The sequence below is a fragment of the Scardinius erythrophthalmus genome, assembly GCF_964197995.2.
Source record: "Scardinius erythrophthalmus genome assembly, chromosome: 13".
Classification (NCBI taxonomy): domain Eukaryota; kingdom Metazoa; phylum Chordata; class Actinopteri; order Cypriniformes; family Leuciscidae; genus Scardinius; species Scardinius erythrophthalmus.
Window position 1 is genome coordinate 26,962,241 of NC_138233.1, and position 125,056 is coordinate 27,087,296.

Genomic DNA, 125,056 nt, shown 5'->3' on the forward strand with positions numbered 1-125,056 from the left:
TAATTAATGCTACTCATGTCACAGTCTTTGCAGTCTAGGGTTCACAAACTATCAGAAGGAAGGGTTTAGTGAAACATTCATACACACATTCCGTCGCGTTGGGGTATAAACTACAGACGTCCGTCACGATGACGAGAATAATAACGCGACGTCACGCGAAGGACAGTGATCACGGAGACGACCGTTTTGATGTAAAACACAACATTTGTTTTTGTTTTTTGGGGAAAAAAAATCTAATATATATCAAGATTATATTTTCCTTTCACATTATAAAAAAGCAATTAAAACTATTTCTATATATGAGTCCTTTAATATAGGTCTATTTACATAGCCTTAATATAGCCTACCCCTGATTGTATGTTTTGCTATGTATAGCCTATATGAAGAGTTCAGATGCAAAAGCCTCTAAGTGCCATCTGAAATTTTCTTCTAGAATGATCATTTTATCAAGCTTGTATATATATTTAAGTTCAGTAATTTCACTTGAATGACGAGGTTATTTTCATTGCCATTTAAGTGAAATTGCTGAACTTAAATATACGAGCTTGATAAAAATGATCATTCTAGAAGAAAATTTCAGATGGCACTTAGAGGCTTTTGCATCTGAACTCTTCATATGTATTATTGCAGTTCTGACTGTACATTGATTTTGTTTGTTTGAAGTTTAATAATAAAAAAGACACCCGTGCTGATGTATGATTGCACTTCCTCGTCCTCTCAGTGTTGTTGACAGAGGACAGAGGGTTAATGAATGTCAGCTCTCGTGCTTCATGTGTGGTGAAGTGGGCTATTCTCATTGATCTCTGACTCCAGATATATATCCCGTGATACATTGCACAGTAAAGACAAAAAGTCTTGACGTGAAAAAGTTGACTTACAGTAAGTATTAGAATCTTATAAATAGGCCTATGTTATTTCATGTCAGAAGCACATAGTTAATATCTGAAACAGTCAAAAACAATTTTTTAAACAATTAGATTAGTTCATAAAAATAAGCCTTTTTTTATTTATTTACACATTTCAGTAATAGTAAAATTTCATCAAATTGAATTGAACAATCCTTACATATTATTCATATTATGAATTGAGAATTTTAGATGAGTAAAAAAAAAAAAACTAGAGCTTAATAAAACATTTTGTATCTCAATGGGACAGGGGAATGGACCATTCAGTTTAAGTGATTCGTATTCATAAATTAAAAAAGAAAGAAAAAAAATGAAAATATGTTATAAATAATATATTTGTTATATAAATAAGTTTTAAGATTTATTAAAAATGTTTTATTAAGCTCTAGTTTTTTATATTTTCTTTTCTAATTTAAAATTCTTAATTCATAATATGTGGATTATTCGATTCAATTTGATGGAGTTTTACTGAAATGAATAAATCTTGAAAAAAAGGCTTTTTTTTTACTAGCATAATGAATACTTACACATTTAGATTTAAATATATTAGTCACTATTACAATACTGAAGCTACTAAATGCTATGAAAATATTTTGTTTAACACGTGAAAACTGTTTAAAGGAAAAAGTGGTGCCTAATCTGAAAATGCAATAAATACATTTAGGCTAGTTAAACTTAAAAATGAATCAGACAAACATTTATTTATAAAACAAAATCTGCAACAGTGCAGAAAATGTGGAAATAAATAATATTATGTAGGCCTAATTCAAATTAGTTAATGAATACACATATTTAGCTACCCAAATATTTGCATCAAAATTATGAAATTTTTTAATTGTAATGGTTATGAAAAGGTCAAATCTTCTGAGATGAGGAGAAAACAGACATGGGATACATTTGTAATCACCTCCTTTCAAGATCTGTGATTTTCTAGATATTATCGAACATATCTATCAGTTATCACAAAACGTGGAATCTGTGCCCTTTAATACTCAAAAAAGCAATGTGATATAATGGATTCAGTAGAACTGAAACAGATTGGGATAGCTGGTGTCTATATGGGTCACTGACAAATAAAGCTTCAAAACTGATGTAAAGCATTTTTTTTTCAATGTGTTTAAACCAGTTTCAGTTGTTAAAAAACATGTCAATGTGTTTAAATAATTTTTGACTGTTTTTATGTCAGGCAGTATAACCAAATAGTTGTATGTATAAATTGCAGTTGTACCACCTGACATGGAAAGTGTACCAACCGTCCCATACTTGAAATTAGCAGGTTTTACCAGTATATGAGAGAGCTCTACAAACATTTTTACTGCCACAGGGATCAGTTGGGCTCCTCTGGATGACGCATTATCATGTTTACTGTTATTACCTTGTCAATTCATAATAAAAGAGCAATGTTTGCCATTGTGCCACCCTGACATTTGAAAACATACAAATTGCAGGACAAAAGTTTTTCAATTATCTCAACAGCTTTAAAACTACTGATATCTATAAAATGTGTTTACATGAAAGGTTGTAAACCTAAAATGATGCCATAGGTGCCAAATTTTTAGTATTAAGACACCTTTTAAATAATTTTCTTAGTCTGTTCATTTGTTCGGACAGTTGCACCACATGACATGGGGGTTTAAGAAAACAAAACAATATTTGGCCTACTAAAATTAATTCAAACTAAATAGGTTTTATAGAATACATTAATATGTCATGAATTTACCAAATTATTTAAAAAAGGAAATAATGTACTTGGACACAAAAATATGCATGCCATAGTAAAACAAGATCGATTACAACAACACATACTTGATCTTAGTTTTTAGCATCAAATGAATAGTTATCAACCAATTGAATATTTATTAGGACTTGAAGATAGTACTTGTTTTTGAGCACACACACACACACACACACACACACACACACAGGTGGCCGCAGGAGCGCGCATGCAGGGCGTGACTGTGGCCAGTGATGTAGGTGAGACACACAGAGAGCATGCGTGAGTCGACAACTCTCTCAGAACGATTATAACGAGAAAAGAGAGGGAGAGGGAGGAAGACAGATTAAGCAGACTGAACACAACTGTTGTTTTAATCCTCTGAGCGGATAGATTTAGAGGGGAAAAAAACTACTGGTTTGGAGAAGAGCAGCCATATTGCATGGACCTTTGGTGGAATAACAAGAGAGGAGCAGGAATACGCGGAGTTCAGGAAGAAACATTCAGACTTCACGATCCGCTAAGCACTGTTACAGCTCTCTCTTCTGTCTAATTTGACTTTGACCTATTTATTTTTTATTTATTTTATTGTTTAGATAGTGTTAAACAACATATTGAAAGATGAAGGACCGACTGGATCAACTAAAAGCGGTAAGCGTGTGCTTATATTTCTTCATGAGATTGTGAAGTTAACTCTTGTATTCAACTGCTCTACAAGTGTATAGGAATGACATTACGTAATGGAGTTTGTCTTAAACCTCCATGTCAGATTCAGTAGGACTGTTAGAAGATGAACACAGTATCAATAAGGGACATTAGTAACTTTTGTACTGTTACACCAAAGAGGAATAATACAGAAGTTAAAGGCGTCTATAATAATAGAGTGTGTGAATGAATTTTCCAACAAGTGCTCACCAAAGGCAGCAAAAGTCATATTAGATATAGTGAAGACAGTGTTGGACAGCTGATGTGGTCACCTGACTCATGGAGGAGGTCACGGGCCTCTGGGAAGATGGGGGATGGGTTGGGAGAGATGATGCTGATCTTCAAATACTTAAAAAAAAATAGACCGATTTGCCTTCCATTCTGTAGCCACACTAACTAAAAAGTGTTTTTTTTGTACGTGTACCTTGATAATATGTTTTTTGGACATATGCAATGTGTTTAAATAAACGAATAATTGGAGGCCTACTACCATTTTATTACATGTACCATGTTTTTCAGACATATTACCCAGTACTACCATGTTTTATGTATGTACCAGCAATGTGATAAACAGTGTTGCGCCAATCACCAAAATATACAAAAATGTAAATAAACTAGTTTATAAATCTAGGTGTGTCGATCCAAATGCATTGACAGGGCTCAATGACAAGGATTTTTTGAGGATTTCACAATTCTTGATTGATTACAATTTCCATACCACAGTAAATACTAGCCTAACTAATTTAAAGTTCAAAGTTACATTATTGAGGACAAGCGAAACTTAAGCGAGACAACAGCTTAATTAAACACAACAGAACAAAGATACAAATGAAATAAACAGTGTTTTATTTCTGAAGTATTTCCAGGTAAGTCTAATAGTATTCAGGCACAGAAATTTAATAATCAAATGTAAACACTGCATCTTCACTGTATGAATATGGATTAATCCTAGTTAAAGCATCAAAAGTAATTTATTCAAGAGCATTGAGTGATTTTCATTGTTGTTTGTTTAAAGTCTCCCTGTAGTCAATAATTGTATTCCTTAAAACTCATCTTAGATCACCAAAAATGGCATATTTATATGTTTGTTCCTGTGAATTTTTTTTAATTCATGCCTTAAAATAGCTTGAATGTTACTCTAGACCCTTGCTTTATTAAATATACATGGAACCATAAATATGCTAATTAGCCCCGCCTCCACTCACTCACGCCAGCTCAGAGATCCACTCAGTCAGCTTTACTCAAGTTAGTAAACGCTGCACAATGGTATCACTCTTTACAACGTTGGCTAAATGTACCTAATTTTTCATATCAACAGAAACATACAGGCCTAACCTGGCTTCTCTTGAGACTCCCCTGCTTTGCATCAGTTAATGATATGCTAAAGCCCGGCACGGCAGCACATGATGTGATTGGTTATAAGGTAGTTTGTGACGTAAGAAACACCATCGATTTCAAACCGTATTTTTAAGACTGTCTTTGGTTCACTGCAGTTTTTAGGAGAAAATACTCAGACTTATGAATGTGCACATGGTTTGAAGCATATTAAAACACCACATAGACATACAGTATAAACAACATTAAAAACTTGATTTTCGGCAGCAGGAATATTTGGCTGCTGTCACTTTAAGACCAAATGCACAGATCCAATATACTGTTACACATATGCCAAAGCCGTTGAAAAACAATGGCTCTGACTCGTGCGTTTTCCTTCTCATCCGTTTACATTCACTTAAGACATAACCAACAGTTATTTATGTTAATACTTGCCAAGATGGGCATTTTAACATGCTTTTGTTGTTTGTATTTTTTAATCCAATGCAAGAAGACACGAAAGAGAACTCTATTCAGTACTCAGAAGACTCGGCTCTCTGCGTGTGTGCACACAAAACAGCTTGCAAGGTTTTCTTCGTGATGATAGGGCACGTGACAATTTCATCAACTGTCCCGAGCGTCTTCCATGCTGGTCCCGGGCCATCGGGCAGTCCTTATTGTCGAGCCCTGAAAGAAAGAAGAGAAAAATGATCTGCACACAAAACATAAAATTTATTCCATCGAAGCCACCAAAAAAGTAAAAGAATGCAACGAAGTGCTTAGTGCAAAATGTTTTCGTGTTCAACCCTTCATCAGTGCCATACAAATCCAAGCATCCATTAAATCCATCCATCCAGTGCCATTAAAATCCCAGAATCCTACTAATATAAACATGCAATAAATGTTACATTAATTTAAAGGAGGTAATTCGTATAAATTTGTTATATGTTCAAGTGCATATTTACAATCCATTACCTTACATTCTCATCCTAAATAAGGCATTTTGCAATATCATCATTGTTTGTGATTTTCATGAACCAGTTTATATCAAGCCACAAAAATATTGTTCAAAACAAAATTTACGGACAATTCCTCATTCACACCTTGAGGACAGATTAAGGTTATGCTTTTTGATATGTACCTTGTTTTTGGATACTATTGGTTTCTGCATGATCAATCGTAAAAAGGTTGTGATCCCGATTCAAACACCAACCCAATCTCATTCCTAAATGTCAATGATTCGTCTATGTCTACTAAATCTTTGACAAGTACGATCACAGCAAAGATTCAGATCTGTGTTTGCGCTGCCGCTGACCCAGAGAGAGCAGTTATCATGGGTGTGAAATGGCTTCACGAAAAGTCTTTTCAACTACACAGTATCATTATTTCTGTTTTAGAATAATTCATGTTATCACATAAGTACTGGGATAAAAGTTTAGCTATAGTTTGGATATAAGCACTGATGTCTACAGAAGTGATCGAAATAGAGTAAATCACCTTTTGAAAGTAACTTGACTCTTCGAATAAAGATTGTATCAATTACATCGTTACACCAGTAGATGGCAACAAGTGACTGATAAAAATGTTTAGTCATTGAATCGTTCATTTAAGAGAAAGAAAAAAAAGATGAATCTAGTAATGAAGCAGGTGAAGTATTTATGATTGAGTCATTAAATCATTCATTAAAATATTTTTTTAATTCACTTTTTTTTTTTTAAATAGACTGTTTTGTTTAGTTGTCTATTCAGAATTGTGGGCGAATCATGATTTCCATTTTAAAGGAACACTCCACCGTTTTTTGAAATAGGGCTTATTCATTATGTCTTTTCCTACATTTCGATAGGTGGGCAAATGCATTTTTGTCTCAGTGCATGCTTGTTTTAGTTTGGATGCGCCACCGCTAGCTTAGCTTAGCATAATGAATGGAATCCTTTGTTGCCAGCTAGCATGTCATGAGTAAAAGTGATACCACCAGTTCTTGTTGGCTCTCATCCTCACGTCCTCAGGCTGTTGAGCGATCGCAACCTCCTCCTCCTGTCGTTCTATTTCCAAAGCATGCAGCTCCTCTTCTGAAAACTCTGGTTCATAGAGGTATGGTTCTGGATCTTGATTGTCTGAGAAGTCACCCTCCTCGTCTCTCACAAAATCAAGATCCAGAACCATACGCCTGTGCTTCACCCCAATATAGTCCCAAGTCAATATCTGCCTAGGAAATTACCTAGTCTTAATCTGCATTGCTATTTGTACTCGTTGTCAATACGCAGGCATATGCAGGTTGTGAATAATTTGTTTTTTAAATTTTTTATTTTTTAGCACTTTTACTCATGACATGCTAGCTGGCAACAAAGGATTCCATTCATTATGCTATGCTAAGCTAAGCTATCGGCGGCGCTGCCAAACTAAAACAATGCATGCACTGAGACAAAAACGGAGTGTTTCTTTAAACAAAAAAATTGTGATTCTCAATTTATCCAGAATCATGCAGCTCTAAGACGTACTATATTTTAAGACATGTCCCATGGCACTGTCTTAATGGAAATGTATTATTTTTTTGATCATGTTTCATGGCCCAGTATTATCATGGAGGTATAATGGGTTTTTTAGGCTAATTGAAGAATGCACTAAATTCTGTGATCCATGAATATGGTATGTCAGAGTACTGTTGGCGGGGGTTATTGAGGACTGAGTTTGTTGGGATGTCAGATCCTATGGGCAGGGTCAGAGGTGAGGATTTGTTTCTCTGGCAACTCTGCCTCAGTCAAATATTTGTTTTGTTGACTCTGGTACCTGAAGCAGCCTGGCTGGCAAGAGGAACTTGTGTGCGTGTGTGCTTATGGCCGAACCTTATTTACATTAGTCATAGTTTTGTTTCCGTGCTGGTTTGCATACAGGCAATCTCACTTGCTCAGTTTTTTTGTACTCTGCTGTTACTGGTTTATTTTCTTTAAGGTAAAATTATATAATAATATCTAAGATTTTTTTTTTACACTTTCTGATTTCTCATTGCAAAACTCTGACAAAATGCTGAGATGGTTGGTTGCCAGTGTGTTGCTAATGGTTGCTAGAGTGTTCTAAGTGCTTTAAGCATGTTGCTATGCTGTATCTAAGGTGTTTTGGATGGTTGCTATGGGGTTGCTAGGGGGTTATGGCAGGGTTACTTACTAGTCCAAGTCAAAAGTGCCCATGATTTAGTCGATATTCTGATCAGTGTTATAATTACTAAAGAAAATTAAATAACTTTTTCGTTAAGTGAAATTAAAACTAAAACTAGAAAAATGAAACAAAAATTCCAAAATTAGCTAATACAAAAAAAAAAAAAAAAAATTGTAATACAAATAATAGGCCTTGTATATTATAAAACATACAATCTGCCTGCAATAAATATGCAAATACCACTAAATAGCAATAATACTAAACTGAGATATTAATATTAGAGGGGATAGTTCACCCAAAAACTAAAATTCTGTCATTAATTACTCACCCTCATGTTGTTTCCGTAAGACTTTCGTTCATCTTTGGAACACAAATGAAGATCTTTTTAATGAGGTTTTGGGAGTTTTTCATCCCTCCATTGACAGCTACGTAACTGACACTTTGACGCTTCAAAAAGTTCTTAAAGAGATCGTAAAAATAATCCATATGAAGTGAGCGGTTTAGTTAAAATTTTCTAAAGAGACGTGATCATGATGAACAGATTGAATTTAGGCTTTTATTCACATATTAACATTTATAACCTCAAGCATGTTCACTTGACGTGCGAGAACCAATAAAGGTTCATTCTCGTGTTACGCAGCACGTTTGAGCTTCCTTAAGAACCAGTGAGGTTCATTCTTCAATCAGGTTCGAGCTTGAGCTTGTTTAATGTGAATAAAAGCCTTAAATTAAATCTGTTAATCAAATAAAATGATCAAGTCTTTTCAGAAAATTTGGACTAAACCGCTCAATTCATATAGTTTTACAATCTCTTGAACTTTTTCAAGCATCAAAGTGGTAGTTGCGTAGCTGTCAATGGAGGGACAAAAAGCTCTCAGATTTCATCTAAAAGATTGTTCCGACAATGGAAGAATGTCTTATGGGTCTTGGGTACGACATGAGGGAGAGTGAATGCAGAATTTTTATATTTGGGTGAACTATCCCTTTAACTTTAATTCTTAGGGTTAGGGGTCTGTTTAAATCTTTAACCCTAGGTCTGAGCTGTAGTATTAATGAAGCTTATCTTAGCAAACAGTTTCTTGGGACTCATCTGCGTGTAACCCTCTGTGCTAAAGGAAATCCTGTTGAGAAAAAAATATTTATCATTCTAACCTCTAAACCAATTTTTTCTATCTGTGTTTCTCTGTAATGTTTAACTTGGTGTGGCTGAACTATTTTCTTCTTTGTGTGCATGTAAGAGTATTAAAGGCTAAGTGTACACACACACACATACACACTGGTGTTCTTGGAGCACAAAAGGAACTCTGGGACATTAAACAGCTGAGCGGGAACATTGTGTTAGTGTGACCTCGGACTCCAATCGGCCTTCTTCTGTAAGTGTTAGCAGGGTGATGAGTGAAAAACACTTTACTCTTAGGGTACACCATTAACTCACTATTCTTTAAAGCAACACTAAGTAACATTTTTTACCTTAAAATAATGTTTCCAAAATCGTTTCAGTGGTTCATCAAGTCGTAACAGGGTGAAAGGCACTTGTGGATTCGCTTTGCGGGCCTATATCTGCTATAACCGCACTATGCAAGTTTGCCAGATCGGGTCGCGTTTCTGTAGTTCAAATGTGACATAAGAAACTACAAATTTGACTTGCTTTACGGCAAGTGTTACAATAGTCATTATTTAGTTTTTCTTCGTTTCTGATGTCGCAATCATACTTTCATGAAATCATGCAACATACTCTACCTTGTCTGTGGACATCGTTCATTCAAAGCCGGTGCTGGATAAACAGTGTGTGTGCGTCAGTGGCGGCTGGTGCTAAAAAAATTTGGGGGGGCACAACAAACTGAATTTTTAATTCAGGACTGAATGTAGGCTTATTGTTAAATAACAATTTAACAGTGATAATAATGTAGCTATCATTAGCCTAAAGTTTAGCTAAAACTTCAGCCGGTAGGGTAGCCAATTGCCAAATAAATCTGAATTTTTGGGCTAAATGGCGATGTATGGTATAATCTGAGTATTTAATTATTATTTCTCTATTTGAATAAAAAAAAACCTGTATTTAATTAAAAAAATATATATATATCCTGATCGATATTGTCCTACAAACAATGTTCTTATTGAAGGTTATAAAAACAAACATAGTGTTGCTGTCTATCTGCAGTCTATCCAAAAAGGGGTCAAATCACATTACATTCTAACATTGCAACATTACAATCTAAAAACAAAATAATGCTTTTTAAAGTAGTTAAATTTACTAAACCAAAAAAAAAAAAAAAAGCTAATATAAAAATACACATGTAGGTTTGAAATTCTCTAGCACAATTATGTTCACCAACAACAACAAATATTCAACAACAAATGTTTTAGCTAAATATATTTATAATTTAGTGCTAATGTATATTTTAGTCAGAATAATTGCGCTCCTATTCTATTGCGCTCCGTCTGTTCGGCGCGCATGCACGCGGGGGCGCTCGTTCACGGAAGTATAGCTTGCAGAAAGCTCGCCCACTCATGACAGCAAACTGGACTTTCTAACATTTACAGATGGAGAATATGTCCGTGAAATGTAAGTTATGCACTGAGGAAATTATTGGATGTCACTTCAGCTTATGGCTAAATACTATTAGAGGTACATTTGTTTCCACCAATCGCTGCACAAGTTAAGGTTACGTATGATGACGAAAGCACGTTAGTGCGAGCCCTCCCGGAACCCATAGAGAATGCATTGCAGTGCCTGCAGTTCGAAAAAAAAAATCTTTGAATGTAAGTCTATGGGAAGACTCTGGGCGATTCTCAGCCAGAGCGAAATCGCCCAAAAAGAGGCGGTACTCCACAGAACGTGACTCGGCGCTGATTGGACTATATCCAGAGGCAGAACAACAGTGAGTGACTGCTAGCGTAACTCTGTGGTTGAATGAGATAGTGATTGAAAAAGTCCCTTTCACACTTTAGTGGTGCGTCGCCCGATCGCCCTAATGAAGAAACCGCCGCTGGTGTGCGTGCGACGGTAGAAATTATTTACGACAGCGGTTACGGACAATTCTGCTTCCAACCTGTAGGGGGGAAAAGTTCCTTAGTGTTGCTTTAAGGCACACTAACACACACACTTACACACACACTCTCTCTCTCTCTCTCTCTCTCTCTCTCTCTCCCCCTCTCCCTCTCCCTCTCCCTCTCTCTCTCTCTCTCTCTCTCTCTCCCTCTCCCTCTCTCTCTCTCTCTCTCCCTCTCCCTCTCCCTCTCCCTCTCTCCCTCTCTCTCTCTCTCTCTCTCTCTCTCTCTCTCTCTCTCTCTCTCTCTCTCTCTCTCTCTCTCTCTCTCTCTCTCTCTTCCCTCTGCAGGAAGTGTCTTGTAGGCTTATCTCTCTGCCTCAGTTCAAAGCTTTTCCAGCACACTGCATTCGTGTGTGTGAGTGTATCTTTGACCTTCACAAAAACCCGTTGGGTTGGCAACACATTGTTTATACTACAAGTAAACTTGAAAAAAGAGCAGATGTCTTTGTCAGCAGGATAGGTAATATTACATTTTGTAACAGGAAAAGTTTGTCTCTGAAATTCTCTAGTACAACAAGTACAAGTGCTTGTTTTCATAATACTGCCTTTTTGTTAACCCTTATGGAAGCAAATAAGAGACAGAACTCTGAAATTTAACAGCCACTGAATACTTAGTTTTGAAATATTTTATATTGAAAAACATTTATCTGAATTTATTTGCTCTGAATTCACCCCTTTGAAATTATTTTACTTTGGAAACCATGTATCTGAATTTATTTGTTTCGAATTTACCTCTCAAAACCTGAATTTCAATGAATATTTTTCAATGTTCACAAATACAGATTTAAAAAAAAAAAAATCAACTTATAGAATTTCAGATAAAATAGATTCAAGTTGATCAAATTTGATTGCTCAAATTCAGATCTCAAATTTCAAGTTAATATTTTTCAAAGAAAACATCAGTCTAATTCGACTGCTCAAATTCAGATCAAAAAATTCAAGTTAAATATTCGCATGGTAACATCCGGGCTACCCAGGATAGGAAAAACAGTTGAGCGCCTATCAGAGCACGACGATCATGTGCGCAGCGCAAGGTATACAGTAGGTGGCGGTAATACTCCGAGTGAACGGCCATGAAGCGGAAAGAAGAAGTAGAAGAAGAAGAAGAGCACGACCAGCGACCATGAACCATGCTGCGTTCCAGCAGAGAATGTCTAATAGGAATATAATATAATAATATCCGTAGACGGGCTCTAGTTCCAGTCAAATTGTCATGCCCTTCACTCGCTAACTTCCCTCCGTCTCGTTCACTCGGATGTACGTCATTGCTTACGTTGCACGAGTGCCCACTACTGGCAGAAACTGCAATGGGCTGAACTGGAACGTCCCAAGCCCTTGATCACTTGGAATCAGCTATAGAGTTGATTTATTATTTAAAAAATGTTTCCTTTAAGAATTTGTTTAATGCAGCATCCAAATGTTTATATGTGTGTGGGTTGTTTTAAATAAATAAAATATATAATTAATATATCATAGAGTTGTCTGTTGTGGTGGTGATTAGACGAGATCTGTGGTGACGTGATTGTGGGACAGGTGCCTGAAGTGTACATATGAAGTAGACTCGCTCCCTCGGTCAAAATCGAGGGAACGAGGGTCTGTCCATATCTGGTCCATATAAACTTCCCTCGTCCACTTCACGAAGTGAACGCAGCACCAGTCTATGCCATGAACACATGACGAGCTCTCTGTCGTGATCCAAGAAGTCGATCGGCACGGAGGATGTTAAACCTGTAAAGATGACTTCCAGGGAAAACGAAGGCCGGGGAAAAAGTAAGTTTGCCGTTTATGTACAATCGGACTCGGGCTCGACAGAACATATGTTGTTGCTAATTATGTTTGGAACACATAGCTATGGTTTGTGTGACTCGTGTCTCTATGTAGGTAAGTCAGCTATAGGCAACGGTACACACACACACACACACACACACACGTTCGATGATCGCGCCCGCGCCTCTCCCTCTTTCTCTCACTCACTCACTCACACACACACACACACACACACACACACACACACACACACAAGCATTGCAATCTTGACATCGCAGCCTGTTCATTATAGCCACGGAGCTTCAGAGATAAGGCAGGCTACAGCTTAGGCGTCCCTAAAGAACCCGCGTATCTAACAGTAGTTCCGCACTACATTAATTAATTTGCACGCGAGTTTTATTTACTTTTATACCGTGTATTCTCCGTGTAAATTCATGCACCGAACCGTGACGCCCGGGTTCAATACGAATACATGTACCGTTGCCTATCTGACTTAGCAGCTAACGTTACCTACATAGAGAGACGAGTCACACAAACCATAGCTATGTGTTCCAAACATAATTAGCAACAAGTTACATACTTCTGTTCTGTCGAGCCCGAGTCCGATTGTACATAAACGGCAAACTTACCGGGGCGCCTTCGTTTTCCCTGGAAGTCATCTTTACAGGTTTAACATCCTCCGTGCCGATCGACTTCTTGGATCACGACAGAGAGCTCGTCATGTGTTCATGGCATAGACTGGTTCATGATCGCTGGTCGTGCTCTTCTTCTCTTCTTCTTCTTCTTCTACTTCTTCTTTCCGCTTCATGGCCGTTCACTCGGAGTATTACCGCCACCTACTGTATACCTTGCGCTGCGCACATGATCGTCGTGCTCTGATAGGCGCTCAACTGTTTTTCCTATCCTGGGTAGCCCGGATGTTACCATGCGAATATTTAACTTGAATTTTTTTTATCTGAATTTGAGCAGTCGAATTAGACTGATGTTTTCTTTGAAAAATATTAACTTGAAATTTGAGATCTGAATTTGAGCAATCAAATTTGATCAACATGAATCTATTTTATCTGAAATTCTATAAGTTGATTTTTTTTTTAAAATCTGTATTTGTGAACATTGAAAAATATTCATTGAAATTCAGGTTTTGAGAGGTAAATTCGAAACAAATAAATTCAGATACATGGTTTCCAAAGTAAAATAATTTCAAAGGGGTGAATTCAGAGCAAATAAATTCAGATAAATGTTTTTCAATATAAAATATTTCAAAACTAAGTATTCAGTGGCTGTTAAATTTCAGAGTTCTGTCTCTTATTTGCTTCCATAAACCCTTCACTCTAAAAACTTTTACTATGATTTACTCAGTTTTTTGGTGAAGCGTTTTTACACGTAAAAATATTGATAAAATTTTACCGCTGTAAAATCAATTACATATACCATATGAACTGAGTAAATGTAGGTAAAAAAATTAAGTAGATCTGAGTAACTGCATTTGGTACATTAACAAATAAAATTGAGTTTAAATAATTGAGGAAAACATAAAAAAAAAACAATATTTCTGAGTAATATTAACTGTTTTTATTTATGAGTAATAGTAACTTTTATAGTATGAGTAATATTAACTTTTAATTTCCTGTAAACCTTTGTAAAATACTCCACACAACCACAGGTAACGTTATACACAAGGGGGTAATCCATCAGCCGGAAACTGAAGCTTTCCCGGCCGGTGCCATTGATTAGCAGACCATCACCTGCTGTTAGCATTCCATTGACTCCCATTCATTTTGGCGTCACTTTGACAGCGAATAACTTTACATCTGAGGCGTTTAAAGACTCCATTTGTCCATTATTTATTTCTAAAGAAACACAAAAATGTATAAAAGGCTCCATCACCTTGTATCTTACGTTATGGCCCCGTAGAAGCCGTTTTTTGTAAAAATAGGCTAACGACTGCGTCATAACCACGCGACTCTCTGTCGCACAGTAGAGAAATTACTGTATAGACAGGAGGAGAAGCTCGCGGGCAATCGGGGGGACGTGGACGCAAAATGACAAAATAATTAATCAGAATACTTAGCAAAAGTTTCTCCTGCTCCAAGCTTATGGACACCTCCTACTCACACTCTCCGTCTCTGCAAGTTTCGGAAGGGAATGATTCAGATTTCTCTTGGCACAGCTACTAGAAGACAGACGGGTTGCTCACGTCACATCTACGTCGTCAAGCTCAGTTTGAGTCTGCCCAGTACGGTCAGCCATCAGGAAGTGAGTGCTTCTAATTGACTTCACTTTTCTCTGTTGAAGTCTATGGGGTCGCTGTGTCCATTTCTTTTACTGTCTATGGTTATACATGACATTGGCCTTTATTGTCGATGAGTAGCCTACAGCATGTTTTATACTGTTTTAACATATATACAACATTTCCTACATTTGAACTCATATAACAAACATATTAGAAGTAAAAACATTTTTTTTTAAAAGTAATTCAAGTGTAATCAACTGGGTCTGTTATCCCATTTCCACCGGATCAGCGCTGGTTCTCGTGCCGGAGGTGGACTCGCGCTCTGCGGATGAACTTTAGTCCGCTATCTAGCGTTTCACTCATAGCTGAAAGATGCTGCTCTATTGGATAACCTGCCAATAAACAAACAGTGCACAGTTCTGAGAATATTTTATCATCCAAAATAATTCTATTTATTATCTTTAGGAATAAAGTCGTGTGTTTTATGCAAGGCATCAGACATTTCAGTCACGCGAAAAGACAGACGCAACACTCGTTTAGGTGACTCACATTGCCTCCGGTCCCAGTATGTTGTTTTGAATTAAATAAAATGAATTAAAGCACAGTAATGATTTTATAGATAAAATAAAACGTACACACACCTGAATTTCACAGGGGAAATGCACCAATTCCGCGCCGATGAGAAGAGAAGAGAGAACTGTTTGTTCTGGACTGGAGAGAATTCAAACAGCCCGCGCTTACTCAACCGTTGAGTTGTCGTCACGTCGGAGGATGGGGGAGGGGTGCATTGTTTTAATTGAGTAAACTTGCTCAATTTCTTAAGAGTGTGTTAAATATATTAATAAGTGTAGCCTACTATAAATAAATAATTGGTTAGTCAAGTCAAGTCATCTTTATTTATATAGCGCTTTTAACAATGTAAATTGTTTCAAAGCAGCTTTACAGAGATAAACGTATAATTTAAGGTAATAGAGATTGTTTTGGCTTTATAGTGGTTCTTCAATAAAGTTATTTTCCAGCTAAAGTTAGTTTTGATTGATTCGCTTCCGTCGCAACGATCATTTGTTATTAAATTAGGGGCCGCTAAGACGACACCATTCTCTCTACACAGACTTTAAACGCGAACCTGTGAGAAACGCTGATGGCGGTCACATGCGCATTAAGAACGGGTTCTATAGTTATGTGCGTTTGAATATATGTGCGCAGGTTTGGAATTCCCTACAAACCAAGCCTAAACAAAGTTCTGGCGTTTCTGATATAGAATTTTATTTTATTTTATCAATTCGGGGTAGATACGCAAATTGAGTTGCGAGTTGAGCACTGCGTTGTCATCGGGTGCAGGCGAAGGTCCTTCATCAGATCTGGGTACGGCCTGGGTCCGGCAGACTACACTAAAATTAGCGTAGATGCCATTCTTCTTATGATGTAACGAGTACATCAGGATTTATGGGAAGTGTTCCCGGTTCCAGCTGACCTAATCTATGCAGCCTAACATTGAATTATAGAAGTCTATAATGTATTATGTGAAAGCTAGGTCAAAGAGATGTATTTTTAGTATAGCTTTGAACTGACAGAGTGTGTCTGCTTCCTGGACAATGTTAGGAAGACTGTTCCAGAGTTTTGGTGCTAAATAGGAAAAGGATCTACCGCCAGCAGTCGATTTTGATATTCTAGGTATTATCAACTGGCCGGAATTTTGAGATCGTAATAGACGTGAAGGACTATAATGCGTTAAGAGCTCGCTCAAGTACTGCGGAGCTAAACCATTTAGTGCTTTGTAAGTAATCAGCAATATTTTAAAACTGATGCGATGTTTAATAGGGAGCCAATGCAGTTTTGACAGAACCGGGCTAATATGGTCATACTTCCTGGTTCTGGTAAGAACTCGAGCTGCTGCGTTTTGAACTAGCTGTAGTTTGTTTATTAAGCTTGCAGGGCAACCACCCAGTAGAGCATTACAATAATCTAACCTTGAGGTCATGAACGCATGAACTAATTGTTCCGCATTTGTCAATGAGAGCATATGGCGTAATTTAGATATATTTTTAAGATGGAAAAATGCAGTTTTACAGATACTAGACACGTGACTTTCAAATGAAAGATTGGTATCAAAGAGCAAAGTTAGTCAAATACTAAATTCTTTAATTCCTTAAATATAACTAAATTTTAGACAAAAGAAAAAACAAAAGAAAATTTTCAAATATTTTGGTATGTTCAACTCAAACAATCAAGTAAATGATATTCAGAGATTTTATTAAGTTAATAAAGTTAATTATTTACTAATCCACAGAATTATTTTTTAGAGTGTTGGCTGATGGTCTCTTATAAAAATGTACTATTGTAAACATATTTTCCACCATACCATCATTAATACACATATCAGTGATGTTTGAAGAAAGAAAGAAATGTTGATCTAATGATTAAGGATCAGTCTAACAATCATCTAACCCTAAGTATTAAACTTCGTTAGTCATTCTGCAATGTTCGTGTCATCAGCATGAATGATTCAATTCAAAAAGCTCGTTTTGAGGAAAATTGGGTCATAGCTCGTTATAGGTATCATTTGTGTTTTAACAACGTTTAGCTCACGAGTTATTGATCCGGGAAACTCTATAAACTGCTCCATTGTTAACGTACTGAGCTGTCTGAAACGCTGCCAGTGGGACATTAAACAGGAAGTTGTTCAAGAGAACACAAATATCTTTGCGCAAACATTTTTGAGAAAGAAAACGCATGTGTAACAATATAATGGATCAGTGCGTTGGGTCTTAAAGTGACAGCAGCCTAATATCCCTGCTGCCAAATTATAAGATAATATAAAAAATATCTATATGGCGGTTTTTCCCCATGGTATTGATGTCAAAATTGTTGCTAGTGAAAATGCTGAGTGGCTAGTAACTTTGGAAAACCACTAGCCACAGTGGCTGGTGAGCAAAAGAGTTAATGTCAAGCCCTGGTTACTTTTAAAGGGAGTAACGCAATATTGTAATGCATTACTTTTAAAAGTAACTTTCTCCAACACTGTTATGGCCAATATTAAAATTAAGATTCTAACTCTAAAAACTAAACTCAGTAATTTGTGAAATTTTATAGATGTGAATTTACTCATTACAACATTATAATATTCAGTATAACATTATAGCATTATAAACACAACATTATTGTAATGTGTATGTTCAGTTTTGGTTTCACTGTTTACTGTTCTGTTTTTTTTTTCCTGACTATGTTCCAGTTAGTTTCCTTGGTTGTTAATTAGTTCCACACACCTGTTTATGTTCAGTTGATTACTCTCTCTGTGTATTTAAGCCCCGAGTTTAATCTTCTGCTGATTCTTGTGTTTTTGAGTTATTTTAGTGTGTTAAATAAATACCTCACCTATAGCCTGACAATTATAATGTACAAAAATATTATTCATTGGGATTTTTTCAAAATGATATCAGTGTTATTAAATTATTAGCATTTTTAAAGATTACCTTTAAGTGAGCGTTAAATGATGTTATAAGGAAAATGAGCAAGTACAATTAAATATCCATTATCGAATGATACAAATAAATAAAAAATAAAAAATCTAGCATTTAGCATATCAATATGTGTATTCTTCAGAAAATCTAGTTTTTACTGCAATACTGTGGTAACTTGATATTATCCACCTACACCAGCACTGCATTTATTTGATCAAATATATTGTAAATAACAGTAATACTGTGAAATATTATTACACATTAAAATAACTGTTTTCTATTTTAATATATTTTAAAATGTAATTTATTCCCTTAATCAAAGCTGAATTTTCAGCATCATTACTCCAGTCTTCAGTCACATGATCCTTCAGAATATTATAATTATCAATGTTGAAAACAGTTGTGCTGCTTAATATTTTTGTGAAAACCGTGTTGTATTTCTTTGGGATTCTTTGATGAACAGAAAGATCAAAATAACAGCATTTATTTGAAATAGAAAACACTTATAACATTATAAATGTCTTTTACCCAAATGTTTGACCAGTAGTGTATGTATGTTTTTAAAACATTATATCAAATGACAAAGTATGCAGCAAAACTTTGTATATTAATGACAATTTTACTGAAGCAAATATAACTACTTATATTTTGGTAGTTACCGTGGTTACTGTGCTACGATTTTTGTAAAGTTAAATGTGTCATTTGATTCCTTAGAAATCTTGAATGAGTGTTTGAGCTTCATATAGGGTTTCACAGAGATACAAAGATATGTGTGTGTGTGTGTGTGTGTGTGTGTGTGTGTGTGTGTGTTAGTGTGTGTTGGGCTTCTCTGTGGTGAAGTGACGGAGCCACAAGCTTGATGACTGTTGAGAAATCCTTGAGTAGTGTCATAAAGAAGGTGTGATTTCACTCAGACTTTAACCCTTGTGTCTTTTGACATTTGAGTTATAATGTTATCATGCACGAAGCGCTGTTCTATGACGGTGTTAATTTGTTTAATTGCGTCATTTGACAGTAAAGCCATTATTAAAATAGAAAACAGTACTAGTCTCCACATGCTCCTCATAAAACATCACAAGACACACCTTTCTGTCCCTATAAAGTGCTGTGCAAGTCAGCTGTAACATTGCTGCTAACATTGCACAAAATCACAATTTACCCTACTTACTTTCATATGGATTGTATAGAGAGCCGTGTTGTCCATTTAGGAAGACTTTGCATGCAATAAAAGTCTAGATTCGCGAGTTTGCTAAAGCAACTGTTTCAGGGCAGTTTACATTGTGCCTTGTCAGCAGAGGCCTGTAACACCGGATGTTCATGTGACATGATCGATTTAAAGGGTAACTGTCGCCAAAATTGAACCTAGGCCCTTTTTGTTAATCTACCTGAGTCAAACTTTCATGTAAAAGCATAATTAGAGTGGAAACGGCATTTTTAAAATTCAAGATTTTCGTTTTAGGTCAAAATGCCTTTTGAATGGGAGTGCATGGGGCACGACTATGATAGCATCAAAATCTCTATTTTTAAAACACTAAGGAGGCTCGACGCAATATAAAACTGTGCTCGAAGTATCACCAGGGGCTCTACACATGAACTTGAGCATTGACTACGTTGTTTGTGTACACTAAATTACTAAAAAGAAAGGTTTTGTACGACTCACCTTATCAGTGTTTCCAGTGGCTGGAATTTTATCAGTCAAAAGTAGTCGATCTCCATATGAAGCTGTTTTAAAAGTTCATTATTTCGATTATTGAGGGTGAACCAACTCCAGGGTAAGGCTAAGGAATGAGATGCACTTCCCTTTAAAAACACATTTAAATAGATTACCATGAAATAGTTTCAAGTTACTTGTCGCCTGCACGACCTACACATCCCAGCAGAGTCGCTTCAGAGAAAGGATTTGTTATTAAAGCATCTACGTTCAGAAACCACTGTTAATTTGACCAGAAAAAAAGAGTGCTACCTTTATAATCACTAAAAAGCTGTCACTCGTCTTAGTTCATCGTAATCTCACAAAGTTATGGTATAATCAATGAAGCCGACTGCACAATGAATCTCTTATTTACATAATGTCTAAAAATTTGTTTGTTATAATGAGAGGATTTGCGAATGTGCACAACTCTGCACTGAACGCAAATGTTGGTGTTTCGAGTGGAGAGTGTGTTCTGACTGAAACACTTTTGATTGGACATTGTCAAGTATGTGCAAAAACACGTTGTAAATAGAAACCTTCGACGCTCTCCAAAGTGTGTCAGAAATGTAACGGCCCTTAACATAATCGCGAGCTTCAGCTTGCAAGGCTTCTACAGCAATTGTAAACACACAGTTAATAATATTATTGGTTTTACTGTATCATTTCGAGCCGAAGTCAGATTGTGAAAATGTGGATGATCAACGACTTAGTAGTAAGTAAGTAGTCTTCTTTGTATATAGCCGGTGTTGTACCTTTCCAGGTTCATGAGAATAAGTTCAATTTAATTGTTGTAATGTTTAGGAACAGCTTTTCTTTGCACATGCATTTGGGCGGGCATTATGCTAATATTTCACATTTGTGACATGGACGTTTTGAGGAAGTAATATCTGGACTTCGATCGAGGCGTTTTCGGCAAGTCTGGATCAGGTTTCTCTGTTAAAGCCTGGGCCTGGGTGTGTCTCGGCCTTTAGATAGATTAAATCGCTTTGTGGGAGACTATGAGCTTTGTAACTTAGCAGTTTGTATGCAGAAACACACTAAAGAAAAGGAAAACATTAAAAAGCAACTATAAAAACACTATCGCAACTTCCATTTCATGCTCACTTTAAGACTTGACCACTCTAGACCAAGTCTAGATCATACGTTTTTGAACTTTTAGTTTTACGCTCTATTTTGTGTCAGGGTAGTGGTTTTGATTGAATATACATTTGCTTATCTGCTACCTGCTCCATTTGAAAGGTTTAAAATGCAAACATATATATTTTGGTTATCAGCCACAACAAGCTCTTGATTATCAGTTATTGTTATTGGCTCAGTAATTCCCAAGCCAGGAAATTACCGGTCATTTTCAGGTGTTACTCCACTACATATGCAATCAATAGAGTTTAAATATCTTTCCAAATTTGTACTAAATTGTAATTTAGTTTCTAGACAGTGAATTAGTGACAGTGAGTTACATGCCAGCCATAACAATATAAGGGTGTATAAAGACAGCATGAGATCATTAAAAACACAACTGACATTTCCTTACGTCTTTACCTGATATTTGTTTCAGACATGCGATCATGATGACGAGGATGTTGAGATCGCCGTGGACAATGCTGCTTTTATGGATGAGTTCTTCGGCCAGGCACGTTCTTCTGTATATTTTACAGTCCTGTTTGTGTAAATACTTCTGATGTGCTTTGCATGAATGTGTGTCATTGTGGTTTGTGCATCTTAAGTGACCTTGTTTCTTTGTTTCAGATTGAAGACATCAGGAACAGCATTGACAAGATTGATGAGAATGTGACCGAAGTGAAGAAACTTTTCTCAGTTATTCTTTCTGCACCAACATCAGACCAGAGTAAGACACATTCACATTCACTCATTATGACCCGGTTCAACACTGTTTTCCACTGACTGGTATCCGTCGAGTAACAGGTGACATATGCTGCGTCCCAATTCGCATACTTTCCTTCCTAAATAGCATTCGAAATTAGAATTAGTGTGTCCCAAATCATAGTGTTGAAATGAGTTTTGATCTACTTTTTCCGGCTAGAATCTGAAGTGCAGATCTGTGGATCTAATATTACCCACAACCCATTGCGCTTTGGACGAGGATTCGATTAGAACTACAAACACAGTTTGTAAAAAACTACTAACATGGCGGATGTGCGAGTCCAACGGTTAAGTAGAGAGGTGTCGATAAAGAGGTTTGAGTGATTAATAATCAGTATCTTACCTGACGAAAATATATTTATTCAATGTTATCCACATGTTATCCGAAGACAGCATTGTGAACTTTTGTAAAGATACGTTTGGTCATTATGCATCATATAAATACGTCATTATGCAAATTGCAAACACAAGGAGTCTCCTCATGAAAGACCCACGACTGGCAGATCAACATGTTACTGTATTTCTCTCGGAAATGCAGGGAAATTAAATTCAGTTGAACGTGGAGGATTTTATCTGTGACGAGATGGTTGACAGGTCAGTTTAAAGGTCCCGTATTATGCCCCTTTTCACAAGATGTAAAATAAGTCTCTATTGTCCCCAGAGTGTGTATGTGAAGTTTGAGCTCAAAATACCCAACAGATCATTTTTTACAGCATGTTTAAATTGTCATTTTTTGGGGCTCAGAAAAATGCGCTGTTTTAGTGTGTGCCCTTTAAATGCAAATGAGCTGCTGCTGGACGACACAGGGGGCGGAGCTTCATGAGCTCGCGCTCAGTCTCTCAGGACAATTTCATCTCACGGAATGATGATAATATCAGAAACTCTCAGTAACGGTGTTCATTTCGAGTCGGACAATAATGCCTACAGAGTCAGAGTGCTGTATAGAGATGGAACAGGTATAGTTTAGTAGTGTAATTACGGTTATTATAACGTGTTTGTCATCTGCTTGTATGTATCCATTATTTTATTAATAGCCTACAAGTCTGCTGTTTCGGACCAGGTGCGAATGATGATCAAACATATACTGATGAGTTTAATAAAGTTTATTGTACATCACACAAAAGATGAAGCGTCAGTTTTACTTCAGAAAATCACCGTAAGAGCTGAGTAAACACAGTAAGTTATAAGAAGTGCGCAAGTACATAAACGAATTTCTGTAGAGTTGAGGGAGCATTCCTGTGGGCGGAGGTTAGTCAAAAAACTGTTCTAGTGACGTCATTAAAGAAGGAAGTAGAGGGATGTAGTCCAAACGGGCCGTTCGATTTAGGCGACTTCTGTTAAATAAAATATCTCGCTTGGCATTGAACTTTGAGCTTTATCATTTTACAGGTATTATTTATACTCTAACAACAACATTACACACTAACTAAAGTTTGAAACATGGGATCACGAAGAACGGGACCTTTAAACGGTGACAGGATGCACATAACTAAGCGACTGAGAGTCCGTTAAAGGCACAGTCATGGCAAAGTAGTACGTCCCAAAGCTTGCCTAATATTATGCTACACACTCAAAAGTGTGTAATTTTTCTTCACAAAAACAGTACACAATAGGGCATTGTATAAGTAGGCAAATTAGGACACAGCAATATACTCTGCAATAGGGTGCACACATACATACATATCCTATCAATTACAAGAAATAAAATACAGATACATAAATCCCAGAGGAATTAAGAGCATGAACAATCCTACAATAAGTGCTGTTCAGAAACGCTTGGATCTAGTTTTTATTGTCTGTCTGAAGGTCGAGGGGTTAAGAGGTGTCCTTCCCGATGAGTCGGATCTCTGAGAATTGTTAGTCCTTTTCTCTGCAAACGTATAAAGGTCATCAGTAGTGGGAAGATCTTAACCTATAGTTTTTTGAGGCAGACCACACTATATTACAGATCTGACTTCTCTGCTGAACAGTGGAACTGCCAAACCACTCCGCAATTGAGGAAGTCAGTACACTTTCAGTCCCAGCTCTGTAAAAATGTAACACACCAACTTTAGATACTCCAAACTTTTTAAGCTGTCTTAAGAACGATGGAATTTCTTAATAAGGTTTATTTAATACATTAACATTATTTAATGCAATAGTTAACATGAACTTATAATGAGCAACATTTTACACCATTTGTAAATATTGCTTAATGTTCATTTTTTATGTACTACTAATACATACAAGTTGTATATTACATTATCTTAGATAATTAGTTGTATTATGAATTAAAATGAATTAACAATGAACAATACAATATTTATAAATTAATATTGAGAAATAAATTAGTCTAATTTAACAGGGTTTTGAAGAAACATTTGAGAGAAAATTGATACACTGCCATTCAAATGTTTACAGTCAGTGAGGTTCTTTTTGATGAATATTAAAGGTCCCATATTGTCAAAACTGAAATTTCCTGGCTTTTTTCATGATAACAGAGGTTTAGGGGCTATGAAACTACCATATAAGTTTCAAAACAGTCGATCCACAGACAAATGCACACAGCCTGCATAAAGTAGCTGTGCCTTTTCACGAGCCGTTGTGACTTCCTTATAAATGTGATGTCAGAACTACTCAGTCACCGCCTTCAGTCACCACCCCCACCAATGGTGGGTCACTCAGAAAACAACAAGCCAATCAGAAGAGAGGCTCATGAATTTTAAGTAGACAGGCCAAAATCGACTTGTTCTTGGCAGAGCTCCTGGGAAAGCTGTAAAAATATATTGAGATGGTTTTTGGTACTTATACCGCAAATATATATTCTTAAGGACATAAAAACCTAAAATAAAACATCAGAAAGGTGTACAATATGGGACCTTTAAGGTCCAGATTTACTAAACAAGGCAAATTATCGTGAGAGCGCAATCCCATAAAAGCACAGGGGAGTGAAAAGTTCTGCTCGAGATCTACTGAATTGATCAAAAGTGACAGTAAGACATTTATAATGTTACAAAAGATTTCTATTTAAAAGAAATGCTGTTCTTTTGAACTTTCTATTCATCAAAGAATCCTGTAAAAATGTATCACCGTTTCCCCAAAATATGAAGCAGCTCAACTGTTTTCAACATTGATGAAAATAATCAATGTTTCTAGAGCATTAAATCAGCATATTAGAATGATTTCTGAAGGATCATGTGACTCTGAAGACTGGAGTAATGATGCTGAAAATTCAGCTTTGCATCACATGAATAAATTACATTTTACAATATATTTAAATATAAAACCGTTATTTTAAATTGTATTTACAATATTAGAGTTTTACTGTATTGTTGATCAAATAAATGCAGTCTTGATGAGCATAAGAGACTTCTATAAAAAACATTAAATTCTTTCAATTCTCTTTCTGAGCCGGATATGAAACATAACTCCATTAAGTCTCCAAAGCTGTGAAAGAGGAACCTTTGAGCTATAAAATATTCCTATGGGAGTTTTTAACAATGACAGAACATACACAAACCAGTGCTGTTTCAATCCATTCTTATACCTCCCCTTAACTTCAGTTTTTTTCTCTGTGAACAGAGACACAGGATGATTTGGAGGCGCTTACTAACGACATCAAGAAAATGGCCAACAATGCTCGAAACAAACTCAAGAGTAAGTGTCCTTACATGTGTGCTGGCCTGCTTTGTGCTTTTCCCATTAGGGCAAAGAATTAGGACACACATAAAAAGGTTTGGCTTTTCAAACACACCTGACCCAGAATGATATGAGCCATTTATCCATCTTTAATGCAAAGTTTACCCTTATTTCAGCATCATTGAGATACTAAAATAGTTTTATTTAAGATCTGGTTTCATTTTATTTACTTGACATCTATTTAATTTAAAGTACTGAACATGTTTTTTTATGGTTTTAGTTTTGGTGGTAGTTAACTATAGTAACCCTGCGCTGTGTGAATGTGTCCGTACAGCCATTGAAAGGAATCTCGAGGCAGAAGAAGTAGAAAGAGTATCAGCCGACATGAGAATACGCAAATCACAAGTGAGTCAACATCCAGCTCGCGCAACACACACAAATACACACGCTCTATTAACTCTGCTCTCATGTTGCCCCGCCAGCACGCTGTTCTTTCCAGGAAGTTTGTTGATGTGATGACCAAATACAATGAAGCTCAGGTGGACTTCAGAGAGAAAAGCAAAGGTCGCATTCAGAGACAATTAGAGATCAGTAAGTGTCGCCCGCACTCTCACTCCTGACTAAACACCAGTGCATGAGACCTTATTGAACATCACCTCACCCTCACAGTGGGTGACGTTTCTCTCTCAGGCTTGCGGTTGAAGCGTGTCAAACTGACACTGTGCTATTCCTCTTTTCTGTCTTTGACTTGCTTTTGTTCTGCTTCTGGCTCTAGCTGGTAAAGCCACTACTGATGAGGAGCTGGAGGAGATGCTGGAGGGAGGAAACGCAGCCGTTTTCACTGCAGGGGTAATGCGTGCCTTCGTGTGTGTGTGTGTGTGGGGCCGAGCTGGAGTCAAGACCAACAATTCAAACCGTTTTCATACACCATCCATATTCTAAAGCAATGGTTCTCAATTATGGGACTGGGGAAAATACCCACTAGGGGAACTCAAGATTATTTAAAGTCCCCCCTGCTGTCAATCATTTCATCCCTTAAAACTCATCTTTGATATTCAAAATGGCATATTTATGTTTTTTTCCTGTGAAAATAATTTCTTCATGTCTTAAAATAGTCTTAATGTAACTCTACACCTTTGCTTAATTTAGTATACGCATGACCATGAATATGTAAATGATCCTCGCCTCCACTCACTCACGCCAGCTCGGACGACCTGATCCACTCGCTCAACTTTACTGTAGGAAACTGTACACAATGACAAGTGGAAATATTGGTGGAATTCAGCCATGTATGTTTGAACCAGAAACTGATTCAGAAGAAGAAGAGGAAGAGCGAATTATACAGTCAGGCCCGGTTCTACGGGGGTGCTTTCTTTTCTTAAACGAGAAGTCCTCTCATTAACAAAGTATAGACACTATTACATAAGAGATTCATTGTGCTGTGTAGACAACTTCATTGATTATAACGCAACTTTGTGAGATTGCGAACTGAGATGAGTGACAGCTGAGTGATTTAGTGATTATAAAGGGAGCTGTCTTTGCGTGCTTTCTAGGCTATATATAACCCATTAATAATTTGAATAAAAGTTGAAGAGAAACCAGGATTCCCACAAAGCCTTGGAAAACATGGATATTTGAGGCAGCTTGGATTTAAAAGTGTGATTTCTATACAATTTGATAGATTTTAAAGTGTGATATAATACAATTATATATAATATATATATATAATACAATTTAAAGGTATAGTGGAGGATCTTTCTGAATTTTAGATAAGACCCGCCCTCTCCACTTTTTGAATAAGTTTGATTGATTCACCAGAATGATTGACAATTAGGAGGACCAATAGTATAGGTGATCCACCCGGAAGTAAAAGATCCTCCATTATACCTTTAATATATATATCTAAAATATTTTTTATATATATATATATATATATATATATATATATATATATATATATATATATATATATATATATATATATATAAAAAATATTTTAGATTTTTTATATTTTAGATATTTTAGAGCTTGACAATAAAAAAAAACAAATAATAATAATAATAATTATTATATATTATTATTATTTTTTTTATTTTTTTATTTATTTTTTTTATTTTATTTTTTTTATTGTCAAGCTCTAAAATATTCTATTGGGTAGAAACTCTGAGCAACTCTTATTTATCCAATAAATCACAAACAACGGGAAAAGTCCATGTAAAAATTAATTGGTTAAAAAGAATGGGATGCCCGAAGAACATTAAGCTCCTAAAATTTCTGGAATCCTGACATTTGATTATTTTAATAATATTTAAAATGTAAAATTTAGACATAATTTAATTATAATTATTTTCAAAATCTTGACGTTATCGAATTGGTGGCAAAAAATATATATTTTGTTCATACTGACCACCTCTAATACGACAACAAAATAACTTTATTTAAATGCGTTTACTCTGGCCGGCCTAATCAGCACATCTAGCAATATTTTGATTCATTATTTCCTGTGATTGTGGTTGCTGTGTAAATACACCCTTATCTCATAACATCAGTGCAGAAGTAGCCTTACTAACTTTATAATGCAAATGTAATGCAAACGCAATACTTTTCATATAAAGTAACAATGGTTACGTTTTATTAGAAAGAACAGTGTAACATGTTGCTTTTAAAGCAGTGTTCTCTTAACACTGTTACATCTGAGGTACATGTTGTAACTGTTTAACCGGTCACTGATGGCGAACACCACTAGTCTAGTGATAATTTGAGACCCTTGTCTTAGACCATAACCTGACCATAATATTTCAAGACCAAGTAAATCTTTTCATACTACATCCTGATAAAACTGCTGTTTGTGTTGTAGATCGTGGATTCAGGGATCTCTAAACAAGCGCTGAGCGAGATTGAAGCGCGTCACAAAGACATTGTGCGTCTGGAGAGCAGCATAAAGGAACTGCATGACATGTTTGTGGACATCGCCATGCTGGTGGAGAGCCAGGTACACACACACTTTCATCGCACGCATCTGTCCAATATTTTCTCCATCCTTTCACACAGTCATTGTTTTCTAACTTTCCCCTCATTGTCATGTATTTCCTTCTCTTTCTCTGCTTCTCTATGTCTGGTCTGTAGCATCCTTTCCTCTCTTCCTCTTTGTTCAAACTCGTTCTGTTGGTTTGGTCTCTTGGTTGCTAAGCCATTTGCAACAGGTCGGAGTGACTTCCCATCAGCCCCTTCTTTCACATGTGAGTGTTCTTAACTCCTCTTTGTTCATACCTTTTTTATTTCCCTTACTGCCTGTTTTCCTCTCATTCATTTTTGCTTTATTTAATTTGGTCACAAACTTTATTCACCCATTACACCTTCAAGATTTGTTTAGAAGAAATTAATGTCAATAGATGTTTTCCAAAACCCTGCGAGCTGCTTATCTTGACAACATTTTAAGCATCATGAGCCCTGTTTACACCTGGTAATAAGATGTGTTTTGGTCAATCGGATCACAAGTAAACAAAGGGAGACATATTCACATTTACACCTGGTGTTTTAATCCGTCTCTTTTGTCCACTTTCAACCACTTCTGGTCTATGGGCGGGTAAATGTATGGGCTTTTTCAGATCTTTTGATCTTATGGACAAAATAAGCTTGCGCAATTTACATATGAACACGACCAGAAAAACACACGGAGAACATCAGCTTTCGTTTCTGCTCTGACAGCCACAAGACTCAGCTGAACGCTGTGAGTGTGTGTTAGAAATCAGGAATGGTGAGAGAACATCATGCTTGGTATGTTTTTCGTCTTCAAACCAAACTTGGGTCTTCAGCCGACAGTTTAAATCCCGTCTGGCTAGCATGATTCCCACTAATGTTTGCGCATTAGGTCAGTAGTCGGAGAGTAGACGGTCTTTTGTGGCTGTTTGAACCCATTCGACCACATGAGCGTTTACACTATGTAAGCAATCCGTTCTAATGTGTTTTCGACTACCTCTGGAAGTGGTTGAAAGTGGACAAGCTCAAAGCGTTTTAGACCCCGTTTACACCTGTATCTAGCGTCGTCCACTTGTGATCCGATCGACCAGAATGCATCTTAATACCAGGTGCATACAGGGCCATAGAAACACTAAAGGTGAACAGTTGCAAGCAAATCTATACTTCATAATTATATAGGACACCTCAATTCAGTCAGCATGTAATGCAGCATTGCATTTGTCATTTAAGAAAGAAATGGAGGGCAGAATCAAGTAAATATACAATTATTTATAGCATATTTAAGTATATTACTTGTAAATCTCTGTATTTTCGGAGACCTCTGACTTGTACCACCTGACTGCTGCAGATTCATTTTGGCTTTGATAGCATTGCCATATAAACGTATAATTCCAAGGACGCGAACAGACTTGAAACATTTCTTATTATTATCAATGTTGAAAACTGTTATTGCTGCAGTAACATATACTATATATATACTTTTTTTGACGAAATAGAAAGTCATTTATTTGAAATGGAAATCTTTTGCTACATTATAAATGTCTTTACTGTCATTTTGGATCAATTTTATGCATCCTTACCCAAAAGTATTGACTACTTAAAAAAAAAAACTTTGAACGGTAGAATATAATTCACGCATGAGTGATAATTTGCTGAGCTGTCTATTTAGACCTTTGCAGGTCACAAGGTTTTGGAGGCTGTACTATATATATTTATAATATACTATTTTGACCAATCCACCATTATTTTGCTTAACTGCTTGCTATGGAGGATAACTGAAAGGTAAGATTGTGGTATTTCTCTAATTAATCCATTTTATTCAAGTCCCCGTTTCTATAGGGGAGACTGGGGCTAGTTGTCACACTTTACTCCAGTGAATCAGGGTGGGCTTGTTTTTGAAAACCAATTTCTATATAGCCAACAAATATATTGAACATTTCTACATTATTGTACAGGAAATAAGTTACAGTTCATTAAACGCATTGACTGGTAAAGTCTAGGATCGGAAATAACTTCCCTGTGTGTCAACTAGTCCCGGTCTTCACATCTATGTGTGAAAGACACCCTGTATGTGTTTTCATTGTTTTTCCCCCCTTATGTTTCAGGGCAACATGGTTGATAACATTGAAGTGAATGTGGGTAAAGCAGTCGATCACGTTGAAGCTGCAAAGGTTGAAACTAAGAAAGCTGTCAAGTATCAGAGTAAATCCAGGAAGGTACGGACCTCACCTGCCGCTCAAGCTGACCTTACAATAACAGTCGCTGGTTTCTGCTGTCTCTTTTCTCTTCCTTTTTTGCCCCCCACCTCTCTCTCTCTCTCTCTCTCTCTCTCTCTCTCTCTCTCTCTCTCTCTCTCTCTCTCTCTCTCTCTCCTCTCTCTATTTCCTCTTTCCTTCTCTCTTCTTCACCCAAAATCCACTGTAGGGTGGTATGATTGACAGGATTGAGAACAACATGGACCAGTCAGTTGGCTTTGTGGAGCGGGCGGTTGCTGACACTAAAAAAGCTGCTAAATATCAGCAGGAGGCTCGGCGTGTGAGTTCATGATGATTATCAGCCCGTCCCGTCCCTCTGTTCCACCCTTCCCTAAAGACTCTCCGTACTGTGTCCAAGCCCTATGACGTCACACATAGAGTCACACAAACACAAACTCAGTGATTAATACTAATCCTGATACGCCCTGAAACTTCCTATTACAGGATTTCAGTGTATTTCAGGTAATGAAATAAACATTAAGCCATGTCGTCAGTTTACATTTCATATTAATGGCTAGTTGAAATATTTGACATATTACAAACACATTCATATAGTTGAGAAGAACTGTGTTGAAACGTGAGGACGAACGGCATCTTGTGGCGCGAGCGAGAGCTTATCGTGGCTCCGTGTGTTAGCATGGCAATTTTGGCCTTTTTTGCCACTTTTATTGATACAGATGGTATAGAAAATACAGGAAATGATGTGGGGAAGGGAGAACAGGATCAGGAAATTCATTAAATTCAACATGAAATCTAAACTGAGATTATTTGCTTAATCCACAGTCCTTACTGTGAATGATTCATCTGTGCATGTACATCAAATTTTAAAAACTTGCTGAAAATACCTCTCTTAATGGTCAGTTGTACAGGTACAACAAGTTTATTTTTGTGCTATTCAAGATTTTTACATTTATTTTAAAGGGACACTCCACCCAAAAATGAATATTCTGTCATAGTTTTCTCACCATGTATGACTTTCTTTCTTCTGTTAAACAAAAAGGAAGATGTTTTTGTAAGAAGGTTGGGAACCAAACAACATTGGACCCCATTGACTTCCATTGTATAGACAAAAAAACACTAAGGAACTTCGCGAAATATCTTCCTTTATGTTCCACATAAGAAAGTAAGTCATACAGGGTGAGTTATTGGTCACAGAATTTAAATAAATTGGTAAACTGTCCCTTTTAAATGTATAGTAATAGAGAAAACAAACAGCATAGACAAAATCAAAGACAAAAGTACAACAAACAACACAAAAGTGAAGTAAAAAATTCTTTCTTTCTTTCTTTCTTTCTTTCTTTCTTTCTTTCTTTCTTTCTTTCTTTCTTTCTTTCTTTCTTTCTTTCTTTCTTTCTTTCTTTCTTTCTTTCTTTCTTTCTTTCTTTCTTTCTTTCTTTCTTTCTTTCTTTCTTTCTTTCTTTCTTTCTTTCTTTCTTTCTTTCTCAATGCCAGTTTTCTAGACATTGTCTGTTCAATGAATGCAGTCCTGAAATGAATGTCAGTGGATCTGTGTCAGTTTATGTCTGAATGAGTCGTTTAATTGTTACGCAAATGTTAAAAAGTAGATGCTAACAGTTGTGTGCATCTGTTGTTTTTTTCTTCACAGAAAACAATCATTATAGTGTCTGTGGTTGTGACGATTTTGGCAATTATTGCCTTGATTGTGGGTTTATCTGTAGGTCTGAGATAAAGTCTCTGGTGAGTAAATTTCAGAGGAACGTGTGTAAGGTTTTGGAGCTGGGAATGGTGTTGGTGTTTGTTTATTATGCAGATATGAAGCTCTTGTGACCAGGATTTTAGCTGTTCTTCTCTAGTCTTCCTCTGGGATGTCAAGCATGCTTTGTTTGGTTGTTTGGGCATCTGTTGGTTTGGTTGTAGTGTTTATTTCTATGTTCTCTGTGTGTTACGGTTCTGTAGGGCTTTGTTGTTTTGTTCTGATAGTTATTCGATGTTTGCTGCTGTTGGATTAATGGATTGTGTTTGTTTCGTCTTTTGTAGAAGATGATCATACTGGGTGTGATTGGTGCTGTTGTGCTCATCATCATCATCATCATCATCCTCACACAGGTTCTGTGATAACCTCTGCATCAGCACATCTCCTCTGTGGCTGCTCACGAACTCCCCTTTATTATAGCTGAACACTTCCTCCTCTCCTTTCCATCCTCTCTTCGAGTTATGAAGCAGATGCCCCGCCCCCTCCACCTGTGGCCCCTCCCTTCATCAGCACAAACCAATGGGAAACTACTCTGCTGGAATTTGAGTGATGGTCAAGGAAACAGATTTTTTTTATTATTCTTGTAAGGACGTGACGGGAAATGTTTAAGGAACTTTTACTACATGCCAGGAATGGCTTTTGAAGGAAGCATATTTTAAATACATGGACAAATCAAATGAGCACCGAATAAGGGATTTTTATGAGACTCACAAGGGAAAGGTAACCATTTCATGCCTTAATGTTTTTATTGTTTTAGCCTGTGTTCTTAAGACTTCAATGGCTACATCCACTGGACGAGCCACTAAAATGTTTTTGATCAAAAGGGCCCAGAGACTCAGAGGTGATTTCGGCTTCTGTTCAAAGACCCTGTGAAATGAACACAATAAGCTAAGCATTGATGGGTCGTCCAGAATGGAAGCGCACATCTGTATGTTTTTTAATGTGATGATGACAAACTTCTGTATGGGAAAACCAGAATTAACCAAATGAATAAATTACATTATATATTTTCTAAGTATGTTGTAAATACATGAGACATTTATGGAGTGATTCATGGTCTGAAAACTGCCTTTGTGCTGAAACATTCAAGATTTTATCTTTTTTTGGTCACTTCACTTGCTTACTGATGAATTTTTGCTGGTGATAATGCATAATAATGCATCCCCCAATATTTAGCAGTCAACAAATATGGTTTTGAATAGTTTTAATGGGTTTAAATATAAGTATAGGTTGTCAATAATTAAATTCTTAAACCATTATCACCAATCATAAATATGTGGTTACAGATGCTACAAGTTATCTATTCAAATTACTCTTCAAAAAATGAATTCATTACCCTTAATTTAATTGATGAAAGTTTTTACACACAATTGAATTTAGTTCTGTCATGATACTGTCCGCGTGACGTTTTTTTCTTCATCACGAGGGTCAAGGATGTCCACGCAAGAACAACATGATTAATGTAGTAAACTTCAGTGTTAAGTATATTAGGTGGATTTAAAACAATGAAATTGTGACAAAATGCAAATTTTTCTCATTTTAAATAACCTGAACAAGGGGCAAAAATATTTTTTTTGTGTGTACAAGTATCACTCAGGTTCAGTGTGCCTCGTAATAAATTCAATAATTGGAACTGAAAACAAAGATGTTAATAACTCATGACATGTATCTTCCAAAACATATTATATATTAACATTAAATATGTTTTGGGATTGAATGTTATGGAGTTGAAGATCAAATATAACAAGTATAATTGCACCACACCACATTCAGAGCACTCTTGTTTCATGTGCCAAGAACAATATTTTTTATGTAAAAAAAAAATGGTTTTTACCCATTTCGAAGTTAAATTATCATGTAGATTTATCCACAAATTTACCTCAATTTGAACCATGTAGTCACTTCTTTTGAATATATTTAAAGGATTTTTTTTTTTAGATCTATTGTTTTATGATTATACAAATGTTTATTTAAAAAAATGCAGTGCAGGCACAAAAAAACATTCATCCTTTTCTAAGAGAATGCATTAAATAATTTAGGTACATTGAAGTACATTGAAAAAAAGTACATTGTGAAAAAACGATATTTTAATAAAAGCTACAGTGTATACTTTATACTTATTTTATTCAATATGGCTTAAAGATATACTATGTCACTTTTTTATTTATTTATTTAAATCATCAGTCATCAATCCTCCTTCCAAAGTGTGTTTTTGTCTTATCCTGATTCATTATGGTATGACAGTGAGTGGCAGAGGATAGTTGTCACAAAGAGTGAGAATGGTTGACATGGAGCTGCTTAATCTTGAACCTCCGAATCACCTGGTTTAAATAAACGCAGAACAGAAGAGAGTCTGTTGGCAAAAAAAGAAGGCGACAGAGCTCAAGGAGGGAGCAAAATAAATGTTTTTCTCCAAAGCATGTTGGCCTAAATTATTGGCACCCTTAAAAAGATTTAATGAGTAAAATATCTTTGAAGTATATTCCCATTAATATTTACATTTTTTAGCACACCAGGGTGACTAGGGACATGCAATTGTATAGTTATGACTTCTTGTTTCACAGTATTTCAGAGTATAAATATGAGGAAACACAAAGGCCAAATTCCCTTAATCATCCATCACAATGAGTAAAACCACAGAATGTACACTTACCTAAAGGATTATTAGGAACACCATACTAATACTGTGTTTGACCCCCTTTCGTCTTCAGAACTGCCTTAATTCTACGTGGCATTGATTCAACAAGGTGCTGAAAGCATTCTTTAGAAATGTTGGCCCATATTGATTGGATAGCATCTTGCAGTTGATGGAGATTTGTGGGATGCACATCCAGGGCACGAAGCTCCCGTTCCACCACATCCCAAAGATGCTCTATTGGGTTGAGATCTGGTGACTGTGGGGGCCAGAAATGATTCGAGCTTTGTGACATGGTGCATTATCCTGCTGGAAGTAGCCATCAGAGGATGGGTACATGGTGGTCATAAAGGGATGGACATGGTCAGAAACAATGCTCAAGTAGGCAGTGGCATTTAAACGATGCCCAATTGGCACTAAGGGGCCTAAAGTGTGCCAAGAAAACATCCCCCACACCATTACACCACCACCACCAGCCTGCACAGTGGTAACAAGGCATGATGGATCCATGTTCTCATTCTGTTTACGCCAAATTCTGACTCTACCATCTGAATGTCTCAACAGAAATCGAGACTCTTCAGACCAGGCAACATTTTTCCAGTCTTCAGCTGTCCAATTTTCGTGAGCTCGTGCAAATTGTAGCCTCTTTTTCCTATTTGTAGTGGAGATGAGTGGTACCTGGTGGGGTCTTCTGCTGTTGTAGCCCATCCGCCTCAAGGTTGTGCGTGTTGTGGCTTCACAAATGCTCGGTTGTAACGAGTGGTTATTTCAGTCAAAGTTGCTCTTCTATCAGCTTGAATCAGTCGGCCCATTCTCCTCTGACCTCTAGCATCAACAAGGCATTTTCGCCCACAGGACTGCCGCATACTGGATGTTTTTCCCTTTTCACACCATTCTTTGTAAACCCTAGAAATGGTTGTGCGTGAAAATCCCAGTAACTGAGCAGATTGTGAAATACTCAGACCGGCCCGTCTGGCACCAACAACCATGCCACGCTCAAAACTGCTTAAATCACCTTTCTTTCCCATTCTGACATTCAGTTTGGAGTTCAGGAGATTGTCTTGACCAGGACCACACCCCTAAATGCATTGAAGCAACTGCCATGTGATTGGTTGATTAGATAATCGCATTAATGAGAAATTTAACAGGTGTTCCTAATAATCCTTTAGGTGAGTGTAGTTCTGATGTGCAGCAAAAGATTCTTGAGCTTCACAAAATAGAAAGTGGCTGTAAGAAAATGGCTAAATCATTAAAAATTCCCATTTCCACCATCAGGGCAATAATTTCCAATCAACTGAAGATGTTACGAATCTGCCTGGAATAGAACATGTGTCTCTATTGTCTTAATGCACGGCGAGGAGGAAAGGATGGGTCAGAAAAACTAAAAAAGATCAAACATCCCCTACACCATCACATACGTTGTTTGGGAAGCTTTCAAGGAAAATCCTCCTCACTCATCCAAAAACAAAGTCCAGCATATCCAGTTGTCAGACACAATTTGAACTTCAAAAGGAACTGGATTCTAAGTTCAGATGAAACTTAAAAAAGAGCTTTTGGTGCAAACAGGGATAAGAAGTATCCCATGCCCACAGTTAAATAAACAGCTGGATTTTTAATGTTGTGGGCCTATTTTTTTTTTTTTTTTTTTTTTTTTGCTGGAGGTCCTGGACTTGCACAGACACTTGGTATCATTGATTCTAGCAAATACCAACAGATAAAAAATCAAAACCTGAGGGCATCTACTAGAAATCTTATAATGGGCCGTGGTTGGATCTTCCATCAGGACAATGATCCAAAAATGTGTCACAAAATGAAGCTTCTACCATGACCCTCCCAGTCCCTGACCTGAACCCATAGAAAATGAGTGTGGTGAACTGAAGAGAAGAAGCGCCAACATGGATCTGTGAATCTGAAGGATCTGGAGAGATTCTGTATGGAGGAATGGTCTCTGATCTCTTGTCAGGTGTTCTCCAAACTCATCAGGCTTTATAGGAGAAGACTCAGAGCTGTTATCTTGGCAAAAGGAGGTTGCAAAAAGTATTTAATAAAAGGGGGAAAATAATTATGGCCAACTTGTTTTGGAGAAAAACATCAATTTCATAATGTGAGTTTCACCCCACTTTCACTTCTTTTACTTCAATGAAAGGTTAGATTTTTGAGAATTTTCTGAATGAAAGATCAAAAGGATAAACAATGTATTTTTATTTTTACAGCCATCTTTGATCATATTTACCAGGGGTGCCAATAATTCTGACCACAACTGTATTTTCAGGGAAGTACCAGGACTATTAATGGGTATTGCTAACATCTTCAGCTAGTCAGCTTGAGATCCTTTCCGTCTAAGCTGGTTATATCTCTTAAGCAGTAGGATAACTATATTCATCCGCACATTCACGCAGAGCTGAAGCACATCCAAAACAATGTTCTTCCACAAAATCCATGCATTTAAAGGGACAAAAGTTACAAAGTATAGGTTAGTATAGTGATGAATGAGGACATATTGCTGTACTGGATGACATTATCAGTACAGTGTCATTTTATGAGAAGGCTCGTGTTGACAATAAGCATTCAAGTTTGGCCTTAAACACGGCGAAGTTAAAAGCCTCAGTAGCATTGCCTGTTCAGGCTGAACTGAGTCGCAGTGAGGTGATTTCAGCAGGTTTGTGAGCTGTTTGTATATTCTTTACGCAAAAAGCAGAATCATGTTATTAGGAAGCACTAACAGAAGAACTTCTTCTTTGGTTTGTATTATGAGCCAATGACACGATGTGTATATAATCTAAACTCTTGACCACGTGCACTACAGCTGATGGTAAGTGAGTGATCTCTCTTTCTTAAACAAAACACACATACGCACACAGGCCCTAAACCTATAAGCTTTTCCTTTATTTCATTCCTCTTTCTCCCTTTTGTCAATTTAAAAGTATTGTGCATGAATTTCCATAAGCAACGTTTTAATGTGAACTGCTGTGAGAACTGTTAGATTTGGTGCCAAAAATGTATTTCTCTTTCCCTGTTTCTATCTTTCTCCTGTTCTCTTATTTGTTTTTGCTGTCTCGTAAATATCCATCTTTCTCTTTGTAGAAGAAAATGATGATCATGCTTTGCTGTGCGATTCTGGGGATTGTTGTGTTTTCTTACCTTTACAGCTTCTTTTCTTAATGGTAAGCATTCAAATTAAATTAAATAGTATTCACATTAGGGAAACTGTAAGGTGTGGATTGAACAGCCTAATTAATTACACAAATGTGTGTTTATTTCATTTTTTAATAATGTCTTCCAAACTAAAATTCCATAGAATGATACTGCAGTATCATATTATTATCTAGAGTGAACAAATGAACGCAACAGTACCACTGACATGTATTCACAACAGTCAAATATACTGTATAAGGTAAGTTTGAAAAGAGAGTCTTTAGTTGATTCAGGATAATTGGGCCATTTTTCCCAGTCACCTCAGTTTACCTGAATTAAAGGTGCAGTAAGCGATTTCTGAGAAACACGGTTGACAGTGAATTGGACCATGCATCACAACACACTTGTAGCCACTCTTCAGGGGGAAATGAATCTTTAGGGGTTCGTTTGTTTGTTCTGTTGATTTCAAATATCAACAGCATTTCTCAGAAACCTTTAACCCAATAAATATTGTTATTAAATGGTATTGCTCCAGCTGTGTGCTCATCTCAAATTGTCACTCTTGCTATCTTTCAGGCTGAAATGACCCCGAGACTATCGTCAGCCAACTCCCCTTATATCTCCTGCTTTTCTTCTCAGTTTGATCCATGATTCCAAGAGATGCATCATTTGCTGTGTAGTGCACTTCAACCAGACAAACAAACCCTGACAGACCAACATGAGTGACTGAAGACCAGCGCCCCCTGCCGCACAATAACACAATAGCCTACTCCTGTGCTGTTTGCTTCTCAAACAAGGACAATTATTACAGAAAGGAGCCGAGATATCTATATTTTTTTCTATTTATTTGTGTGTGTGTGTGTGTGTGTGTTTTTTGTTTTTTTCTGGTTAGTTTTTCTCATAGTCTTATAGTCTAATAGGAATGAAAACTATTATTGTTTGGTTGTATGTTTTTGTGTTGCTGTAGTAAAATACACGTCTTTTGAATACTTGTCTTCATGTGTTATGTAATTATGTATTAAAACGAGACCTTAAGAAATCGTTTTTGTTGTCATTTGCTATATCCATAGAAGGCAAGTTGTCTTAGAAATATTGTGTTATCCTGCCTTCACGTGCTATCGGATTTATCGTAAATACTAGTTTCCTAGTTGGACATGAAAGCCCTCTCAAGTCAAAATGTGTATGCGACGAGTTTGTAATCACGAGTGGGAACTAGGAGATTTCCGACGTGAAGGCATGCAGCATTAATCCCCATCAGCGACCAATCAGGGTACAGACACCCTTTGGGTGTTTTTGAATGATGGCAGGTGGCTTTTGACTTAGCTGTTTTACAAGACAATAACTATTATAATGCCTTCGTTTTAATCCTCTTCTTATGAATTGTGGTGGTTACAAAAAAAAAAAAATTAACCAATGAGTTTTCGGAGATTATATGCGTCCGTTGACGTTTCAGCAAAAATATTCTTGCCACTATAGGCTGTTTTAATGACCCGATTTTCACTCCGCAGCCAATAAACTGCCCGTTATAAGCAACAATCCGAACATTTATTGGCTCCCGTAATATAATGCACGGGCGAGAGGCGTTGACGATAAAACTCACCCTTGTGAATGGCGTCGCTCTCACCCAATCATCTTTCATCTAGTTTGCATTACCGCTATCTCATTGGCTGTTGGTTTTGAGGGGCGTGTCGTATGAGTAGATAGTAGTGGTGTGTGTGTGTATCATGACAATCTGAAAATGGCGGATGAAAGCGGATTGATTTAACTTTATCGTACAAAAATAAGAATATCAAGTCAAAAAACGACACTTTTGCACAGAATGAATTTACAGTCCAACGGGAATTTTTAAGCCTGTTCCCACAAAGCGACTCGTCACTATCGGCAGAAAGCGAAAGTTAAAGGCCAGGTATTGTTTAAAGGTCTTTTTTTGTTTTGTTTCTAGCAGGCTAACGGGCTAGCGCGGGTTGTCAATGGAAATGCTAGTGGATTAGTCGGTTAGCCTCCACTGTCAGGGGCTTGACTCTGGTATTTTAAATTCACCGTATGCTTTTCTGCAACAGAGCCGTCACAACCGAGTCTTGTGATGAAAATACGCCAATTTTAAAGTTGAATTATAGTAGCATTATTGGTTCTCGGTCAAAAGTAGTGCAGCGTTTGCTCAGGCTAGCAGCTTCAGACTAGAGGAGCTTCAGCTGTAATAAATGTCAGATATCTGTCACTGTTCGTGTACTTTATGAGTAACGTTAGCGGATGAAAGATATTCGATTGTTTGGCATTTAATATATGTAACTTAAGTTAGTCTCGTTGTGATTTATTGTTTCAGGAATGTGAAGTTTTTGGGAAGACAACGGAGCATTTAAACGGGCTCTGTTGTCTGATCACATCGCACTGCTGATTAACGTATAAAGATGCGTCTCAAAAGCCCAGTGAGCTGCCTACCTAGACAGCATTCACCTCCCTCCTAATGCCCAGAATTATTTTATATAGGCTGTTCAATAGGTTTTGAGACACATGAACAACCGGTCATGCATCTGATTTCAGTCTACAGCAGTTAATATCATTTCCCCCCCCCACTTCTTCTGAAATGTAGTTATTGAGCGTGTCTCGATGACTACATATCCTATGGAGTATAGTTTTTTTGATGTACCTGTTGTTATTTAAGTAGGTGCTTTAAAATGAAGTCATGTTTCTTAAGCGTTGGTGATTGTTTAGGGGTATCCCCGTCATTTTAGCTGGTTTCAGTTGCACGGATTGATTCACTAATGCAGTTATACTCGCTGCACCTGATGTTATTTATTATGAGCGTCTGCAAGAAACGCTCCTCTAATTTATCCGTTCATTTTTCAGAGCATGGAGGAGGAGAGTTCACGTTATAGCAAACGCCTGGTAAGTTTCTCATTTACTCAACAGCTATTATGCAAATCAAATAGCTGTCTAGGGAACATTTGTTTGTAGTTTTTAACCGAGCTGTAATGCGGTTATGCTGCCGACAGCTGGCGCTCTAGGCCTGACTTCGCACCCGAGGGGTTTGTTGATATTACAGTGAACACGCCCAAGGGAAGAGACTGTCAAAACCTCATTCTCATATGTGTGTGGCACTCTGATATCACAAAGCCTGTGCCACAACAGCAGTAAAATAATAAACTTTTTTAATATTTGCTTTAAATGGGGATCCACCCTTTCTAATGTTCATATGGCATAGAATGCTCTATATGGTGCATTTGAAAGATAGGCACGCATGTTCACATCAGTGTGTGAAGTAAAAGATAATATTTTATCAACGTCTGGCTGCCCAGCTGTATGAATGTGAATCAAGATAAATTTAGCAGAAACGGCCTTTGCATTTCTATATTAAAGGCACAATATGTAAGATTTTTGGAGCAATGTTATATATCTTGTTGATTTGTGTACTTGCATTATCCAGAATGTTTAAATGCAGAGGAATAAGCCATTTTAACAAGGACACAGACCGTTTGTTTTATTAGACAGATGAGCAACTGTTTCATCGACAGAAAAATAATCATTGTTATACACCTCAACGCAGTCTTTTTGTTTAAATCTCGTTTTCTTGATTTACCGCGGGTATCATATTTACCATGCCGGCTGTAGAGGTGAAGACAACAAATCAAGGCGTCATCAGTCTACGCCTTTGTTTTCAATATACGACCTCTAGTGGTGAAAACTTACATAGTGTGCCTTTAATCTTGAGTTTTGTTTTCTCAACCTCTTATAAATGTGTAATTCGTTTTCAGCGGACTGGCACGCGGCGGCGTTACCAGGATGATGGGATTTCAGATGATGAGATTGAAGGGAAGAGGTCCTTTGACCTTGAAGAGAAACTCCAATGTAACCGATTCAACTCGGATCTGGTCAAAATTATGGATGGGAAAGGTGCATGTTAAACATGTTTAGTTCCAGCACAGACTTACATGCTGAGTTTTGGTTCCTCTTATCCAGGCTAGCTATATTGTGAGATTTTTCTTTGCCACAGCCATCTTTGAGTTTAGTTATGAGGCAGCATTTTCTGTAAAGCTGCTTTGAAAAATTGCTATTTAAAAAAGTCACTGATATTTTTGGAGATCCAAGTTAACCGTGTATGGTGTTCTCTGCAGACTTCACCTTGGAGTACATCCAACGGGAGGGACTCCGGGACCCCATTATCTTCAAGAAAGCAGATGGCCTTGGCCTAAAGTATGGCTCATTTCATCATGCCAGTTTGCACAGCTGTTTACATCTCTTTATCATTTAAAAATATTTATATTATCTGTTTTTGTAGGATGCCTGACCCTGACTTTAGTGTCAGTGATGTGAAATTGTTTGTGGGTAAGAAGAAAAGTTTTTGATCCTCTCACACTTTGAACATTTTTATCATCAGTGACGGCTTCAAATATTCGCTCTCCTACCTTTACTCCGATAGGCAGTCGCAGGATGGTCGACGTGATGGATGTGACCACTCAAAAAGGCATTGAGATGTCAATGGGTCAGTGGAGGAGATACTACGAGACGCCGCCATCTGAGCGAGAAAAGCTGTATAATGTCATCAGCCTTGAGTTCAGTCACACAAAACTAGAGAATCTAGTTAAGAGACCCGCCTCGGTACGTGCACGCTCAAATAGTGGTCAACCAATATATCGTTTTTGCTGATTAATCTGTGCCAATAACAGCTTTTGGAAGTGGTGGATATTGGCAAAAGTGAATGATATCAGCTAATAATGGGTTTTATTATATAATGGGAGCTCTACACAAACAAAAATGCCTTTGTGTCTGCGAAACAGTTTGTTTATGTGTTGGCTTGTGTTTTCATTAGGTTGATATGATTGACTGGGTGGACAACATGTGGCCACGTCATCTTAAAGAAAGACAGAGAGACTCCACCAATGCCATTATAGACATGCAGTACCCTAAAGTACAGAAGTAAGTTGTTTACTCGTATAATAGGGGTTTATTCACGGCTGGCTGTGCATCAAACTATTTTAATACATGACTTGGAGGCAAAGAACCACCCAAAGCAAGTGGAGTGCATTCAAGTCGTTTAATGCACTGCTACCCGTGTGTGTGTGCATTAAAGCAGCGCATTAATATAGAACAGCGATTTAAACTGACTGGAACTACCTGTGCATTTAACTATATTAATGCACACCTTCCATCCAATCAGAATTGAGTATTCAGATAGACCATGGAATAATTCCATTTAAACTGTTTTTGTTTTAGCGCTAGGGCAACATGAACTTGATTTGTGAAGATTGTTCATATGTTGTGTGTGTTTTTCAGGTACTGTCTGATGAGTGTCGAGGGATGCTTCACAGATTTCCACATAGACTTTGGTGGCACATCAGTCTGGTATCACATCCTCAGGGGAGGGAAGGTGAGTGCTGTCTTAAAGGTACAACACTAGTGTGTGCTGACTGAGCTCAGATCAGAATGAAATACTGCGGTTGAAATGTTTGGGGTTGGTACGATTTTCTTTTGTTCACAAAGGCAGCGTTTATTTGATCAAAAATACAGTAAAAACAGTAATGATTACAATACAACAAAACAATGCCATTTGATAATATATAACAATATATCAATGCAATTAATCCCTGTGATATCAAAGCTGAATTTTCGATCCATTCTTCAGTGTCACGTGTTCGATATGAAATAATGCTGATTTGCTGCTCAAGAAACATTTCTATAATTATTAATGTTAAACTGTTGTGCTGCATTTTTGTGGAAACCATTATGCATTTTTTCAGGGTTCTTCGAAGAATGTAAAGTTCTAAAGAACAGCGTTTATTTGAAATGGAAATCTTTTGTAATATCACGACTTTACTTTAATTTCTTATCAATTTAATGTGACTGCTGAATACTTTTTTTTTTTTTTAACGTACTGACCCCAAACCTTTGAATGCTAGTGTAGCTGGAGATTCTTGCTTTCTTAGCGCTTAAGTAGCTTAAGAGTACTGTATGATTGTTTTGTATCAGCCTCTCCCTGTCAAATCCTCTTGTTTCCTGTAATCGCAGAATATATAAACCTGTGTCAGTCTATCCCTCTGGTATTTCGTAATTACCTGTCCCTATTGACCTTGTTATACTGAATGATCTCAGGTTTTCTGGCTGATCCCGCCCACACCTCAGAACCTGGAGCTCTATGAGAACTGGGTGTTGTCAGGGAAGCAAGGTGACATCTTTCTCGGCGATAAAGCCACCGCCTGCCAACGGATCGAACTGAAGCAAGGCTACACATTCATGATCCCCTCAGGTACACTCATGTGGAATCTAATGATGCTTAAATTGCTTTAGCTTGGAAGCTCGCTGGGTTTTCTAGGAGCAAACCACTGTGTCTTTGTGTGTAGGGTGGATCCATGCGGTGTACACTCCAATGGATACTCTGGTGTTTGGGGGTAATTTTCTGCACAGCTTTAACATTCCCATGCAACTTAACATTTACAACATTGAGGACCGCACACGGGTGAGCATTAGTAAACAATCACACACTTGATTTATTCATACCACCGATACCCATTTGTGAACTGTTTTCGCTATCTGTGGTTTATCTGTACAGGTCCCTACTAAGTTCCGCTACCCTTTCTACTTTGAGATGTGCTGGTATGTGTTGGAGCGTTACTTGTACTGTCTAACAAACACGTCTCACCTCACACCTGAGTTCCAGAAGCACTCACTGGGCATTGGTCAGTACACATCCTTTTATATACGGCTGTGAATGAGTACAAAAATACATAATTTATTGGGTGTAACTGTATAAAAAAATCGGCAGTTTGGTACATACCTTAGTTTTGACGATTGTTCACCCAGTTCCTCATGGGCAGTGGTTAAAACAATGCTGCATTAGTTTGATACACATGCTTGCCAAACCAATAGACATGTACTGAATATTTTCGAGACTAATATGTGTACTGTTACATCCCATCATCAAAGCAACCTTAATTAAACTGGCACATCTGATTTGTGCTTCACAGGGCTGAAGAAGGAAGATGTCATCAAAGAAGGAGAATCAGATGATCATGCAGGAAGTGACGAGAAGGAGGATGTGGAGGTGAAGGAGGAGCCTGAGGATGAGGCAGCACTCACTCCTCCCTCTCGCCCAGGGGTGAAAGTTCACCTGACACCCTTTGAGCTGGAGGGACTTTGGGAATTACTACACAAGTTGGAGGATTTGCCAGCTCACAAGAAATGTGTTCCATCAGGCATCAGAAATGCTCCAGCACTGCTCAGTGACATACGGGTACAAACATAAACGCCATGTGGCCATAGTAGTAATTTTTTTTTTAAAGCACAAGCACATTGATTATTTTTTTTCCCTCTTGCCCCAACAGAAGCTGCTAGAGGAGCATGGAAATGATAATCCCAAATTGTCTTACACTGGAAAACCAATTGTCAAATGGCCCAAAAGAGTAAGTTATATACTTGTTCCATGACCACTGTACTTACAGCACATACCAGGAAGTGAAAGTATAAATGAGTCCTCTTCTGTCTGCAGCCCTCATGGTATCAGCCGCCGCCACCTCTGTCTCTGCTGTACCGCCCGCGTGCTCCTGGTTCAGCTCCCGTGTTGCCACCGGTTCCTCGGCCCGTGAAGCCGTCTTCCTCCATCTCAGCTATGAGACGTAGACGCGTGCGCTGCAAACGCTGCGAGGCCTGTCTGCGCACTGAGTGTGGCGACTGCAACTACTGTAGGGACATGAGGAAGTTTGGAGGACCCGGCAGACTCAAGAAGAGCTGTGTTCTCCGACAGTGTCTTGCAGTGAGTATCTGTGTTCAGAAGGGCCAGACTGGGACAAAATGTCAGGTTGGGAAATCTCACACTCATCCAGGGCATCCCATACACCCACAACAAATGGACAACCTTGTTTTTTGTATGGCCATCACATAAAAAAAGGTATAGGCCCTTAGGCTGGGGCTGTGCAAATATTTAAAGGTTCTCTTTAGAGCTGCACCTTTTTCCATGATATCTGTCTCTCCTTGTGTGTGTACTTTTTTTTTTTTTTTTGTTGCTATTTTTCTTGTACCTGTCACTTCTTCTCGCTCTACATTAATAATATAAAATAATAATAAGCTAATCAGCAGGCCAAATCAGTCGCCAGGCCATCGGGAATCCTCCCAGTGCTCCCGATGGCCAGTCCGGGCCTGCTGTTCAGTGTTAATGTCATTTACTGATAGTACTGAAAATTGTAGAAAAACTTGTTAAAGTTTTGAACTTTTGACCATTGCATTTACTCTAATGTGCAAAAATGTGGGGTAAGAAAGATATACTGTTCTGTAATATATACTTTTTGTAATTTTTTTTTTAAAGATATGTTTGCTTTTATTTAGCATTAACACATTAAATTGATCAAAAAATGTTCTGTTCTGTTTCTAGCCGGCGCTACCTCTTACTGCAGTATGTGCCATATGTAAGGAAGGCTATCAAGAGTCTGAAGACTCTGAGTCCGTCCAGACGCTCATGGAGTGCTCTGAATGTGCTCAGATCACTCATCCAGAATGTATAAAGGTACATGTGTATCCCACATCTCACTTTTTGTGGAATTAGTTATGTGTATATTATCTTAATGCCACATGTATATTGCAGGTACCCAGTCAGGGTGTTATCAATAAGGACCTTCCCAGTTGTTGGGAGTGTCCAAAATGTGTCCAGGGCAAGAAAACAGAGGTATTCTTTCTGCTTTTGGCAGCTGTCCTTTTTGAAACACAAAAAGTCATCTGGTTTTAACAGGCTTTTACTTAAGTGACTTCACAGATGATAATTAGATTTGAAGACTAATTTAATGATAATTGTGTTTTATTGGTATTAGTCTTCCAGTAGTAGTGAGGAGGAGACGGACAGCAGTGTGTCCAACGGCGGTCGCTTGTCTGGTCCTCCGGCTAAGCGGGCATACAGAGAGGGGATTGGGGTGGGGGGCTTGCGTATAGGGCGGCGAGGTCGCCCGCCCCTCTCCCCCTCCTCCCTGCCTCTGACCCGCTCCAGACGGCAGCCGCCCCCGTCCCAGCGACTCCTACTGCAGCACCAGCAGAACAGGAGGAGAGCAGGGGCGCTGGAGTTACAGCTCAGGAAAAGAGTAAGTGTACACATGGTTTACAGATATAATGTAAAGTTGCTTTCAATTCGTTGTGTCTCCATTCATCGGACAAGTCAAGTCAAGTCAAGTCAACTTTATTTATATAGCGCTTTTCACAATACAGATTGTATCAAAGCAGCTTCACAGTATTAAATAAAATAGTACATCAGTGTTTGTTTCTGGTGTAAAACATCCACGTTTGGTAATGCAGATCAATAGCACTGGTGAATCGATTAATCAATTTAAGCATCCCCAACTGAGCAAGCCAAAGGACAACATGTTTGACAACAGTTAATGTCAGAAGTTGGAGATGCACTAACATTCAAAAGTTTGGGTCAGTAAGATCTTTGTTTTTGAAAGAAGTCATCAAGACTGCATTTGTTATAAAAAAAACAGTAATATTGTGAGGTATTATTACAATTTAAAATAACTATTTTAAAATGAAATTTATTCCTGTGGTGGCAAAGCTGAATTTTCAGCATCATTACTCCAGTCTTCAGTGTCACATGATCCTTTAGAAATCATTCTAATATGATGATTTATTTGATACTCAAGAAATGTTTCTTATTATCATATTATCAAGGTTGAGAACAGTTGAGATACTTATATTTTTGTAAAAAAAAACAGCCCCTAAAAGTTCTTGGCCAAAATAAGCTGCAATGTGGATCATGCTTTATGACGATGATTGTCAAACGTCTGACTACATCAGTCCAATGCAATGCTGCATGTCTGATTTCTTGCTTTCTGTTGCAGATCAAATTGGAAAGGAACAAAATCCTCCAGTCGGTGAGTGTTTTGAGTCTATAACATCTGCTTCCTTCATCCCAACGCATCTCTAATCCCGCTTTTACCATTCTCACATGCTCTCTCTGTCACTCGGCTGTGCTTTCGTTCTCTCTACTTCTGTCTGTCTCTCAGACCCGTTCGTCTGTCTGTCTTTCTCCAAAGCTCCTGCGTCAGCGGAGTCTGGAGAGAGGGGGTGTAGTCCGAGCAGGACCCGGCCGGGGCGTCTCCCGTGGCCGAGGGACATCCTCCTGTCGCGGGAGAGGGGTACGACTACGCGGCGGTGGCAGAGGTGGAGGTCTGAGGGAGAGAATGGAGACGGAGGGAGAAAGAGATGATTCTGTGGAAGAAGAACAGGAGGAGAGGAAAGAGAATGGACAGTATAACGGGAAAGAGAACCGTCCTCAGAGACGAGGCGTCAAAGCAGGCGAAGACGAGAACGGCGACAGTCATCGAAACGGAGAGAGCGAGGGGAGCAGTGAGGGAGGAGAGCCGACTCCGTCTGACTCTTCTGTGGTGCTAAATGATGACGTCAGAGGCCAGGGGTCCTGCGTCACCGTCACGTTACAGCCATCGAGAGGTCGGCGCGACCCTAGCGCAATTGTTCCCAAATTGGAAGCCAACTTGTCTTCTAGAAGCCTTCCGCAAAACCACAAAGCCCTGCTCCGTCCTCCCTTGCGAAACGGCGCCACTCGCTCTGACAGTCCTCATTCGCCTGCGGACAGATTGCACCTTAACAAATCACCTCTTTCATCATCACACACTCTGACGAGAAGCGCATCCAAACACTCACACACGGTGCGGATTCTCAGATCAAACGCCAAAGGCTCCCATCACCGGCTAACCCGAGAGAGAATTGGGACAAAAACTCGATCGGAAAGGGCAAAGTCCTCCGCCTCCTGTCCCAGCTCCACCTTACGGCCCTCGCCGGAGCAGAACGGAGGGGGGAACGAGCCAGGCTGGGAGAGAGAGGTCTGGGTGTCCGTGTTCCGCTACTTGACTCGTGCAGAGCTGTGCGTTTGCATGGCGGTTTGCAAGAGTTGGTACAAATGGTGAGTGCACAATTACCAACACGCATGTTACAAAATCTAGTGAGCTACCTTGTTGTTTACCGTCTACATAGGCAGCTTCCTTCTGAAACTGCATACAAACTGAAATGAAAATGAGTTCGGGTTTCCTAATTCCAGAAATGTAATTGGAGTTCCCTTTTTTTTCTTGTTAAAAGCTCCAGGTTTGCTGTGTTTGCTTGTTTGTAGGGCTGTAAAGTTTGGCCAAAAACATTATTTTTATATATATATATTAGAGAGGGCTTGGATTTTTGTGGCAGTGCATTCTGGGATTACCTTCATCATGAAGTATATACTCTGCTACAGTATGTTCAGATCAAATTATGCCTTTTAAATGTTTCCTATGGAGGAAGCTCAGACACACACCTTTGCTTTATTCTAAAGTCTACTGTTTATTTGAATACTGTGGTGTTGTCACAGGGGCTGTGACAAGCGTTTATGGACGCGGATCAGTCTGAGCCGATGCCGCTCTATAAGTCCACAGGCCCTCACGGGCATCATCAAGCGACAGCCTGTCACACTGGACCTGTCTTGGGCCAACATCTCCAAGAAGCAGCTCAGCTGGCTCATCAACCGCCTGCCAGGTGTGTGTTCTCTCATTACCACTGCGTCTGTTTGAACACGCACTACTGTATGACATGACTCACAGCCCGCTCTCTCACAGGCCTTAAAGATCTGGTGCTATCAGGGTGTAATTGGACATCAGTCTCAGCACTGAGCTCTCCAAGCTGTCCTCTACTGCGCTCTTTAGACCTGCGCTGGGCAGACGGCGTCAAGGACGCTCAAATCAGGGATCTGCTCAACCCACCAGGTAATCACTCATTTATTCTTTACGTTTTCCTGTATTACTTTAAATTAGGGGGTATGTGATATTGTCAAAAAATATCTTTATCTAGTTTTTTTTTTTTTTTTGATGACGATAATTAGTGCGTTTTTGTGCTGGTACATTAACTGGTTTAGGCCTGTCATGGACAGCTGACTCTCAAAGCTTTTCATATTGTGTGTGGTGGTCAGTTCACAACAGTCACAGACGTTTAATTTTCCACTGAGTCAATATTTGTCCCCTTAAACTGATTTCAAGGGAATTTTTACATTTATAATTCAACCTTAGACATATGCATCATCTTTTGTCTTTGATACATTTCATGAATAAATTGTTACCAATCAAATGAAATCAGTATCGTCAACCCATCTTTGCAATGCAGAAGCGGCACAGAAGCCGCATCTGAAGAGACATTTGGATGTATTTACAGTTTAATGCAACTCGGAGGTGTCTTGTATCTTTTTTAATTGAATATTTAATTATGAATTGGTTTTAAAAGAATGAAAACATACTTTAAAGGGTTAGTTCACCCAAAAATTAAAATTCTGTCAGTAATTACTCACCCTGATGTTGTTCCAACCCCGTAAGACTTTCATTCATCTTCAGAACACAAATTAAGATACTTTTAATCTGAGAGCTGGGTCACTCCTTCATAGGCTTTTATGTAATTGATATTTGCCACCCCAGAAAAGTTAGTAAAGACATCGTTAAAATAGTCTGATAGAAAAACCTTGATAGTTTATCAAGCGACGAGAATATTTTTTTGTGCGCCAAAAAACACAAAAATAACGAATTGTGTGTATAATGACAACTTATTGTTTATTGAACTGTTTTATAAAATGACAAATGTGACATTTGCAGTCATACTGATAAGTAAAACGGCATTCTTGATTGTCATGTAATATTGCTTAAAGGGGTGGTATAATGCCCTTTTCACAAGATGTAAAATAAGTCTCTGATGTCCCCAGAGTGTGTATGTGAAGGTTTAGATCATAATACCCCACAGATATTTTTATATAGCATGCTAAAATTGTCACTTTTTGAGGGTGAGCAAAAACGCACCGTTTTGTGTCTGTTCCTTTAAATGCAAATGAGCTGCTGCTCCCGGCACAGGGGGCGGAGCTTCAACAGCTCGTGTCCTTTTACCTCACACAAACATGCGCTGAAAATTTCAAAAACTTTTAGCCTTTTATGTTCAAACCAGAGTCAGACAATGATGGAGAGACTCAAGAAGTGACAACATGTAGAATGCAACAGGACATTTCTGAATGGTTAGTTGATGAATTTATGTAGCTTATGTGTAGTTATCTTCTAGTCATTAGCATATTCTGTCATGATAATCTATAAATCGCATTCCCGGGGGCGGGGTTTATGTAAATTTGAGGGTTTGTGATGTCACTAACCCTGGAGGAATCCTTAAAAAGCAATTTCTTTAAAGCTGCAGTTGGCAAGTTTAGATTGAGGGGACTTAGCCAAAATGTTTAATGTTTACAAATCTCATGCCTCTCCCCTACTACCACCAAGCACCCTCCCATCGAGTTCGTGCGCACCAGATTTTCTGTGAATGCTCTTCAGCATCGAATCATCATTTTATTTTCCTTGGTTGTTTTGGACCTCCTAGCTCTGGTTGTTAACCGAGGAATTGGAAGCTTGTTAGCAGATTTTCTCTCCGCATTCATGCTTCGTACAATCCAACACACCTGCGAACTTCAGTATGCAGAACGTGTGCGAGAGGGGAGGGGGGGATCTGTGGCGTGTGCACGAACTGTGATTGACAATCAGATCTCACACAGCCCTACGCTGATTGGACCAGAAGAACTGGGAGCGGTGGATGTTTGCTAAACAAATAACAGGCTCCAGGTGGAGGTAGAAACGTGTTTTTTTTTCTAAAACTGGCTGATTTATGTTGTTCTGTCGGAGCATAGTGTCGGTTTCAGTGAATATGATCAAAAAAATCTTGCCGACGGCAGCTTTAAAAGAAAAAATCTCCCTTTGCTTTGAACTTTGAGCGTTGTAACTTTGCAGATGTTTTTGCTCAAACAGCAACATTACACACTAACTAAAGTTAAAAAAGTGAAATCATAATCAACCATTAATATGTATTAATTATATAATTTGATATGAATAAAAGACAACTCGTAGGGAAAAATAGCCCCTTATCTTGAATTGTGTGGTCATTTATCGGCATCATACAGAGAAAGCATGCACTCTCAGAAGATGCTCAATGTCTGCTTGCACATTTAAAACAAGAATTACGATATTATCTTAGACACAGGTTTCAAGTAAGGGTGTGCGATATACTGTATATATTGTGTGTGTGTGTGTGTGTCTGTAGGCAGTGATAACCGTTCCCAGATGAAGAACATGCAGTGTTTGTGGCTGTGCGGTCTGGAGGTGACTGAAGCCACGCTGAGGCTGATCATCAGACACATGCCTCTGCTCACACGCCTGGAGCTCTCGCATTGTCCCATCACAGATGGTGCTCTCAACCTCCTCAGCGCAGTGGGCTCCTCCACACGCAACACACTCACACACCTCAACTTAGCAGGTGAGCAAGCGCACACCAAACCTGCTTCCAACTTAGTGGCGTTAAGCGAAACTAAATTTGATGTCGCCCTCAGGTTGCAGCCGCCTGACGGACCGATGCCTGGTGTTCCTGCGCCGCCTGTCCTGTCTCTCCGTACTGGACCTTCGCAACTGCAAAGGGGTCTCGCGGCAGGCGTGCGAAAGCTTTATCTCCGAGCTGTCCGTCAATGCCCTCTACTGCCTATCAGATGACAAGCTCATCCAGAGGATATCGTAAAAGCCGCCCTTCTCAGGGAGAGAGAGAGACTTTGTGAATATTTGTGTGACTGAGAAGGAACGCAGGGTATGTGTGTGTGATGGGTTCTGTAGGTCTGTAGGAGGTTCTGTTTGACAGATGTGTGACGGCTCAGGAGGGAGGAGCTCTAAGCGTCCAGGGTGGGGCTTATGTATAAATGTGACTGGGCGAGGAGTATCCTTTTTGTAGTTAACTATTTCCCTTTGTTCTGTGTACACACACTGCAATTGGCAATCAGATCGGTTCTCAGGCCTGTCATGCCATGGGCTCTTCTATTAAAGAGATCAACAGGTGCTATTCCTCTACAGTTTGTTTTCTATTTCTGAGCGGCTTCCCGTCTGCTACTTCTCTGATCCATTGTCACCTAGACAGATTCATTTATCCTTAGTAGTGTGGAGGTTAGCATTGCGTTTCGTTTCCTTTTCACTCATCCCCTTACTTTAAATGTCATTTTACTTGAGGAATACCTTTCTGTTCTTAATTCCTCTCCCTCCTTAATACCTGAGAGTATAGAGATATATAAATATATAAGCACCCTTGTGTAAATGTATTCCTCTCCTGTAGTAAGACAGAAAAAAAATCTGTAGCATTATAATTATTTTGAGAAACTTTTTCACTTTTTTTTTCTTTTTCAAGAAAATAAAAAAAATGAAAAAAAAATGCAAGCTTGAGTTGATTTAAATAAGTGAAGATGCTGACTTCTGAGGTTTTGTTGAAAATGTTTACATTTTGTTCTTAGTTAACAAATTTAAAAAATATTGTTATTGGTTTCTAGTTGACTTAAAATACTGGATATGTTCATTTTTGCAATGGCTATTAAGACCTGTGTTGCACTTTTGATGACTTTATCAGTTCAGCTCACCCAAGTCTCATGCTGAAGGTTTGGTACATTTTTTATTTTACTTATTTATTGTTCTCAGAAGGGTTTATGAATTCAGGACATCCTAATCTGACGCAGTCTGATCTCATGGAGTTCATAAAAACAGCAGCATGACATTCTGAATCCGTCTGGTCCTAAATGACTTCATACATTCAGAACATGATAGCGTCTGATCTCAGATGTATACACTCACCTAAAGGATTATTAGGAACACCTGTTCAATTTCTCATTAATGCAATTATCTAATCAACCAATCACATGGCAGTTGCTTCAATGCATTTAGGGGTGTGGTCCTGGTCAAGACAATCTCCAGAACTCCAAACTGAATGTCAGAATGGGAAAGAAAGGTATTTTAAGCAGTTTTGAGCGTGGCATGGTTGTTGTTGCCAGATGGGCCGGTCTCAGTATTTCACAATCTGCTCAGTTACTGGGATTTTCACACACAACCATTTCTAGGGTTTACAAAGAATGGTGTGAAAAGGGAAAAACATCCAGTATGCGGCAGTCCTGTGGGCGAAAATGCCTTGTTGATGCTAGAGGTCAGAGGAGAATGGGCCGACTGATTCAAGCTGATAGAAGAGCAACTTTGACTGAAATAACCACTCGTTACAACCGAGGTATGCAGCATTTGTGAAGCCACAACACACACAACCTTGAGGCGGATGGGCTACAACAGCAGAAGACCCCACCGGGTACCACTCATCTCCACTACAAATAGGAAAAAGAGGCTACAATTTGCACGAGCTCACCAAAATTGGACAGTTGAAGACTGGAAAAATGTTGCCTGGTCTGATGAGTCTCGATTTCTGTTGAGACATTCAGATGGTAAAGTCAGAATTTGGCGTAAACAGAATGAGAACATGGATCCTTCATGCCTTGTTACCACTGTGCAGGCTGGTGGTGGTGGTGTAATGGTGTGGGGGATGTTTTCTTGGCACACTTTAGGCCCCTTAGTGCCAATTGGGCATCGTTTAAATGCCACGGCCTACCTGAGCATTGTTTCTGACCATGTCCATCCCTTTATGACCACCATGTACCCATCCTCTGATGGCTACTTCCAGCAGGATAATGCACCATGTCACAAAGCTCGAATCATTTCAAATTGGTTTCTTGAACATGACAATGAGTTCACTGTACTAAAATGGCCCCCACAGTCACCAGATCTCAACCCAATAGAGCATCTTTGGGATGTGGTGGAACGGGAGCTTCGTGCCCTGGATGTGCATCCCACAAATCTCCATCAACTGCAAGATGCTATCCTATCAATATGGGCCAACATTTCTAAAGAATGCTTTCAGCACTTTGTTGAATCAATGCCACGTAGAATTAAGGCAGTTCTGAAGGCGAAAGGGGGTCAAACACAGTATTAGTATGGTGTTCCTAATAATCCTTTAGGTGAGTATATTCAGCACATGCTTGATTGATGTTATTTGATCATGTTTCTGATGCTGTCTGATCTCAGACAAGTTTATACATTCAGATCAAGATGCTTTCTGATCTCAGTTGAGTATAAATTCAGTTTAAGGTGCTGTCTGATGAATTTGCCAAATCCCTCTGATTTTATTTGTTTTTTAAATACATTCATCTTTGAGATTAGACAACTCCTCGAGCTGAATTTGTGGTGTGGTTACAAAAAGTGTGTACATGATCCCCCTGGCTCATCTCAGATGAGTTTATAGATTGTGGTCATGATGCAGTCTGATTTCAGATCAGTTTAATATTCGTCATGTGATGTCATCTGATCTCAGGTGAGTTTATATATTCTGCACATGCTGCTGTCTGATCTCAGATGAGTCTCCATGCTGAAGCAAGGCGCATGAGGAGGGTCTCAGCACAGCCAAGCCCGCATCCGATGCATTTTTCACATGGACATGGGTGGAAATTAGGCCTCCGCTTGCTGTCCGCGCTGGTTTATCTGCATTTCCCCGGCAGGTCATTACAGCCCGACAGGAATATAATGGAAACAAGTCATTTTCTCTATCGGTGGACAGTGAGAACATCATGTGTCAGCGAGCTCTACCAGCACTAGCCTGATGATGATGAGGAGGATGATGGGAAGCTATCTGCTAACTCAAGGATGCTTTACTCCAAATAAACCCCCAACTCATCCATGTTCTCGATTTTACCTCATTTAACGGAACGCCGCTTATTTTTACCGGTCAATTTTTAATCATTTTAGACTTGAAGGGGATATTTTATAAAGACTCGCAGATATTTTGACTTAGCTTCGCTAGCTAAGCAGCTGTTTGCTTAACTGTCAGAGGATATTTTCAGCAAACGGTGGGATTTACAGCAAAATAACACACGAATCAGTCCGGTAAAGAGTGTAAATGAGACATCTGGAGGACTGAGGGAATTAATTCACAGAGCAGATTAAACGACACATCTCATTAAATGAAATAAACGGTCCGTAAATAAACGCTTGTGTTGTTAAACTGTTAACGTTAGATGCAAAGGTGGCCGCGCTGACCAACAAACATTTTCTAAAAGCCTATTCGGCGACCAAACAAATAAATACAATTTGACTTATATAGAAACTTAAGTCCAACATCACTGAAATGGCTGAAGAGGCGTTTCCTTTACATTATCTGGTGTGGAACAATCAATACCAAGAACTGGACCGAGAGCTTCAGGAAAAGCAGGTGCATGGAGTAGTTTAAACTATTTATTATTTTAAATCATGGGCTTTCCCCTCTGTTAATATGTTGTATTTTTCTTTAATGTGTGTGTGTATGGGTGTGTTGCAGCATGAGATGCAGCGGCTGGATGCGCGCGGGCGCACGCCGCTCGAGCTGTCAGTGTGTCTCGGGCACCTGGAGTCCACGCGGGTCCTGCTGAGACACAACGCGGATCCCACACACAGCAGCACACAGGGCTGGACAGGTACCGCAACCCTTCATCAACTACTTTAACCACTTACAGGGGCCATTGTAGGATTTCAATATCAGTTTAATTTTTTTTTAACATTTTGTTTGTATACCAGGGTAGGCATGAATACACCACCTATCAAGTTATTCCCTGCTTATTTAATTAATTTCTAACTAAACTAATATTCATTAATATTGATTAACAATATAGACTAGCTTTACTTTATATTACTGCAGTTGTCTAGATTGTCTATATTTTTTTCAACATGTAATGTTTTAAATGGTATTCTTTATAACCACATTTTTGCAGTAAAATTAACTTCAAAGATCTACATTTTCATTCATGGAGACGTGGAAACTGTGCCATGGTTTAGTGGAGGATTCCTGTCACCTGGTGGAAAACAATAGCCTAGAACTCTAGACGCACCCTAGTGGCAGCAAATTTTATTTTCGTCTAGCAACTCTACGTTGGCTTGCGAGCTGGAAAAACCCAAGTCTAGTCAGGCCAATCGGTGGGCGGGCTTAACAAAATGACAGCAGACTTGTGACGGTTCTGCATGAATTCCCTGCTACTTGAAAACAAAGAAGATGGCTGCTGCTGCTGGCGAACAGCGGTCTTTCGAATCGGCTTTGGTCGCGACTCTGGAAGACTTGGAGTTAAGCTTTTATTTGAGAAAAGAACAAAGAATGGTGTTGTGCCGAATTTCGACCCCCACCAAACGATTACCCCCCCCCAGCACTGGTAGGTTTAGGATTAGTTGTGGGGGAGGGGTTAGGATTAGGGGCGGGGTTAGGATTAGGCAATCAGGTACTGACTTCAACTGGGGGATAATAATTTGGCAGGGGGTCAGAATTCGGCACAACAACGGCACTGAAGTCATTCTTAAAAAAGGAAGATGTGTTCGGAGTTTTGCCGACCGGATACGGCAAAAGTTTAATCGATCAACTAGCTCCGCTGGTGGGAAAACGCTCTGGTTGGTTGTAGCGCTATCCTATTGCGTGCAGAGGGAATTTGAAAGACAACCGTTTATCCCGCCCCTCGGATTGAGCCCTGCCAATGGTGTGTTCCCAGACCCAACATCTTGATGTGGGTCTGGCTTGTCAGGCTAGGAAAACAAACACTTAACATGAAAATGACATGAAATTACCATTATAACCAGTAGATGGCAGCAGAGGAGCACTCATTAGCTAATTTGCCATTTCCACTCACTTTTATAGTTCTTTTTTACGTATTTTGCTTTTGATTTATTATAAAATGAATGTTATATCAAACCAATAACTGGTTGTTGTTGTCAAGCACATCATTGTTTGTTATGCCAAGGCTGAGTTACCTACTCTTGTTATGCGGAGAAGTTAAAATTTTGGTAGTTTAATTCTAATCCAGCAGTGGTTTTATATAATATCTCCTTATTTGTCTCTCAGTTTATCCACTTCAAATGTACACTCTAATCTTTGCTCAAATAACCTGTTAAATCTCAATGTTCCTTGGGTGTGAACAGAGCTTGGAAAAAAGATTTTAAGTATAATCCTTCTGTTCCTTGAAATAATCTATTATAAGCTACATGCTTCAATCATATATTCATTTAAGGTTGTAGGTAAAAAAAAAAAAGTCCCACCATGTGCATCTTTAGTAGGCTATATCTCACGGGTGTGTTGAATTGTGTGTGCAGTTTTGCAGGAAGCAGTGAGCACTGGAGACCCTGAGCTGGTGCAGCTGGTCCTTCAGTACAGAGACTTCAGAAGAGCCACAGAGAGACTGGCTGGTATTCCTGAGCTTCTGAGCAAACTCAGACAGGTGATGCACACGCACACACACAGCCTGGTTGAACAAATAACAAAGTAATAACTCAACAACTATAAGTAAATCCAACCTTTATTGCAAATTGCGGCTGTAGGATTGTTTATATTGTTGCAAAATGTAACTGTATTATCACCCAGTTCTAATCTGCATTAAAATAATGTAATCATTAACATGATTTTCTGTAAAGCTGCTTTGAAACGGTGTGTATTGTGACTGATCAGGTACAATGTTGTTTTGAATCAACATCCTCTCTCAGAAAGCATTCCAGCTTGTTGTCTTTTCCTGCAGGCACGCGATTTCTATGTGGAGATGAAATGGGAATTTACTAGCTGGGGTAAGCTGAAGAGCTAAAATGCTGGGAAAGACCCACAAACTCATTCGCTTTCCCTGTAGATCACTACTGTCCTAGATAGCAACTTTAACCAATTCAGCACCACATGCGTGGACAGCTCCTGTGATCAATTGCTCCTGACAGTCAGTTGTCATTCTCTTTCAATTGCTCAGTTCCTCTAGTGTCGAAAGTCTGTCCAAGCGATGTGTATCGTGTATGGAAAAGCGGTTCATGTTTGCGGGTCGACACCACTTTGTTGGGCTTTGAGCACATGACCTGGCTTAAGGGCCGACGCAGCTACATCTTTAAAGGTGGAGGTGAGTCTTTAAAGAGGTCATTTTATCATATGTAAGTTTTGATTTTGTTTTTAGGGTTTACTAGAATAGGTTGAATGTTGAAAAAAAAAACTAGGGCTGTCAATCGATTAAAAAATTTAATCGCGATTAATCGCATGATTGTCATGAGTTAACTCGCGATTAATCGCAATTCATCGCACATTTTTTATTTGTTCTAAATGTACCTTAAATTAAAACTTCAAGTTTGTAATACTTTAAATCAACATGGGCATGGATAAATATGGATGCTTTATGCAAATGTATGTTTATTATTGAAACCATAGTCAACATAGAGCATGACGACGAGTCGACGAGACAGGTTTCAAAGGTCATAGATGTTTTTCAAAGAACTTGTTCATGTCTATTAGACACATGTAGAAAGAACAAATAAATACCAGGTTCCCATTACTTCTCTTTCTTTGCACTGAGCAATTCACTAACACAAACATGTTTAGATTTTTGCATGACAGGGCAGCTCTTCTGAAAATGCTAAATGTACATTTATTATTTATTATTACATTAGTTTGTCTCTCTCTGTGCCCATTTTGATGAAGCTAAATTCTAAATAAAACTGTTTTCATTGGTATATTTTACTGTTTCTGTAGTCAAACAACGGAATGAATATGTAATAGTGACTGAAACGCGACCCAATAAACATAACCAGCTCTCCCTTCCAAGACGTTAATCTTGGACGTTAAAGCACAAAAATCCTGATAATCGAGCCGTCGTCTGATGAAATCAAATACACATAAGATAAAGACAATATTTGTGTTGTGATTTCGGCTATACTTGCATGTAAAATTAGAGAAGCAACACAATATCTGTGTTTAACTGAATTAAAGTGATGCTCTCTAAAGAGAGAGAGAGAGAGAGAGAGAGAGAGAGAGAGGTGTGTGCGTTATTAACGCGCTAACTTTGACAGCACTAAAAAACACACATTATTTTCAGATATTTGACATTGTTGCAGCACCTCTCTTCCCAGTCTGTCAGTAACGCTCTGTTTAGTTCTGTCTCTGTGAAGCCCCTCCTTCTGAAAAGTGAAATGTGCTCTGATTGGTCGGCTGGATCAGTGTGTTGTGCTTGGGTGTGTGTTTTAGAAATGTTACTCCTCTTACCATAACCACGGGTTTCAACACTAATAACTCAACTCAATCACCCCTTTATTTTGCATGTGCCTTGGGTGGGAATTATTTAAATGAGGAATATAGTGACGTGTTCGTTCCTAGAAGAAAGCTCAAGACCACAATCGAGGCGTTTCAGGGAGTTCAGAAACACTGCTGACTGATATAGAGAATAACTCCCTTTGGAGTGACTTTGTAACTTTGCAGACCTTTTTCATTCTCAAACAGCAACATTACACACAAAGAAAGTTGATAGGTCCTCTTCAGGGGTCTGAAGTGGCTTGTGTATTTTGCAGAGAGTGGGGCAATGGTGATGGAGGTGGACCACGAGAAACAGGTGGTGTACACAGAACCGCTGTCTCTGTCTCCACGCGACACTCCCTCACTGCTCGCCGCCATGATGCCCTCACAGGAGAACACGGCCCAGAGACTCACCTCTCCTATAGTGTCCACTCATCTCAACACACGCAACGTTGCCTTTGAGAGGTACAGGAAGAGTATTCCCACAGATATTAATCACTGTCTGTGAGGAATTCTTACCTAATTCTCTGTTCTGTGCTGTACTGTAGAAATAAGTCTGGGATTTGGGGATGGCGCTCAGAGAAGACAGAGGTTGTAAGTGGATATGAATCAAAGGTGGGTCTAATTTTTACTTTAAGCACTTTAAGAGGCATTTAAATGTGCAGTAAGCGATTTCTGAGAAACAGATTTGAAATTGACACCCAAACAAACAAAGCCCTCCCTTTATTGCTCCGCCCCTCAAATAAGAAACAACACGCTATGCAACATTCAGCTTGAGCAAGTATGGATGAATCAGCGGTGATTCAAAAACAACGACAGCATATCCGAGTAACCAATGTTACTCACGTATAAAGCAGAAGCAATGCAACCTCGGCGTCCATTTTCAAGCCTTCCTGCTTCGGTCTCTCCAGCGCTGGAAATCTTTTCTAATTTTAACAGGGGTCCTAAAACTATTGCCTGATCCTAACCCTTCATCTATCAATTATATTCCTCTGACCTTTTTTTGTAATGTCTCTCAGTCACCTCTCTTTCTACAGTCTTTCTTCAAATCTCCCTCTTGCTCAATCTCTCCTCCCCCATCATGAGTGGACACGCCCCTACTGCTGATTGGCTATAAGTGTGCTGTTGTGCTCTGTGTATTGGTTTGTTTTTTTATCATGTTTATACAGCCAGGACTATACACAAACACAATATTTTTGTTCAGCACACACACAGAACAGACATCTAGCAAAAAATGTTTGTTTAGGTGTTGATTTAAATTTTCAACAGCGTTTCTCAGAAATCGCGGACACTTTATTTTACAGTGTCCTTGTTAAATAGGTTACATATACTTACCTTAGTAATAACAGTAAATTATGCATAATTACATACAACTAACCCTCAACGAAATCCTAATCCTACCCTAACCCTATAGTAAGTACATGTAGTTAATTAATATTACTCAGTACTTAAATATATAATTACACTGCAACAATGACACCTTAAAATAAAGTGTAACCGAAATCGCTTACTGCACCTTTAACTGAAAACACCTGTGCACCGGGACTAAATGGGCTCCCTAATTGCTTTTTATAATGACATAATTGTAGGTTTACAGTGCCTGTAATGTGGAGTTAGTGACACGTTCTCGGACTGAACACCTTTCTGATCAGGACAAGTGTAGGAGTAAAGGTACATAAACCCATACAGTTAGAAAAATGCTGCTGACAGTCAATTTAACTAATAAATATACAGTGTGAGACTTTTGTACGGTCACCTTCTACACACTCCTGGCCTCCTCTGTGCTTTCAGGATCTAGAACTCCCCTACAGTCGTTCCTCGGCATTGCTGAGCAACACGTCTCTAGCACTGGGGTGAGTGCGATCAGTGGTCACTTGCATATCATTTCATTTTTTATTTACATTTTCAATATATTTGGTTTTTTTTAAACTATTATTAGAATTTTTGTTTTAAAAATATAAAGTAATAATATATTTAGGAATTAAAATAACTAAATATTAAAAATAAAAAAATAATTTGTGTTTCGCTTGTATGTTTGACTTGTGATGTTCTTCCTCCCTTTTTTTTCTTTTCTTTTCTATTTATTTGTTTTGAATAATCCCTGTAATGCCAAAAATGATTAAAATGATAAAAAAAATAACCACAAACATAAAAAAAAAACTACCATTAAAAATGTTGGGGTTAGTTTGATTAAAAAAAAAGAAAAAGAAATGAATACTTTTATTCAGCAAGGATGCATACTGATCAAACGTAAAAACATTTATAATACTACAAAATATTTCTATTTTAAACAGATGCTGTTCTTTAAAAACGTCCTATTCATCAAAGAATCTTGGAAAAATGTATCACAAAACTGTGCCGCAACTGTTTTCAGCTTTGATGATAATAATAAATGTTTCTTGAGCATCAAATCATCATATTAGAATGATTTCTGAAGGATCATGTGACACTGACGACTGGAGTAATGATGCTGAAAATTCAGCTTTGATCACAGGAAAAAAAATGCATTTTAAAATATATTACAATAGAAAACGATTAATATAAATTGTAATAATATTTCATACTATTACTGCTTTTACTGTATTTTTCTTCAAATAAATGCAGGTGAGCATAAGAGACGTTAAATGAGAAAAAAACATTAAAAAATGTGTACCAGCCCCAAACTTGTGAACACTGATTCATTTGTGTATTGTGCTTGTAGAGTCAGGTTTCTCAGTGCGCCAGTCCCCATAACCCAACAGCCATCACAGCAGAGGAGTACTTCGATGCAGAGTTTAATCTGAACGGCAGAGATATTGGGCGGCCCATTGAGCTTACCAGCAAAGTGCAGAGGTAACTCCAAAGTGCCATGAGTGAACAGTGTTTGTACGTGAATTATGAATATGTGGTTTGTCTCTATACCTCTGTCTTTCTCTCTCAGGTTTAAAGCCACTCTGTGGTTGAGTGAAGCTCATCCTCTCTCGCTGGCTGAGCAGGTGACGCCCATCATTGACCTCATGGCCATATCTAACGCCCACTTTGCCAAGCTGCGTGATTTCATCACCCTACGCCTACCACCTGGCTTTCCTGTAAAGATAGGTGAGAAGAAGAGACACATCCAGTTGATTTACCGTTTACATTCAACATTATTTCTTAATACACGTTTTTTGACTTATTGTTATTAACTTTATCTGTGCACATTAAATTTGTTTTTGATATCTTATTTAAAATATTGTTTTACTCAGAAATACACCAAAGATTGTTGCCAATGCAAATTTAAAGTGCCCCTATTATGCTTTTTCAGATTACCTTTTTCATTACCTTTCATGTAGTGTGTAATATGGCTGTTTGTGAATGTAAAAGGTCTGAAAGTTTCAAAGATCAAAGTGCATATAAAAAAAAAAGTTATTGTCTCTTAAAGGAACACGCCGACTTTTTGGGACTTTAGCTTATTCACCGTATCCCTCAGAGTTAGATAAGTCCAGACATACCTTTCTCATCTCCGTCCCTGCCGTAACTCTGTCTGACGCACCCACCGCTAGCCTAGCTTAGCACAAAGACTGGAGGTAAACGGGAGGTCTCATGTGACCTTGTTATTTGTACACGCTGTGACTATACAAATCACAACATGTAAATAGGAAAATGTTGACATTATTTTGTCACTTATTGGGAGCAGTATGCTAGTTGGAGCCATTTACCTCCAGTCTTTGTGCTAAGCTAGGCTAGCGGTGGGTGCGTCAGACAGAGTTACGGCACGCACGGACATGAAAAGGGTGTGTATGGACTTATCTAACTCTGGGGGATACGGTGAATAAGCTTAAGTCCAAAAAGTCAGCGTGTTCCTTTAAAAGAAAGAAGTGAATTTGAACTGCCTGAAACAAGGTTTCAGTAATTCCAGTCTTACTTTTCTAATTATTTGTATAATACCAGCCAACGGTCTTCATTGGCTGCCCGCAAACGTTTGCTTTGACCCTCAAACACTGTAGTTGTGTAGACCAATCATAGCAGACTTGGCCATCTGATCAATCAGAGCAGAGTGAAATAAGCGGGTTAGAGAGACTGAATGCTTTATTGAACCGTTTCAGACACTGTGAGAAAAGAGGTGATGCTACACTGTATATTATGAGAAAATGAAAGTGTTTTTTGACCTTGGATACATGTAAACCTATTGTAGGAGACCTCAAAACAAAATTAGGAACCTGTAAAATAGCATAAATTGACTTTAATCATGTCCTTACTCTTAGAAATTCCTCTCTTCCACGTGTTGAATGCTCGAGTGACATTCAGCAATCTTTGTGGCTGTGATGAGCCGGTCAGTTCTGTGACTGTACAATCTCCACAAGGAGTGACAGAGGCTGGTACGCATCTCTTCTGTTCAGGTAACAAGTTCCTCTGGCTGTAACTGTGCTGGTTGTTCACTCTCACATCACTGCTTTCAGGTCAGACTCCTCCTCCTCTGCAGTGTGAAGTAGACCCGTCTGTGTTTGAGCCTCCCCCAGAATACACCACACTTGGACCAGGCCGCAGTGAACCGATGAGAGATGAGGATGATAATTTACTGCAGTTCGCCATACAGCAGAGCCTGCTGGACGCGGGAACAGAGAGTGACCAGGTATTGGCATCTATCAGATAGTATGTTCATGAACCAGCATTCAGACTGTCTGATGTATATTGCACTTTCTCGATCTGGCAAGCTCTATTCTGATTGGCTGGCTACACTCAACTTCTCAGAGTCGTGCACTTTTTTTATCACTCTGCCTGGAAACAAGATTGTTGATTTCTGATTTTGAAAGAGAACAAATCTCTGGATTAGATAAAAAAAAAAAAAAAAAAAAATTCTTGCATAAAATCTTTCAATTACTGTAGATATCCAAAAAACCTACAAATAGAACTGTATTTTCCACTTTATGTCTGTGAAATAATCAATACATGTTATTTTCGGGGCGAAAATAAAGTCGGATTTAGGTTAAATTCTGTAAACCTATACTGCTCTGCAATTATTACATTATTGTAAAATACACAGCAAATTACAGAATCCAGACATAAGCTCTGTTCCCAAACCTTGTGATCTTCTAGGCTCCTGAAACAAAGCCTTTGCCAAACACATATCAAGGGCAATGCTATGCTAATATATTTTATGGCCCAAATATAATTATATATATTTTTTAAATGTTTTGCTTTGGTTTTTTGTTGCACTATACAGTATAAAGCATGGGAAGTTCATTTAACATCCAAGTGAAAATGTAGTACTTTATTTCATTCTATTTTCACAGGTGTGATATATATATATATATGTAATTTTTTTTTTTTATGTCCCTGTAACCTTGGAATTATCTAGCTATTTTTTCTGTTACTTTCATGCAAAAACAAAACATTCCATGATTAGTAACTATAGATATATCTGGACAGTATATATATATATTTTTACCAAAATAAGCTGTTACCATAGACCAGCCATCATATCAAATTACATAATTATCTCCTGATTCATTTATTTAACCACCATCTGATTTTTTTTGTGCTGTAACCAAGAATGCATCCACAGATGGAACCTGACTTGTCGTTATTAATTTAATTGAACCATTCATGTGCACAACGAGCATGTTTGCAATGCGGCAAAAATCATGTTAATGCAACATGAACAGATCTAAGTAGATGCTGAAATCAACACTTTTCTTGATTAAGTAGTTCTAGAAGCCAGAATATTAATCATGATTAGTCAATGCTAAACAATTAGCAGACATCAGGTTTTCGTTATTCCCTCCACTGCTTTCCACCCACTCCATCATTTCTCTTTCTTTTCCTGTGTGTTTTCTGTAGGTGACCATATGGGAGGCTCTCACTAACACTCGACCATCTTCTCAGCCTCCGCTTTATGAGGAGGACTCTCAGCTTGAGAGGTGTGTGGATCATCAACGGTGTGTAGAGTGAGTGTGAGGATGTGCATTTCGGTTGTTCATCTGCTTTGAAATGTGACTGTGTTTTTGATAGGGCGATTCAGGAATCTCTGTCTTTGTCACTGGTTGGAGGGGAGAGTGGAGAGTCAGATCCTGGCCTGCCGTTATCCCCATCTGATCCCTCCCTCAACTCACCCCCGTGTTACAGCTCACTGGCCGAGCCTCGAGCGCCGGGAGCGTTTGCCGTGGCCACCAGTTTTGATGAACAGCTACGCATCGCAATGGAGCTTTCATGCAGAGAACAAGAGGAGTTAGACAGGTACGAATGATGTAGGAGCAGAAATGACAGAATCCATATACATAAGCTCTGTTCCCAAACCTATTGAGGGTCGACCGATTGATCGTTTTGCAGATTAATCTGCACCGATAACTGATTGTTCCAGCATTGTTCCATCCATACCGATAGTTTTTCCGTGTTGCGTCCGTTACTGGAGCGGCTGAGAAGGGTGCGCTGTCATTATACAGTACCAGAACGCCATCTAGAGGCGAAATAAAAAACTACCACTGACACCTTGTGGAGTTTGTTTTGACACGTGAGCGGGACACTTCAGATGCGAATTTAAAACAGACAATGAAACTGTATGTTATACAGTACACTACCGTACGTGTTTTCATATCATTATAACGTAATACATTTGTTGACTAGATGCTGCATTAGTGGAGAACAGCAGTATGATGCCGTTCAGGCTGAGAGGACTAACATTAGTACAGATTGGTATAGATTGTTTCAAAGCAGCTTTACAGTGATAATAGGGAATTACAGTAACAGAGATTGTTTCGGCTTTACAGCAGCTCTAGAATAAAGTTATTGTCCAGCTAAAGTTAGTTTTGATTGATTGATTGACTTCCGTGGCAAAGGTCATTAGTTATTAACTTAGGGGCCGCTAACACGACGCCGTTCTAACAGAAAACACTCAACGTGCTCCGGCCCGCTCATCTGCACAAAACAGTGCCTGTTGGCTTGAGAATGCAAACCCTGAAATAGATTCCAAGGTGCAAGCCTTGAAAAATTTAGAAAAAGAAAAGGTTATCTCTGCGCAAACCTCAAAAACGCAAACCTGCCAAAACGCTGATGCACATTCGCATCACGTGTTTAGTCTATAGGTATGCGTGTTTGAATATATATGTGCGCAGGCGTGTAGTCCTTCTTTATAAACCAACCCTCAACAAACTACTTGTCTGGCCTTAAAAATGTGTAAGAATTATTTATCGCTTCCGCGGAGCCACGTGAACCGGAATTATCCCAACAATGTTTTATCTGTACAGAGGGAAGGAACAATGTGACAAAAACACACGCAAGTCCAACCCAAATGTTTACTGTCACGATTGTTACCATCTATTTGCATTAGTTAATATCCAGCTGGTCGCTTTAATGCATTCGTTATGCAGCGAAGTTGCATATTTAAAGCTAGTGACGTGAGAAAGCAAACTGATGTTCATGCAGCCGACAGAAACATATAAAACGCATTCGATTTCAGTTTGGGTTTTTTATCATTACTGTAATACATATTTTGTTATTTTGATTAGATAATCAAGTATTCTAAAATAAAAGCAAATAAAGTGTGAGTATACATACAGTATAGGCTACATATTTGTATAATTTCAATGGCCTTTGTGTGTAGATATTTAAAGATGGCCGTCTTTAAGCATGACTATTTGGATTTATATGAAATAGTAACACTTTATGAGTCTGTTTGCAACATAAATAATGAACAATACTTTTATTAACCTTAGTTAATTTCAACATTTACTAATACATTTTTAAATTTTTAAGTTGTCTCTTAACATTAGTTAATGCACTATGAACTAACATGAATGATCAAGGTATAATTAATATATATATTTTATATTTAAAAAGTACAGTACTTTTTCATGGTTCAGTACTGTTGCTACATTTTTGCAATGAAGTTCATCACAATTGTATGTGTTATGTTTGTTTTCCTTCAGTATCCATTTAAAAAACTTATCGGTTGATTAATTGTTTATCGGCCAGCATGGGCAAACCTACTTATCGTTATCGGTAAAACACACTATCGGTTGACCTATACTTTCAAGGCATCATAGACTCCTGACACAAAGCCTCATTTTTAAATAATTATTTTGTTTTGTTTTGTTGCACTATATTCAACATGACAAGAACATTTACTTCACACTTTTGTCCCTATAACATTTTTTTTTTTCACTTGTAGCATTATTTATATGCAATATGTCAGTTTCTAAGAATCTATATTAGTCAAAAACACAAATATAGTTTTTCGAATGCGAATCGAATACGAAAATACGAATTGTTTTTCGTATTTTCATTGTGGCAACAATGATGTTCTAAAAACCTTAATGTTTTTCCTTGGCGATTTTGAAAAGTCGCCGTTGTCAAAATGATCCCGTTCACATGGATACACGAAAACGATTAAAAAAGGCTGTATTATTCATGCCAGGCCAGTAGTTGGCGATGTCACTTTGCACACATAATATACATATGTATGGCGTCACCTATTTCACAAATTCTAGTTTTTGTAGTTTACACAGAGACGAGAACGGTAATGTTTTTAGAAACTAGCACTTAGAAACCTGTTTTTTTTCTTCTTCAAAAGTTTGCGTTTTCAAGCCCCCAAAACGGTCGTGTAAATGAAAGGCCAAAACGCATAAAAGGTTTTCTGTTTTTAGTTGAAAACTGTGTTGTGTAAACGGCCCCCTTAATGTGAGCGATTCATCTCATGAGTTCAATAGAGAATAAACGTAACTATTCAAATTAATATAAAACGTGGAACAGTTTATGTTTCTCCTCATTTGTATCAGCCAATAACATTCCTCCTTTTGTTCCCTAAAGGAAGTGGAGGGAAGAGGAGGATGAGCTGGAGAGGATACTACAGCTGTCTCTCACAGAGAAGTAACTGTAGCAATGCTAGATGTGGGTTTAAAGGAGTAATTTATTGGTTGTGTTTTTTTCTGCAATGTTAAATTATTATTCTTATAGATTTATCACTTTATTTCTTTTCCAAAATAATAAAGATGGGATAGCAAGAGGAATTGGAGAGAGTGTGTGAGTGTGTGTGTGTGTCAAGACTGAAACAATTCATAAGACATGATAAAACATGGCATGAAAATGTGATTGATTTCCTCTCAGTTCCACTGTCTTTTGAGTGATACCAGGTCAACTTCATTGTATAATGATACAGATGAAAATGTGAATATAAATTATGAATATTGATGACTATGATAATGCATAAAGGTAAAGTACTGAAAATACTATTGCGTACAATAATGAGTTTACGTATGGTGGATGATAACATGATAATAACATGAAAGTATAAGTATTAAATGTTGCTCAAACACTTTCACAACAATGACTTCTGTTATGATGTTTTTGTGTGCATGGAAGCGACCATCTTAAGTCTAAGATGTATAGACTATAAGGAACTTAAAATATATTAGCATCAAGGATGTAAAGGGTGTTGTAGGCTTCAGAAAAGCTGCCGTCCACACAGATCTGCATCTGCACAGCAAGTGTGATTTAGATGCGCCAGAGTTCCAGTGTTTCTATTATTAATCTTAAACTGCTGTCATTTTGTTATGTAAGAAAGCTGAATCATCCATTATATCTGCAGGTAGTTCTGCTCTTGGACGGTGGTTCTCAATCAGGTTCAGCAAACCTTCAAGGGGGTTATTTTAACTTCATTATAATGCTAAAAAAAATCAGTTTCTATCTATCTTGCAAAAACAAAATACGGAGACTGTTTGTATTTAAATAGGCAAATGTTTAAGAGTCTATGATTGGATCAGTGATTATTATGTTTTTAGCATGTTATATGTTTGGCGACAGTTCTTCTAACTCTAACTGATGGAGTGTGTAGCTTTTCATTTCTTAAACAACCATGTAGGAAGACACATCATGGACATATTCCAGGATGGCAATGCCAAGATTCATCAGGCTCAAATTGTGTAATAATGGTTGGTAGGATCATGAAGAATCATTTGCACACATGAATCGTCTCCTCTGAGTCCTTAAATTCAATGAAAGTCTTTGGGATGTGCTGGAGGAGACTTTACAGAGCGCTGGAGTCTTGCATTGTCAATTCAAGATCTGGACCAAAAATCTTGATGAAAATAAATGTTGTGATGTTATTTCCATCAAGAGGTGCATCAATTTTTGGTCCAGATCTTGGCCATGGTGTGTCTTCCTACATGGTTGTTTAAGAAATGAAATCCCTATTTATCCATCCAATCTTGAATTAAAAAGCGGAAAATGGGGGCCTTTGAGTCAAAAAGACAGAACCAATCAATGCTCTAGTTAGTCAACTCAGGAGCAGAAATATTCAGGGTTTGAGTGGTATGCTAGTTCATTTACAAGTTAAAATTAATTTGGGCAATTCTGTTCTGTAAAGGTTCAGTTTATTCTAAGATAAAACTAGACATTTACACAGCATCTTACTGCGTGGCAAGAGAAATTCCTTCTGTCTGCATGATATAAGCCTCATATAACTCAGCATGGGAAATACGACTGTTGATTGTCCTTATGTAACTTTTAACATTTTGTTATAGAATTTCTCTAGCTTAGTCACGGATACATCTTACCTTAAACATCTGATAAAACATTTTACCCCACAGCTACCATTGTGGGGAAATGCTTCGTTTAATAATGTACATGGTTTTACACAATTTACAAGCATAAATGGTGTATGAACTGCTAAAAAAAATATTTTACAGCCAGCTGTATATGAGTGCCGACAGAAATAAACTCGAGAGACAGAAGGTCACAATTAGAACCGAGTTTTAGAATTCTGAGTTTACATGTCACAATAAAAAAAAAAAAAAAGAATTCTGAGTTTACATTTTGAGTTTTGACTTCTTTCTCGGAATTCTGAGTTTATATCTCACAATTCTGACTTTACAAATTCTGAGTTTACATCTCGCAGTTTTGACTCTGACAATTCTGACTTTTTTTTTTAAAGGATTCTAAGTTTATATCTCACAGTTTTGACGACTTTCTTGGAATTCTGAATTTTAAATCTCGCAGTTTTGACTCTTTCCTCGCAATTCTGACTTTTTCCTCAGAATTCCAAGTAGCAAATTCACAATTGTGAGTTTACATCTCGCAATTCTGAGGAAAAAGTCAGAATTGCGAGGAAAGAGTCAAAACTGCGAGATTTAAAATTCAGAATTCCAAGAAAGCATTCCAAGAAAGTTTACATCTTGCAGTTGTGACATCTTTCTCAGAATTCTGAGTTTATATCTTGCAATTCTGACTTTGTTTTGTTACATTTCAAGAAAAAAAAAAGTCATAATTTTGAGATATAAACTTTTGTATTCCGTCGCAGACACAAGCTTCTGTAGGGCCTAGTTCTACCTTATAAATCTGATGTATGAAGAAGAAGAAAGTGAGTGCATGATCCCGCAATATGACAGACTGACCTGTAGAAGGCGCTCTACTGTACATCGCTCATGTCTCTGCTCTGAACACTCGCTCTTTCCACAGCACGTTGTCTGTGCGGCCTCGACTTCCTTTTCTGTGCAGATTTCATGGCGAGTGATAGCGGGGAATAGTTGATTCACCTACCGTGACCACACTGACCCGTACATCAGTCTCCAGAGACGCTTTTTCGGGTGAGTGGGGTGCGTTACCCTGCTTCAGGACTATCTTTGACACATTACGCACTTCAGACTCTCGATTGTGTGTGCCGTGAGACTACAGTGTGTTATTATGACTGTATCTATCACACTCTGTGTGTGTGTGTTTAATGTTTGGTAGCTCAGTTAGCAACCAGTCTAAGCGCCTTTCTCAGTGTGTACATTCACAGTCAGAGAAACAACGCTATCAGAGATTAATATAGCTATAAGAGCGATTAAAAACCACAAATAAGCTCTTAAGTTTTCCTTTGCGTGTTTTGTCTAACGTTCCTGGATTTGGAGGTTAATTGTGTAGTCATTTGCATTGTGTCTTGCTGCATGTGCTAATTAGCTAGCTCAGCGCTAACTTGAGAACTTGAAGCGAGCGAGGGACGCGACAAAACTTCAACGCACCCGGTAAAATCAACGAAACCGCAAGTTTTGCCCGTTAAACGCGATTGTTCGAGACCGCAGCCGTTGGTCTGGCGCTCACCGACTGTCCGCGCGCAGTTCTGCAGGCTCGCGCTCGAGACGCGGCGACACGACGCTTGTCAGGATTTAGGGATAATTAACTCAAAATATGTGCTCTTCTGTAGTTTTTCCTGTCCTGAACTACTCTACACAGTCACACGTTTGTTCATTGAGCCTCATGAGAGGGAAATAACTAAGCGAAATGAGACTTAAGTCAATAATCACGAAGTTATCAACTGAGCGCTCAAAACAACGTGACATGCTAAATAATTGTGTTTCTGAAAACGCGCTCATTCGTTCGTTTTACGGGTATTTAGTTTAAGTATCAAATGGTTCACTGAAATGGTAGCGAGTTTAAAAAGGTAGCCTCTTTGAGGCACTACAGCATTAATACTAGTGGAGATGCGGGCCTTTATCCTCTTTCAAACGCCTCAAATGATATATGAGTAACTTAAATTATGAGGGAATAGGACCGTTTTCTACGCTCGGTCCTGGTTCATAACTAATGCTTGTTTGATGTTCTCCCCTTCAGCTGCCATTATCAAGACCGTGACGTCAGCAGAGTAGTTGATTGGCTTTGGCATCATCAGGTGGGTAGTTTCATTTGACATTTTCCCAGCACTATTTATAAGAATCGAGTCATTTATGTGGTTGAAGATGCCTCACTGTGAAACATTTCCAGAATAAATACTCAAGGTGTTCTGCACCAGATAAAATGCATGACATGTTTATCTTTGCATTTTTTTTTTCCCTCATGGTGCGATTAGGTAGTCAAAGTGCTTGTGGTCTGTATCTTAACCTGTGAATTTGATCTTTACAGCTATTTTTAGGATTTGGGTGGTTTCTGGACCGAACGCTGTGCTGTGCCCTCTCTCTCCCTCATCGTGTTGTGGCCGTAGCTGGTCTTACCGAAGAACTGCCAGTCGATGGCTCTGATGGACAAGCACAAAGTGAAGCGGCAGAGACTGGACCGCATCTGTGAAGGTGAGAAGATGAAACCATATTAGATGGACAATATATACTCTATTGACTTCCAACAACCCAAATCTATTAAATTCAACATAAAATGACGTTTGCACCCACTTTACGTCCAGATATTCAAGGACAACGTTTAGGGTGGGACTGGAATTGATTGGGTTATGAGACGCGGTTCACAGACACCTGTTGGTTAAATTAAGTCAAGTTGTTAGGTTTTGATGAAAGAGTGTTTTTATCTCTTTGGTATAATGTGCACTGATGAATTCTTCACAATAAGACCATGAAAATGGGTACATTTTGATTTCATGTTGACTTTAAGTGAATCCTTGCATCCACCACCAGATACACAGGCCTGAAAAGCACTGCATTTATGTCTTCAGCTGAACTTCAAAACGTGATTTTGTGTTTTACCTTGTATTTAAATCTAGACGCTGTGGTTGGTCAGAAGTGCATTTGCTTTAATAATTGGACTGTTATGCATTGACCTAAATGTATTATCCAAATGTTTATAGAGAAGAGATTAATGTATTATTTGAATGTGTCTGTGTAAACCTTGAGTGAATCATCTGGCACTGGCAGAGTGTCAGTGTAGTATGTGAACTAACAAACACTGAGAAATGGATGGGCGATATGGTTGTTTCATGAGTGTTTGTGAGGCCGGTGATGTAGTAGTTAGACAGTTTGAGCTCTGTTCTCTTATCTTTTCTCCTTCCTGTTTGTGTAGGGCGGCACGGGCAGCACAGACACTCAAACCACTGTTATTTAAAACAGTGCCTGTGTGTGTTCTTTATTATATAGTACATTACTACTAAATGAATGAAACTCCTGTCCATTTTCTGCCATTTTTATAAAATCTAGGGAAAGCTAGTTCTCTTTAGATTTGGTGAACGTAGACTCATCTCTTAAAGTCCCCATGAAATCAATTACTTTTTTTTTGGCTTTTAGTATGAATTTGTTAGCCTTACTGTTATCTATAAGCTATAGTGTGCTCCAAAACAATGGCAACATTCGCATTTAGAGATACAAGCATTTACAACTTAGTCTCTCACTTCCGCCAATACGGATCAATGATTTTGATGACATCACTCTGCACTTCAGCTTCTGAGAAAGATGTCACAACTGCAAGATGTAAAATTTCTTGGAATTCTGAATCAAATGCTCTCTAGAATCTGAAGCCCCGCCCGCTACATTATAAATAGATGCTGAAGCTGTGGCTAAAATCAGTCGCTTGTTCACACAATTACTTTTTTTTTTGTTTTTGTTTTTTTATATGGTGAATGGCACATAATGCACTATAGAGAGGATACGGAACGATTCAGATATCGTGTAAAAATGCTTTCCCAGGTGAAAAAGACGCAGTATTAAAAATGTACTTGAGTATGTTTTAGTACAATATAAATATACTATAATGCATTTTTAATACATTTAACAGTACGTCTTTTTCACCTTGGGGCGAGTTAAGTTTGGCTTTGCGTTAGTGACACACACACACACACTCACACACACACACACACACACACACACACACACACACACACACACACACTGCTCCGCTCCAGAGACACGAGAGCACAGAGCGAACATATCGGACCCATTTGAATTTTACACAGAACGCTGCATTTTAAAGTGGATTTATGTCCAGCCCTGCATGGCTACAACTAACGATTTTCATAATCGATTAGGTGGCCAATTGTTTCTTAGATTAATTGAATAAAAAGCCCAATTTAGTTTTTATTTTTGACAAAAAACACTATTCCACATCCTGCCCGCCCAATCAAACAAACGTGCCAGCTAAATGATATGAAAACATATATAGTGAATTTATCTATGCTTTATGCAAAAGAGCTATAAAGCAAAAAGGACCGTTTAAATCCCTACATTAAAAATTAAGATAATAATAAAGATAAAATAAAAACACAAACTCTGTGTGAACAGATGAGAGGAATGACACACATACATTCACTCTAGACACAGTAACCCGTTACTGTCTTTCTTTATCCTGTAAATGTAAGAATCGTCTTACTTTTATATTCAATTACACGCTGTTTTCCCTTCACAGTTACCACTCGCATAAAGTCCTTTTTGACTTTTGAATCTAAATTTAACGTCCAACAACAGATATTCCAGCAAAATGAACATTTTTGTGCTGAATATTAATTGTCTCCCTCTCGAATGCATCCCGTTTGTTATGTGGTGTTATTTACTCGTTCAGTTAAGTTTGAAGTTTGGCGTAGACTGTCAGGATGAGCCTTTCATGCAAAATTTAAATACTTGCGTGAATTTGTAACACTTACAGATACGGATATAAATAAACGTAAATAAACGCATTTTGTCCATAGAAATACGTTATTCAGTGCTGTAATTTGACACTACTTGCAGAAGTTTTCTGTGCCCGGTGGGCAGACGCGAATAATCGATAATGAAGTTCATTTTCATCATTGATTAGTTCCACCCTGTCTTCCTGTTTCTTTTGAAATTACATCAACACTCATCCTTCCCTCGGGTCATTTTGACCCGGAAAATACTTTTGAGAAATTTAAAAATGTAGTGTTCATCGGAAGGGGTCCAAGACCCCAGGACTTTTGTTGCTCTTGAACCACAAATACACACAAAGTTTTGTGGTTGAATTTTAAAAAAGTAACAAATCCTTCCCTCGCGGGTCAATTTGACATGTTATTTGAGTCTTGAATCTTTTTATAAATGTCATGAAGGTTAGGCCCTACCTGTTAAATAGTTGAAATATGGGGAAATCTTTTTGCAGGCCGTATGATTTTTTTTTTTTTTTGTCGGCATGAAATGAAATTTCACTCTATTTATTTTCTAATTCATGTTAAGGTTCATAAGCGATTCATCCATGCATATGTTTTTAATCACAATGTCATAAATGGATCTTCCGGTGTAAACGACAGACTGTTCTCTGGTGGCGTGTGAGAAACTGCTCCAATCATTTAGTCACTTAAACTCACAAGCGCGCGTTCATCTGCCTCTACTTTTGAGTGCAACAAACACATCTCAAAATCCAGGGTGAATAACCGATGCATAGAACAAAGTACAAGGCCTACTTATTTTTATTATTTTTTTTCCGATAAACTTTTACTCGGATGTACGACATAATAAGGATGAAAATATGTTTTGCTGCTTCCATTACATTGCAAATGTTGGTAGATGGATGACACTTTATGCATTTCCTTGGTAAGATTTTTAAATGGTCTCTAATGTTTTTATTGTGGTCACAATTTCTTAAATCAATAAGGCCTTAAGCTGCGCTGTTGAAATATAAGAAACGTCAAACATTTATTGATATTGGTTTCTTAAAGGGATAGTTCACCAAAAATGATTTACAGGTTTGGAACAGCATGACTAATGATGACAGAATTTTAATTGTTGGGTGAACTATCCCTCTTAACATTTTTGTTAACAATGCTTTAGTAATTTCAAAGAATTCCACATTGACCGAAGGTCCTTCCCGAACAAAAATAAAAAATGAAACTAGTTCTGAATTTAAAAAAAAAATGCTTCTCAATTTCCAATCTTGGCTCACGTTGTGCCCTTTGCAATGACTATATTAAGCCTATATCACAGCCGCTTGTATTTTATTGCTTAATTGTGACATTTTAAATGCGGATTCAAATACGGAGCATGTCTTGTGCCATTATTCAGTTAACATGGAGATTGTAGCTGGCAGCTTCACGCTCATCAGCAGTTGCGTCGGGTCAAACCATATTATTTATCAAAGCAAGTTGTTTTGCTTGCAGAAAACATCCTATGAGAAAACTGCTGTCATCAGCTCAGGCAGTGTGATTTTATTTGAAAACCTATCTCTGCTGATCATTTTCCTGATATTTAAGCCCGGTTTTATGGCAACAGCTGCAGATGGCAGTGATATTTATCCAAGTGACAGCAGAAAAGAGAGCCAGGGGGCGGGAGGAGAGGATGCCGGAGGCGTTTCTCTGGAAGAGCGAGGTCATGTAGATGCGAGCAGAACAAGACTCTGTCTCTTTAAAAAACAACAACTGCCTAACTGCCTCTAGTGCTGCTTGTCAGTGCAGTGGAGGTTTGTGCTGGTTGGCCAGCACTCGAAGCCCAGGCCTCTGATTGGACGGTCATTGTGGGGGAGTGGCCAGTGTGGATGACATGGGAGATGGGTGTCTGCCAGGCAAAAACAGCCTGACACTGATTGTAAAGGGTGGAGAGAGAGAGCGATAGAAGGAGAGGAGGGGAGAGAAGACAGGCGCGTGGATTTCATGATGCAAGGTTTGGAACTACGTGTACCTGTTTGATGGTGTGTGTGTGTGTGTGTGTGTGTGAGTCGCCTTGAAGATGCAGTGCGAGTAATTCACATGGGTGTGGTGTCAGCAGCAGGCATAATTTTCCTTTTTGCCGCTTATAGTGCATGTCCTTGCAGCTTGAGCAAGAGTGTGTGTGTGTGTTGGCCAAGCAGGAGGCAGGGTGTGGTGCAGCTGTATTATCATCCACCCACCCTTCCCCCCCTCTCCTTGAGACCCGTGTGTGTGTGTGTGTGTGTGTGTGTGTGTGTGTGTGTGTGTGTGAGGACCATGTGGGGGGTGAAATGGCGAGGGAGGGAGAGCGAGAGAAGGTTTGGGAGGGGGGAGAAGTAGAGAAATGAGCGCTGAATGAATGGCATTGTTTGCATGGCCATGCTTGTGTTGCGGCCCTCTCTCTTTCTCATGCAGCCTGGCTCGGACTCAACACACGGCATCTGTGCTCTCGCCGGGGCTCGAGCCGTGACCCTAAAGAAATAAGTGTTTGCATTGTTCCTCGCGAGAACACCGCGGACTGTGAATTTTGCCGCTCAGCCATTTTGCGTCTTTCTTGTTTTATATGTTGTTTCTTCCACTCCCAGAACGCTCTGTGCTGCCATCACGCAGTGTGTGTGCGTGCGTTTTCACAAAGCATTGATTTGGAGGGAAAGAGTGCAAATATTTGTCTTAAGGTCTCGTTGTGGAGCTCTCCTTAATCATTAGCTGTGCACAGGAGTGTGATAGCATGAGTGTGTGTTGGTGAATGTCACGGCGGCGTCTTACCCCACCCCCATCTCAGCCGCCAGTGCAGCAACACCTGTCAGTGATGGAAGGGGGGCGTTGGGTCTTAAAATCACAGAATGTAACATGGCTGTTCGGATTTACACGAGCATCGTTCAGTAGAAATAGGTTTTGGGGGGTTGTGAGTTCTTGGATGAACGGTTTAACACCCCTTTTCCCCCCACAGCTGTTCTTAGACGAGTGTGATAATGAGATTGTAATTATATGACGGGCGAAATCCCACACCTAGTTAATGATACTTCTGGCATTACGCTGCATTCCCTGAACTGCGTCTCTTAATTTCTCTTAAAATTGGGCAGATTTGGTGAAGCCACAATGAATTTTGACATTTGTAACACTGTTCGTTATGTAATGCAGTTTAATGATCGTGGTACACAAAACATCCTGATGCATGATGGGAATCTGATGATGCAGATTAATTAAGTTCTCCTCTTGCATCCTTTCCTGTCTCGTCCCAAGAACCGTACATTTCAGGAATTCGTCCCAGGCTGGATTTGTTTTTGCCTTTGCTCAAAAATGTCCTTCCTGTAGTTGTTCTGCATTTGGCTGTAACAGGCAGAAGTTCCTCATTGTCTGATATGTCAGCTTTTTACCCCTGCTAATTTAAAAAAAGAAAAAAAGTGCTGTGCTGCTGTCTTCGAATATGAACAAAAATTACATCTCTGCCCATTTTTTTACAGCCAGTTGTGACACTGTACTAAAATATTTGCCTTTAAGTCTGTCCCTGTCATGTGCTGTAAATGCAGCGCTGATGGCTGTCTATGACTTTAGTCTGACCAATCATCTTTAATTTGGCATTTTGCCTGTAACGATGCTGTCTCCCTCCTCTTTGTGTTCACCATTACGTTGTCAATCTAAAATAAAGTGTGTGCCGAGGTGCATTTGTAAGTGACAGGTTCTTACTAGGCATGTTCAAATCTATATGTATTTAAAATGGACCACTAGACACTTGATGAAATATGGAAGGGAAGCTCGGACCTTCAGTAGGGTAACTAATAGATAGGTAGCAAAATGAATGTGCTAAATATCTATAAAGTTATTGCACAACTTTCATGGCCTTTACAGAAATCCGAGATCTTTAGATGATCACACTAAAACTCACTGCAAGAATTTGTCTTTAAAACAAATTTAAAGTGAGACAATTGAGATTGTAACGGTTACGTTGAATCCAATCACTTTAAGAAATCACTTTTATCTCTAAATAGGGATGTGCGAAACTCCAGCTAGATGGGGTGCAGTGGACAAGAATGCAGGGCTCTCAAAAGTTAAACTATTTTAAACGTTTATGAAATATTCTCACACTAATTACTGCATTACTAACATGTATGACTGACATTCTTCTCTGGATCACAAAAGAAGACATTTAGAAAAATGTTGTTTTTGTCCATACAACGAAAGTCAGTGGTGACCAAATCTGTTACCAGCATTCTTCAAATTATCTTTTATGTACAGAGAAGAAAGAAACCTAAGAACGACATGAGGGTGTGTAAATAATGACAATTTTCAGTTTTGGGTGAACCATCACTATTAAAATAAGTAATGATGCAACATCTAAAAATGTTGATATGCATATGTAGGCTATTGCTCCATGCAGGATTGACTGTGCACTTTGGGGTGGGGGTGGGGGGCTTGTTTTCCTGTTCCCCTCCCCTCTGTTACATTTAGACATTTCTATTTTTGATGTATTAAACCTGCAGTAGTTAGTGATGGTTTAGTAGTATGGAGACAAAGATAATTTAGCTTCCAGTCTGCTGAATGTAGGTCATTATGAGTCATGTGAAGACTCCCTGCCCCCTTTCCTCATCTCCTTCCCTCCCTCTGTCCCCTGCTCACACTTTCGTTTGTCAGGTTGGGGGGGTTGGGTTGGACCCGGGAGTTGTTGTTAGCTGTTGTTTTGCCCCATAATACTAGCAATCATAAAATATTTCCTGGAATTTATCAGACCACTAACATTCAAAACATGATAAATCTCTTCTGGCTTTGTAATAGGTTGGTGTCATTTGATATGGACGTTTTTGTTGACGTAAATAATCCGTCATCTGTTTGGTAAAAAGAAATGCTGATAGTCTTGAAAGGCTTGAGAATATTTGGGTTTGCTTCTCATAATGCATTTAAGGATGTTTTTACAGGATTCATTAATTTAATGCTGGTTAATCTGCTAATCTGATGTAATGAACGTTGAAGTTAATGTCATCTTGGTTGCAAACGATGGCAGATGCTGCTGTTGTTTAATAACACGACTAGTATCTAGGGATGCTCCGATCAGGATTTTTGCAGCCAACACAGATTACAGAATTATTATTTTTGTTTTTTGTCATCATGAATGGCTGATACCGATCCTTATCATTCAAGCTTTTTACAAGTAATAATTAAGCGCTCTCTTGAGTGTCAGTGTTTTTTTTTTGTTTTTTTTTATAATGTTGAAAAAAACCCACATGTTTATAGTAATATAGATTATTTTAATTGAGAATCAAATAAATAAGCACAACAAATATTAATTTTGCAATGAACAATTTGATAGGCCTTTAAAACAGGGCTTATGCAATACATTATCCATATTAGGATACTCTGGCTTATTAAAGAGCTTACAAGACTTAATGTCAAACTGAACATAATTACAGCCCATAAGGTGTAATTAAACATTGTTCAATATGTGACTGAGGACAAAAACAAAAAGAAACGCTGCAACTACAAAATGAGTATTCTGATCAGGAATATTATTCAGCAAGTGCCGAGTATTTCTTCCTTCCTACGTCCTACTTAAGTAGACGGGATTCTCTTTATAAAATCAAGCTTTTCTGCATTTTGGGAATATAGTCTATGTATCCCTCTTTTAATCTAAAACGCATGCGGCTGTACTGAATCGGAATACAACATAAATTGCATAGTAATCAAATGCTCTGTACAAAAACAGTGCATAATCTTCACTAAAGTGATTTAGTTGAGAGCAATGAGAGAATGTTTGATTAACATGTATGGCAAGGACGGCAGCATCTTTATTAGACTGCTTTCACTTCAACACCGAATACACTGTTTATGTTCACTTAAGACATAAACAATAGGGGTGTGGAAATTAATTTCTAAGATGCGTTGCGATGTGGACGATTCTGCAATGATTGATACGATTCATAATCGATTATAGCCTATTAACGAATCTGATGTCATTCGTCGCATATGCGCATGTCTCACTAGGCGAAACACAAAAGCAAGTAATAAAAAAAGCACCCACTATTTTAACATTTACAGCGTGTGTGTGTACATGTGTGTCGTGTGTGTGCGTTATTGTAACTTAAGTACATGAGACAGTTTCATGTGTTTTTAGTATTTACAAGTGTTTATTAGCTGTAAATGCTCTGGTTGTCTGCCGTGTTCAGACTTAAGTTTTGTTTGACTACATTCAGGAACTGTACGTGCTTGGAGCAGATAAAATAAAAAGCGAGTTCACATATCTGACTGCTGTATTCATTGACGAACATGCAGCCATGTGCAGTAATATTGCGACGCATCATGATATCGAATCGTTGACATGATGGTCATAATCGAATCGAATCGTGAGAGCGGTGACAATTCACACCCCTAATAAACGACTGTGTACTCGCTAAGATGGGCATTTTGTCACGTGTGTGTATTTGACCGTTCAAGCCCTGTAGGCTGTAAGATAAGTTCATTGTTTCTTGAGAACGCGTAATAACTCCACACTGTTGATGACATGACTGCGACGCTTAAGTCTGACGTTATCAATTTGCGATCAGTTGGTGAGATCGGCCCATTGTAGTAACTCCTGATCGAGTCATAGAATGCTAATTTCGGCTGATACTGATCGATCGGAGCATCCCTACTAGTATCCATAAGCTTTGGTGCATGTTCTCATTGGCTGTTTGAGTTTAGGTGCTGCTTTACTGTACTTATGTAAAAATGTTTGCTTGTAGGTTCATGTAAAGGACATGTAGTGTTTGTGATGAGATTTGTGGTAATTTGATTAACAATTTGTGTTTCCATTACGTGTAATAAATGATTAAGGTGATCTTTGGTGTCCTGCAGGTATTCGACCACCCATCCTCAATGGGCCCATGCACCCTCGTCCTCTGGTGGCACTGCTGGATGGGCGGGACTGTACTGTGGAGATGCCCATCCTGAAGGACGTGGCCACCGTGGCCTTCTGTGATGCCCAGTCCACACAGGAGATCCACGAGAAGGTAATGTCACATGTTGTGCCCATATCCAAGGCTTTTATGCAGTCAGTATATAATGGGTTTTTGTTCCGCTGCAGGTCCTAAATGAGGCTGTTGGCGCTTTGCTCTATCACACCATTACACTCTCGCGAGACGACCTGGACAAGTTTAAAGGTCTTCGGGTCATTGTGAGGATTGGCAGTGGATTTGACAATGTTGATATAAAAGCTGCAGCAGAGCTGGGTGAGTTTTGTTCCCATGTTGTGAAATGATCATGTTTGATTGAATGTGTTTCAGTCAGACTGACAGTTTAAACTGGTTCTCCGTCTTAAACAGGTATAGCAGTGTGTAATGTGCCAGCCTCGTCTGTGGAGGAGACGGCAGACACTTCCATGTGTCTAATTCTGAATCTGTACCGCCGCGTCACCTGGATGCATCAGGCTCTGCGTGAGGGCACCCGTGCCTCCAGCGTGGAGCAGATCCGGGAGGTGGCCGGAGGCGCTGCGCGTATTCGAGGGGAAACGCTGGGCATCATCGGACTGGGTGAGTCCTGATATGATTAAATCAGGGCTGGCAGGAAAACCAAGGCTGTATGAATGAATCAGGTCTATTAAGGTGACCGCTGACAGCATGTTTATACTCCATTATACAAATTATATTGTAGTTATATATATTAAGTATAAAACATGCATTTAAATATTAATCCACTAAAGATAATTTAAACAAGACTCTACAGTCAAAAAATGTTTTATGCACTTTAAGATTTTGGTCTATTTAGCTTTTCATAACAAGTTGTTTCAGACTAGAGGAAAGAAAATGTCCAAAATACCCTTAAGTTTTTTTGTTTTGTTTGTGTGTGTCTGTAGATTTTCATTAAAATAAATATTTTTAAAGGTGCTTTTCTCAAAATGAGATTTTTCTCATGCACTAAGGCAGAAATCTGCAAAGTCAGTGGGGACGGTTGGTTTGTTTTCCCCCTTGGTGGGCGTGGTCTTCAGATTATGACGCGTTGCGCTCTGTCTCTATACTGTACCTATTGTACATGGATCCATTCCGAATTACTAAACACAGCAACATTCACATGACAGATAAAAACATTTGTTTGCTTTCTCATCAATATAACAGACTTGGGCACTTACTGTACGACTCCTGTACGTCACCGCAGTCCTCTTTACCTTGATTACAAGCCGCATCCATCAAAACTTTACTAGCGATTTAGTGGTTTGCTGGTTTGCTTTATTCAGCCGAGAAATGTAGCTTGCATTCCAGCAGTGGGATGTTTAGAAGTTTTGTTTAGTCTGTGTTTTAAACAGCACGATGCGGGAGGGCTCTCGCTCTTCAGAAACAATCACAGAATATGACAGAGCTTGCGTTTTAAAGCTAAACAGACACTGGAATGAATAATTAACTGAAAACTGGCCGCAAGTCCAGTTTAAACACAATACCCTGTTATTAAAAATGGTACGATACCACATTTTAGTGCCGGTACTTAAAGAATGACTCTTCTAATAAGAGCCGCTGCACTTGATTTGACAGTGACAAAAGAGACAGCAGCCTAATATACCTGATGCGGTCTGTTAATCAAACAATAAAAGAAAATAGAAGGCCCACCATTGCTTGACTGAATACCCTAACTAGCCTATATTTATTAAGAGTTAAGAGTCAGAATGCAGTTAGTTTATAGAATGAAGACTATGCTGTGGGTTTTTTTTTACATTTGATTTAATTTCTGACTGCTGTTAAGTAGACCTAATGTAGCCTACCTGAAAAATAAAAAGGTTATTTCATTTATATCTTTCTTATATGGTATTTGTCATATTGTTGTAATTTGCTTCTTTTTTTTCTTTTTTTTTTCTTTTTTTAAAGATAAAATAAAAGTGAAATAACTATATTGTGAAATAAAAAAAAATTCAAATATGTCATAATAAAAGATTTTGGTCATATCACACACTTTTAACCTGTTCAGCAAATTTTAAATGGCAAATGTTAACATGATTGATAGTGATTTTTGCAAACATTGCTGTAAGGACATTCACACTGTGTGGAATGTAATAATTTTTTAAATAAAAGGGAGGGAATGGTCAAAGATGCAGGGCAGGAACGCACTGGTCAAGTCAATTTTTATTTTTTATAAATCAATGAATTTCTGTCATATTATTCAATTACTTTTTCTGTTTTAGTTGTTTGCTGTGGTATTGATTCAGTATTGGCATTGAAGGTATTTTAGTTGGGTATCAAAGTATATTTTTTGTATCATGAGTCATGACAACACTAATCACAAGCAGAGAAGCAAAATCTGATTGATAGGTTAGGATAGAAATTTACACCTACCAGTGTTACAAGTGCTTGTGCCATTGTAGAAGCTCAGTGTGATAAACTCACGACTTCTGAGATCATGTTAATGCGTGACAAATTGTTAATGATGCAATTTCACATGCTTAAGTCATTTATTTGCGTTAAATTATTTTAACACATCAAGGATTGAATTAATTGCATGCGTTAGCGTTGACAGCTCTATTTGAATATCTAAAAAACCTGAAAATGGTATAACCAACATACATGTTTCACATTCCTTTTGTGAAACGAAAGCATCCCTACAACTTCTGAAAGCGAACAGCAGTGTTTTACTGTAGCATTACATAAAGTATGTTTCATTTTAACATCAGTGTAAACCTAACTACATTAGGTTTATTTAGCAACAGAAATTAAATAATCAAATGTGAAAAATAAACAGTGCTTAACCTTCACTGTATGAATTAAATACTCTTATTATAGCTACAAAAGTTATTCTGTCAAGAGCAGTAAGTGATTTTCTCTGTCTATTGTAGTTTGATTAACATTAAGCACTCAGACAGAAGCAGGTTTATAAGGCTGCTGTCACTTTAAAAGCGACCTAAAACTTGGACTTTTAGTAATCTTTTGAGGTATTAAAAGATTAGTTATCGGAAGCCATTGCGACATGCATTTTTGTGATATTTAGATCATTTCTATACATTGTGCAGCCCTAATTTGCATATTTAAACATAACATTTCATAAAACTTGTTGTATAAAACAAAATGTAATTCTTAATGTAAACAGTCAACTGGGGAAGTTTGGTGATTATATTAGTTTTTCTTCACTTGGGGTGTCTTGCCTTAAAAGGAAAATCAGTGAGTCATTTTATGAACCTCAATCTAATCTCTGGTTTTAACTGATTTGAGATTAGTAATGTGGTCAAAAACTGAGCTAAGAATAAACCGGTTTCTTATGATGGCTGTTTTTAGGACGTGTGGGCCAGGCAGTTGCTCTGAGGGCAAAGGCGTTCGGGTTTGGGGTGATTTTCTATGACCCGTACCTGCCGGATGGGGTGGAGCGATCACTAGGGCTCCAGCGCATGGCGACACTACAGGACCTGCTCATCCACTCGGACTGCGTCTCGCTACACTGCAGCTTAAATGAACACAACCACCACCTCATCAATGACTTCACCATCAAACAGGTACAAATGCAGCTCTCTAGCAACACTCATTTAACAGCACTGTTGAAGCCATATGGTTCTCTGACTGCTTTCGGTATGAACCTGGGTCTGTTTGACATCAGAGTTTGATTCATTTGCTTTCTGTGAAAGCTGTTTTCTGAACTTGGGTTTATGCGATGGGACCGCACCCCATTCTGGAAAATGAAGGACTGGATTATTCATCTTGTTCATGTGAACTCCAGTACGGCTCACAGTTGGTATGAAGGCAGTCTGGCCTGATTTTCAGAAGTAAACTGCCGATGCCGTGTGTATTACACAATTATTCCCAAGATAAATGGGAGAAGGTTTTACTCTTCCAACACATCTGTGGCAGACACAAACATTGTTATCTCTGTCTTAAGGAACCTAAAAGGAGCAAAATACTGAAAGTGATTCAATCACAAGTCATTACTAAGCTGCAGTTGCTGCTATTAAGTGAACACATATTTTGAGTGCAAAATGTCATACTCTTGGGGAATATTGCAGACAGCAGGGTTAACTTACTGTCACATAAACCCTGAAGTCTTGGTTGATTAACCCAAACCTTTCTTACTCGAGGTTATCGGTTCCAAAGACCCATCATGATATACACATAGAGACATTCTCAACAGTGACTCCAAATACAGGAGTTCACATGGAAATGGACACTAAGTTGAAGTGCAACATACTACTACTGTTTTTTAATGTCAATTTTATATTCTTTGTGCATATCACCACCTGCTGGGTGGATGTGCAATCCTTTTTTTAATGTTATGTTTTTAATCAGTTTATTTCAACAAGAATTGTATTATTTCTTGATGCTAAATACATAAATTGCAGTCTCTACTTGCAGAGATATGGATGTTATTTTTGTTAGTTTTTACTAGTCATTTTGCTTAATTTGTTGTAAGGTGAGATCTATCATGTATTTTTATTATAGAAATACATAATATAGAAAGCGCTATGTTGCAAAAATAATTTTGAATGATTATCCGTGGAAATAGAGTAAATTAAGATAAACATTGTGTGGTTATAATACTGCTTTATAATAAAAATAAAATCAATGAAACTATATAATATTGTGCAAAAACTGTCATGCAAACTGATGCTTGGCTCATAGTTGCTATGTCTACTTGCATACCCTGAAAGTTACCTCTGTTTGGGAAGTTGGGAGGGCTGTCAGTCACTAACGATTATTTTGGTAATCGTGTAAAAAAAAAGTGTGGTAATAAAAAGACCTAAGCATACAATAGCCTTTAAAATGACTTAAAATACACGTAACAATGAGGCAATAATATTTGGTTCAGATAAAATATGTATCTAAAGCAAGTAATCATATGGGTTTTATAGAACAGCACTGTTTAAGTATATAATATAAATCAAACAAACCTACACTTGTGTAAATAAAACGAATTTATGAAGAGTTCAGATGCAAAAGCCTCTAAGTGCCGTCTGAAATTTTCTTCTAGAATGATCATTTTTATCAAGCTTGTTCAGTAATTTCACTTAAACGGCAATGAAAATTACCTATGAATTGTCATTTAAGTGAAATTACTGAACTTAAATATACAAGCTTTATAAAAATGATCATTCTAGAAGAAAATTTCAGATGGCACTTAGAGGCTTTTGCATCTGAACTCTTCATATATTAAACCCACAGGGCATATGTTTATTTAATTGAATTTCAGCCATTGTGAATTCACAATAGCACTATGCTATAGTCTGGTTTTTAAATGGGTTTTAATATATCATGCAGCAGTTGAAAACGGTCTAATAATGCTGTTCATGGCTCCTCGTCCATGGAATGCACCACATCCGGTATTTTGCCGGTTTACTGACACTGGTAAATTGGCTTCCTTATATTGATTATGTGATTATATAATGATTATATATCATTGTTTTTTTTGTAGATGCGCCAGGGCGCCTTCTTAGTGAACAGTGCGCGTGGTGGTCTGGTGGATGAGAAAGCGTTGGCCCAGGCTCTGAAAGAGGGCAGAATACGGGGAGCAGCGCTGGACGTCCATGAGACAGAGCCCTTCAGGTGAGAGAAACCGGTTTCCTTTTTGCTTTCATTATTTTATAATCCAATAACTTTATAATCCATATTCAACGATTGGCCTGTGATACCCACCCGCACCCCACACATACACACAAGTTTTTTCTTTTTCTTAACCTGACACTTACCCCATTTTCTTGATCAGTTTCTCTCAGGGCCCACTGAAGGACGCCCCAAATCTTATCTGTACCCCACACACATCCTGGTACAGTGAACAGGCCTCCATTGAGGCCAGAGAGGAGGCGGCGCGGGAGGTGCGCAGAGCCATCACAGGTCAGAAAACTCCAGGTGTTCATTAACAGCCTGTGCCTGCTGGGGATATCTGCTCAATTAAATGCTTTGCAGGAGGATTCACTTATTTTATTCTATGCGTGTTTGACATGCTTTGCAACACTTATCATAGAATAAACGAGTAATACAAAACATTTAAGTATCCTTACATGTGCTGTTATAATTAAGATGCAGCAGGTTTTTGTGAGGATGTTCAGATTAAGACTGTCACTTAAGCACACGACACAGTGCTTAATCGTTTTGCACAGCGACAAGGCCAGCGTTAATTAAGCAACTGAAATTTGAAAAGTTTGGTAACTCAAGAAAAATGTTAACAGATCATCAAACAAATTCACGGCCAAACTGTTGACAATGTAGTTATGTAAATATTTATTATTATTATTATTATTATTATTATTATTATTATTTCAGTATGGAGTTTCAGCGTCTGCAATTTTTCCTCTGTAGAAATGATCGAGTAAAATCGGCAGTTTAAACTGTTAACAGTTAAAACTATTTTACAGATGGGTGTGGTGTTGGTTAGGGGAGCTTAAAAAGCACTTTGTAGGCTTGTCGTAGTCTGGTGTCTGTGGTGTTGTTTCCATTTTGCTCTCTAACAAGTTAGTTAAAATGGCCTTGCTCTTTCTGTAGAGATTTTCATAACCGTTTTTATTATGCTGGTGTTTTTGGTGTCACCACCTTTTCACAATATCATACGTCTGTGGAGTAATTTAAGAAATCATTGTGGAAATGGAGGTTAAATTAACTCCCAATTTTCTCCCAATAAAACCACATATAAAGCCCTGAGAGTTTATCAGCCTTTCTTGTGTTGACGCTGTATAAATGACTGATTATGAATGACACAGCCTGTGTCTTTGATGCGAGGCTTTCATTCATGGTCCTTGCTCTCTTGTGTCCGTGCAGGTCGTATCCCGGACAGTCTGAAGAACTGTGTGAATAAGGAGTATTTGATGGCAGCCTCTCAGTGGCCGTCTATGGAGGCCACCACCGTGCACTCTGAACTCAACGGAGCTGCAGCCTATAGGTGACGACACCTCTGTCCCGACTGCTATTAGATGCCCTACAGTATGTCAGCATGTTGTTTGAGAGAGTAAAAACTGACCGTCTCTCTGTCGCAGGTTCCCTGCAGGGCTGATTGGTGTAGCAGCGGGCGGGCTGCCTGGAGCCGGGGCAGGAGTGGAGGGAATTGTGGCTGGATCTCTGCCCCTGGCCCACGCCATTGCCCCGGTCTCACACCCGCCTCATACCCCATCGCCTGGACAACCCTCCAAGGCAGAGGCGGACAGAGACATCCCTTCCGACCAATAGCATCCCAGCACATTCCATCTTTGCCCTGATTGATGCCCTTTCACCTCACCCAGGGGGACCGACACCCCTTGCTTTCAATGTGACCTTGGGTCACCCCAGTCCAACAGAACACATATACAAACCCAGGAGTGAAACCCTCTACCCCAAAACGTACCCCTCATTTCCACTCGCTGTATCCTCTGTTGATCACTCTGGCAGAAAGCAATAACTTCTCTCAAGGATTCAATAATTGGGTTGATACACACTATTTGTAAGCTACGAAATCCCAATTCCTTTGCATTGTATCTACTCTGGACTAGTTGGAGTTTGTTTCCGAGTAGTGTTTCTTACATTTTGTTCTTTTCTAATCTGTTTTAACAGCGTGGAAATAAACGCATGGACCTTGTTTTCTTTCCTTCGTCCCCTGCCCATTCTCCTCCTAGCATAAATTTGTAAAACCTTCTCAACCTGTCCCGTCTTGATCATCAAAACAAAGTAACAGCTGGCTAACATATTTGATTAAATTCAGCAGCCATCAGTGTTTATTTCACAGCCGGTGTTCAATAACAGAGATCAAGGCTAATGGTGATCGCCCGTGGCTAAGAGTAACTCGGTCCATGGGAAGAGCTCAGATGTTTCGCGTTCCTCTAACTCTCTCTTCATGTGGAAGGCATCTTCTAGAATTGTCCATCGTCTCTCCCTCTCTCTCTCTCTGTCTTTCAGAAAACGAGAGATTTACCCCCAGAGCTGTTGGGGGTTTGGTCATGTGCTCCACTTTAAGTCACAAGATTTTCAGCATCCGTAATGCCTGAGGTCTGCATAACAGTGTCATTGAAATTGCATATGTGAGATTCCATCGTCTTGTGATGGCTGACTTAATTTTATTTTGTGTCGCCCCTTGTGCTGCTTTGTGAACAGCTAGATGATGGGATATTGCTCGTAAGGCTGCCATCTTCATAAACGAAAGTTTCAAACAAAGCCATATTCATTTGACAAACTGTAAAATAGCTGGTTTTAACAAAACATATCCGACACATCTCAACTCCCCCTCCAAAAACAAAAAACAGATGCCCTTTTTACAATGTGCGTACAACATTGACCTCCCCTTGACTCATACTGAGATCCACCATTGCTAAGCTGATAATATTGGCACCTTTTTTATTCTTAGCCATTTGAAGAATATTTGCCTTGTTTTCCATATCTTCTCTCTGTCCTGGATTATCTCTTGCTGTACTTCCTCCTTGTGCCTCCTTTTCCGATTAGGCCTTCTCTTTTTGACGTGGCGAGGCACACCGTTCCACCCTTCATATCTCCGCTCTCGTCCTCTCGCCCCCTCCATCGATTCCCATGAAATCACTGTGTAGCGCATTCGCCTGCCCTTCCTCCTTTCCACAAGGCACTTAAACTCTTAATACACTTTGTAATACGTTTTCATACAGGCCTGATAAAACAAACCGAACTTCATCCACCTTTTTGGGAGGAAGTCCTGGTTTAGGCGAGCTGGGGCTTCTGTGCTCTGGAGGCTGCAGTAACGTTGATGGCCAGCAGGTGGCGCTGACTTGCTTTCCCCCTCAGGTTTGGGCTCAGCCGATGGTTGCACAGCGAGCCTTCTCGTGAAGGTTCAGACCTGTTGTGGGCTGCTCAATCTGTCACTCATCTACACACTTCCAGATACCCAGGATGGGTGATGTGGCAGCTCTGTTGCCACACTGTTAAAGCAGGTCATACCCTGAGCTTGACATTTGCATGGGCGTCTTCTACGAAATCAGCCTTTGTTTTCTCTGCGTTTTCACCATTTAGAGCACAGAAGATAAGGTGGAAAGAATGTAAAAGCTAGGTCACTGAAACGCTGGTTGCTTTCCAAAGAAGGTAGGAGAGTGTCTCGGGATAGCGTTCCGTCTGAAGAGAAAGGCCTTTCTAGTACCTCAGTAACAGATATTGAATGTATGCTCAAATCTTTCTCGCTTTGTACAGCTTTTTTAGATCATAGGTTCCTATTTGTGAGGGGGTGTGAATGAGTCTGCATGTGTGTGACCGTGTGCGACTGCTTATCCAGTACATCAGTTAATTTGCAAATGACAAAAATAAAGCTTTTTTTTTTTATTCCTTCAAGCATAGGATGTCTATTATATTGTTTCATTAGATGTAGTTTGAATCTCAGGCTTTAGCTTTAGAAAGTTCTTGAAAAATCTGTGATTTTTGTCATTTTCTGTATAAAGGAGCACAGTTTCACGTCTTTGTCGACATGTATGTTAATAAACTGAGAAGAGGGGTCCTAAACTTACTTGGAAATGGCAGTAGTGTGATTGGGGATGTTTTTCTGCCTACAAACAGTTTGTTCTAGATAGGTGATGTTGTGGTAAGTGTCCCCAGGTGGCCGTCGTCCTCAATTGCCAATCCTCATGGATTAATGCATGATAATGAGATGGTCGTACCTATCAGGCCCCTCCCCCTCGCTTCCCCATTGGCCACGTTTTGATGTTGAATTTTGATTGACGTGCAGCTTTTCATAGAATGAAGTGATGCCCTTTCTCGTCAACACTTTATAGCTGCTCTGTAAAATTTCTCTGTACTACAAGGTTTTTGAAGTTTTCGAGTTTCTTCTAGCATTACCGTGGTGTTTCTTTGCCGTCGGCATCATCTCCGATACGAGATGCGTGCTGTGTGTTAAAACCAAGAAATGAGACATTTTGATCTAGTTTGTGTCATTCAGTGTTCAACATGTTGTATTGAAACATTTCAAGACGAGTCTCGTTCGATGCTTTGCTTTCACTCTCCGCATCCAGGAATCCCGTTTCTCGTCTGAAGGCCCCCGTCATCACGTGGTCCCCGCGCTGCCTTAATGTTGTAGATTGTGGTGGGCTTTTTCCTCTACAAACCCCCGACCTCTCCTCTTCCCCCTGCAAACACGCGTGCGAGAGAGAGGAAGCTGATTTATTTAGCCATATGTTGCTCTGTGTGCTTGGTGCATATTTCTAGAGAGCACGAATGGCTTTCACGTGAGGTGTGAAATGCTCGGGCACTATGAAAGACCCTTTCAGGAGCCGCCGATGTGGTTACACCTAGTCCATGAAGGGAGGTTGGAGAGGACAGATATGGACTTGGAGAAGTCAGTTTCTCTCTCAGGGTTACAATACACACATATCCTACAGCCGCCAGTTACACTCTTCCTCGAGCCGAACGAAGATCTCCAGAGCTCTCTTACACAGTCCATCTTTCAACAGTGAGTGTCTTTCTCCGATACTTTTCCTTTCTATCGCTCTTTTCTCCTCCTTTCTTTTTGCGTATTTGTCGCACTGACACCTAACAACAGAAGAATGAATGTTTTAATAGAACTGCGTGTAACGTTGAAGTTGGGAAATGTATTTTTACAACATGTGAACTTTTTATTCCTTTCTCTTACCTTCTTTTTGTTGTGAATTGACCCCCCCCCTCCTCCCCCCATCACCAGACTGCAAAAAAGTAAAAACAACACAAAAAAAAAAATCCTGTAACTAGGCTCTTAAGCTTTACTTTTGTTTTTGTTTACTTTTTTTTTTATTAGAAAACAATCATGTTTGTGATGGTAACCTCTGATGGTAAATTCCACAAGGTATTTTAATAAAATCCTAAAGATTAAACCCTTGGTCGCTCGCTCTTTTTCTGACATGAATTGAAAAGCTGAACTTCAAAGTGTAACATCATTCGCAGCCGGTTTTCATGCACTACAGAAATCTTTATTTTTATTTAGCAAGAAGTGAGAGTAAAGGCATTTATAATGTTACAAAACATCTGCTTCTCAAATAAATGCTTTTGAACTCTGTTTCCACAGAAATATGAAGCGGCACAGCTATTTTCAACATTGATGTTTCTTGAGCAGAAAATCTGCACATTAGAATGATTTCTGAAGGATCATGTGACACTGAAGACTGGAGTAATGATGCTGAAAATTCAGATTTACCATTACTGGAGTAAACTATTAATTTTTTTTTATTATTTTGCAATATTTCACACTATTAATGTTTTACTGAATTTGTAACCAAATAAATGCAGCCTTGGTGAGCAATGTCTTTCAAAATCATGAAGAAATCAAATCAACCGCAATCTTTGGAACGGGGGTGTTTTAAGTAAAACACTTCCAGCAAAAAACTGTTTAACGGAAAATACAGACATAAAGGTATCCGACATAAGGTATCAGACATAAGCACAGATTTTAATGAGTTTGCTGAAACTGTCTAAACCTGTACATAGTAAGTAACTTCAGTGAAACAGGAAAGTTCTTTTAGAGGAAAATTATTATTTCAATGCTATTTTTGATTACAGGCTACAAATGTTTTTTGTCAGTTGAGTAATATGCATTGGTAAATGAATCATGCACAAGAAGACCAGGAACATGAATTAAGGAAAGGGGCTCAGTTTTGATTTCATTTAAACTCTAACAATGTAATTTCTGTTGCCAAGTTTAGTTTCAATGTTGGTGTGAGTTAAGCCAAGTGCTCATAACACAAGTTTTCCAGACTTGCTGTTCAGGTGTTAGTGGTTTTGTACTCATGCAACATCTTTGGCTGTAGGGAAAAGAAAAGCATGGTTTTGAGGTGATTAAAGGGAGGAAAGTATTTTTTAGTGTGTATTTTTAGCAGGGTGCTCCCTCTGAATGTGTCCTGATGGTTGTTTATCAGCTGAAGTCCCCAGGTGTTGACGTGTTGCCAATCAGGTTAATGAGGTCTTCAGGGCATGTACCCCCTGCCTCTGCTAGATTAAATTGTTGCCAAATGTCTCAGAGAAACTCCCTCTTCCACATATTAAAGGGATAGTTCACCCAAAAATGAAAATTCTGTCATCATTTACTCACCCTCATGTCGTTACAAACCTGTAAGACTTTTTCAAGATCTTTTTGATGAAATCTGAGAGCTTTCTGTCCCTCCATTGACAGCTAAGCAACTACCACTTTGACATTTCAAAAAGTTCATAAAGAGAATGTAATAGTAATCCAGATGAATTGAGTGGTTCAGTCCAAATTTTCTGAGGAGACTCGATCATTTTATTTTATTAACCTATAATATAAACATTGAACATAAGCTCACCCGAAACGGTTTGATGCACAAGAACTAACCTCTTGCTGAAGCTCAAACGTGATGCGTAACACGAGAATGAACCTCATTGGTTCTCACATGGCAAGCAAACTTGAGCTTCCATTTACCACAACAAATGTGTGAGTTGATGAATGTTTATATGTGAATAAATTCAATCTGTTCATCATATAAATCGAACAGAAGTCTTACAGGTTTGGAATGACATGAGGGTGAGTAAACGATAACAGAATCTTCATTTTTGGGTGAACTATCGCTTCAAGTCCTGTTGTCTTCTGTTTAGGACAGGAAAACCCTTTTGTGCACAGAGTTATGTAGAACGTTAAATGTGGTGTTTGGCACCTGTTTTTCGTTAATTCAGTTTGTTTATGTTAAAAGCTGAAGTTTAGGAGTGTAGGTTAACCATAAAGGTCTGGCAGTAAACATTCTTTATGTCTTGTAAATGAAGGAAACTCCTGTCTAAATGGGCTATCTTGGAAAAACAGTGTTGAAAAAAGCAACACTTCCTCTGTGTTTTATGATGGTTGCTCCTTTCAGCTAATGTTAGAAAAGTGGTGAAACAAAAATGTTTTTTTTTTTTTGCAGTGATTCACCATTATGTCTGAAGTTTTGTAAGGATTGTGCAATATAAAGATGTTGAAACTTTAAAGATTCAAAAAAGACCCCAATCTTTTACATGCATAAAAACAAACCCCATGTGGTTTCGAAGTGTTGCTTGCAACTGATTTTTCCATAACGTCCCCCAATAAACCATTTCCCACAATGAAGTGCATTTTATTTTGTCACAGGCTTTGAAAAGAGCCAGTTATTACACATTTGTAAGCATATTGAGAGCAATTACTTTTTAATGGTTTATATAGAATATAAAAACCTTAAATTCTCTTTAAATAATCAGAGAAAATGTTTTTTGTTCTGAGAATTACCCATTTTTCCTCATTAGCTTTCATTCAAATTTAAGTTGAAGTTTAAGAAAGTCCTATTCTGTAATGCACAGGACTGTGTTTGAGTGTACTATACAGATGTGATGCTGTATCATATGTCCAGATGCGGCCTTTGCAATTTGGACGCCCATTTCAAATTAACAGTTGGGGGGCCATCTCCCCCCCCCCCATGGAAAAAAGACAGACAAAAACATTGTATGCACTGTGACTGCAATCACTTCATTATCCCTGTTATATTTTAAAATATTATATCATATTTAACTCTTAATACTCTATTTCTAAAGAATCAAAAACAGCAATCAATCTTTATCACTCTTTCAGACCCCTAAGCTAAAATGAAATGATAGTACTAGAACCGCCAGGAGGTGGCGACAAATCATTATCTTAATGAGTGACTCATTGAATCAATTAGTCAAATTAAACAGCTGATTCATTCAGGAACAAAGCAAGTGAATTGCTGCATCTGAAACAGCATACTTCCCTACTGAACAAATAGTTTGTGACAAGATTAATATGTCGGAATTCACAGTACTCATAAAAGAAAAGACCTACTTCCGGTGATGGACACTTTACTATCCCATGAGGCCACAGGAGAGGATTTGTGAATTGCAGTGAAGCGACAGGTTACATGATAATGACAATATGGTGAATGTAGTATGTCCGGAAGTTTTTTCTTTGAATTCTCCGTGTACAGACGACACCATTGTCAAAACGATCCCCATTCACACTGATCAGCGAAAACGACTAAAAATGCTGTATTCTGCTGCCAGGCCATTAGATGGCGATGAAACACTATAGACTGAAAACATAATGCGCATGTGCATGATTTCATCGCCTTCAGAGATTCGAGTTTTTGATGTTTACACGTAGACCGGTTTAAAAAACTTGCACTTTGTAACCTGTTTTCAAAAGTTAGTGTTTTCAGGCACCCAAAACGCTGTTGTCATGTAAACAAACGTCCAAAACGCTGTTGTCGTGTAAACAAACGGCCAAAATGCATAAAGTTTACGTTTTTGGTTGAAAATGATGTCAAGCCCCTAAGTCACCGAAGATTAACTACTTGTGTATTGAACTGTTGTATAAAATCAATATTACACATTTGCAAACATGCTTCTGATATTTGGGAAAACAGCACTCTTGCTCGAGTGGTATTGCTTATAAATAATAAAAACAGGAACTTCGACTTTTTTTGCACCATATCTTGGATTTTTGGGGCATTTTTTTATCATTTTTTTATTAATTTTGGTGGTATTTAAAGGGTAACTAAACCCCTGGTCAGAGCCTGACTCCACCCGCTGTCAATATTTGAAAAATGCTGGAAAAGTGGGCAGACCCCAGCGGAGATAAAGGGGACGAACCGAGGGCGACGCTAACTTGAAGCTATCCTAACTGATGCTATACTATGCTATTAACTAACTATGCTTCTAACAATACTACACTAACAACTATGCTAATTAACTACCTAGGCTACACGAAATAATCTAAATAACTATATAAATTCTATGCTAAATAGAATATGCTAAAATACTCTATCCTGATCGTTTTCAATACTCGCAATTCAAACTCCTGACTCGCTACAGTGGTTTTGACGATACAAGATGGTTTTTATACTGCCAAGGGCGTGGTGAGCTCGTACCAAGGGCGTGGTAGCTCGTACCAAGGGCGTGGTGAGCTCGTACCAAGGGCGTGGTAGCTCGTACCAAAGGCGCGGTGAGCTCGTACCAAGGGCGTGGTGAGCTCGTACCAAGGGCGTGGTAGCTCGTACCAAGGGCGTGGAGAGCTTGTACCAAGGGCGTGGTAGCTCGTACCAAAGGCGCGGTGAGCTCGTACCAAGGGCGTGGTGAGCTCATACCAAGGGCGTGGTAGCTCGTACCAAGGGCGTGGAGAGCTTGTACCAAAGGCGTGGTGAGCTCGTACCAAGGGCGTGGTGAGCTTGTACCAAAGGCGTGGTTAGCTCGTACCAAGGGCGTGGTAGCTCGTACCCAAGGGCGTGGTGAGCTCGTACCAAGGGCGTGGTGAGCTCGTACCAAGGGCGTGGTAGCTCGTACCAAAGGCGTGGTGAGCTCGTACCAAGGGCGTGGTGAGCTCGTACCAAGGGCGTGGTAGCTCGTACCAAAGGCGTGGTGAGCTCGTACCAAAGGCGTGGTGAGCTCGTACCAAGGGTGTGGTGAGCTCGTACCAAGGGCGTGGTGAGCTCGTACCAAGGGCGTGGTAGCTCGTACCAAAGGCGTGGTGAGCTCGTACCAAAGGCGTGGTGAGCTCGTACCAAGGGTGTGGTGAGCTCGTACCAAGGGCGTGGTGAGCTCGTACCAAGGGCGTGGTAGCTCGTACCAAAGGCGTGGTGAGCTCGTACCAAAGGCGTGGTGAGCTTGTACCAAAGGCGTGGTGAGCTCGTACCAAGGGTGTGGTGAGCTCGTACCAAGGGTGGTGGTAGCTCGTACCAAGGGTGGTGGTAGCTCGTACCAAAGGCGTGGTGAGCTCGTACCAAAGGCGTGGTAGCTCGTACCAAGGGCGTGGTAGCTCGTACCAAAGGCGTGGTGAGCTCGTACCAAGGGTGTGGTAGCTCGTACCAAAGGCGTGGTAGCTCGTACCAAGGGTGTGGTGAGCTTGTACCAAAGGCGTGGTTAGCTCGTACCAAGGGCGTGGTAGCTCGTACCCAAGGGCGTGGTGAGCTCGTACCAAGGGCGTGGTGAGCTCGTACCAAGGGCGTGGTAGCTCGTACCAAAGGCGTGGTGAGCTCGTACCAAGGGCGTGGTGAGCTCGTACCAAGGGCGTGGTAGCTCGTACCAAAGGCGTGGTGAGCTCGTACCAAAGGCGTGGTGAGCTCGTACCAAGGGCGTGGTGAGCTCGTACCAAGGGCGTGGTAGCTCGTACCAAAGGCGTGGTGAGCTCGTACCAAAGGCGTGGTGAGCTCGTACCAAGGGTGTGGTGAGCTCGTACCAAGGGCGTGGTGAGCTCGTACCAAGGGCGTGGTAGCTCGTACCAAAGGCGTGGTGAGCTCGTACCAAAGGCGTGGTAGCTCGTACCAAAGGCGTGGTAGCTCGTACCAAGGGCGTGGTAGCTCGTACCAAGGGCGGTGGTGGCTCGTACCAAGGGCGTGGTGAGCTCGTACCAAGGGTGTGGTGAGCTCGTACCAAGGGTGTGGTGAGCTCGTACCAAGGGCGTGGTGAGCTCGTACCAAGGGCGTGGTAGCTCGTACCAAAGGCGTGGTGAGCTCGTACCAAAGGCGTGGTAGCTCGTACCAAAGGCGTGGTAGCTCGTACCAAGGGCGTGGTAGCTCGTACCAAGGGCGGTGGTGGCTCGTACCAAGGGCGTGGTGAGCTCGTACCAAGGGTGTGGTGAGCTCGTGCCAAGGGCGTGGTGGCTCGTACCAAGGGCGTGGTGGCTCGTACCAAGGGTGGTGGTGGCTCGTACCAAGGGCGTGGTGAGCTCGTACCAAGGGCGTGGTGAGCTCGTGCCAAGGGCGTGGTGGCTCGTACCAAGGGCGTGGTGAGCTCGTGCCAAGGGCGTGGTGAGCTCGTGCCAAGGGCGTGGTGGCTCGTACCAAGGGCGTGGTGGCTCGTACCAAGGGTGGTGGTAGCTCGTGCCAAGGGGGGGTGAGCTCGTACCAAGGGCGTGGTGAGCTCGTGCCAAGGGCTTGGTGGCTCGTACCAAGGGTGTGGTTAGCTGGAACCTGCTTACGTCACGTGCCACCGCTTACGTCACGTACCACCGCAAACATCCAATAGGAAAATTCAACTGCAGTAGCCACCGTTCAACCTGAAGAGGGCAGCACTCAGACGTTTTTACAGCAAATATTGTAGAATTAAAACACTTTATACCCAAATGTCAAAAAAGTTACTTGAATTAATGAACAGCACTAATAAAGCCCCATTCTTACAGATCATTAACTAAAAAAAAGTTGGTTTAGGGTTTAGTTACCCTTTAAGCACCAAGCCCCTGTTAATTTCAGACCCAGGTGTGCACGTGGCATGATGGCGGGGGCGGGGCTCTTTTTCGAGCGCAAGCGAGGACCCTTCTGTTGCGAGGCCCTCGGAGTGAAACCTATGGGTGAAACATATCAGAGGCCACCACTGCATACGTCTACGCTGCAACTCCAGACAAGAAGGTGACCATGTATTATGTCTAAAATGGTTTTCCTCAGACAAGACGTAAAACTAGATTCCACTGTTTATGGGAGTCAGTCAGCAGAGAATGACTGTTTATCCAGCACTCTGACCCCATGTAAATGTTTTTTTTTTCTACAGATTTGTCTTGCTGGACATTGGTAGTTTATTTAACGTGGCTTCAATGCATCGCCACTTAATCCCACAGAATGACGTCACTGACAAGTTGTCGGAGGTTAAATGACAGGAAAAAGTGAGCCGTTAAAGGAATAGACAGCCACACTTGAAATACTGAGCAGAAATGACATTTTTGAATGCTAAATTTGTTTTATTGTCCTTGGACGACTGAGCGTGAGCTCATGACCTCATGTCACTCTTTACCCAAAATGCCCCAAAATCAATCAAAGTTTTTGGATTACAAAACTTTAAATTGGCTGTTTTTGCAACCACAGTTATTTAAACTAAACAAACAAGTTAATAAATAAAAACCTACAGAGTTTGAAATCTTAGTGAAGTATTTGGTTTTAGTGTACAAGTAAAATATTGCCAAATATTTGCGCAGTTGCGAAAATGCTCCATGCAAATATACTCCTGTTTCTTGTACATTCTTGGTCACATCAGCTCCCCTCATCCCTCTTGCTTGCCCATTGGCAGATTTATCAAGGGCTTTTGTCCAGGAGAGGGTCATGTTAGGGTCAGTGTACTGAGAGTATTCATAACACTCAAACCGATCACTTCATTTGCGGTGTCCAATCCCATCTGCGTCAATGCAAACCAATCACCATTCAGTCTGGCCTCTGATGAAGTGATGACTACCTTCGCCTGACACGGTAAGCATTACCAAATTTGATGAATAGATGCTTTTACATTGGACTTTTCCTGTAAATGCCAGTCTTGATTTATGGAGCCTAGTAAAATCTACTTGGCTTTTTCAGCTTTTCTGCTGGTGTCTTTTCTTGATGGGCAAATGTTTCTTATGTTGGAATGACGTGAGCTCCCACAGGGACCGGCTGCTTTCTAACCAGAAAATTCCCAGATGTCATTCACGTCTGAGTGTGTTATTATTAAAACCAATCTTCCAGTGTGCACGAGTGCACGAGTTCTTGGATCAACATCTTTGTTAATGCTGGAACAACATTCCAATCAACCAATCAGTTGAGGGACAAGTTTACAGTACAACTAGGGTTAGGTGCTTCTACATCAGTGTTATTCACCTATCAATTCCCGCTGATTTTAAGGATATCTTATGGATAGTGTTAGGTTTAGGGGTAGGGATATGGTTAAGACACATTTTTTGGACAGGAATGTTGACCCAGGAACGCTTCTAATTTGGCAAACTCTGGATGTGCTGCTAAAACCTCTTGTGCAAGTGTGTGATCTGCAGTAGATCAGCCATATCAGTGCAGAATTACTTAAGCAACCAAATCTATTACTTTTGCTCAAATCTATAACCCTAGGTATTGAATGCCATGGTGTAACATGCCTCAGATTGTTTGGGCTACTGATATGATGTATGGAATGAAAAGTCATGTGGCTCACAGAGGAAATCTGGACTATTTTCTAAGCAATTGGATGTTGACCTGAAGGGACTCAAGTTCCTTTTGGAAACATAGTAACATACTAAAACAAACCCACTCCAAACACTTCAGCAACTGCATAGCAACGCTCTGGCATTGTGTTGGCAAGTCATTTCTGTGTGTAATAGGATAAGACTTTGTATTTTCAGGCTGCTTGTTCGATCCACTGTAAGCCAAAGAAATACATTAATATACAGTCAACCGTAAGCGTGTCATGTTTCCGTGGATTCCCCTGATAAGTGTAAACACTCTGTGCTTCTGTTTGTTTGAAAAGCCCAACACAGCAATAATTTCTCAACCAATGGTGTGAGTTTGGGGCGGAGCTTTCTGTTTGTCTGACCAATGCCAGATGGAGGAGTGTTTAGGAAACCTGTTAGAAAACAGATTTCATGATTTGTCACTTGCCATTTCTTGTCAGCAGAAAGTGGTATTAGAGGGAGGGACCTTTTATTTTAGAAAACATTGTACAAAAATTTGGTTACACCCCTGAGAGCAAGTCATCAATTTTTGTATTCAATGAAAAGAAAGACTGCTGTATACATTTTAAAACCATGTCAGCTAAAACGTTAAAAAATGTTTGTTACTTTTAGGAGTTTACCAAAGCGACAACTCCCATTTTTATTTGAGATAAATAATAATAATAAAAAATCAAATATGAATAATTTATTTCTACAGTGTGTAAAGCTCTGAAGCTTTCATTTTAACGCAGTTTGAAATGAAAAATTGAAAAATATGGCTGCATCTGAAAATGGAAGTAGGTATATTTTCTTAAAAAATTACTTATTTCCTGGTCGTTAAAAAAGTTTGTTCTGTATATGCAGTAGAATGCAATCTGGATGTACTAATATTTGTCATAGTATCATTTGTGTTGCTTCACTGCCATTTACAACTCCTCTCCTGTGACCTCATGGGAGAGTAATAAGTCAGGTCAAATAGTTGGTCAACCATGTACCTTTTGCCTCCTATTTCACTAATACTCTGAATTCTACTTTTCTCACAGCTGTTTTTTCGACTACTATTCGCTTGTTAGTAGAGAAGTAAGCCTATTCAGAAGCACCCGATGACTGTTTTCAAACAGGTTTTCCAAACACTACCCTTCCTCTACAATATAGGCGAAACAAACAGAGAGCCCCGCCCCCAAAATCACGCCATTGGCTGGGCGGTTGTCAGGCTGGTTGCACAAACAAACCGAGCAATGTTTTGATAGAGCCAGTGAGAAAGGTTTACACTTTCCAGGAGAAGCAACCTACAAATGACGCAGTTGTAATACAAAGTTAAGTATTTTCACATGAAATTCTTTAAGCAAAACATCACTGAAATTCCCAGATACAAACAGGAATCCAAAGCTGATGAGTGCTTACTTAAGAAGTCAGTCACATCAACTTAGGCGTTACACAGGGGACCTTCTGTGATCTCACAGGAGAAGAAAAAGAGATAAACGGAGAGGACAGGAAAAAAGAGCAAGACTGTTACAAGAGAGAGAAAGTGTGTGTGTGTGTGTGTGTGTGTGTGTGTGTGTGTGTGTACCCATACATGGAGAGGTGGGGGAGAAGAATGGGAGGAGAAAGAGGAGGGGAAAGAGAGCATGAAAGTGAGGTATCTTGGTCCGTAGTGCACATCTCCATAAACCCTGTCCTGCTGTCTACCATCACAGCCAGGTAAGAGTGAGCCATTCACTAGCGTGTGTGTGTGTGTGTGTGTGTCCTGCGCTCAGGCCGGCTGCTGTGGCAAAGGTTAAGCCAAGGGTTGCTTTTCTGCTTCTCAACTCTCCTGCTGTGCCTCTATATACCGCAACCTTCCCACACTCCTCTTCTGCAGGTTTGACGTCTCTTTGAGGAACAACGCTGCAGTCCTTAAGTGTTTTAACACATGTGCTGCTCTTGACAGTCATTTAACTATTATTTTCCCCCTCTTCTCATTCATTTCTTACTCTGAAGGTTTTGCATTTGCATGCGACTCCTGCTTGCAGTACAAGCGCACTGCGGCTTCATGATTGCTCTCCCTGTAAGTTTAAGCTTAAGTGTCGAAAAGCCGCAAGCTCTTTTCTTTGGCTCTTTTCCGTCTCCCCTGGTTTTATTGTGTCTGGTTCGTGCTGAGAGCAGAGGTTTGCTGCGTCTCTGTGTTTGAGAATACGTGCGTCTTTTGACACGGCAAACAGAGGGAGGTTTGCTTTAGGTCAGTGTCACGCAGCATCTGCAACCACTGGCAAGTGCATCCCAACCCACTAAACACGCCTGAATTTTGTTACATGTGTAATTTAATGTCACAGCCCAATCCCCAGAGAAAGAGATGAAGTGGACAAAGTGGGACTTTGCATTTGTACGCATGCAAAATGTCACTGCAGATGGGAGATCAAAATATTTATACTGTATTAATAGCCAACGGATGGTTTTTGGGAATGCTGACTGCACTAGATAGACAAGGCGTTGTTTCAAGACAGTGTCTCCGTCTCACATGAACAAACAGATCTGTTTGTTTTGAGGACAAACATTATTGAGCAATATCAGCATGTGTGCCTGATGCTTGTAGGTTATAGTTCCTTACTTTCACACATGAAACCAGTTACATTGCAGTAAAACGGCTGGATTATTTTCCCCTGGCAAATGCCACATCTGCTTTTCACACTTTCAACAGATTTTATTGTTCCCGTTTACACATCAGCACTAAAATGCAGTTAAAATTTGGTTATTTGGTGAAATTGGAAATGTCTTTCAAACAGCTACGCCAGAAATCAGTTCCAAGGTCTGTTGACTAATTTATTCATCTACAAAGATGAAAAGAAGCTCTTTTGTTTCAATGCTTGTCCGGTTTTCTTTCCAAAATGTTATAACCATGATTTTCATGTGGTGCAACCAATATGCATAAAAAAAAGAGAGAAAATTATGTCATAGAGATAACCCCCACAGACCCTCATAACTGTGAGACAAGGTTGTAAGTCTCTTTAAATATCAGATAATTTGACCTTTTTATGACATGGAATGATTCGTTCAGGCTGTAAATGTCATGTGGTGTAACTCCCCAAAAACCTACTGATATACACTACCAGTCAAACGTTTTGGACCTTTACGTCTCTTCTGCTCACCAAAGCTGCATTTATTTGATAAAAAAAAACAACAACTAATATTATGAAATATTATTACACTTTAAAATGTTTACAATTTCTATGTGAATAAATATAGTAAAGTGTAAATTATTCGTGTGATGGTAAAGCTTTATCATTACTCCAGTCTTTAGTGTCACATGATCCTTCAGAAATCATTCTAATGATGATTAGATGCTATTATTAAGTACTGTGAAAGAATCGAAGAGCAGATTTCTTGTGTCAGAGCTCTTTAAATTTGTGCATCAGTTTCGAATTTTTCCAGCAATGTTACAACTTCTCAAGCGGTCAGATTGCTGTGGCTGATTTGCCGGCATTTCTGTTCACACACGGTTCACCTCTAAATTGGAAAAATGCAGTTGGAAAAGTCTGCATGTGTGAAAGCGCCGTGACATTTCAGATTTTCCAAAAGATGCTGAAACCTGATCTGTCAAACATTGGAGAAAGAGACTCTGAGTTCTCAAGAAAAAGAAAGGAAACCACAAAGGAGTGCACGCTCAGTCCTCACTCGTAAGATTTTATCCATGTCCCATTGAACCTGCGGTCTAGTCGGCTTTAAAACAAGGAGCGTTTAGCTGCTCTCTCACTCCAGAACTATGTCCATTAGACATGAGGTCATTTCTGGTGACTCAAGACCTCTCTCCTCATGGATCTTAATATATCTGTTCATTATGAGCACTATTATAAACCTGTCCGCTGTTTTTCTTCAATAACATCAGTCATCCTCTCAATATATATATATATATATATATATGTATGTATATGTGAACTACAGGTCAAACCTAAACCTACATTAATGACTTAAAATTTTAACAGGCGAGCATAAAAATACCAGAAGCGAGGACTCTGTGAGCCTGTGTCTTTGATCTGAGGGTTTGTCATCTGATCATGGCTCATTATAAACTATGGGGATCCAGCGGACAGGGCCAGAGCAATAGTCTGAGCCTGCGGTGATGAACTTGTGCCCTTTGTCTCTTCGCCTCTTTATTAAAAGACAGTGGCAGACAGTGCAGATCCCAGTATCTCATGCAGTCATCCTCTAAACCTTCTGACGGGGTCTAAGCTGGTCTTGCGTAATACACTCAATCACAGGATAAATGGGATAAAAATAAATAAATCAGTCACACAAGCCATTGCTGTTGTGTTATTTTAATTTAGTCAGGAATAAACAGCAAGCCTAGGGTTGTTGTGAGAAGAGGGGGTTGGTTGAGTTCATTACACATGCCTGTGTGAACAGCTGTTAATTATGTTTTATTTAAAGCAAAATTTACTCACCCATATGTTGTTTCAAAGTCTTTCTTGAAACACAAAATGAAATATTTTGAATGTTCACCGTGCTCCTTTTCATTGAATATGAAAGGGGAAGGCGCTGTCAAGCTTCAAAATAGACAAAAACCAACTGTTAAATCTAATTAAATATAATTATATTTTAGGGTCTGCTAGAAAACATTTGCTTGATTTGATGTTCAAAAACACATTATTTGTCTCACACCTCGTCAGAGCTCTTTTTCCAGTACGTTCAGCATCTGGCTCATATTCGCCATCTCAAACATATTCTTAATTTTCAACATATTCAAAATCAATATTTTGATAGCTGACAGATCCACCATCAAGTGACAGTGACACTAATATTTGATTGCGTTCAGTACTTGCTCTGCAGTAAATCGCTGAGCCATTTCAAGTTTTGCTGATGATACTTCCTATTCTTTTGTTTTCTGCCTGCGGCAACTATGAGTGAAACGTCACTTCCTCATTGTGTATCAGACATTGCACTTATTCAGTCATCAAAGATTCAATTATTGTTGTGCAGAAAAAATATACTTACACTGTTACACACCTCGGGTCGTTAATGACCCAATACAGTTTTTTACAAAAAAAAAAAAAATTCTTTCTTTTTTCTTGTTATATTGTTTATAATGAATTAATTGAGGAATACTAAGAAGGTTGATGTCTAACTTTAAAAAAGGAATGATGAGGAGGATAGTTAATGACGTCCCGGATCACTAAAGACCAGAGGTATGCGTTTAAGGTTTAAAGCCTGCCTTTCCAGTCTGCTCTGATTGGTCAAAGTGTGAGTCAGAAATATACACATGCCCTTGTAGTAGAAAAAACAGCATCTCTTTGACATGGTGAAATCACCTACCCAACTGTTCTTTGAAGCGGCCAATGCAGACAGTAGGCAACATTATGCAAATGTATTTGCATGGTGATATAGCTAAGTCACAGAAATAATGGCTGAACTACAAACTACTGAGTCGTTTCAGGCAAGTGTGTTCTGTTGGAGAGATTTACTCTCTTTAGTGTGGACTTTGTGCTTTGTAATTTTGCAGATTGTTTACATGCACATAAACAGCAATATTAGATACTAAAGGAAAGGTTTAAAAAGCAGAATAGGTGCACAAAAATGCCATGTCAAGACCAGTCACACCAGCTTTAATGCCAATGACATCCAATGTCAACTGCTTTACAGGACTGTCGTCATTAACTTCAAACACATCTTGCTCTTCCATATTTCAACACGTTTGAATGCTAATGAAATTTCAGAGCTAATGTGGAGGGGAAGATTTTCAGTGAATAACAACTTTAATTTCGGTCGTATACATTTGGAATACAGCCAATATGGGCTATTTTATGGTGGTCATATGCCTCTTTTGAGATTGACAGTCCCAGTCTCAGTTCACTTTCATTGTATGCAAATTAGTGCTCAGGACTTCAGTTCCTCAGAAGAATGTTCATTCGAACAGGTTTAGAGTAAATGATGACACAGATTTTATGTTCAGAAATTTCAGAAGACCAGTCTCTCATAAGGGTTTCTCTAAAGCAGCTTAACTTTGTATTATAAGACGGTTGGTGTCTTTGAATCCGGAGCAAGCTGCAAATCTCAGATGCTTCCTCGACAGAGGATTAAGGTGTCAGGAACCAAAGTTATGTAATTTCCTATTTGCTGCATGAGTGGATCAAAATTAGTGTAGCATGAAAAACTCAAATTTATTTGATTTCTACATGGCCGTTTTGTTGCTATTAACCATAAAACGGAGAAAAAAAACTTTTCTTCAGAAGAAGTGCACTGTACTTGGCTAATGACTTTTCCTGCTCTTTTTTTCCTGACAGAGATGATGTCATCAGAGATCTTTGTTCCTGGTTGGCTGCAGCATCTGCTCGTCGTTCTTCTCAGGTTTACGCTGTCCTGCGCGGCCCCAATGAACCTGAATAACGGGACCGAGTGCAGCGCTCGAGGACCCGCCCCTTACATCCTGGTGTTCACCGGCCACTGGAGTCCACAGACCTTCCCCAAACAGTATCCCCTGTTCCGACCACCTGCTCAGTGGTCCAAGCTCATGGGTAAGACTCCGGAAAGTGAGAGTGTGAGCTTTGTGAGAGATGAGGTGTTTGGTTGACGATTCTGACGTAAGTTGCTAGATGTGGAACGTGTCATTCTCTGAGGTCGACCGCCAGCGATGGCTCCACGTTGTGTTAGGGATGAGGCTGTTCAAACTTCCTCACCTCACCTCACCATATGTCAGGACTCCAAGCTCTCACAGCTGGCCTGTTAACCCTGCAATTTGCCCCGTCGACCCCTCAAACATACACACTCCCTGCCACACCACGTGAGCGGGGCAGTCTAATGAGGAAAGCAGAACGAGAGAGAGGTTGAAGAGTAATAACCGTTGCCAGATGACACGGGCTGCCCTGCAGGTTCGCCCTTTTCTTTTACGCTCCTTCCATAAATACACAACGCATGCGGCCTGCAATGCCCATTGACTTGGCCACTGCCAGCCGAGAGAGACTAGCAGCAGACGTGGACGCCTCAGCCAAAACATTCGAAACCCCGAGATCCTGAAAGTTCAGGCTGTGGCTTTGGAGCGCTGAGATGATCTCTGTGCGGTTTCTGCTGCCTTCTGGATGCCTTTATGGCTCTCTCTTTATCCATTTATCACTGTTGTATTACAATTATGTTCAGAAACCGCACATTTTTGTATCTAATCACAAGTTTGTGCCGTACAATGGATGTTTGGATGAACTCCTTGGATGAGACAATTTGAGGGATGAGACAAAAAGCATGGGAGACGGTTGTGATTTGTGCTTTAGCTGAGTGAGGCCAGGTCTCTTCAGTTTTTCTGTCCACATGTGAGCCAGACGTGTAGCATGGAGAGACTAGACGTGTCAGCGTGCCAAACGTGCTCCCTGCCTTCCTGTCATTCTCACTTGTATCTTTTTCTCTCAGTCTCCTGCTCTCTCGCTCCCAGCTCAGGGTCTGCCAGACCAAAATGGTTTGTAGCTATGAAGAACACACTGGGACGTTAAAGAGAGGCTGAAATCATTTCAGAAACATCATCTTAGCTCCTTCCTCTTTCGAAACCTCTATTGTGATATCAAGAAGCTAATAGGTGAATTATCAAACTAGGCACGGTTTGTGTTTGGGGGGATAGTTCACCCATAAATTATGGTCTGTATTTACTCATGATTATGTCGTGCCAAACCTGTCGTAAAAAAAAAAAAAGCCTTTTTCCTGTAAAACACAAAAGTAGATTATTTTTCTGTGCAGCTCTTACTGAGGCAGTTTACAGTAACCACATTTACATTTATGCTTTTATCCAAAGTGCCTTACAAAAAGGGAACAGAAGCAATTCATAAAATATTTGTTAAAGACCACGTCTGTTAAGCTCTAAAAAAGAAGTTCATATAACGTGCTTGAATATGTAGTGGAACAACATTCCAATCAACCAATCAGATTTGAGTTTACAGTTTGACAGGTTTAGGCTTACAATCAGGGGTTAGGTGCTTCTACATCAGTGTTATTCACTATTCAAATCTTATAATTTCCCTGATTTTAGGGATACACTATACACATCTGTAGGGTAAGGTTTAGGGGTAGGGATAGGTTTAGGGCTACATTATTGGAAAGAAATGTTGCAAAATCTGGACGTGCAGAAGTTATGGACAGTTTTTGCTATGAATCACAGAAATCTGCATGCAAAGTAAAAGGAACCTGAAAATGTGCTGCTTCACAGTTTTTATCGTCTTACGACTCAGGTGTGCAATATTTGTATAAACTTAAAGTTTGTAAAGCTCCCTTTGACTTTAAAATGCCATGTGACAGTGAGTGAAGACCGTGTTGTAGTGTTTGCATACCAGTTTGTGATTGGTCTTTATGTCTGTTTGCACACTGAACTGTGATTGGTCTTTCTTCTTTGCACACATTTAACCACTGTATAGTGCATAGTGATTTTTGAGTTCAATGAACTACGCGCTGAATGTCATGACAATGTCAAAGTGATTAATTTACTCAGAACCAATACCGAAAACATAAGTTTACCCAAAACCTTAACCTTTTTCCGCATTGCGAACACTGATATTATCTTCAGGGCATGAAAATCTACTTTAATATATTACAAAACAGTCTCGGTCACCCTTGCACTTTAGGTGCACACTAAACTCATAGTAGGTCTGGCTTTTCTTACTGAAGGGTTTGTTTTTAGGTGTTTATTCTCTTGGCATTGGGGCTTTTGCATGGCTTTATTTTAAACAGCTCGAGGTGTGTTAGGCACACGCAGAAAGTGGCAGAACTGTATTTGTGTTTTTTTTAAATCTGATGAGCAATAAAAATTCATGGAGTGTTAGTAATGTTCAACAGGCCACGACAGAACCTGCCCGAGGAATCACGAGGCCTGAGCACATGAGCAATTGAAAATGTTTCCTCTGAGTTTACCATTTATTCTTTTACCTGTGAATCTGTGCAGCCGTGACCCATAATGAGCAGTACCGGCTGTGGCAGGAGGGGGCGCCGGCGAGCGACGGCTTGAAGAGCTTTGCTGAGCAGGGGCTCACAGTGGATCTGGTGAAGGATGCGAAGGAGGCGAGGAAGGGGCGATCGGTGGGGTCCATGTACCGCACAGCTGGGATTCCCTCTGGCATCGGCCACAGCTCCACTGAGATACTTCTGACGCCCAGGAGTCCGCTGGTGAGATGACCATATCACTACACAAAATGGATCATTGTTGTGTTCCTACATTTTTTCTGTACCTAAAAACATTTTGGGTATGTCAGTTCATGAATTACTCAAAGAGCTTAGGTGATAGAATAACACTGTATCTATTTTGATAAGGATTGTTTGATTTTCCCAGTAGAAAAGTAGGTAAATCTGCCTCATTGGAAATGAAGTGAAAACGGATCTTTGGAAATAATGATCACCAGGATGGCTTGTAGAAAGGGACATTCAGGGGTGGATCTAGAACAGGCGTTGTAGCAAGGCGTTGGCATGTGACTACACCAAAGCAAGCATCTATGCATCATTCTCCTGGATTTATGGCTTGGCATAAACAATTGTCCCCTGAATGTTCAAAACTGTTACATTACCACAAAGTAATCATCTATACTGTTTGAAAATAATTTGAAAAAAATAAGAAAATATCAATATCCACTGTAACACATCAACAGATTCTAAATGTAGGTCTGTCAACACTACACAGAGAAGATTGGTTTTATTAATATACCATAGGCTTCTTGAATAATATATTAATCACAAGTTTTAGTGCATCAAGTTAAACTACAAACATGAGTCTGTGATATATCCATCCATCCACCCATCCATCCATCCACACATCCATCCATCCACCCATCCATCCATCCACACATCCATCCATCCATCCATCATCCACACATCCATCATCCACACATCCATCATCCACACATCCATCCATCCATCCATCATCCACACATCCATCCATCCATCCATCCATCCATCCACACATCCATCCATCCATCCATCCATCCACACATCCATCCATCCATCATCCATCCATCCATCCATCCATCCATCCATCCATCCACACATCCATCCATCCATCCATCCACACATCCATCCATCATCCATCCATCCATCCATCCACACATCCATCCATCCATCCATCCACACATCCATCCATCCACACATCCATCCATCCACACATCCATCATCCATCCATCCATCCATCCACACATCCATCCATCATCCATCCATCCATCCATCCATCCATCCACACATCCATCCATCCATCCATCCACACATCCATCCATCCATCCATCCACACATCCATCCATCATCCATCCATCCACACATCCATCCATCCACACATCCATCCATCCACACATCCATCATCCATCCATCCATCCACACATCCATCCATCCATCCATCCACACATCCATCCATCCATCCATCCACACATCCATCCATCATCCATCCATCCACACATCCATCCATCCACACATCCATCCATCCACACATCCATCATCCATCCATCCATCCACACATCCATCCATCCATCCATCCACACATCCATCCATCATCCATCCATCCACACATCCATCCATCCACACATCCATCCATCCATCATCCATCCATCCATCCATCCATCCACACATCCATCCATCCATCCACACATCCATCCATCCATCCACACATCCATCCATCCATCCATCCACACATCCATCCATCCATCCATCCATCCATCCACACATCCATCCATCCATCCACACATCCATCCATCCATCCATCCACACATCCATCCATCATCCATCCATCCATCCATCAATCCATCCACACATCCATCCATCCATCCAATGTCTGTCTACACCTTCAAACTATTTTAAATTCTTAGACTAAAAAATGTCTTTTAAGTCTCAAACCACCCGAAAACGGTACACGACACAGGTCAACTTAAACAATGTGAAATATTGTGAATGGGAAGGGATTACATTTCTCAGATTTCTTGAATTATTCGATTCATAAACAACTGGGAAAAACAGTCCATTTGTTTGTGAATTGGGTTTCACTGGTTGTGCTGTGTGTTTTTGACTAAAAAAGAACCGGTTCATAAGAGTCGTCTGTTAATGAAGTGTCCAGCCCGCAAAGGCAAAAAAGACATTTTCCACAATATTTTTTTTATATGCCATCACATTGAAGCGCCCCTACTGAAAAGTGGCAGATGAAACACTACTTAGATTTATATTTTTAATGGGATAAATCTGGGGTGGCAGATGTGGTGGCAATGCTTTTTCTCAGATCCGCCCCTGGCAGTTGTTCTCATTCCAACAGTTTTGACTATTTAGTTTCAGACATTTTCATTGCACTACGCAGTGGCGTGCAGTTGTGTGCTAAAATGAGGAGGCAAAGTCATCACTGTTTTTTTAAATGTAAATTCATGTTACAGTTAATGTTGACCTGACAAAACAGTGATATCTTAGTGTGCTTTTTAGGTAGTCTTCTGATTAACACCATTATTTATTAATTCAGACCGATTTGTGGTTGCGTCACCGTATTGTGACATCCATAATGGATTATCGAAAAATAAAAAATGTAGGCCGTGCATACTTGGTTCTATGCATCATTTGTGGAGGCATGAACATGAGCTTGCAGAAGCGGGTTTAAGAAGACTAAATGATTGGAGAAGTCCTGCATACGTCATTCAGTTTTTAGATCAGACTTTAATGACACAATTCAGTTCTATATTGCACAAAGACAGACTTCACCAGAGCGCAAGTCTCCAAAACCACATCCAGAGTCCCAGGACCTCCAGACCACAAGCCTCACTCACTCCCTCCCTTCCGGCTCCTGTGCTGGGTTTCCTGAGCCCACCAGATCTGCAGATAGAGAGAGGCTGGATCCTTTTCTTCTCACTTTCTGGAATATTTATTTTCCTTAGCCAGGAGTCAGTTGGTTATAGGGTCTAAAGGCAGCGCTGGTGCTGCTGGTGACCTACATATCTTTATTGCCGAAGTCTGGAATACAAGGTAGACTTATTAAAAAAAACGCCAACTACCCTCAGATGCGTTTGGCATTCAGTCCTGCTGGCATTTAACCACAGCATGGCGGGATGTCTGCTGTGGCGCTGCTTTTTTTAGATCCGCAGGGCAGTAAAGTACGACTGAGAGAATGAATGTGGCCTTGGGGTGAGACTGTGACGTGTGTGTATGTGAGAGAGCTGTGAGTGTCTGTTCACTTATTATTGATGAACTGATTGCGTACATCTTAATATTAAGCATATTTAATAGTATTAAACTTCAGCTAGTGATTTGTCCTGAATGTTTGCGTTACAGAAATGAATGATATCTCAAATCACACGGCTTGTAGATCTGATTTAATAATCCCAGAAACGTACATTAAAAGGAACCCAAGAAATATCGAAAGCAAATGCTTTTTTGACATGCAATTTAAAATTGCCATTAAAAAATATTTGTTCATTTATTATTTTATTATTTTATTTAAACCATAACTACATGGTAAATCATCCATTAAACTTAATTTTAAGTATATACAACAGTGGCAAAAAAGTGATGTCCAGCCTAGGTTAATTGACATGTTCACCCTTTATTCAAATATTATTGAAAATGTGTTTGCATATTGTGTAGTCAATTGGTTTATTTGTGATAACGCATTGAAACATGCTAAATTGTGCAGACATAATTTTTTGGCCAGGCTGTCTTACAAAGAAATTATGAACACATGCAAAAACAAGAGAGAACCAATGAAAATATTGATAACTGGTTATGTTGTAGTCAGTGTAGTTTTTTTGCTGTGAGCTTTTTATTCTTTTACTCCTTTTTTTTGATAGTATAATAAAACCTGTAGCTGTAGTTTGCCATTTTAGCCAAATAATTTGCCAGATAAATTCCTTAACTAAGTTTAGTGGTTTGTTCTTCCCTCTTTATTTAAATATTTAAAAAGTATAAAATATTGTCCTCATATGTTGATTGTTAGACTGAACATTATTTATCCTACAATTAATATTAATTGTCATATATTTAAAAAAAATATATAAAAATAATAATAATAACTCTTATTGTAACTCTAAATAATGTAACTCTTCTCTTATTAAAATCAAAATTGGATTCAGACATACCTTGATGCCTTCGTATGCGGTCTTCATCTTTCTGTATCAGTTTCTGAGATACTACAAATACACATTTGTGCTGCAGCCGACATTGAAAGTGTTTAATTATTTAAGATCTCCAAAAAAGACTGCAGTGTCCGATTTCAGCTTCCCGCACGTGCATGACCAACAACCTCAAATCAACAGGAAAATAAGGTAATCAAAAACAGCCAAATGCTGTCCAGAATTACTAAAGGTTCTTTTTGCATTTAATAGGATCCAGACAGTGTGTATTTCTACAAAGTGCGAGCCATGCAAGAAACCACAGCGCGTTCCAGCAGCACATGCAGACAGACAGAGGGATAGATGAGTTGTGTATTATTTTTCCTGACACTCTGTTCTGGCAAATCAGGGCATTGGTTTGGCAATTATGTGTTAGTGTGACTTTGTGCCCTGAAGGGAGATTGAGCCCTATTAGCTTGGGGTCAGAACAGACAGAAGAGGGATGAGGCACCGCTCGCTTCTCACGCCAGAGAAATTGATATAGCAGGAGGTATTCCTGGAAAAGCCACAGAATGAGAAGAGATGTGAGGGAGAGACCAGAGTAAATCCAGCCTGGAGAAAAGTCAGCCGTAGACTGGATGTTGTCACAAGGTACCAAAATTGTGGCCCAAATATGGATGCAAAATGCCAACTATATCGGTCCTGCTTTTAATGTTTGCTTTGGGAATGATGGATTGTAAGTGATTCGCACTAAAGTGCGTACTATAAAAAGTGAGATCCAGTTCGAATGCAGTGTTGCTTAAGTTTGTGTCCGAGGGGAAAAGGTTCTGCTTCCAAAGTGCAAGAGAATCCAGCGATTCTCAACTATTTTGACAAGTTAAAATAAATATGCCAGTTTCCTAGCCGAACAACTTTTTTTTTTATAGGGGTTTTGGTGGATTTAGCATTTTAATTCATTGATATCAAAATTCAAATCACTTTAATTTGAAATTATGCTTTAAGTATCAACTTTGCCTCAAATGACTTGCTTAGAATTCCATAAAAATAGTTTACATAGAGATTATAGAACAATAAAGCTGTATTTTTTTGTGTGCATATCTTTAGATTGTTGTTGTTGTTGTTGCATATCAGCAATTCTAAGCAGTTTGAGGCATTTTTTATTTCTCTTCTAAAACTCTAGAGGAGAGACATGTGAGATTATAGGGTTTTCTCAAGAGACAAATCTAAGAAGCAGGACATTCAATAAAATCTCCTTTTGCTATTTAATCTCAATTGCTTTACATAAAAAAAGGGATTTTTCACAGCAATGCCATAGAAATGCCCTTTTAGGTTTCCCAAAGAACCTTATTTTTCTTAGTGTGAAGAACATTTTAATAATCTGACGAACCTTTTTCCACTCTAAAGAACCTTTTGTGGAATGGAAAGATTCCGTGGATGTTAAAGATTCTTCACTGAAACCATCGACAGTGCTGGGGATAGTTACTTTTAAAAGTAATGCATTACAATATTGTGTTACTCCCTAAAAAAGTAACTAATTGAGTTACTTAGTTACTTCTTATGGAAAGTAATGTGTTGCATTACTTTTGTGTTACTTTTTCTCACCTGCGCAGGGCTTGCTTGTTTGTTTTTTAATAACGAAAAAGTTCTATTTTTGGCAAATGTAAAGGCCCTTTCACACCAAAAGTGAAATGAATAAGTCTCAGGCTGAAGGAAATACAAATTCATGCCTGTACAGTAGAGGGCGCAGCTGCTTATGATTGAATTGGATCATCGAAGGTTAGCAGCATTGATGCATTGGTTAATAAAGTGAGATTAAATACATAAAGTATATTTGTATTCTTTAACATAGTCATGGTAAATGGCGGTAATGTTTTTTATTCATTTTGTGCAAGTGAGTAAATGCATGTTCACATTTAGATATGAGGCACTGTCTAGGGCTTAAATCAAACTTCATTCACGCACACATATATGAAACACTTGCATACACACAGCGAACGCCTCTGCACTTAATCGTGATTCTTCTCAACATGGGGACAGGAGAGCTGTCAGTCAATTAATGGGAAAACAAAGTAACTAGCATTGCTTATAAAATAACTCAGATATTTTGTTGTAAATTTAAAACTAATGCGACTTGACAAAAGTAATCTGATTACATAACTTGCATTACTTGTAATGCGTTACCCCCGAAATTGACCATTGATGCCAATAAAGAAACATTATTTTTAAGAGTGTATTAAAAAGAGCATTCCCTTTTAAATAGCACTAGTAAGCAACTACCCAGAACACACTAGCAACACCCAAGCAACCACATAGCAACACACTAAAATCACTCTGAACATTGCAACTGCACAGCGACGTTCTGGCAACCCTCCTGGCGAGTCTTCCACTCACATTTTGGTCAGAAAATATGAATCTACCTTGTGATTTCTCTTTTATAGAGACGTTTGACTGATATAGGCTACCTTAAATGAACTCAAGCAGACAGGATCTGTCAGGTTTTATTGTTTGTCTGATGAATCATCTTTGGCTCTTGCGCTCATCCTGAAATAGCCATTGTCACAGTATGGCTGGTCTCTCTCTGTGCGACTGTCTCGTGTGGCTATTCCCTCATTCTGCTCTGACCGAAGGGATCCACCTGAATGAGGTCACAGTCAAAAGGAAACATTCATCACCATTTAGAAAAAAAACCCCAGCTGGTTTAACCTAACATACACAGGAAGGAGCGGAAAATACTGGAAATGGCTACAAAGAAAAGTTTCAGATGTGACTTATGAAGCCAATTATGTTAGCAGAGCATGCTGAAAAACAGAAGTATTGCCAAAGGTAAATCAGGGTTGATGATGTCTTCAACATGAGAGTGACTGATCTTGTGTTTTCTCTCACAGCTGTCTCTGATAGTGAAAGTGATCCCCAGTCCAGACTGGTTTGTGGGGATTGACAGCTTGAACCTGTGTGAGGGTGGGCAGTGGAAACAGGAAGTGACCTTTGACTTGCACCCATTTGATGCCGGCACAGACAGCGGCTTCACTTTCTCCTCACCGAACTTTCCTACAACACCTCCTGAAAATATCACCATGGTGAGATGTTACATTTTTATATTTTAATACAATGTAAAAGGTTTAAAATAAATACAATTTTAAATATGCGTGGAAGAACCCCCCCCCCACACACACACACACACACTAAACTTGATTAACGCTTTGAGCCTCTTTGAAAAATGTTACGTTTGGATTTTTTTTTTTTGCTTCTTCGGAATGGGGTGACACTTGGTTACCTTTGTCAGATTAGTTATGTGAACACACAAAAAAAAATCATGGACATGATTCAGATATGTTACAGAAAAAAGCCAAAAAATTCACACTTAGCTCCTTCACGGTCAAAAATGACCGACATAGGAAATGAATCGGAAATACTAAAAAATATGAAAACTCAGAGAATCCTTTGGTGGTACAAACTACAAATCAGCCACTGTGCAGGAAAAAAGTGCACAGCAATGAAGAATTATCACTATCCATCTTTATTTTAGATATTTTAATGATCAAAAATGCTTTTCATGTGTTCCCTTTCTTTCAAAATTTTATGTTTGATTGTAATCATAATGCAAAACCTGACTCTTATCTAACAAACAATATCTAAACCTTGACAAAAAGTAGTCTTATAAATGTCTAAATATATATCTAAATGCAAAACCTAATAAAATTAATAAATTATGTCTAAAAAAACAAAACAATGGGAATCCAAAACCCTCTCTATATACAGTATTTATATAGGGAAGTTTTTATTTTTTAGTGACTCCAGATGGCACTATTCTCACTTTAAAAAAAAGGATTTTAAATGCTTTCACTCTATTTGAATGTGAAAATTGCAGTTATTGAAAAAAATAAAATAATAATAATTCTAATGGAAAAATAGCTTAATTTTTTTTATATATATATGTTGCATAGTATCATAAAATCCCCTCAAAAAAAAAAAATAAAAAAAAAAAATAAATAAATTACATTTCAAGGCTTCGGTCACTTTTGATCGAGAAGGAGCCAAGTAAAGGAAGAGCTCCAGAGGGTTAATCTGGCTAAATCATTTTGGCAAAAAAAAAAAAAAAGGCAAACGACAGCTACATTAACACTTTTTTAATAATATTTAAATAAAAGCCAAGAATGTCAATTATCGTAAGCCGAACGTCACTTTTGGCCACTAATGTATTTGCAATATTTTTGACTAATTCAAATAATAAATCACTGTTTTAACATACGTCTGTTGTTGTACTCTGATGCAGATTACCTCTCAGAAGCCAAACCACCCAGCAAATTCCTTCTATTACCCTCGGCTAACAGATCTCCCGCCTCTGGCCACCATATGGGTGAAGCGCCAGAGCCGCTCACCTGTCCGTCAACAGAACCGGGTGTCCAATCACATCCTGCCTGAAGAAACCAAACCCCACCGATTCTCAGGTAGATCTGCATACACATTTCACACATGCAATGGCAGAGTATTGCGTCTCTTGATCGTGATTTTCTTTTTATTTGGATGGTAAATCAAGATGTTTTGGTTTACCACAGCATTGTGTGTGATTTAATGTGTTCTTAGGCCAAGTAAACAGTTTAGACTTGATGAACCCTAATGCACGCCACATGTGGTAAACTCTTTTTATTTGCTTCCACAACATTTTTAGCATCTGCGTTGTTCCACTAACTAATGTGCTGTTTTCAATTTCTTTTTTAATGTGCACCTATTATGCTATTTTAAAGGTTCCTAATTTTGTTTTAGAGGTCTCCAAAAAATGCATATGCATATCTGAATTTCAGCTCTGGATTTTCCTCAGCGCTTGATACACAGTGGAACAGGTTTTAATGCATCCATTCAAGAGTCCTCATCCTTTGGAAGTGCATGAAAAGTGGATTTGCATTTGCAGCACAGAAAAACAGCCTCTTTTTGACATGTCAACAACACAAACCAAACTCTTCCAGGCCTCAGCCACAACTACAGTGTTTGAGGGTCAAAGTAGACGTTGTTTGCAGGCAGCCAATGAAGACCATAGGTCGGCATTATGCAAATTTCTTATAAACCTACTTATGTTTGAGCAGGAAGTAATTCTAGAATTACTGACGTCTTGTTTCAGGCAGTTCAGAATCTGTTCTTTCTTTTAAGAGACAATAACACCATTTATCTGCACTCTGATCTTTGAAACTTTCAGGCCTTTTACATTCAAAATCAGACATATTACACTCTACATGAAAGACAATATCAGAAACAGCACAAAAGGTGCACTTTAAGAGATTTAGGCCCAGTTTCACAGACAGGGCTAGGCTTAGATTAAGCCAGGATTAGGCCTTAGTTCATTTAGGACATTTAAGTTGCTTTTATAAATGTGCCTTAGAAAAACACATTACTAGTGTGCATCTTGAGACAAAACTATGGAACTAATATATATTTTTAAGATATGTCAGTGCAAGTTGCTTTGACTTAAAGGGGTGGTTGATTATGATTTAATTTTTTTAACTTTAGTTAGTGTGTCTCAAAGTTCAAAGCAAAGGGAGATATCTGCTTTTAAAGAAATTGCTTTTTAAGGACTACAACAAACGTCTGGTAGGGACTACACGACACTCCTCCTGGGTTAGTGACATCATAAACCCTAAAATTTACATAAACCCCGCCCCCTGAACGCGATTTATAGATTATCAAGACAGAATATGCTAATGACTAGAAGACAACTACACATAAGCTACATAAATTCATCAACTAACCATTCAGAAATGTCCTGTTGCATTCTACATGTTGTCACTTCTTCTTGAGTCTCTCCATCATTGTCTGACTCCGGTTTAAACATAAAAAGCTAAAAGTTTTTGAAATTTTCAGTGCGAGGTAAAAGGACACAAGCTCTTGAAGCTCCGCCCCCTGTGCCGGGAGCAGCATCTCATTTGCATTTAAAGGGACAGACACAAAACGGTGCGTTTTTGCTCACCCTCAAAAAGTGACAATTTTAACATGCTATATAAAAATATCTGTGGGGTATTTTGAGCTTAAACACACGATACATCAAAGTTTTATTTTACATCTTGTGAAAAGGGCATTAACCCACCCCTTTAAAACAGCCCAAACTTGAATTTTAGTCTGCGCCTAAACCTTGTCTGTAAAACCGGGGGTTAGTATTACAATTCTCTATCGCATGTTGCTATCGGGACTTCATAGACCTACTTTATAATACACATTTCTTCAATTATTTTGGGATATCTGAGCCGGACTGCCCTAGATTACGCCAGTGGCCTGTTTTTCTTTATCTGACCATGCATAAACAGCCACAGAAACATAATCTCCTGACGGATTGCTTCCAGACTAGCGATCTTCATGATTCCTGCATGTGTTTCAGAAACGCCGCTGGACTGCGAGGTGTCGATGTGGTCGTCCTGGGGCCTGTGTCTGGGGCCGTGCTCTCGGGGCGGACTGCGTCATCGCACCCGATATATCCTGCTGAAACCCGCCAACAGTGGCACGGCGTGTCCTGAGCTGGAGGAACAAGAGGAGTGCACGCCGTACAACTGCCTCGCGTATCAGTGATGCCGGTCACACCGCTGGCATAGACACTTCGACGCTGTCCAAACGGAGAGCCGAGTTTAACCTCATGCCAATGCTGAGTCACGGGAGAGCCGCCTGGCTGGGACGTCCAGTGAGCTGCATTGGCTCCTCTCCTCACTGGAAAAGAATGGCTCGTATTCTGTTAATAGAGACTTTGATTACGGGTGCTGTACTCGCAGTAATCTCAGTGTATCTTTGCATAATCGCACATTATTTTGCCAATATAGATTTGTGGAAAAGACGACTTGCAGTTGCCCAACCACTGATTTGAACATAACTACATGAATTAACATAAGCCTTCCTCCCGATCTCACATCAGTAGCAACCTTTTTGAAGTATAGCCTAGTTGGGTTTTGAGTGATTCGACAGATGGTGCAGTTATAGTATGCTGTGGAAGTCAACTGGTAGTTCATTAGTAGTGAAATAACACTTGAAGACACCTCAGCTCCTGTCTCATACAGGCCTAATGATGTTCAAAATGCAGTATTCATTACAATATTATCTTGTGAGGAATCACACAAAAACAAACTGTCATGTGTCATTTATCAAATAAGGGACCGTTTAGATGTTCTTTACACTACCGGTCAAAAGTTTGGAATCATGAAGGTTTTTAAAGAAGTCTCTCTTATGTTCACCAAGGCTGCATTTATTTTAAGTTGCAAAATCATTGAATGATTTCAGATTTTTGACCAGTAGTGTATATGTTGTATTTTATGTTTCTTCTAATAATAAACGATGAAATTCTCTCTCAAATCATCTCCTCCTTGTTGCTTTTTTGTGGTAGCATTTTACAATCATTTTCCTTAATAATATGAACATAATCAGTAGTAAGTCCTCAAACGGGAGCATACCTATGTTCCCAGATTTATATGAACACGTGAAAAAGGTTACTATGTTGCCCTATATGTTAATGTACATTAAGTCATTTTTTAAAAGGTCAGGACTCATTTCCCCAGGGCCCTATCAACTTAATAAACTTCTAACATAAAGGAGCTATGTCTTTTGTCTTTTGTGATTCAATTACTTTGCAACCATTTGTCTAGTTCCCTCAATCTAGGCCTATTATTTAGAGCCATATGGCAGTGCTGGGGAACAGAAAACCCCTTTGAAAGTTCCCACAATAACCCATGTCATATTAAGTAAATACAGACTGTGGGAATATATTTTTTCAGGTTCTCACACTGTAAAAAACAAACAGCAGCTGGGGTTGTCAGCACATTACCGTTAACAAACGGTAGCAACATTTTAGATTCAATGGCACTGAAGTTACATTTATGTTAGCCTATATATTTCATTCACTGATATAATGTTAATATTCCATCTAAAGTAATGAAACCTGCTTTGTGCCTGTACTGATAATACACTGAATACATGGAAGGTGCACACAGTGTCATACATTCAAAAAACACCATCATGCTAACAAACATGACACTAAAATAATGAATAAACATTATTTAAACAATAATAAGATGTAACATAAACCCCTAATATAAACAATTAATAACAAAATCTAACAAGAAACTTTTATATAAGCAAAATAGGTTTTTTTTCCCCCACTGTAGATTAATATAACTTTCGAAATCTGTACATTTACAAGTATTGTAATATGTCTGTTAGATCTACGTGCCCTTATCCAATTTTAAGTTAATATTACAAACATTTATAAGTGAAACATGGGACCATTTTCATGTGCTCATTATGTGCCATATAAATTTGGTGAACATAGGGATGACAGACATTATTATTTACTGTTATTTGCACAGACTTGTGGAGCTCACAGTGTTGCTATTACAGCAGAAAGGGAGCAAACACTTTTCTGCTATGCGGGTAATATAATTTGTAATGAATAATGATGCCAAATAGGAGCATTTTCTCTATAGCTACTTAAAGGCCAACAACAAACTCAGTGTCTGAAATCTATAGATCCATAGCCAACATGTTTGTGTGACCCATAATAACATGTGTGCAGGCTACACTGTTTTCATTTTCCTCTCAGGTGATGCATGTCGCAAAAAAATAAAAGGGTTATTATCACATGGCACATTTATAAACAATCAGCTGCTGTATATAAGAACATAAACTCGTTGAAAAGCATTATCTGCAGTTAGAAATACGATTACAGTTGATGGTCGATGTGTTCATGACATTATTTGTTCTTCATTGCTGATGCGCATGTCTATATGCTTCCTCTGTAGAGGCCAGGACTCAGGTGGATCTAAGATTTCGTATTTATTATTGTTTATTAACATTTAATTATTTGGGAAATAGGCTAATAATTCCGTAATATTCTCCTGTTGACCGCTTTCTTGCATGAAAGCTACCCATCTTTCGAGTTCAAGGCAAGCGAAGCTGAACTTGTTATTGTGTTTTGAAATGTCACCATCTAGTGGAGAAAACAGATTTTACAGTGTCACAGTTACACGAACTTGTGAATTAAACTAGATTTAGGAGCCCCGTTGTAATGAATTTTATAATTGTGATTGAAATCAATTAAAATAAATCGCTCAATTCATATGGATTAGCTTTACGATCTGTTTATGAACTTTTTGAAGCTTCAAAGGCTTAGCTGTTGCATAGCTGTCAATGGAGGGACAGAAACCTCTGATCGATTTCATCAAAAAGATCTTCATTTGAGTTCCGAATAAGAACAAAAGTCTATTGGGTTTGGAACGACATGAGGGTGCTTAATTAATGACAGAATTTTTGGATGACTATCCCTTTAATTCATCATTCAGGAAAAAATGTCAAGAAGAAATGCCAACATTGTTTATTTAACACTTTATTCAGGTTAACAGCTTTGCCTGCCATAGCTAATATGCTCCTGTCAGGTCCCAGGAGTTTAGACGTCATCCATGTCCCAAACCTATCCCCAAATTCATAGTAGTCATAGTTCCACTTCCACCAGACTGAAATCTTCTTCCTATAACTCATAAACAGTGTCCAGAATGGTCTCTTGCGGCCCCTGCTGGCAAAATAAACACTGAGTTCCCACAGCTTTTCAAAGATCAAATCCTGTTGGGATCAACTAACACCAGGCATCATTTCCTGTGGGCTCCTAAATTTAATTTAATTCAGAAGTGAGAGTCCTGGATGTGAGTTTCCCCATTCTCACAGCTGCTACCTATCGTCAGAAAGCTTGCGATCCACTGACAGAGGGAGGGCACAAACAGCATGGGTCAGTTAGTATGATAGAAGATCTGGTCTCATGGTGTTGAAAGCCAAACTAAAGCCTACAAATAAGATCCTAGCGGGTCTGTCGAGATAATGCAATCCCATGTTCACAGACCTGTTTAGAGGATCCACTAATGCCCTTCAGGTAGTCCAACGCCAGTCTCTCAAATGACCACAGATGTGAGAGCGACAGGTCTGTAGTCATTAAAGCCAGTGATTTTGTTTTTTTTGGGGGGGGACTGGAATGATAGTGGAGTGTTTATAATGAACACTTAGATCACATTATGTTATGTTGCTGTAAAGCAAGTAACATATATTTGTGAGGAGATAGTGATTGGTTCTTCTGGTACTGCCTGTAAAAGGTTATGTAAAAATAATATGCCTTTTTCGTTTGAATGACTGAATGTAGAATGTTCCCACATATTAATGTGTCAGAAACAGAAGGGTGCTCTGTTGTTGGTGATTTGAGACTCTCTCCACATCAGTAGCATGCCCTCGCCATCTGTTTTCTCTTGGGATGATGAATCCTGGAACTTGTGAACAGGTGGGATGAGAAGATTGACAAGGGAGAGTAAGAATAAGCTAGGCAGCTGCTAGTGAGACTGGGGAAACTCAAATCTCTCACAATCAGCACTGGTTTAATATATATTAAATTAATGATGTAATTCTGTTTTTCAGACAAGTGTGGGCTTTGTAAAAATAAAATGTTGTCTGCCATGTCCTGGGGGAACAGGCAATAAATGTGTTGCAGATAGTATAGATATGTTGGATATATAGCTCATGTACAGGATAACATTGATGAATAATTAGAAATTATTCATTAGAAATGTGGAAGAAATGACATGTTTAACTTTAAGGTAAAGTCAAGATGCTGTGTACATGATACACTCGTAAAAAATAAAGGTTCTTTATTGGCATTCTGGTTCCATGAAGAACCCTTAACAACCATGAAACCTTTCCATTCCACAAAATATTCTTTATAGTGGAAAAAGGTTCCAGTAAAATGTTCTTTACGCCAAGAAAAGAAGAAGGTTCTTTTAAAGATCACTGAAAGGTTCTTTGGGGAACCAGAAATGATTCCTTCGTTGCAAAAACACCCTTGTCTGTGGTGAGGTTTAAGCTTTTTTGATTTACATGGAGGATTGGATCCAACACTGAAAGAGTCCAAACAGAGAGGCCATTTACAAAAAGGTAGGGATTTTGTAAGGTTCTAGT

At 39.0% G+C, this 125,056-nt stretch overlaps 5 protein-coding genes across 11 annotated transcripts; all 5 read left to right on the forward strand.

The window, feature by feature from the left end:
* The first annotated feature begins 2,800 nt into the window (after positions 1 to 2,800).
* On the forward strand, positions 2,801 to 34,634 carry stx3b (syntaxin 3b). 4 transcript variants are annotated; one of them, XR_014031355.1, is made up of 12 exons: positions 2,821 to 3,270; positions 21,554 to 21,628; positions 21,745 to 21,844; positions 25,441 to 25,515; positions 25,832 to 25,902; positions 25,980 to 26,088; positions 26,273 to 26,346; positions 28,355 to 28,489; positions 28,624 to 28,736; positions 30,582 to 30,692; positions 32,338 to 32,429; positions 32,730 to 33,469. XR_014031355.1 is itself a non-coding variant. In XM_081382630.1 (11 exons), the coding sequence occupies exons 1-10, from the start codon at positions 3,241 to 3,243 to the stop codon at positions 32,419 to 32,421; spliced, it is 864 nt and encodes a 287-aa protein (XP_081238756.1). In that variant the 5' UTR covers positions 2,801 to 3,240; the 3' UTR covers positions 32,422 to 32,429; positions 32,730 to 34,634. The 4 variants fall into 4 exon arrangements, 2 of the variants coding, with proteins under 2 accessions (XP_081238756.1, XP_081238757.1); XM_081382630.1 differs by lacking the exon at positions 28,624 to 28,736 and having other exon boundaries at positions 2,801 to 3,270; positions 32,730 to 34,634; XR_014031356.1 differs by lacking the exon at positions 32,338 to 32,429 and having other exon boundaries at positions 2,866 to 3,270; positions 32,730 to 33,457.
* Positions 34,635 to 39,902: 5,268 nt separating this feature from the next.
* kdm2ab (lysine (K)-specific demethylase 2Ab) lies at positions 39,903 to 53,398 on the forward strand. Of its 2 annotated transcripts, none has more exons than XM_081382613.1 (23): positions 39,903 to 40,121; positions 41,063 to 41,101; positions 41,968 to 42,106; positions 42,328 to 42,406; positions 42,492 to 42,538; positions 42,633 to 42,811; positions 43,023 to 43,129; positions 43,487 to 43,580; positions 44,303 to 44,456; positions 44,551 to 44,666; positions 44,760 to 44,886; positions 45,175 to 45,440; positions 45,532 to 45,609; positions 45,696 to 45,959; positions 46,575 to 46,706; positions 46,785 to 46,865; positions 47,008 to 47,271; positions 48,025 to 48,057; positions 48,220 to 49,106; positions 49,542 to 49,705; positions 49,786 to 49,932; positions 52,280 to 52,492; positions 52,566 to 53,398. In XM_081382613.1, exons 2-23 carry the CDS (start codon positions 41,066 to 41,068, stop codon positions 52,745 to 52,747), a joined length of 3,789 nt encoding a protein of 1,262 aa, XP_081238739.1. In that variant the 5' UTR covers positions 39,903 to 40,121; positions 41,063 to 41,065; the 3' UTR covers positions 52,748 to 53,398. The 2 variants fall into 2 exon arrangements, with proteins under 2 accessions (XP_081238739.1, XP_081238738.1); XM_081382612.1 differs by having other exon boundaries at positions 39,935 to 40,121; positions 48,190 to 49,106.
* A 1,872-nt stretch (positions 53,399 to 55,270) lies between these two features.
* On the forward strand, positions 55,271 to 69,403 carry ankrd13d (ankyrin repeat domain 13 family, member D). Of its 2 annotated transcripts, none has more exons than XM_081382616.1 (16): positions 55,271 to 56,287; positions 56,393 to 56,528; positions 58,183 to 58,307; positions 58,602 to 58,647; positions 58,818 to 58,961; positions 60,397 to 60,586; positions 60,670 to 60,736; positions 61,711 to 61,792; positions 61,913 to 61,974; positions 62,823 to 62,953; positions 63,042 to 63,199; positions 64,345 to 64,458; positions 64,540 to 64,712; positions 65,921 to 66,000; positions 66,092 to 66,316; positions 68,885 to 69,403. In XM_081382616.1, exons 1-16 carry the CDS (start codon positions 56,204 to 56,206, stop codon positions 68,946 to 68,948), a joined length of 1,881 nt encoding a protein of 626 aa, XP_081238742.1. In that variant the 5' UTR covers positions 55,271 to 56,203; the 3' UTR covers positions 68,949 to 69,403. The 2 variants fall into 2 exon arrangements, with proteins under 2 accessions (XP_081238742.1, XP_081238741.1); XM_081382615.1 differs by having other exon boundaries at positions 55,433 to 56,287; positions 65,921 to 66,018.
* Positions 69,404 to 71,419: 2,016 nt separating this feature from the next.
* ctbp1l (C-terminal binding protein 1-like) lies at positions 71,420 to 93,072 on the forward strand. 2 transcript variants are annotated; one of them, XM_081382621.1, is made up of 11 exons: positions 71,420 to 71,658; positions 72,665 to 72,722; positions 72,953 to 73,116; positions 82,215 to 82,369; positions 82,444 to 82,588; positions 82,682 to 82,888; positions 85,610 to 85,824; positions 87,732 to 87,862; positions 88,023 to 88,150; positions 89,072 to 89,192; positions 89,287 to 93,072. In XM_081382621.1, the coding sequence occupies exons 3-11, from the start codon at positions 73,059 to 73,061 to the stop codon at positions 89,474 to 89,476; spliced, it is 1,350 nt and encodes a 449-aa protein (XP_081238747.1). In that variant the 5' UTR covers positions 71,420 to 71,658; positions 72,665 to 72,722; positions 72,953 to 73,058; the 3' UTR covers positions 89,477 to 93,072. The 2 variants fall into 2 exon arrangements, with proteins under 2 accessions (XP_081238747.1, XP_081238748.1); XM_081382622.1 differs by having other exon boundaries at positions 71,435 to 71,667.
* An 8,665-nt stretch (positions 93,073 to 101,737) lies between these two features.
* Positions 101,738 to 121,661, forward strand: spon2a (spondin 2a, extracellular matrix protein). Its single transcript, XM_081382628.1, has 6 exons — positions 101,738 to 102,806; positions 107,360 to 107,590; positions 109,990 to 110,210; positions 116,986 to 117,177; positions 118,374 to 118,548; positions 120,465 to 121,661. Exons 2-6 carry the CDS (start codon positions 107,362 to 107,364, stop codon positions 120,650 to 120,652), a joined length of 1,005 nt encoding a protein of 334 aa, XP_081238754.1. The 5' UTR covers positions 101,738 to 102,806; positions 107,360 to 107,361; the 3' UTR covers positions 120,653 to 121,661.
* The last annotated feature ends 3,395 nt before the right edge of the window (positions 121,662 to 125,056 follow it).

Bases quoted from the DNA above. Each gene is read 5' to 3' on its own strand.
- kdm2ab (XM_081382612.1), top strand. From the start codon at position 41,066: ATGGAGGAGGAGAGTTCACGTTATAGCAAACGCCTG. The intron at 42,812-43,022 runs GTACGTGCACGC...TGTTTTCATTAG, and splicing joins TAGTTAAGAGACCCGCCTCG to GTTGATATGATTGACTGGGT. The intron at 48,058-48,189 runs GTGAGTGTTTTG...TCTGTCTCTCAG, and splicing joins GGAACAAAATCCTCCAGTCG to ACCCGTTCGTCTGTCTGTCT.
- stx3b (XM_081382630.1), top strand. From the start codon at position 3,241: ATGAAGGACCGACTGGATCAACTAAAAGCG. The intron at 21,629-21,744 runs GCACGTTCTTCT...TCTTTGTTTCAG, and splicing joins TGGATGAGTTCTTCGGCCAG to ATTGAAGACATCAGGAACAG. The intron at 30,693-32,337 runs GTACGGACCTCA...TTTTCTTCACAG, and splicing joins ATCAGAGTAAATCCAGGAAG to AAAACAATCATTATAGTGTC.
- ankrd13d (XM_081382615.1), top strand. From the start codon at position 56,204: ATGGCTGAAGAGGCGTTTCCTTTACATTATCTGGTGTGGAACAATCAA. The intron at 58,648-58,817 runs GTAAGCTGAAGA...TCAATTGCTCAG, and splicing joins ATGGGAATTTACTAGCTGGG to TTCCTCTAGTGTCGAAAGTC. The intron at 63,200-64,344 runs GTGAGAAGAAGA...CCTTACTCTTAG, and splicing joins TGGCTTTCCTGTAAAGATAG to AAATTCCTCTCTTCCACGTG.
- spon2a (XM_081382628.1), top strand. From the start codon at position 107,362: ATGATGTCATCAGAGATCTTTGTTCCTGGTTGGCTGCAGCATCTGCTC. The intron at 107,591-109,989 runs GTAAGACTCCGG...GAATCTGTGCAG, and splicing joins TCAGTGGTCCAAGCTCATGG to CCGTGACCCATAATGAGCAG. The intron at 117,178-118,373 runs GTGAGATGTTAC...ACTCTGATGCAG, and splicing joins CTCCTGAAAATATCACCATG to ATTACCTCTCAGAAGCCAAA.
- ctbp1l (XM_081382621.1), top strand. From the start codon at position 73,059: ATGGCTCTGATGGACAAGCACAAAGTGAAGCGGCAGAGACTGGACCGC. The intron at 82,889-85,609 runs GTGAGTCCTGAT...GGCTGTTTTTAG, and splicing joins GCTGGGCATCATCGGACTGG to GACGTGTGGGCCAGGCAGTT. The intron at 88,151-89,071 runs GTCAGAAAACTC...GTGTCCGTGCAG, and splicing joins GGTGCGCAGAGCCATCACAG to GTCGTATCCCGGACAGTCTG.